At 32.2% G+C, this 144179-nt stretch overlaps 2 protein-coding genes and 1 long non-coding RNA gene across 3 annotated transcripts in view; 1 reads left to right on the forward strand and 2 right to left on the reverse strand.

Moving 5' to 3' along the window:
- The window catches only part of LOC125072806, a 16008-nt gene extending 7426 nt beyond the window's left edge, over positions 1–8582 (forward strand). The window contains exon 3 of the long non-coding RNA XR_007119973.1: positions 8572–8582. This is a non-coding gene — a long non-coding RNA (uncharacterized LOC125072806). The remainder of the gene's footprint in view (positions 1–8571) is intronic.
- A 12763-nt stretch (positions 8583–21345) lies between these two features.
- On the reverse strand, positions 21346–118597 carry LOC125072689 (Down syndrome cell adhesion molecule-like protein Dscam2). The gene is made up of 32 exons (XM_047683354.1): positions 118461–118597; positions 100713–100791; positions 87163–87230; positions 86139–86224; positions 81081–81172; positions 80040–80191; positions 79161–79251; positions 77757–78174; positions 76275–76410; positions 74750–74869; positions 73687–73863; positions 72887–73031; positions 72266–72414; positions 70852–71017; positions 69570–69706; positions 64330–64482; positions 62597–62687; positions 61965–62047; positions 60130–60264; positions 58020–58172; positions 57353–57482; positions 50937–51121; positions 49861–50040; positions 48550–48744; positions 46224–46424; positions 45158–45318; positions 44500–44659; positions 43018–43135; positions 41897–42048; positions 40935–41048; positions 29557–29634; positions 21346–21748 (listed from the first exon to the last, which is right to left on the reverse strand). The coding sequence occupies exons 1-32, from the start codon at positions 118510–118512 to the stop codon at positions 21720–21722; spliced, it is 4386 nt and encodes a 1461-aa protein (XP_047539310.1). The 5' UTR covers positions 118513–118597; the 3' UTR covers positions 21346–21719.
- Positions 118598–129271: 10674 nt separating this feature from the next.
- On the reverse strand, positions 129272–132728 carry LOC125072696 (attacin-B-like). Its single transcript, XM_047683366.1, has 3 exons — positions 132483–132728; positions 130930–131121; positions 129272–129571 (listed from the first exon to the last, which is right to left on the reverse strand). Exons 1-3 carry the CDS (start codon positions 132674–132676, stop codon positions 129370–129372), a joined length of 588 nt encoding a protein of 195 aa, XP_047539322.1. The 5' UTR covers positions 132677–132728; the 3' UTR covers positions 129272–129369.
- Positions 132729–144179: the final 11451 nt, after the last annotated feature.

The following is a 144179-nucleotide window of genomic DNA, read 5'->3' on the forward strand; positions in this document are numbered from 1 at the left end:
TATATATATATATATATAACACGTGTAGTTATTTTGAAGGTTATAAATAGCTGTCAATTATATTCCAATATTAAATAAATGGCAGAAATATTCAACAGTATCTATTTTAAAAGTAATCCGCTTTTTCGCCTAAGTTAAATAAGATATATTTTATAATTATTGATATAATAATATTAAATTGAATCACAAACATCTTTACTGTAGATACTATAGGATACACCTTTTCTTCAAAAATTTCGTCGGACTCCCGATATTTAAGAACAAATGAGAATATTAATAAGTTCTATTAAATGAGGTTAGTTTTTTTAATATTATATTCATAATCAACTCATATCATAAGCAACCGACTATTCTATTCTATCTCTTATGTCAACTCAATATGGCCGCCTCGCCGCCCGCGTGTCATATATTTTCTTATGCCACGTCGTCTGTCTGGTGACGTCACTTCCCAAGCCACGTCACTCAGTCTTCGTTCAACAATATTATATTTTTAAGATTTTTGTTTAATATTTATTAGGCATAGGTTAATTCAAATATTCATTCTTATTTTTTTCTTTCCATGTAAAAGGGTTTGACTCATTTATCCTTAACGCGACATATACTAAAGTGCTTAGCGACAGCTACGAACGAGCGCTGTAACATCTTTCCGCAAACTCTCCCTTAATTGCTGCCTCCAATACATTTTGTTTCATTTTTAACTCTTATAAAATATAAAACTCGTTATTTATATTATATTTTATTTAAATATAAAACATTTATGAACGGCTTTTAAAAAAAGAATCTAATAGCTTTTAGCAATATTCGCAGCAGTACGATTCTATGATTCACTTCGTTTCTCACTCCTTAAATGTTGACAACCGACTTACGTTGATACGCCATTTTGTTACGTGTACATATATTTTATAATGATTATAGTCAAAGTCACGTGTCCTACGGTGACTTTTGATTTTATTCGTACAGAATACATATACAGGATGTAAATTTTATTTTGTAATATGTAAGTAAAAATATGTATAATTATATCGAAAATTGATATCGAATTACCTCTAAATATAGATAGTTAGTCTCGAGTAGATAAATACTTTGATAATATATTTAATTGATATATTGCTATTTAGTTTTACGGATTTTAAAATCGGATTAATGTAATTAATGTTAAGAAAATAATGAAACCCAAGGCACGGAAGAACGCATCTGTGGCAAAAAACAATATAAAAAAACATACGATTCATCAACATTAGGTACAATCCTTTCGGAAAATGTGTTGGTACCCTCTGATGGACAACTCTAGTACCGTGCACGTAATTGGTCAAATCAAATAGCGCGCGCTTTCCCAACTTCCGTTACACACTTCCGTCCCTTTTCACAAAATCCTATAGTAGATGTCACTCACTGAACACACACATAAAAAGTTTATAAATGAGTTGATTCAATATTATGAATACAGAATATCGACTGTATATTTTATTAATTCGCTGTTTTCCGTTTCATTGTTAGCGCGTTCAAACAAAAACACAAAGAAACTTTTCAATTTTATTATATTAGAATAAATTTCTTGGTATCAGTGCATATTAAGCAAAAAGGATATTTCATGCACTTGTATTTAAATATATTTTATTATTATGAGTATGATATTTTATAAATAGTTAGATTTAGAAAATATTTTTATTGATGTGTAATATTCATTGGCGCGCCTTGGGGGTAAGATCGATTTGCATGCCGCCTTGCCCCCTGTTCCCTGCTAGTCATTTACCTGTTCGTTGCTATGTATTATTATTTGATTTGCTGTTATGACTAGCAGATATATTGTAATAGGATAGCATTTAATATATAAAAGAAACATCGTTATCAAGGAAAAGAAATAATAAGAAAGAAAACAGCCTGTGGTTTATTTACTTCATTTCTATATATTTTATTTTCGGAAAATATTTTAATAAAGGAAATATCGCGCGAAAACTCCGTGATTATCATTATTGAGTTATATGTTCTTAGTCTTGTTTAGTGTCTATTATCGAATCAAAAAGCACTGAAATTTAGACATAGACAATGTTACTAGTTTTTAATAATATGATATATTCCTCACAAAAACTAACCAGTCTCACGGGAAGTTCTGAAAAAAAGCATCTTCATAATTTAGTGACAGAAACATTATCAGTGGAAACTGTGGATTAACTGAACGTCTCGTTGCCGTCATTGGTGTCAGGGGACGTTAATTTTACGCCCAGAGAATCAGACGTACGATTCAGCTGGGGAGTGCTGCTAGCATTTTGTCATCGTTCCATGCGTTTAACATTTCTCCAGTTATTATTATGAAATCTTATAACATTCTTTAGGTTATGTATATACAGGTCCCTAAGGATATATAAATACAATTGGATTTATCGATTGAATTATAAATTCCTTCTACTCTCCAACAATAACAATACTCTCTCTGAAATAGTAAATTGGTTTAGTGTTAATAATTTAATGTTAAATAGTAAAAAGACTAAATGTATTAAATTCACTACTCCCAATGTAAGATGTGTCAAAACGAGTGTACGATTAAACGGGGAAGCATTAGATGTTTTAGAATCAACAGAGTTCCTTGGTATGACAATAGACTCTAAGCTCCAAAGGGGCCCCCATATAAATAAATTGGCGAATAGACTCAGCTCTGCAGCCTATGCGGTAAAAAAAATTAGACTTTTGACTGATGTGTGTCGCCTTGTGTACTTCAGTTATTTCCATAGTATAATGTCGTATGGCATCCTACTCTGGGGTAATGCAGCTGACATTAATACTATTTTTGTACTGCAGAGGAGGGCTATTCGTGCAATTTATAACCTGGGCCCAAAAGATTCGTTAAGAGGTAAATTTAAAGAAATTAAAATAATGACTGTCGCTTCTCAATTTGTTTTTGATAATGTTATGTATGTAGCAAAAACATAAATGATTTTCCCAGAAATTGTGACGTACATTCTGTTAACACTAGGAACAAGAATAAACTTGTTACTCCAAGTACCCGATTACACAGGGTTAGTAACTCTTTTTTGGGGCAATGTATACGTTTTTACAACAGGATCCCAGAAAACGTTCAAAATTATTCAATTATAAAATTCAAAAGAGTCGTTAAAGAGCGTTTGTGTGCTAAAGGATATTACAACACTAATGACTTTTTAGTTGACTGCACACCTTGGGAATGAAATGATCGCCTCCAGGTTGTTTCAAACAACTAAAATATACTTATCATTGTACCTACATGGAAAATGGTTAAAAAAAATAAAAAAAATATATCCCGCTGAGTTTCTTCCGCCGGTTCTTCTCAGGTCCGAGGTGCTAAATTCCGAACCGGTGGTAGATTTTTGACAATCAATAAGCAAGGGCAAACACTTCTATATTGAATAAAGATTTTTGACTTTGACTTTGACTTTGACTTTGACTATGTATGTATGTATGTATGTATGTATGTATGTATGATTGTATGTATGGATGGATGTATATATATATGTATGTATGTATGTATCCATGTGTGTATGTATTTGTATATAATGTGTACCTGTTTTGTTATTCTTATATTCTTCGTTGTCACAGAATAATTATACTACAGTATAATTATTCTGTGACAACTTACTTCGTATCACACTTGATGACACACGATGACATAAGGCCACAGATCCCGAGGTTCTGGGTTCAAGCTCCAAGTCGGGCCAGTCGGATTAAAGTTATTTGGTTTCTCTGCCGCAAAAAATCTCAGAACTAGCTCGCAGTCTGGAAGTGTTATGTAGGTACACTCCTATGTACCTACATAACACTTCCAGACTGCATCCAACGTAGGTTGGTCGCCCATGAACCTGGTCCCTGTAACCGAAATCGGCCGGACGACATCATCAAATGTTATAATTATTTCAAAAGGTAGAATCAACATTCCGAACCATCGGAAAACATTTATTATGATGTTGTGTACAATGACGATTCTAAAATGCCAGTAAATGTTGTATAAAACATATTTAGATTTTAAATATGACCCATATTGTTTATTCCAGTTTTTTTGTTAATTTTGACAATTTCATTATTATTCTGTCCGAGTATAATATCACGACGGCTTTATAAAATAAGGACCACTTTAAAATAAAATAAAACACTGAATGTACGAACATCCCGCTGAGTTTCTTTCGCCGGTTCTTCTCAGGTCTGAGGTACTAAATTCCGAACCGGTGGTAGATTTTTGACAATCAATAAGCAAGTGTATACACTTCTATATTGAATAAAGATTTTTGACTTTGACTTTGACTTTGACTCCGCACTTCTCGACCAAGACTTACCAACTGCGCCAAAGATATTACCCTCATCTGATATTCTACTGACAAATAGTAATATACTTAGTATTATTACCGTGTTCGGGTCTGAATGGTGGTAAAAAACAATGATTTGTTTATCCTTTTTATATTGTACGGGATAAATGGTAAGAATTTTATTAACGATATTGTAAAAATACCTCATAAATAGTACGTAGGATATTGTTTAAACTATTTAAAAATTAAATAAGAATTACACTTTTTAATTATGCAGAACACATCTACGATAACAGAATCATTGTTAATCGTTATCTGATTTTCCATAACACAAGTGTTTAAGCTACTTACATTGGGATCAGAGTAACGTATGTGATGTTGTCCAATATTTATATTTATTTATTTAATGTTTACACACATATATATATCTTCACGCGATGAGGATTCGCACGATGTTTTACTGGATATAAGAAAATTAGACGATCGATTTTAGTATTTAATAAACACTATTTGTAGTATAGACAAGACTAGACAACTCAAAATCTATGACGTACCATCCTTTAAGCCATCTCGGTTAATAATGATCATACACAATTTCCCATATAATAAAACTACTTCTCATTTACAACCAGTGTTATATTCCTATGGGATATATCAGGATGAAACCGCGCAAACTATCCTTAACTAAAATAGTTGTTATATTATATTAATCTCTTGGGGATATTTGAAATTACGTAACAGCCGTAGACTTATAATGTGAATTTCCTTTACAATATAAACATCTTTTATAGCATATTACCTGTTTATTATGAGTTATGACACGGAAATGTGTCAATTATTTTGGCCACGTTAAGAATATTCATTGAAATTATTCTTGTCTTCTATCTTTACATGTTTGTAAGTATTCATTTAATTGTTATGAAATATTGGTGAACCGAGATGGCCCAGTGATTAGAGTGCATCTTAACCGATGATTTCGGGTTTAAACCCAGGCAGGCACCACTGAATTTTCATGTGCTTAATTTGTGTTTATAATTCATCTCGTGCTCGGCGGTGAAGAAAAACATCATGAAGAAACCTGCATGTGTCGAATTTCAACGAAATTCTGCCACATGTGTAGCCACCAACCCGCATTGGAACAGCGTGGTGGAATATGTTCTTAACCTTCTCCTCAAAGGGAGAGAGGAGGCCTTAGCCCAGCAGTGGGAAATTTACAGGTTGTTAAATTAAAAAATAAATAAATTGGTGAGTTGCTCTTTTTACGCTTGTAGAGGTTTCTAGACAGAAAAATTGGTTTTATAAGACGTTTGTCGAATAGAAATAAACTATATAACATTTAGTCTATTGGCACTAAAGCCAGAACGGGTAGCTAGTACCTGTATATTTTTTATTCATTATTTTCATTGAATTTAGATGTTATAGTTGAACTAAGTAGATATTCCTTATAAAAATATCTGCAGCAATCGAGGCCCTAATATAAGATCTCGGTATTATTAAAAATATATTATTGTTACCTGACAATAAATATTCAGTAGCTGCCCGATCTTGCTGGGATAATCCGTGCCCCGCATAGCACATATGGCTTGATCCTTCTCTTAAACTTTTCGATCCGATCGCCTTCCTCTTATTGGTAGTACACTTAGTTATGTTATTATTTATGTTACTTCCATTTTACCAGTCTCCGTTGAAAATGGGCGCTGTGCAATTAAATTAATTATATCAATGCATGATTAGATTAAGATTTCTTTAAATAAAAAACTTTTTTTAAACTATTTGTCAAGTGAATAACAATTAGAGGTACATTCAGTCATCATTCTAGCACAAATATTTAACTACAATCGGTAATATAACGGCTCATTACATGAAAAAATATGTATAAAACTGCAATTTTCCTGAAGAAATTGCGATTGAGAGAAAAAAATGGCCTGGAAATTAGCTTGAACGTCAAAGCGACGTTACAGAGAGTTAATTGAAGATTTTATAAAAGGAGCAAAAGGCTTGACTATCCTACAGGGAGGGAGGCGCGGGATTTTAAATTACAGTTATATCCCAGACATTGTGGAGCGAGAAATGAGTGAAATTGATTGACAAGTCAAAAGCTATGCGTATATTCGTCTAAGCGTCGTCTTTTCATTTGTTCGTTGTAATTTTATTTGTTAATTTAAATATATCTCGAGACAAGTGAATGATAATATGTGTAATAAATATATTTAGGTACTTATTAACAACTGTCTTGGTAGTGTAGTAGAACCTATCTGACTTATAGAGAATATAGGCCGTCCCTATATTCTCCAATAAAAATGAATGCTCTGACCTGCTTCGTCTTCGAAGATCGGGGAGAAGGCGTGGAAGCTTTGCGAATTTTCTCTCCCATATAACCTCTTCGTCATGGTATTATGGGTAAGCGATCCCATGTGGCCTTCCTGGAGAGATGGAATGTGTACTGCTGGTATGTGTGTCTCACCGGCGCAAATTATTCCAGAATATGAATGCGCCGGTGAGAAACACATACCAACTTTATTTAAGGTAGATAATATAGCGTAAGTAGGTTTTATAAAGCTTAAGATCCAGTCATCCTGTTTAGAAACCTAATTGTTCATTGGGCTTTTCTGTCGAGAAATTCTAAGGAGCAACCCGCAGTCTGGAACTTGGCAGAATTAACACTTCCGTGTCTCGGACGGCATATTTTGTACTGTTTTATAAATGAATTCACTTGATCATTTAGATCTTCTTAGTATTTATATATGTATCATAATTAAAAACATGCAAGCTTGACTAAGGTATGTATATATGACTCAAAAAGGAAATGTCTTAAAGGGGCTTAGAAAGATAATCTTTACGATTAGAAGACATTTATTATGGGTCTGTGAATAATAACACACCTAAAAAAACCGATAATAAGAAATATAAAAATCATTTAAAGCTTACAAATTTCTATTTATTGTTCTATCGTAAAAGTCAAGCGTGGTAAATAAACGGGTCACTGTGTCATTGCATTTTGTTTTGGAACCTGCATTGCCTTTATCTGAACAAAAATACGTGTTTCGGATATTAAATTTTTTGTAGCCGCATACAGTTATAGCCAAGATCATTCAGTAGTTACTATGTTTGGACCATAACTGTTTATCGTGGTTTCAAACGGCAAGCGCAAGAGTTTTGATGTGCTCATTTGTGTTTGACGGTAAATGAAATGTAATCGATTTTTTTTAAATTTAATCGATGCAAAATAGTAACTACTGAGTTTCTTGCCAGTTCTTCTCGGTAGTATGTACATTCCGAATCGGTATTTTGTACAAATAATGCAATACTGTAAAATGATGACTCCGAGCTACTTTAGAGAGTACTTTGAAGTATATTTTGATTTTCCATTCTTTAAACTGTCAAGGCCAAGGTCAAAGCCCTCAAGTACTGGAACACAGTTATGCTAAGTATTATAGTTCAACAGTGGAAAATGTGGTAAGCGTTTAGTACCCGCTACGAAATAGGCTTAAAGAACTCTAGCAGGAAATGCAAATGATATTATGATGAATATTTAAAAAAGAAGAAAAGTATGAAGCACGTTGTTTCTCGATTTAGTAACATTATATTTAATATTAAACTAGCAAAACTAGACAGAGGTTGTATAGCAAAACTAGACTGTGTATACAGCAATTATTTCCATGATGATCGGTCGGACGGCATAGCAGTTTGGCGACCTCCGTGGTCGAGTAGTGTGTACACCGGTTTTCATGGGTACGCCACTCCGAGGTCCCGGGTTCGATTCCCGGCCGAGTCGATGTAGAAAAAGTTCATTAGTTTTCTATGTTGTCTTGGGTCTGGGTGTTTGTGGTACCGTCGTTACTTCTGATTTCCATAACACAAGTGCTTTAGCTACTTACATTGGGAACAGAGTAATGTATTGTTGTCCAATATTTATTAAAAATAGCAGTTGATGTGCTGCAGCGTCATTCACCAGCGAGTTACCATTGAAATGTACCCATTATATGAGTCAACTGTCATGGCAACTGAAAATATTTTAAGTATAATATTAAATTATAGGTTATCTTTCGTGTGTGTATATTATGATAAAACTTATAACTTATTTATAAGTCTAAGATGAAAACCTTCGTGCTACCGATAACTTTATCTCGAGAGTAAGTTATTCGCCTATCGCTCCTGGATAGCTCATCGAAATCAGCAAAGCTTCATGAAAATCTAATCGCTCTGTGATCGCCCGGCATCCTTCATGGTTAATAGGGTTGGTGGTGTTGCCTTGTGTAGAAAATTGAAACATGATAATATTTTGTGAAATAATAATAAGGATACGAATTGCGATCCAACGAGGAAATTCTGCTAGCAATCAAACCGAAGCTAATCTTGCTAACATTGGACGCGGACGCCATTTGTACCGGAGCTATTTTTAGTTTTTAATTTAACTTATTCGAGTTCGTAAAATAATTCTAATATTAAAGAAGAAATAAATTTGAAATATTTACGTATTTTTCTGAGAGAGTTTAGGAGCGAAACGATTGCGTTACAGATATATCAGTCACAGGCTAGTGAGCACTGTTGTTTGACGAACTCCAAGTTACTAGTGAGAATTTCTGGACATTATTTTTAATTTAAAATAGGTAGTACTCGCCAATGGGCCATGATGGTAAGCGGTTAATATCACATAGACATTGACAATTTAAGAGATGTTAATCATACCTTACATTGTCAGTCTATCACTAATCTTGGGTACTAAGGTGTTATGTCACTTTTGTCTGTATTTGGACTGATTCAGTCACCCTTCAAACCGGAATGCAACTATACTAAAGATTGCTGTTTGGAGGCTGAATACCAGAGAAGTTGATATCAGATTGATGGTAAATATATCATTCCTTCCATCCCCAATGAGCCGCTGACCTCGGGAACTAATGTGTTATGTCCTCTTTGTCTATACATCGGCTTAATAACCATTGAAACTGTAACAGAATAGTGTTAAGAATTAATAAATTGCTTAAACTTGCCACCATTCCACGCGGTCAAGATTTATACATTAACAACCTGTAAATTTCCCACTGCTGGGTTAAGACCTCTCCCTTTAGGGAGAAGGTTTGGAGCATATTCCACCACGATGCTCCAATGCCGGTTGGTGGAGTACACATATGGTAGAATTTCGTTGAAATTAGACACATTTAGGTTTCCTCACGATGTTTTCCTTTACCGCAGAGCACGAGATTAATTATAAACAAAAATTAAGCACATGGCAACCTCGGCTCTTATAACGACTTAATATTAATAATTCTTATGTAAGTAAATATATATATCTATACAGTATTGCTGATTATCGTTTAGTACTAAGTAAATGCTTATGAAGTGGCTTTATATTATTTTATAAGTGCATCGCCAGCCCTATTTCCACGGCAATATTCAGTGGTATGCATTATTCAGTTTCATTACTCCCGAGCCACTTGAGCTATAAATCGAACGGGGCCTTTATTCATTTCCGTTATTTTCCTCCTGTTTTCTTGTTTTATACGAATAGTGATAATATTTGATTGGATTGATATTTGATTTCGTTCGTTTCACAGACGAATTATTTGTAGACGTTTTTTTACGCGTTTCTGTTTTTATTGATTTTTATTTTTATGTTAATCCGATTTGATTTGAAACGAATTGTATATGTATCTATATACAATTCAGTACCTATATAATTTTTCTATCTTCAGTTATACTGATAGAGTTGTTCTACCCCACTAGCCGAATATTGGTTCCTAATTTAAATTCTTGGTATGATAATAATTAGCCAATTTTATACTGTTTCCTTACCAAATTAACAAAATAAAAATTGTATTGCTCTAAAGAAATTCTAAATAATGTATGATAAGTTATAAATAATTTGAGTCCGTGGTTCTTTTAAAACCTACTAAGAGAAGTTTACAGCAGTAAGAACCTCAACTACTCGTGTAGTGGTGACGAACCAACTAATCAAACGAATTCCAAGATAAGAAAGACGCCAGCGAACGGCAGATCGAACGGCAAAGTGTACTAATTTTATTTTCATATTTTTTACACTTGACGTAGATCTGGAAAATGGGAATAAAATAATTGTTCATGATAATATAAACGTAAACATATTTTAAGTCAATATGCTGACATAGATTGAAGGTAAATTGTCGGTTCAAGCGCTTTTGATGCCAAAACTGTAAAAAACACAAAAGAAGTAATACAGACTATTAAATTTGTAGTAAAATGAATTGTCACATGTATCCTAATAAATAGATATGTATTTATAATAAACATATATTATAAATATTTGATGTAGATAAATATTATATTGCCTTTAGACTTTTCAATACAAAGGAGTAATTTTAACAATATTGAGAGAAATAAATCAAAAAAGAGCCGTGATGACCCAGTGGTTGGAACGCGTGCATCTTAACCGATGATTGCGGGTTCAAACCCAGGCAAGCACCACTGAATTTTCTTAATTTGTGTTTATAATTAATCTCGTGCTCGGCGGTGAAGAAAAACATCGTGAGGAAACCTATATGTGTCTAATTTCAACGAAATTCTGCCAAATGTGTCCACAAACCCGTATTGGAGCAGCGTGGTGGAATATGCTCCAAACCTTCTCCTCAAGGGGAGAGGAGGCCCAGAAGTGGAAAATTTACAGGCTGTTATTTTGTAAGAAAAAATAAAAATAAAAAACAGGCAGACCCGTTGTACTATGTAACACACACATACACACAGTATGGGCGAAAATATGGTTTGGCGAAGGTTTAAAATATCTCATTGGTTAAAAAATCTACGAGATTAAATCCTTATTTATGCAGAAACATAGTTCTCATTTCTACTGTATTATACCTTAATAATTAATTGCAACAAACACCGATGTATTTACAATATATTTTCCGACGAAAACCTCAGTTAACTAACTCGTTCCATTTCCTAAAAAAACGGTCCTAATTGAAAATATCTTTATCTCTTAATGCAGAAAAAGAAAGATTTGTTTCAGCTCTCGATAGAAATAGCGTGTAAGAGCCATTAAGTTAATCGGCTTAGACTTTTACCAGGAATCAATATCCTTTCAAATATCGGCGACTCTATCAGATAAAAATAAATCCATGGCGTTTTTTGTTCGCTACTTAAAAAAATTGACGCAGTAAAATCTTCAATGGATAATGGAATTATAATTTCAGTGCACATTAATGTGACGTTGAATGACTTAAGTAATGGGAAAAAAGTAATCAATGCAAAGTCGTTCCCGTCCGATAAAGAGGCTACTTTGTAGGATAAATTAATATTATTTCAGACGAAAACGATTTATGTTAATCTTTCTCCTGAGTTTCGATATTCGTCATCGTCATTTGAATAAAATTTCATCGATTCTTGAAAATTTAAATAACCAATGATGTCGAGTCGGGATCCCGTTATTTGAAAAACGCGTTCGAATAATAATTTCGTTCGAATAGGAGTTTCATAAATTTTCCTTGTAGTTCCAGTAAGCGTTATTTATTAAAATGTGAACTTATTAATAATTATATTTATTAAAATTAATTTAAATATTATAAAGTATTTTTTATATTTATTCATTATTAAGTTATTATTAATCTTACGCCTATTTTTTTGCAAATTGGATATTAATCGAATGATATCAATAAATATTATATGCTCGCGTTAATCTTTAATATCTTTTTACAAAATATATTCGCGCTTCTTTAAATGAGAATCCAACTGAATTTATGGTTAGCGCTTTCCAAAGGCGCTGTAAGAAATATTAGCCAACTAAGATGTGATGTCTTTAATTCTTGTAGTTACACTAGTTCATTCATCTTTCAGACCGAAATACAACGATACTAAGTACAACTGTTTGGCGGTAAAACATCTGATATGTTGGTGGTAAAAGTCCAACCGTAGGTGACCATTTGAAAAAATCTCAATTTCATATGTTTTAACTATGTTGAAATAATATAACATAGTTAAATTACAAAGTATTTTAGTATTATATAAGTATCATAATTTTCCATGAACAATATTAAAATATTTTCTAACATCCTCCAAGCTGTAGAAAATATGTTAATTAAACAAGGAAATCTATAGGGAATAGCGCGTCTACAATGCAGCGGAGTGAAATTTTAATTTAATTAAAACAAACTCAGATATCTCACTGGGTTTTTTCTGACGCTACTGATGAAATAATCTATTTTATAAATTACAAATTGCGGGTTTGCTCTGCTCTGCTCAAGTCATCTCCAAGTATTATAATAAGATTAAGAAGAAGACGAAAACTGCCTTCGTACCTTTATTATATTCTCACGAAGATTAAGAGACGGAATTATTTTTAAGACATATTACGTGTATCTCTTAATCTATGTAATTATTTATATAATGTAATAAATTACAATATAAAAATCAACATTTCTGATGTCAGTTCATAAGCTTAATTTAAATTTTGGAGGTTCATCAGCGACTAAAAAATTAAGATTAAGATCGTGACATCGTGGAACTCCAAGATTGAAGTGACATGAGTGTGAGTATCAGAATTATTTGGGTTAGTAAGTAAAAGTACACCATCAGAAAACCACAATTTAATAAGCATTCCTAAAATTGGTTGGTAAAAAAAGTCTCTTTCTGAGATTAGTGTAGAAGTAAGTGATAAATATTCTACTGATTACTAGTTTGGATGTTACGATTCTTATTGATTTTTTCTTCAGTTTGTATTAGGGTAAATTGTACTTATATCCTACTATATAATGAAAATGTATCGCGAATCGCTCACATATTATATGTACACAATCCTTGTCAAGATATCCCTCTCATCCAGTGTGAAGCTACTACGGAGTAACAATGGCCGTAGAACAGTTTTGAGGCTAAGATGTGAGGCTTTCAGCCAGCTGTTCCATAGGCACTTGACAAAAGAGATCACCGTCTGCGATTTTTTTTAATAATAAAAAGTTGTATGTGTTAGATTTATTATAGAGACTTAATACATTATGTCAGAATATTTTAAGATAATATCTATTTTTTTATTACTTTATTAACCCTCCAAATGCACGCCACTGTGGTCTTTCTTCGGCAACTCGCATCCAGCTCCTGCCAGCCGTCTTGCGCAAATCGTCACTCCACCGTACCTCGGGACGTCCTACACTACGTTTGCCGAGACGCAGTCACCACTCTAGAACACGTTTTCCCCAACGGTTAACAAAAAAATACAAAGCATATATTCATCAATAATATAACAAGCTATAACAATTATACTATATCACAAAATGATACCGTACCTTAAATGTTAGCACCTTGCTGCTCCAGAAAGAGTAAAGTGTGAAGTAAAAAGTGTTCTGTACCGAGCTTCCATCACTTATATAAGCCTCACTTCAAATCACGTGACTCACAATAATGAGCTGAAAAGTCAAAGTACCCTCTTATTTAATATCAATGTTATCAACACAATTAAAAAATAACTTAAATTAAATTATTATTATTACAGAATTGATTAAAACATACAATTCATAGTGTAAGCCTTGTTTGTAATCGTCTAATTATTTATTTATTTCTTACTTAATCTATCACACGCAATGACCAAAGCTATATGTAAATAAAATTGAAAAAAAAAAAACATTTTTGATTATGTATTCTTTATTCAAATTAATTAATAAGTTACATTAATATAAATTTAAATACTTTGTTTTATTATGTGTATGTGTGCGTATTTATTTGCTTATATATATTTATGAAGTGTTAATTTTTTCGCAAGTCATAATTTTTCTTACTAACCTTTGAAACTGAAATTGCAGGACTTTCATGGTTTATTATGTGTAAGTGTGTGAGTTTATGTTTGGCTGTGTGTTTTGTGACGTCCTTATTTGCAAAATAATCTTAATTTTACTTACCCGAAAACTATGTTAATGCTCTGAGTAGAGTCACTTCCTAGTTGTTCAAATTAGATAAAAGAATAAAGAAAACAGTATGAAACTAATAAAAATAAGGAGCGTCTATTTAATATTGTTTATAAATTAACATAAAATTTGACATAAAACAATAGTCGTTTAAATAAAGATATGTTATCAACTTACCGCATTTTTACTCGAATTTATTATCTGTTATAGTTCTTGGGCGACCGAGATTGACTCGGTCTGTAAATTAGCTTACTAAGGCCTTCTTTCAGAAGAAAGTTAGGAGCTCATTCCACCACTCTGCTCCAATGCGCGTTGGTGGATACACATTTGTCAGAATTCCGTTGAAATTAGACACATGCAGGTTATGTCACGATGTTTTTCTACATCGCCGAGCACGAGATGAATTATAAACACAAATTAAGCACATGAAAATTCAGTGGTGCTTGCCTAGGTTTGAACCCGTAATCTCGGTTAAGATGCACGCGTTCTAACTACTGGGCCATCTCGGCTCATAATATAAATGTATTTAAAATAAACATAAGAATGACTCGTTCATATTATATAATATTATAAGGTCGATGATGATGTCGTACAATTGTCGTACACAATTTTTTACGCAAATACAGGTGCAATCTTTATTCGGTCACTCTCATTATCCGATGGGACAGAAAATACGACACATAACCAGAAGAATTTCAGGCGCTGGACCATCACTTGACATTTCCGAGACCCGATACAATTTTATAGAAAGGTATTTAATATATTGATATGCTTAAGATTAAGATTGTACTTAATAATTAAGAGAGAGGTTTTTTTTTGGAAAACTACAAGTTCTTACTACTACTTCTAAGACTCTGTATATTAGTGCGAAGTAAATAATCTTTTGTTTTTCAATTTAAGGCGGACGTTATTGCGAAGTTGCGCTAGTTTAATACAGTCAAAGCCAAAAATCTTTATTCAATATAGAATTATTACATTTACTTATTAGGGAAAATATTTTCTTACCATTGGTTCGAAAGAAACACCTCAGACCTGAACATTCATAAGAAACTCAGTTTTCCCTTTTTTTATAAAACTTTACCTTTTTTATGTATATTTTTCAATAGTTGAATTTACAAAGCAATTTTTCATTTCTATTTGAAATTTCTACCAAACTAGAGGAGTAGGTACTTATTTAACTACAATATATTAAAATTATAGTTAATCTGATTTGCTCCGAAAAGGTAAAAGTAGCGAATTAAGGGCTCGTCGTTAAATAATTTGGGCATAGAAGTTTGTTTACATGATTTAGTGCTTAGAGTTATTTATTTACGGTGAGCGGATTTAGGAGACCCAACGTCTGCATGAATTACGGCTTAGTTCAGACAAGTTTTATTTGTTTAAGGGGTTTCATACTGAACGTGTTTTTGATGTCACGTGATTTGATATACTCGTATTTAAATAAGTTTGTTTTTCTGTTGAATCATTTGACCCTCGGATTAGTAGTAGTGCAAAAAGCTTAATTAAATGTATAACAACTCGTCACATTGCCTCCACTGGTGACAGGAGGGCTGGTTCGTTTTTTGCCCAGAGGATCGGAATTGCGATTCAACGGTGAAATTCTTTTAGCATTCTTGCCACCATTCCACGTCAAGATTTATACAGTAACTATTTGTAATTCTTATTTGTATATATTTAAGGATTTAATGTAAATAGCTATTATATAAATAAAAAGAAAATAAGTTAAGCCTGTTATAGTGATACTATTTATATAAAATGACAAACTATATATTTTTTTAAACTGTTGGAATCACTATTTTGTCGAAAATGTAAAGACATGAAAGTTTGGTGTTGGGAATTAAGATGTTACGTCCCTTGTGCCTGTAGTTGCACTGGCTTACTCCCCTCTAAACCGAAACCCAATAATACTTTGAAATGTTGTTTGGCGGTAGGATATATGATAGGGTGGTCTCTACCCAGAGCGCCAGACGGGACGAAGCCCTACCACCCAGTTAACAAGTACACACTAGACTCACTAATAATGAAATTATTGAATTATACATAATGCGTAAACATGTTGATTACGAGTGTTGTACAATGGGCGGACTTATGGCTAATTAGCCCTCTCTTCCAGACAACCCAACACATGCCTACTTGTTAAAAACTAAATATATATTCTAATTCTAATTTGTATTAAAGTGATCGGCAACTGTTTGCTTTAGTTGAACAGCTTGTCTGTCGACAAAGGCCTCCTCTAAAGATTGCCATGTATTCCTGTCTCTTGCTAATCGGCTCCATATTGGGCCAGCTATTTTCCGCAAGTCATCTTCCCATCTTTTGTTTTGTCTGCCTCTACTTCTTTTTCCATCCCTTGGATACCATTCTGTTACTAAGCTGCTCCTACTATACCTCAATTAAACCTCAATTATTCATCAGCCAATCATCCACTGGACATAGGTTTTCCCCAAGGTAAGAAAAACTCCCATTTCTTCACTTTCAGCATCCATTCGCCACCTTCTTCAGTTCATCGGTCTACGTGGTTGGATGGTAACCTATGCTGCGTTTGTCTTCACTCTATTACGAGTCCTCGGTAATCCAACGGTCATTCGATAGACGTGACGAGCCTAATACTTCTTGTGTCTGCTGATTTTGAAAGATTTGCTATTTCGGCAATTCCAGTTCTTTTCTGATCACTAATTTTTTTCTTCAAAGTTACTCCGAACATTTCTAGCTCTATAGCACCTTGAATTTGTTAACCAGTTTGTAACCAGTTACACAGTTAGAGTAGTCACATTTTAATATCATACTTACTTATAACATAATGTATCTTCTAACATTCGTTATATCGATAACGTTCATTATCGAACATCATTGAAAATAAACTGAAATAAAAAAAAAATAGTTTATTAAAAAAAATGTAACAATTATACCTCCATTTACTTAAAACAATTAAACATTAAGAAACTTTATAGAATTACTTTTTAAGACTTTAAGGCTCTCCTACTATTTTGCTTTCTACGAAAGGATCCACAAAAAAAAATTATAAGCTGTAAACCTAAGTATACATTAAGTTCAATCACATCGAAAATAAAAATATATGTAATAATTACGTCCAACACGAGAAATGAGTGTTATATTGATGTTTTTGATATTTCTACACGCTCTTCAGATTTTTTTCTCTTTACTTGTGTGAGTCTAGATCAACGGGACTCACTAACCCTTTTGAATGGCCCTTGTAAGTATCAAAATGCTCGACATAAACGTAAGTTTGATACTTTCACTACTCTAAAGGATTGTGGACTTAAATATTTGATATTAATATCAACTTGGACGCATCCCTAAGAATAAAGGTCTTAACAGACAACGAAGTGATCCTATGAGGGTTCTATTTATACTTTTTAGATACGGAATCCTAAAAATGTCATATAACTGCATAAATCAAGAAGGTTAATTTTTAAATAATATTGTGTGGGTGATTATTAAAAAGTTGAACTATTATCTCCATGACTTTTTTCGTCATCCTTAAAAAAGGGTACTTGAATTTCTTTTTCTTTTTTCTACAAGTAGATTTTCGTCTACGATACAATAGTCGCAATAATTATATACTCATTGATTTATTTTATTTCTACATTTAGGTCATATTCATTTTTAAACTACTGCTGAATCGTTGTTGAGATATCAATCGAAAAAGTATAAAAAATTAAGAGATTAAAATTTACGTTTTGTGAAATAAAATAAATGGTTGAGTATTGAATTGGAGTCCACTGACCGTTAAATAATAAACCTTAGTTTTGCAAAATGCAGTTCGTGTGAACGAGTTGTTTTAAAAGAGAGTTTTATATTTGAAATATAATATATAAATTATTTTATGCGCTTACTCCAGAGTCCGACTTACTTTGTAGTTTACATCAAACAATTTCTACGTTTGGCATAAAATTATCGCTTAAGTTTCTACCAAGAGGGATTATAACATCGTAATAAATTCAAATTCAAATATATTTATTTAAAATAGAAGTTTATTACATTATTACACTTTCCTATTGATTGATTGATTTACCACCGGTTCGGAAATAAAATCTCATTTCTGAGAAGAACCGGTAAAAGAAATAACAATAATTAATAATTAAAAAGAGAAACAATTCTAGACGCGTTGAAAATCCAGTATATTCGAATGCGTTCTTATTTTAAAAGTTTGGGCAATAAAAACCGTATGAGTTACATTAATTCCCAGACCATGTTTCATATGATTTATGTTCGCCTGGTGAGCTTCTTGTCGAAATCCCGAGGACTCTACGAGGCTTTATTAAATTTGTTTGATAATAATTTTATTATATCTACTATGAAACAGACGATGTTAGTCTTTTTATTTCATTTCAAATACTTTTTTAGTTAAAATCATATTTTCTAGTATTTTTTTAATATTATATTATATTGACTTGATTAGTATAATCACCAGCCGATCGTTATCCACTGTTAAACAAAAACCTCTCCCTAGGTGAGAAATATTTACATATATACGCTACTGTATATAAATTACTCTTTGAGTACGTATATGTATTTTATTTTATATAAGTTTGGCTCTACTCAATCCAAAGGTTGATCGGAATAAATCCTTTATTTAGGTAAATCCGTTGTATTAACACTTTTCACTAAAATCAAATTCCATTAAATTTATTGAGTTTAAATAGAGAAAATTGAAGTTTATAATTACAAAAAAAAATAGTGATGTTATATAAAAATAACCATTGTTATTAATTTGTTTTGTATTTACATGTTTAACTTATTTTCTTTTACTTTGTACTTTATTGTACACCACAAAGAGAAAAAAAAAATAAAACATGGATATAGCCTAAGTAAAAGTGGCATATAAATTTGCCGACCTTATCACACAAGCGATCTCTTCCAGGCAACCAATTTATGACGTTACGAATATTAAAATAAAAATTACATTTGTTATTATTCGAATTCTTGAATTAGTTTGAAACTTTGTACACTTATTTGCACGTGCGTGAAGTTTTGGACTCAGTACCATCAAAGTGCACTAGGTAGCAACTAAGTCGTATTGTATAATTAAATTTTCGCGAGCAAACCGTGACTGGGTTTCATAGTTACTACGAATAACAATTAAAAAATGGCTTATAACGAGCGCCTCACTTTTTTATAGTAAATAATTTTGTGTTTTTTTTTTTTTTTAATAATAATGTGGTGATTTTTATTTGTGTTATTCTGATTTAGAGATGGTAACACTGTTACATCGTGGTTGGCTAGTTAAAAAGCGGCAAATCACGATCGAGCTCGGCTGACCTTATCTTAAAATTAAGGGTGATTGATTGTACAACTTGGATAATTGTACCGATTGAACCTATTGTGTTAAAAGTATTTACGTCTAATCGAACGGGTTTGGATTTACTAAAATAATAACACTTATGCTTAAGGTAAGTAATAAGAATTTTGTCTATATTATGTTCATTCTTGTAATATAGATAAGCTGGACTTCCTCTTGGTACATGTTCCCCACTGTCCTTAGACGTCGGCGCTGTAAGAAATATTAACCATTCTGCACATCGAATAAGTTAAGTTAAGTTTTGCTGTTCGACGGTAGAATATCTTATCAGTGTGCGATACATAACTTGCAGTAACCCTTAACACTAAGTGTATGTAAACATTAGGGTTTATTATTATTAAATTTCAAGTACCATTTGGGCCTGAGAGGTTGATTTCAACGTAATATCAGAATGTAGTCTAATTCAAATATAGAACTATTATTCCGATTCGAATATCGTTTTTCTAAGTTTCTACGTGATTTTATTTTTTAAATTAATGTTAAATTCAAGCAAAGAGCTTTTTTAAATATTTTAACATATTTTGTAGGATTGTAGGATTTGTATTCAAAACGAATATACAAATTTTTCAGGATAAACCAAGACTGATCATGGTAGTAAAATAAGGTTAACTATTCGTACAAAATAAACGTGTATGTTATAAAGATTTGGAACAATGTTATGAATAATGAAACTGCCTATTAAGGGACATTTGGTTTCAATATTTATATCTATTAATTTTGTCTGTTTGTGTATAACTTTATCACTATCCTTAAAATTCTAGAGACGTTTTTTTAATATTATCGTGACATAAAATATTGAATAATTATAATCCAATCAGCACATTTTTTTGCTAGAAAAACACACTTTTTTTCTCCCACGTTAGGTGGGGCTAGCCAGTCCTGAAGGCGCCAGAATATCCACAAAAATACCAGTGGTATTCCACTCCGTATATTAAAAACGCTTGAACCGTGACGATTCCAACCAGCACTAACTTAACTATTTTTTCCCAACGTGTTCGCTGTTTTTTTCTTTTATTTAATTCATATTATTAGTACTTTCAAATTTTTATCTGCATTTCGAAACGAACGAAATAAATTTTATTCCTCTTCGTTTATAATAAATACTATTGTATGTGATGACAATATTCGACGTTCGGTATAATTATAAAAAGGTTGTAAATTATAGGATGTGCAATAAAAAACGATATACTTCAAACATTTATTTTTATTTGACGTTTCATAAATAATTACGACAATATTAAGTTAGATTAACAACAAAGAACCTAGAGAGAAAACTAGTTGCAACTTTGTCAAAGGCAAAATTTTATCCGTTAAAAGAGATTGCTAGAGAAATTCTCCGTTAAATTTACTATGACAAAGTTCCAATTATAATACAACAGCTTTGGCAAAAAGACTTGGCGTTTAGTACAACTTACTTCTAGAAGAATCATCTCAGTCTTTCAATAAAGATATATTTGACAATAATGTTTTAAGACTAAAATGGGTTGTTTACCTTTCGTGTATTTTTAAATGTTCGAAAATCCATAAGTTATGACATGCCAATAAAAATGATTCACGAAAGGCTAAAGTCCCAAACTATACGGTACAAAGTTAAGACTCCATTTAAAACTATTCTATAGATCTAATGTAGTTTCCTTATTGATATGATTGGAAAGTTTAATTTTGGAAAGAAAATAAAATTTCCTAGAAACATATTATACTTTCTAAATCGTTTTGAACTCGTGGTAATTGATTTTGCTAACAGATTATTTTTTTACTATTTATGACTAGAATGTTGACTAGTTATAATTGTATGACTTCATTATATATTAAACAAAAATAGATTAAAAATACACAATCCTTTGACCAACAATTTTATACAGGTACTTTTTAAAAACAAAGTTCTTTGACTTCATAATAAAAAAAAATGTTTACAAATATTTGTCACAACAGAAAGGTTAAACATTTTAAGATTTCACAAAATTGGCAGTGTAGCGCTGGGATCACGAAATCGAATTTTTAACATAGATATATATTATATATATATTTATACACGGACTAAAGAAAATTAGCACGATTTTTCGAATATCGAAATGCTCGTTTTTAATATTGATGTACGAAAAATTTAACAAAACTTTTTTTCATTCGAATTACAAATGTTAATATTTCGATTTACATAGCCGTTAGCAGAAAATGTTCCCAGTTCTTTTTTTAAAAATGTTCAACAGATTAAAAATTTGCAGCAAATATTAGTCGATTGTATTGAAACAAAGGTCCAATTTTTTATCTGTTATGCGGAGTTCGGCAGTGGCCTGAAACAACATGTTGATTTATTAAAGCAAATCGTAAACAAGAAAACTTTAGTTTTATTTGTATTTGCTTTTAGAAGATGAAAAAAAATATCACTGGATTTGCTCTGCACGTGTGAAAATTGCTTAGGTTTTATTTTTGATAAATATTTTTCAAAAATAAATTTGATACAAAATAATATATATTTTTTCTTTTTTATCTATACTAATATTGTAAATGCGAAAGTCTTTCTGTCTGCGCTCTACAATTAAACAACTGAACACAATTCGATCAAATTTTGTATGAAGCCTAAACCCCAAGGTTATATATCATATGTGCTACCCTTTATGCCTGCCGACTAAGACATAAAACGCGAGCGAAACGAAACTTTACATGTATCTATGTCTTCGTTGATTTTCACGCAGCATAAATACTATAATATAATCTGTGACGAAGTAGCTTGTCTCAGCTTGTTTTAAAAATAACACGACGTCAGCATCGCTGACGCCACGAATGTCAGGGTTAGGAAATTAAACGCAGGAAATTTTCTTCTTTGATTTATTCCAATCTCAGGAGGTCCGATCGCTTCGACTGCTCGAACGAGCCTCTCCATAGAGGCGGACATTTTTTATAAAAAAATTAGGTGGGGGAACTATTCACTCGATATAAAACCTATTTATGGACGTTAAAATATTTCAGACTAATTTAACATCTCAGAATTCACTAAATATCATTAATTTAATAATAATCAAACAGTTTTCAATTATTAAAATAATTAAAATAATCATTTCCGGACACGTGTTTTTCTTAAATACGTAATTTCCGGTTGACGTGTAAATTGATGAAAAAGACTTACTACTAAGTTTCTTGTCGGTTACGGTACAATTTAATTTACTGTAACTTCGATTCAAAGGGGTTTTTAAGAGCTTGCTAGAACAAATAATATTTTGATTGTTAACTGAATAATTAAGTTTTAGTAGTACAGATTGTTTCCTTTACAATTAATAATTAAACGTAATCCACATCATACATTAACAGCCTGTAAGTTTCCTACTGCTGGGCTAAGGACACCTTAAAGAAATTTAAGGAAAAGTTTAAGAGCTTACTCCACCACACTGCTCCAATGCGGGTTGGTGGAATACACATGTGGCACAATTTCATTGAAATTAGACGCATGCAGGTTTCCTCACAGTGTTTTCCTTCACCACCGGCATCGAGATTCATTTAATTATTAAGTACATGGAAATTCAGTGGTGCTTGCCTTCAGCGCAAATCATCGCTTAAGATGAACTCGTTCTAACCACTGGGCCATCTCGGCTCAAGGGACAAACGTAGTAATAAATATATTTAAAAATAAACAAGCGCCACTACGAGCGCTTATTGGCGGTCGTAGTGGGTATTTAGATGCACATGTTCTAGCTGGGCCATCTCAGTTCAGTATTCAAATAATTATATTATTTATAGATATTTACTCAACAACAAAGATTCCAATAATAATATTAATACAAACAGCTTAAATAATATCAATAAAATTATATATCATGTAAAACTTTGTATTGAATAAAATTGTTATTAAGTTCCGGCTTAAAAGCTTCAATTTAATATAATTATTATTGACATCAATTAGTCTGTTTTGAATTAAATAAAATAAACATAAGTAATTTGTCATATTAATTTAAATGATTGTTTATTAAAGTTACATAATAAATAAACCTCGGCTGATATAAAATTGTTCTCTGGAAAAAAGTACGGTATAACAAACGCCGGATTTTTATTCAATTTATTCGCCGTATGAAGTGGTCTATACCATCCAAAGCTCTGTAAGCAACATTAGCCCTTATATCGCCAATGCATCACTTGGGAACTAAGATGAGTTCCTTGTGCCTGTTACACTGGTTCATTAACCCTTCCGACAAGAATAGAAGAACAACAAAATATTGCTGTTTTTCATTAGTGAAATCTACCCAGGCTGCACATAGCCTATCAACAGCTGGTTAGCTATCAAATTAATAAAAAAAAAAAAAAAAACTAAAAATATATAATTTAAAGTTTGTTTTTCATGCTATCTTAAAACAAAACTACCGCTCATTTATTTGAATAGAGACTATTTCAAAAGATTAAAATAATGTTTAATAATAGTATAAAGTAATGAGCATTTTGTTAAATTACTCCCTAACGTAAAATCTCCTTTCAAATTGCTGTTAAACATTAAACTAAGTAGGAGATCGTTGAAAAGTTTCTATAGAATTATTCGCATTGAATATGCAACGTGATAATGTAATATACATGCTGCAGTTTAGTGAAATATAAACTAAATATCGTTATTAAATACAATTTTTTTTCACATGTTGCCCATTGCGAGTTAAAGTCTGGGCAAGCACCACTGAATGTGCTTAATTTGTGTTTATTATTCGTGTTGTGCTCGGCTTTTGTTGGAACATAATTGGCTAAGAGTATCCAACCTGCATTGGAGTAGTGTGGTGGAGTAAGCTCTTAAACTTCTCTTCAATAAAGATAGTAGATCTTTAGAGACTATGGGTTATACTCAGGTATAATATTATCTGTAAACTATTTCTAAGTATAAATACTAAGTATACATTTATGCAGTTTTTACTTAAAAGTTACAGCCTTTAAATGTCTACTGGGCTAAGGCAACTACTAACATTGAGAAAGTTGGAGCTTTCACCATGAAGTTCCAATTAGCACTAGCAGCCTGTAAATTTTCCACTGCTGGGCTAAAGGCCTCCTCTCCCTTTGAGGAGAAGGTTTGGAGCATATTCCACAACGATGCATCAATGCGGGTTGGCGGAATACACATATGGCAGAAAATTAGACACATGCAGGTTTCTTGCACGATGTTGATCCTTCACCGCCGAGCACGAGATGAATTATAAACACAAATTAAGCACATGAAAATTCAGTGGTGCTTGCCTGGGTTTGAACCCGAAATCATCGGTTAAGATGCACGCGTTCTAACCACTGGGCCATCTTGGCTCAAAAGTTCCAATGCATAATAATAAACAATTTGCAATTTCACCGATTTCCAGCTTTCAAAAATGACGAAATTCCATAGGTATAAAGTTTCCTCTAAGTTTCACCCTCTGATTCCATCAGGTGATGAATTTAAAAAAAATCCTTAACATCCGTCATTAACTCATTTACATATATAAGTCTAATTACTTTTAAAATCAGAACTGACGAATCACATACAGTTTTTCTTCTCCCTTAGATGTATTTAAAAATAATCCTTTCTTATTGCTCACCTACGGTCTATAAGAAGTTCCTAAGTTAGACTGTGCATTGTATTTCAGTCAGTCATTTTTAAATTTTATTAATTAGATACTACTGAGCCTATGGATAGAATATAAACTTTAGCATCGGTCATAGTCTATAAACAAATCTACTGGGAAACACAATAACACCTCTATAAAAGACTTTCTCACACTTGTTCGTATTTACTTTGATATTTGAGATTCAAATAAAACACTAACATAAATTAAAATCAAAATCTACAAATAAATAAATTGTTTTATTCGAATATCAATAATCGCTCGCTTATTAGTTAAAAGCTCGGTTTTGAAAAGTTTCAATAAATTATTCCCTGACTAATTACTTCCCGAGTTAATTTGATTAAATAATGTTTATAAAATTTAAAATATTTTATTTAAATTATAATTGCTTTTCATAATAATATTAATAAAACAAATAGCATGTACCACTCGGTGGGAAGTGGCCAGCACCGTACATAGTCAGAAGTACTGTAAGAAATATTAAACAATCCTTACATCGCCAAGGCCCCACCGACCTTGGGGGCTAAGATGTTATGTCCCTTGTTCCTGTAGTTACACTGGCGTACTCCCCTCCAAGCCGAAACACAACAATACTATGTAATGCTGTTGGTGATAGGTGGGTAGTCCCTAAACAGACGGGCTTGGAAAAAGCCCTTAACTTAAAACTAAAATAAAAGCGAAGACCGACGAGATAAGTATATTATCATCGACAAGCTTTTATGATTAAGGAAATTGTGTATAATGAGGTTATAAATTGATACATAAAATTTTAAAGGAAAAAATTAAATAAAAGATTTTATTAAAAAAGTATTTTACTTTGAATTTATTATTTGTTAGTCACGTGAACATTTTAGAACGTATCGATGTAATATAACTTATCGACGCGGAATCATCCGTAGTTTGTCATAGGCTATTAATTTTTTTATATACTTTTTTATATATACGTATTTAATTTATGGATTAAACATTGAAGAAGTGGAATTCACGCTTGCTGAGTGATCTCTTAAAATGAAAATGTAATTCATCTCGGAACATTACGTGATGTAGCCGCATTTATTCAAGTTGAAACATTTATTTTTATAGTTACACCTTACTTAGCGGCTGTTTAGTTAAACACTGAATTATTTCTAACTGTTATCATTGATTTAACATTTGAAAGAACCGAACACAACATTGTTTAATTGATGACGTCATGCACCATTTGATGGTTCATGACGTCATAAATCACAGCGGCCATCTCAAGAGAGATCCTTATGCAGGATTATAGTGCACCAGTGTGTACGCAAATACGGGTGCGCTTTTTATTGTCTTACTGTTATAAGCCGAGAGGAGGGCAAATGACTCGACCAGAAAGAGTTCAGGCGCAGAACCAACAGATTAACTTCCTTCCAGACTCGCTGGACTGTTAAGGAGAATTTTCGACAGAAAACCTCATTATTTTTCCGTCCAAATTCGGTTTTAACTCAGAATCTCAGGATCTGCTCCCTAATGCACAAGACCAACGAGACAGTCAGTTATGTTAAGCTAATCACCCGATAAACAACATTTATCGGTAAAACCTGAGATTATACCACAAAAGTCAGATGAAACTGTTAGTTCACTACAATGTTCCGCGCGCTTCAACTGCCTTTTGTTTTAAAATCTGAGTATAGTTTCATTAACAGAATAATGGTACAACCGGGTATGGACTGTGAACATTATCGGGTAAAGCTTAGAATAAATGTTGAAAATGAAAATTCAATGGTGATTGCCTGGGTTTGAACCCGCAATCATCGGTTAAGATTTACGCGTTCTAATCACTATTTCCATTAATTAAATTATATAATTAATAAAAATACATAATATATAATATAGTAAACATACATGCTCACAAGAGAACATGATAAATAGGTATCTCTACATAGTATAAAACATAGTGGCTTCCAACCGTCTGTACGCTTAAATCTTTTAAAATTTTTCATCAATAAACACTGTGATTCAAGAGGAAGGTTTATATGTATAATACATGCTAAGAGAAAAGCCAAGAATTTTAGGAAAAAAAACAGGATTTCTTTTATTTTGTTTGTTCTTAAACCTAAAATTTGTATATAGTAATGTCAAATTAAACATCATAAACTATAATAAATAAATTCAATTTCGCTTTTAAGCGATGTCTTATAAAGGAAAAAAATAAAAAACGTTTACACATCCTTTAGTGAATTAAACATTTTAAGCAAAATGAAAGCGCTTTCGCCTTTCAATGTTAAATCGAGCGACGTTCGAGTAAATCAAGCTAAGGTTTCCACATCCGCTGCAATTTCGATTTGCGATACATTCGCTTTGAGAGCGCCGATAACATTACATGCGTGGCTCGGAACATTTGATTAATTCTAGTCGTATTATTTCGATTGGTAATTAGCAATGTATATTGTTACTATTGGCTGTGCCCCGAGGCTTTAAATACATGGCATTTATTATTATACGAGTAGACTAACAATTTTATTCGATTCGATTTTAGAAGTAGTTTGTTTTTTCAGTGTTGCAATTTGTGTTGTATTTTCAAAAAAGGAATCAAGTAATATTATTGTTCTGTGTTCCGTATTTACGAATACGTCATCGACTTCTGGCTACGTCATCGTCATCGGTTACAAAAGGAGGTTCGCAATTCTGCTAAATCCTCATATATTTTAGTCGTGTGGGATATTTAATATTTTTGTTTTCAATGTTTATTATTTTGATTTGAATTGAATTGTCCAAATCAAATGTGTCAAATTAATATTAAGGTTATACTTATTATGCAAACAAACTTCTTACATTTATTTAAGTTAAGAACTAGAAAAAAAAATAATTAAAATAAAATTAAGTAATCTTCAAATATTTTGCAGAATACTCAAATTGTGTATATTAAATTATTTCTATTGTTTGATTCACCTCGTGTAACTTTCTTTTAATCCAAATGTCAAATTCAGTTTTAAGTTTATTGACGACCACCGTGGTCGAGTTAGTGTGTACACCGGTTTTCATGGGTACGCAACTCCAAGATGCCGGGTTCGATTCTCGGTCGAGTCAATGTAGAAAAATTTCATTATTTTTCTATGTTGTCTTGGGTGTTTGTGGTACCATAATTACTTCTGATTTTCCATAACACAAGTATTTAAGCTACTTACATTGGGATCAGAGTAATGTGTGTGATGTTGTCCAATATTTATTTATTTATATTAAAAACAAAGTATTGCTTTATAATGAAATAAATAATATTTTTATATACCATATCAAAAAAAATGAAAATTTCGTAAGCGTATTTGACATGAATTTTAAGTGAAAATCGTCACATGTAGTCAATGAACATATTGCTTAGTTTGCGAATCGAATATACTGTTCGGATAAAATTTATATAATCGTTCCGACCTTATTCCGAGCATATTGTCATTGGCTCGTCGCCAGTGCGTTTGGTAGGTGGTAGGTAGGACACGTTTGGCCCGATGCCTTTAAATTAATTTTAATCCAGTCGTGTTTTTGGTGCTAAAATATTTTGTACTGTTATAGTTGCGGCTCGGCTCTCCGTGTTTGAATTGTTAAGTACAGTCAGTATCATATAAAGGAACAGTTAAGATTACCCAAAAATATAAAAAATATCCAATATCATACAATCAAAGTCGTCGTATGTAAAACGTCAAATTTTCAAAAGTACGAGTATATCGAAGTACGATCATCGTCAAATATACGAGACGATACATATCGTCATTAAAATTCTATCAAGCAAAGCGCTTGGAGTTTCTAAGTATTCGAAAAAATATGGAGCACGTATCGAAAACAAACCGTATCTCAATAAATTTTAAGTCCATTTTACATAAATATGTATATATTGATGACTTATTGTAATATTTCTGAAACGTTTTAGGGGTTGGCCTTAGGTGTAATGCTAAAAAAAGTCTGTGTACTTCCTTGGAATTCAAGCTTGTTTTAAACCAAATTTCATCAAATTCAGTTCAGTAATTTGGCCGTGAAGGAGCAACAAACAGAGACAGAGTTATTTTCGCATTTATAATTTTATATAATATTAGTATAGAAATAGGATTATAATAAAAGGAAAGTATTGAAATTATAGTTGGTTGGCGTGTTGGTTAGTTGGTCACAAGTGCTATTATGGAACTAACTAACTAACCACCAGAGAGACCACTTATATTGGACGCTGGTACTTATGATGAATGTTGGAACTTTGGTAGCATTTTTGAAAACAATTATATATTGATAAAAATAAAATATTTAATATAAATACCAACTGAGCCTTAGATTTCTCCCTGGTTTGATAATTGCTTGGTATCTTTTATTAGATATATGTAGACAGACTGACAAATGGGCCACTTGCATCGCCAATGCGCCAACAACCTTGGGAACTGAGATGTTAGTTATGTTTTTTGCCAAATATTATTGGTTCACGGAAGAATATCTGATAAGTGGGTAGTACCCACCCAGACGGGCTTGGACAAAGCTCTACGACGAAGTAAAAAGTGAACGTTGCAATGTGTGCAGAACAAACCAGGTTTATTAGGTATACTTACGTCTAGGCAATCCTGACACTGTAGCTTTTGATGTGCTATCGCTGTCATCAGATTCGGATCGAGTTTGGAAACTGGTTTCTGTAACAAATATAAAAAAAATGTAGATATTTTATTTATTATACTTTTTTTATTGCAAACATTTGGACCCTGGAATGCAGATTTTTTTTAAATATAGATTTTTTTTTAAATATATTAGTTAATTATGAATATATATTTTATGTGCAATGTTGTGGGAGAGATTATTTGAAAAAGAATTGGCGCTATTTGATTTGACTAATAAGCGCGCACCGTGCTATAGTTAGCCGTCAGATTTTTTTTTCGACCTGTTTATTGCTGTGGGCCCTAATGGCCTCTACAGCGTCACCGGGCGGGTTGGAGGTATGACGTGTGCAGTCATGGTTATAAGTCTAGGCGTCGACGAGTCTTTAAGTAGAACCCTCGACCCTGCCGGCGGGGTCGGTGTGTGTTATCTGTGTTGCCTATCGAAATACAGTTTTCGGCAGGGAGTCTGTCGACAGGGTCATGTAGGACGTGCTTAGGACGTCTATGGATCGGATAGGGAAGCCGTCAGTTGGTAACAACCTATTTTCCAACACTGTATAATGTTAATGTTGATAATCACTAGCTAGCTCGTTTTTTGTATATTTTTTTTATAATTAGTATTATTAATATACTAGATAACTTTAAAAAAATAAACTTAACAAATATAAATATACTAACTGCCGTGCTTCTGCACGAAATTATTACTTGGAACACACTTTCTGAACGCACCTGTAAACGTCCAACATGGCCGCCCATTGAACTGTCACGTCATTGAATTTCATTAATTTAGTATGGGAATATCTTGATTATAGGAATTTTGCAAATATATGTATGTTATCGACTAATAAAACATTATTTTTTAATGATCTATAATTATGGATAGGTTTCGATCGGATCTATCGTAGACCTGTACGAAATTATGAATGTAGATTTCATATATGTACCTAAGTAGGGATATTATGCCATTTGATTAGTGACTTGTGTGACATATATTTTGTAGAACTTAATAAGGTTACGTGGTCAATTGGCTTATGTCTTATAAATATTTTAATTTTTAGTTTTGTTTATAAAAGCTCAATTAAAAGAAGGAAGTATTTTGCTTTCAGAAAGCCTTATTATCCAGATTTAGGATAATATATCACGCTACGATTAGAGGGGCGGAGAAGTCACATTAAACGCAGATGAAATCGCGCGGAGCAGATAGTTAATTATAATAATAATAGATTAAATTGAACAAAGACGGAAACAACTCGAAAAATCGAAATAATCTTTGAAGCAATACGAAAAAAAAACCATAATTATTCCGATTTATTAAATTATGTAAGAAATGTAACGGAATAATTCCAATACTATAATAATAATAATATTTATATAAGAATAAATTTAAGAACATGCGTTTATGTACAAAAATCCTTGACTATACTGATTTTTAGTTGAGGAGTTTCTTCTCTGCAGCCAATCATGGCTGTAAAATAATGCTTCCTATAAAACGCACGTAAGACAAGATAAATTGTTTTCAACACATCTTGCAAGGTTTGACATAAACTAAAAAACATTGCAAGTTAAATAAACGCCTTTATAAATTTGTGATTTGATTAACAGTAAAAACGATACAGGCTTACATTACTTAAAAAGTTTCATAACATTTTGTTAATATCGAAAAGTTTAAAAGCACTTTATCGAAGTAACTTCTTTGAACGAAACAATTTATCGCACAGTGATCAATCAGTTCACTTGTGGAAAATACGGGAAATACGGAAAGGCGAACTAAATAGAACAACGGAGTCATTAATTTTATTAAATTAGATCAAGATTGATGGTTATACAGTATAGCGGTGAATTTTGGGGCCACGAAACGGGAGGATTTGTTTTGCCGTTTAATTACTATCTGAGTTTTTGCACCTTTATAATTTATCTTTGTAACTCACTCGCCGAATTATCATTAAACTATTAACAAATTATTTTTGAATATATTCACGTTTCTTTAAGGAGTTACATTTCACCTTATTGCCTTCACTGGTGACAGGATCGTTTTTTGCTCGGAAGATCGGAACTGCAAGTCAACAGGGAAATGCTGCTTCCACGCGAGCATGACTTATACAGTAACTATTTTTATTTAAAATGTGTATATATTTAAGGACTTGATGTTAATAATTCTGATATTTAAAGTATAACATGTTAATAAATTGCTTTCTGTATATTAAAAATAAAGTTAATTTGCGTATTTCTCTCTCTCTATGGATTTTATGACGTTTATCACGTAAAAAATGTATTTCCATCCGCCTTTTCTTAAATGTGTGTGTCTATGTATGTTTTGTTATCATTTATAAACATATATTTTATTTTATTCGAATTTAAATCCAGTGTAGTAATTACGTCATAGAAATATTTGAATACTGATTTGTATTATGAAGCGAAAATTTTCAATAAACAAAGCAATTATGTATAAAGTATATTATATTACTTTATAAAATTTTAAATGTATTTGTATTTTTACATTTGGTATCGTGTAAGTCTTACTAATTGATTTAATGGTAGTACTATTATAATGTTGCATTATATTTCACGACCAATCAGAGTAGAGGTTAGGTCTTGAATGAAATTGAGGCGCAATCTCAAGTGGACTTAGATCGATTATATTATGAAGTGAATAAGCATTAATTAAATTGTATGAAAAAAATATTATTTTTGTTTTATGCTCGAATTCAATTCTGAATACGTTCACTAGAATTGTAAAGACTTATGATGATGTCAAGAAAGATTATGACTATTTTCTTCGTGTCGTTTTATGCGATAAAACGAATATATAATTTACTAAAGAAAGTAGGTTCTAATATTTACAAATAAAATAATTTTATTGTTGCATAAGAAAAAATATAAATAATTTATAAGATACATTATATATTAAAAACATGCTTGCAGTATTATTTTTTTTAAATATAAATAAAAAATGAAATCGCTATTTGCGTTGCCATACAAAGTTACGATACGGTAAATAAAACTTTTGGAATTGCTTTCGTTGACAGCTTTATAAAGGCTGGAGATTTTATCGATACATGAAAATGGTTGTTATAATCGATAGATAATCCAAATTGACTCGTCGGTAGTCAGACATACTAAATCGAGGTCTGACAGAATACTCTGGCATTTTTTTTCGTTATGTTTACTCATTGAATTCAAAACTAAAATGGTTATAGCTGGGCTGGTTACTTTCGCCTAGAGAACCGACATTGTGATTAAAATTGGTTAAAAATTTACTTAGTGGTAGCGCTTTGTGCAAGCCCGTCTAGGTAGGGACCACCCACTCATCAGATATTCTAACGCCAATCAGCAGCACTCAGTAATGTTGTGTTACGCTTTAAAGGGTGAGTGAGCCAGTGTAACTACAGGCACAAGGGACGTAATATCTTAGTTCCCGGGGTTGTTGGCGCATTGGTGATGTAAGGAATGGTTAATATTTCTTACAACGCCATTGTCTATGGGCAGTGGTGACCACTTATGGCCATATAACCAAATTATGGTCATAATAAGTGGGTGTTTTGAATTCCAATTTCTATGTAGTATATGGTCCCTTAGGTATTTAATATTAATATAGAATAAACGTTATCGAAAAGATAAATTTGACAATGATTGCAGCATGGACCAGCGGTGAAGAGGTTTAGGGTTACTAAAAAGGGGAAAAAAATTGGATGACCTGTGTTTTAGTGGTAAAGAAGACTCCGAGATTGATACATATATAAAAGGTAGAGAAAGGACTATATTAGGATAATTATTTTGTCATGTCAATGTCCAAGGGCGATGGTAACCGCTTTACATCAGGTCACCCATTTGGCAGTCCATCTATTAAATGATAAAAAGTTTTCCGTCGTCAAATACTAACGTACAGCCAAAAAGCGGAAAAAGTGAAAGATTGTTAAAATATAAATATAATATATAGAGGACATATTTATCATAATATGTCAAATTGATGTACAATAGAAGTCAGGTTAACTAATTGATTAATGAAATCGGGTAAAGTCCCCCCTTTTGGTATACATGTGTACTAATTTATCGGCACTGCGGTGCAACGTTGGAATCCAATTATGAAATTGCGAATCAAAATCAAGATAATTATCGTTATATGTCGTAATACAAGATAGGAACATATATTGTTTTTCAATAACACAATATTAATTAAAACATTCCATTTCAATAGGTTTGTACAAGATTCCTTTGGAAGTTAATTTAACGTAAATTTGTCACCGGTTCGAATCGACATTTTTTCCAAGAACGACCGCCAATATGCGCTCGTAGTGGCGCTGTTTTATTTTTAAATATATTTACTACTACGTTTGTTCCGCGACTTTGTCCGCGTGAAAGTTTAATTGGATTTCGTTAACAATATAACTTGGTTTAATTTTTTTTTCGTCAACTACTATTTTATTTCATTACATCAGTTATTTGCAGTAAAAGTCTACAGAGTGACATTAAAAACATACATTTTAATTTTAGATTTGTATTTAATTAGAGAAAATATATATACAGATATTATTTATTTATTTATTTATTAGATAATCCAACAGTTTCAATACACAACTTTTTACTTAAAATATAATATATCAATTACTAAAAACCAAAATAGGATTACACCGTTTGTTCTATAATATATTCTTTTACAAACTAGAAGACAATCTTAAGAAAATTTACAAAAAATTAAGTTGAGAATCTAATTGAATGAGAATTGTTGTGTGTGTGTGCGTGTGTGTGTGTGTGTGTGCGCGTGTGTGTGTGTGTGCGTGTATGTGTGTGCGCGTGTGTGTTGGTGCGTGTGTTTTAACTAACTGCATCTTTACTTTTCAGTGTTTTTTTTAAAGTTGTTTTTGATATGTTGAACAAATCTATTTCTGAATATGACTCATTGTATGTGTTGACTATACGGCTAAGGATAGAATTACGTGCATAATTTGTATGTACTTTAGGTGTATAAAATAGTTCTGTGTGACGGGTACGACGATTGGGTACTCTGAAATATAAAGCACTGACCAAGTCGTTACAATCTATATGTCCAGCTAGTATATCGTATAACATATACATATCACATTGCCGACGTCTGATTTCTAAAGCTTCTATTTTATAATGTTTACAGGTTTCTGTATAATTTTTATATTCTCTAAAATCCACAAAGCACAGGAATCTTAAAAAATGTTTTTGTATCGCTTCTAGTTTATCCCTATACTTTGAAGAATTTGGTGACCATATGCTACAGCAGTACTCTAAAACACTTCGAACGTATGAAAAATATAACATTTTTATTGAATCAACATCAGTAAATGTTTTGCATACACGTTTAATATAGCCTAGTTGTTTATAGGCTTTGTCAGTTATAATTTCTATATGTTCTGTCATCAGTAATTTATGATCCAACTGAATTCCAAGATCTCTCACAGTGTTTACCTTTTGAATGGGGTCATTATCTATGTAATAGACAAATTCAATATTTTTTACTTTTCTTGAAAATGTTATATTTACTGTTTTTTTAATGTTGACGAGTATTTTATTTTCTTTGTAGAAATTGGAAAGACTATTTAAGTCATGCTGCAATTCCACACAATCCGAAATATTATTTATAGCCTTATAGATTTTCTTATCGTCTGCAAATAGTAAGAAACGAGAATATTTGAAACATCTATATATGTCGTATAAATAAGAGTTGTATAATAATGGGCCTAGAAGAGAACCCTGTGGGACACCTGAGGTTGCGTGTACAAAATCACTACGAGCACTGCCTATGACAACAGCTTGCTGTCTTTTTGATATATACGAGCAAAACCATCTATGTAAATCGCCCTTGATTCCGAGAGCTTGAAGCTTTTGTAGTAAAATCACATGATCTACCCGGTCAAACGCCTTCTGAAAATCCGTGTATATCACATCTACTTGTTGTTTTTTATCCATAGCCATATGAACAAAATTGGTAAAGACAGATAGATTTGTTTGTGTTGATCGCTTAAGCATGAAGCCGTGTTGCTCTAGTGGAATTGATTTATGGATAGTTGGTGCAATTGCATTGTAAATCACTCGTTCAAAAATCTTGCTTATAGTATTCAATATTGAAATAGGCCTATAATGTTCTATTTTGTGTCTTGCTCCTGTTTTATGGATTGGTATTATAAGTGCTTCTTTCCATTGGGTTGGAAAAGTTGTGCAGCATGTTATATGGCTAATGAATACGACTATAATACAATAAGAAAAGTATATTTAACAGCCATTAAATTAATGGTAATAATGGTGGAAGTTAATGTCCCATTACTGGGCTAAGGCCATCTCGGGAGACCTTTTCTAATTCTAGGAGACTGAGATTTTATGACTGTTGACAAAAAAATAATAAAAAAAAACCTTTTATTTTAGGTGTCATGTCCGGTTACTGTACGTTTACTTCATTTTTTATCATAATACATTAGCATCCTGAAAATTTCCTACTGCTGGGCTAAGGCCTCCTCTCCCTTTGAGGAGAAGGTTAGGAGCATATTTCACCACGCTGCTCCAATGCGGGTTGGTGGAATACACATGTGGCAAAATTTCATTGAAATTAGACACATGCAGGGTTCCTCACGATGTTTTCCTTCACCGCCGAGCACGAGATGATTTATAAACACAAATTAAGCACATGAAAATTCAGTGGTGCCTGCCTGGGTTTGAACCCGATATCATCGATAAGATTCACGCGTTCTAACCACTGGGCCATCTCGGATTTTATCATAATATTCTATCCCAATTCAAAATAGAACAGCAAAATCGTAATTCGATTAACACCAACAGTTTGTCTAATAAAATCAAACGAGAACGAATGAAGAAGGTCTTATTACACGTATTTCTATTGAATTTTGAAACTAAGTGTACTTTCTCTCCAATGATCAATGAAGGCATAATCGAGTTACAACAGAACAAAGTCCACGTATCGTGGGCACATAGATTTCTGAGCGAACTCATATTTCAAAGGAATATACCCTTTGTGAGGATGATTCAATTTTAACTGTACCTTGTACAGTATGGTGTTGTATCTCATAGTAATTGGAGCAACGGAAGACAATAATTGACACAGAGGATACGATTTATGGGACACTGGCCGAGAATTTGAATTTCGAATTTAGCGTGTATTACAAAGGATATCAAATTTTGAATGGTAAAAATATGAATATCTGGATGATACTCATCAGTTGGGAGAGAATTTGAATTTGGAATTTAGCGTGTACAATGATATATACAACAAAGGATAGCGACTTTCAAACGGTAAAAAATAATGTCTAAATTATTGTAGAAAAGATCGGCTATCATTTAATTTTGAAAATGAGAATATATGCCTATTTCAAAATGATATACACTATTAAAAGAAAAAAAAATAATGTCGATGTTTTGTTTTGTATGAATTTGAATTTAGAATTGTTGAAACTTTAAAAAAGGAAAGAAAAGAACAAAATTACCGGAGGACATTGTATATGGGCACACTAAGCATTTTATTTGTTTAAAATATACGACTTTTCCTTTTAGAAGTAATCAATCCATTGTAATGAACCGATTTTTATTTTTATTTTTTTACTTAACTTTATTGACCGCAAGGAATAATTGCTTGGTAAAAAAGTTTTTACCAAGTATACTCTGTCGGTCATCTATTATGAGCTAAGGAGATATTATCACGAGACTCTCTCTCGTGATAATATCTCCTCAATATGCTAAAAATGTATGAAGAAATATTACTTTAATTAATGAACACCACAAATATATTAATATAAAAAAAATGTAATGGATAATAAAGTTTAAATTAAATTAATGGGTTTTTTATTTAATTTCGAGAATATTTAGCAATATATGAACAAGTTCCTAATTCCTATAGCACCTATTTTGAATTGAAATATTTAGTACATAAGTATTTAAAAAAAAAGATTTTTTTTTTCAAATTGGATCTTAAATAACGTAGTTCTAAGGTACGAAAATAAAAATAAAGTACCAAATTGATTAATCTGAATCGGTTAAAAACATATAATAGATGAAAATGTGCGGTTGTGTTTGTTCATTCCACATACAAATGGCTTTAAATAAATTCATCCGTGTACCAAAATAACAATGTAACCGGAAATTGTTCCCTACGTTTGTAATGTGCGCTGAAAACGAAACATTAAATTGAAGATGGATTTAGAATTTATCTAGAAAATGGACTAATATAAGAGACTTGGAATAATGCTTTGTGTTTCATTTATACGGCAATTTATCTTCGTGTTTCAGACAGCGGTGGTAGAGCTTTGAACAGGCCCACCTGAGTGGGTTGAACCCTCTTAAACGATTCACAGTTAGCAGTTACAGTTAATATTTGTGTTATTAACAATCAAATAAGAATAATAATAAGAAAATGTTTATTCAGGACAAACATAAATTGCAAACATAAATGATAAAAAATAAATAGGAAATTAAACATTAATGGTTATAACTAATAAAACTGATGAAAAAAGAATAAAATAAAACGCAACAAATTTATATAAATAAACAAACAAAATCTTAATTTAATATGATGTCTGCAATCGTGATGTGTCATGAAAAGTTTAAGGAAGGAGTACGCTCATAACATAATTAAATTTATTAAAAAACCTCGAGAATAATTAAATGACAAGAAAATATATATATATATATAAATGAGTGGTTTCTTGAGACTCGCGGTCGAAACGAAATTCCTTTAATGAATTTTTTAAATTATCAAAGTTTGAATGATAAGAAATAAAATTGCTATAAACAAACTAAAAAAATATAAGCTTAAGCATTATAATATAAAACGGTATATGATAAACAGAGTTAGAGACAAAGAGAAAGAGTCGCCTGGATGATTGATTTTTCCTTACGTTACGTTTTCTGCCAGTTCCCTCTACCGTAAGCAGCGTAAAAGAACCGTTTATCAAAAATATGAAAATACAAATAATATTTTCATGTATATAATACCAATTTATTTATAAAATGTTAAATACTATGAACACATTTATGAATACACTTGAAATAGTAATAATTCAGGAGAACATAATCGTAGCAGTGATCTTAACTTCCGTTTAAAATATATATATATATATATATATATATTTATGAAATTGGAAGGCAATTGGCCCACCTGATGGTAAGTAGTTACAACTGCCCAAAGACATAAGACGACGTAATTTTAATCATTCCTTACATCTCCAATGCGCTTTGGAAACTAAGTTATTGTATCCCTTATGCCTGTAGTTACACTGGCTCACTCACCATCGGAACACAGCAATACAAAGTATTGCTGCTTAGCGCTAGAATAACTGCTGAGTGTGCTGTTCGCAGTTATTTGCCTGCGCCTTGGTGGTAGGGCTTTGTGCAAGTTCTGGATACGTACCACTCGCTCATAACACATTCAAAAATATTTAGTGTTGTTTAAACCGGTTGGAAGGGTAAATGAATGAGTCAGTCCAACTACAGTCACACGAAATATAACATTTTATCCCAATGTTGGTGTGGCATTGGTGATGTAAGGAATTGGCAATGTTTCTTACGGTACCAATGTATTTGGGCGATGGTGACCACATAGCTATCTTATGAAAATATAAAATATAAAAGTGGAAAACTGCTCTTTGCTATCTCATTAATAGCTATGACGTTAATACAAAAGTATATTATGTACAGAGACAATTAAAGTTTTATTATATTATACATAAAGTCTTTTAACGGTAACTCGAGATAAACACCGCATCAAGCGTCAACTTAAAAACTTAATTTAAGTTGTAAAATGATTTTCGCAAATATTTAAATGCATTTTAAGTTGAGAATTATGAAAATTATAAAATTTGTAATTTTTTAAAATTTTTTTATGTATATAGAAAATATTCTGATTACTAAAGGACAGTTAAACTGTACTAGCATTATTTCACAACTGACGTAAAATCTTAGTTCCGAAGGTTGGTGGAGATTTTTTGATGTAAGAGTTGATTGACATTTCTTAACGTGACAATGTATATGGGCGGTGGTGACGACTTACCGTCAGGTAGTCCATTTTACTGATTACATTTTACGATACATTTCAACTACCCGATTTAAATATAAAAGATAAATTTGATTTGTTTTGTGCAAGCTTGTATTGCCACCATTTAAATTAATAATTAAATTATAATAAAAATGTATTCGGTACGAAGTTGGCTAGCCTGTTTTGACAAGTGGCGACATCTGCACCGAGCTTACTTAGCGTGATCGACAGATGCCGAGGTCACTTTATTCGGCGCCCTAGCGAAGGAAACATTACAGGAGAGGCGTTTTGGATTTAAGTAAAACTGGTCCTTGGTATCATTTTTCTTTATATAAACATAGTTATTTTTAAGATTGTGATTGCGTGGATAATTTGTGAATTTGCGATTAAAGTATAAGAAATCCAAAGTATAATAAGTCAAACGTTTTGTATATTGATTTGGAGTTGTAATGTGTAATATGTTGAAAATAATATATGTCGTAATTTCAACTTATTAGTATTGGAGATTAAATAAATGAGTGTTTAACATTTTTGTTTTTACTTGTTAGATAGATACTGCCCACTCATCAGATATTCTATCGCCAAACATAGTTTCTATATTTGTGTGCCTTGTGTTACCAAATATCATTAAATTTACCATAAATCTTAAATTAATAGCTGACGTATTTATAAAGAAAACATTTAATTTTTGTGAAATCGGAATCTAGATTCCGACGAATCTTTCGAAGGGGCGTGGATAATCAGAAAACTGAAACCACAGGAGCTGCTCAAGGAAGTCTCGAAGCCGTTTTAATTAAAAATAAGAACTGCATGGTTAGTTTTCGTCGTTTAATTATTTTCTTAGTCGGAAATTGAATCCATTGATTTTAAAAGTATAAGTAGATCTTATATTAAATTTAAATTCTTAGGATACGGCGAGCTAATCATTGATTGGACAGCAGTTCATGAATTATGACGACCATTAATTCCTGTTTAACATCTTTAAATATAACTTATCATCGACCCTCATAATTCCTTGCGGTTGGTTGTCATAATTGATATTATAAATAAGCAATTAATTAATTATTTTATTATATTAATTTATATTATTACTAACTGAACCAATTAAGAAATTTATAAAACACAAACTTACAACCCCCGTTTTACCCATTTAATGTTCCACCCCTAAGTTTTGTAAAACCCGTTCTTAACGGATGTTATAAAAACCTACCTGCCAAATTTCAAGTTTGTTGGTGTTATAGTTTCTGAATTTATGTCAGACCCAACTTCGATGTCGATTATGTGTCAATGAACTCGTTTTTTATTGTTAACTGAATGTTAGGTAAATACTCACCAGTATCAAATCTAGGTCTGCTCGGGAGTCTGCTAGGCAGGTCTTGGTTTTCCACGTGGTCGAACGTTCTGAATCCAAGCGCGAATTCCGCGTATGGACTGATCTCGAACATTTCTGTGAAATAAATATAGTGATTAGATATTGATTAACAAAAGCCCATTTATGTAGGTACCACCCAGTCTTCAAACATGCTACCATTATCCACCTCAATTCTCATACTTAGAAATTACTATGTTTTGAATGTATTCTAGTACGCTCATAAAAGCACTTTTGAATCGTCATGTTACAGTGTTCAATTAAGTGCTACCACCGCTTCGAAAACTAGATTCTACCTAAAGAACCGGCAAGAAACTCAGTAGATACAATTTTCCACCATTTTAATTACAGAGTTTGTCAGCAAAGAACAGTAAATTTTTTATAAATCTTATCTAGAAATTAATAAATACTAAGGCCACGCTATTTTATCTTTAATATAATCTAGTATTGATATGCCTTATTTATCGATGTTTTTTTTGTCAAAAACTTTACATTTTTTAATATTTTTTGTAGAACCATATATAGAGATATATATAAGTAGTGATGACCACTTACCATTAGGTAATTGATTTGCCAGTCTGAATAATCTAATAGATTTAAAAAGTTATGGATTTGCAACATTAACCCTTATATAAGCTAACCACTAAACAAATGCATTCTATTTAATGACGATGTTGTTTTAAAAAGTGGTAAGCTTAATACTGAGCATTTTACAGCATTGAAGTATGACACGCTCTACCGTCCAACATTAATGTTTCCGAACGGAGATGACAGCATTTAAACTCTTAAATGGTATCCCGCTAGACTGCTTTCTTACATAACTATTACTCTTTCCATATTTCACATTGTATATAAGGCATTTGTAATAGAATTATTTACTTATTACATTAAATAATATTAAGTATATAACATAAAAAAGTACAAACCATTTTTACTTTTCCTGGGATGAACGGGTGACGTGTATATTCGCGGAGTGTGCGCGTAACGCTCCTTGTGCTCGGAATGCGAGGCGACGCTCTCGTTTCTGGATTTCACTTCATCGGCGATGGAATGACGATACTGTGATGCATAGTTTTGTCTGCCACGGAAACGACTCTTATTTAATAAGCAATATGTTTTTAATCACCGATATAACGGTTGCTCGGAAATGATGGTAAAGAAAAAGTAAAATAACAGCCTCTAAATGCTGTAATTGCTGCTGGGCTTAATTCTCCTCTCCCTCTTTAGCAGCGGTTTTGAAGCGCTCCGATGCGAGTGGGGGATACACATGTGGCAGAATTTCATTTAAATTAAACACATGCAGGTTTCATCGCAATTTTTTCCTTCAATCAAGCACATGTAAATTCCAACCACTAAACCACCTGGTCTCTCTCGAAATGACGATCTCGGAAATGACCCTAAAATATTTAGTATTTTTTTTTTAAATAATATCAATGAGAAATGGTGGTATTTAAAACTGGACGTGATTAATAAATAAATGATCTATATATTATTTAATTTATTTAAACTCTCCAATGATTGAGTCGAGATGGCCCAGTGGTTAGAACGCGTGCATCTTAACCGATGATTTCGGGTTCGAACCCAGGCAGGCACCACTGAAATTTCATGTGCTTAATTTGTGTTTATAATTCATCTCGTGCTCGGCGGTGAAGGAAAACATCGTGAGGAAACCTGCATGTGTCTAATTTCAACGAAATTCTGCCACATGTGTATTCCGCCAACCCGCATTGGAGCAGCGTGGTGGAATATGCTCCAAACCTTCTCCTCAAAGGAGAGGAGGCCTTTATCCCAGCAGTGGGACATTTACGGGCTGCTAATGCTAATGCTAATGCTTCAATGATTATAGAAACATTCTATGAACGAGTATTTTTTAAATTATTAATAATTAATTATACGAACACTATCGCTTCTATCGTAACAGCCGTTTACGCTGCGGTTTTCGCAAATGTGTTGGTTTTTTATATTAACTTCCATTAATATGTTTCCGAATAAATAAAATTATAATTATATCATTGCATATATTTTATAGAATCAAAGCGGTCCTTACCTCTGTCTCCTCAGAAGTATGCACGTGAAGGCCAGCAGACACAAAACGAGAAGTATGGAACTACACGTTATGACCAGCATGTTCAAGTCGAAGAACTCAGACGGAGGACCTATTTCCTCTACAAATGAAACACAAATATGGTTAAAATGTATGCTACAGTCAGATCTCTTATTCGGACAAAATTGTCTTTGTCTGACATAACTATAAATATTTAAGGCGGAACCTTTGACTAATGAAATGTGTCTGGTTAGGTTAGGTTATTTTTATTCGTGTAAACTGGAAAAGAATCTCGTGTAATGATCTCGATGAGATTTATCTATAGTCAGATTACGCTTACAGGAAAAAAATCAACGCAATTGCTTCGGACGTTCTTTAGTTAATAGTACTTTAAAATATTTTCTTTTTATTATTCCTCAACCTTACTCTCGTTTTGTCTGTCCGTGACTTTAATTTTTCTATTACTTTGGATCGATTATGGCAGTTTAAAATTGTTTTAATTACCCAGCAGCATCACAATTGAAATTTCAATTTGAAATTGTCAGGTATTTTAGTGTTGTAGATCCAGTTTTCTTTACAAGTCTCAACTAGCAATCTTGAGTTAAATCGCTAATTAAGCTTTCGAGCGCTCATTAACTTCCGAGTGCTCTTGAGTTCTTGTTTGATTCCGTAATTACTTCAAGAACTCTGTCGAATTACACGTATTTAAACTATTTCTTTATACGTTGGACGTTAATAATATAGCACGTAGATGTAATTCCTAAACGAAGACGTAGTGTATTTTTATTTAAGCAACAGTTGTATTTTGTGCTGTATAATTCATTTGAGTTACAATCGGTATAGTTTTTGACGTAAAGGTTTTTTAAAAGACGCTATGTAAATAAAGGGTTACGCGTCATATTGATTATATTTTACGAAAAAAATTAAAAAGCCGTAGCAATGTAACCGAGCATAAGAGCGCCTCAGCGCTTGGTGAGTTTGAAATTGTCAAAATATTAAAATATTTATTTGTAGAAGTGATTAGTTCTCAAGAGTTAAAGTTGATTTACAAGAGATACTGTTCGATAGATATCAAATTGACAATCTTTTGCTTTAAAGCCAATTGTGGTGAACTAGTGTTACTCGATTTAAAATTTAACTACTCACTTAAAATTGAAGTTCACATTATTATAATAATTGTTTTTCGGATATTACGGTGAAAATGGTATAAATTTCACATCGTCGACTTTGACGGGATCTCAAATCTTCTACGTAATGACAAAAGTTTTAATGAAAATTGATGCTACGATTTTATAGATTAGGTAACTGTTAGTTTTTCATTAAAATCGTGATTATATTTAGTAACTATTACTAAAACCAAATTAACTTGAGCTCTAATGATAGGGTAGACGGAAAGTGAAAATAAATCTGGTGTTTGATGATATCAATTCGTGTACGTGTTTGATAAAATGGTATCATATAAGGTCTCAAGACTATATAGCTCACCGCCCTCCGGCGTCTTGGTGGCGTACGTGTAGAGCGCGGCGGCGCGGCCGGCGTCGTTGGCGGCGGTCACCCGCAGCTGGTACCAGCGCGCCGCCTGCAGCGCGCCCACCGCGAACGAGCCGCCCAGCGAGTAGCCCCAGCCCGCGCCCACGTCGGCCGGCTGCACACACGGGCTACCGTTACACATGATCATGATGGTCACCGACTGCATCTCCGTGGTAGCGTCTAACCTTTTCATTATCAAAGATGTTACTCGTATATTTGCAAAACGATTTCAATATTTATTTTTTTATGGAAGACTGGACTTCTTTAATATTATAAGCTATGGTAATGTTGACCACACAAAAATGCTGATTTTATTTAGGTATATATGCAGCATTACATGTTGAGCGCTGTTTTGGATTTAGATTTAAAAATACTGATAGAGCAAGGACTAAAATGGAATTTTCTTAGGAGGAAAAACTTAACAAAGGTAGAAGTAATGTAATTCACTTTAAAAGATTCAAAATAGAATGCAAAAAATACATTATCAATTCCAATATAATTCTAAGAATAATTTGGAACTCAAATTTTATATCACACGACCAATAAACTCATAAATTATAAATCAGAAGATATAGCTTATCTCACCAATAAAATTGCTTATCAAGTCACTTACCGCCATATTCTCAGCGTGATGCCAGAAACTGCTGCCAAGTAAGCGATATTCCACGTCCCACTTGGTGACGTCACAGCCACCGTCGTCCCACCCGCTCAGTTGTATGTAAATGTGAGAGGCATTGCTCCACAGCCAGTCGGTTGTAGGAGGTGCTATTGGAGCTTTTAAAAAATACATAAAACCGTTTATTATGATCCAGGATCCATACAATGTGCTGTCTATACAAAAGTGTAAAGAATATTTAAGATGAAGAACAACTAGAACAGATTCTGATTCTAATATTTATGTTATGAAATATATAAATGTGAACGTGTCTTTTATTTTATTTGTCAATAATTGAGCAACAAAAGAAAAAAATCCAAAAAATACCACGAGTACCAAAATTCTGTATAATATCAAGATTAGATTTTTTTGTGACAATGACATTTCCTCTTAGTAATAAATAGCGCTGCATTGATTGTGTGAGGAATGACTTATATAATACGAAGGCAAACAAATGCCCCACCTTAGGAGGCCTCATATATTATTTATGTGGTAATTTAGCATTTGTCTGCCTACGTATTTTAAATAAAAAAGAAAGATGAATAAAGGTTTTTAGTAAAATACTTAATATATTAGCTATTTGATGACTCATGATTTATATGATATTTTCAGTATCGGTACTTTTGAAATCAAAACTGTGATCTCGGCTCATTTTGAGCAATCAGTTCTTGCGAAGCTTGCCTAGAACATTTTTTCAAGGTCATCCTTTGGTCGTAAGGCAAGTAGTGATTTTAGTATAGGTTTAATAATTTGGATCTAAAGTTTGCAACAAGAGATATTATTAATATTTTTATTCACTTATCTTTATCCAATTCGTTTCTGGCCAAAAGTAGTGAGTGATTGACTAGCTACATGATCAAATCAGGTCATATTGGCATATTTATCCTGCCTTACGCAAATCCTCAAAGGTTAAAGCACTCACGAGTACATACACGAAGGAATATTGATTTGTATCGTGTATTGACTTGCATATATTATGTATATGGTTGTTAATTTATAAGATGCTTAAGCTAACTCTCCTCACCTCCACCTAGAGTCATGACGTCGAGGTGTGCCGGTGCAGAGGTGCCGACGCTGTCAGTGGCCGTCACTCGTATTGAATATTTGGTGCCACACTTGAGCCCCGATATAGTGTGTTGCTGTACACCCGCTATCCTCGTCTCTCTGATCGCTGGCCAGGCTTCCTGCCAGAGACCATCTTCCTCACGCCATGTTAGATTATAACCTATTATCATATCACAAAATAAAGTCTTCTTTAATTAAATCGTACGTGATTGCTTATTTCTTTGCAACTAAGATATGGATTTAATGTAATTTTAATATTTAGGTAATTTTCTTCGAAAAGACTTGGTGTTAGTAGTTTCGATATTTATATTATTTAACAGTATAAATACGCTTTATAAGAATTAAGTCATTTGTTACTGTATATATAATATATATAAATATATCGGTCAGGAGAACATTATAAGATCATAATTCTAGACAGTAGAATTATTAAGAATTATTAAAGTTCGTCAGCTATTTATTGTAATTATAACTGATTAAAGTTTCATTCCTCACCCAATAGTCAGATTCCTAGAACAGCAAACGCCCTTTAATACAGGAAGTATTGACCCAAATTCCACAGAATATTCAATTACATTTACGATATATATTTATTTATGGCTAAAGTGGTAGCAACAGATACAATATTGGATGACCAATAAAACTTGACCTTAAGCTTACAAAATGAACCTAAAAATATAATACGTTTACGTATTAGTAAATGTTCAGAATATGTCATGTAAAATAGCAATTCTAAACATTATTTCATTTATTGTTAACGTGACGCTTAACGTGGGACTTGCGTTGTCATGTCCCTTGTTTTTTTTGTAATTAAAATGTCTCAGTTTTCCTTTATTCTGACAGCAATTCGAAGGATGCTTTTCGATAAAATATTGAGTGTAAATGCTAATCAAACATCTGATGAAACTTTATTTCATTATTTTTTTTCAATTCTTTCGCTTATAAAAATAAATGGCTTTGTCAACAAGTCTGTAATTTTGAGCAGGTATATTTCTTAAGCAAACTGGGATTTACGGTAGCAATTAGCATCTTTGCGCTTTGGATGTAAGTATTGCTGAGGACTAGAACATCTACCTGGATCTTATTTTAGGCAGTCATCGCATCGATTGTTTTTTGCAGCTGCAGCTGAATGTAGGTATCATTTTAGTTCAGGAATATAACCCAATATACTACTAGACGGCAATAATCCTTATGCGATTTTTCTATTACAAAAATATGATCCACGTTCTCTATCAGTACGGTTAAACTATGCTATCGACTTGCGCGCTCAAAAGGCAAGAAAACTATTGAGCCGTTCCATTGCGGTGCGTCTTTCTACACAGCAAGCGATACACACACATACGAATTCGAATCGTCCTGCTATCCTTCAAAGCATGAATGACCGATTACACAGAGAATCTCCGGTTAGGGTTTTCGCAAATATTTGAATAAGATGCTAAGCGACAACGACGTGCCAACACTGTGACACGTGATGCATACACTACACACACCAATCTATCTTGTCAGCCCATCTCAGGTATGGTAAACAAATATATTACATGATACTATCGGAAATTGTTTCTGATGTAACCTATATATTTACTTGTATGTTTTTTTTCATCGATATCTACATATACTAATATTATAAAGGCGAAAGTAACGCTTTTCTGTCATCTCTCCATATCCATATCTTGAGTCCCGACTTTTATTTCACCCCTCGAACGGGTAAAATGGGGGGTGATGTATGTAAATTTTTATAATATTCACCCGGGTACAGCAATTTGGTTGTCGTTCGTTTTTTATTTGTAGTATTTATGTATATTAATTTTAAAATTCTTTGAATTCTTCAGTTTGATATTCAACGGCTTCTATTCAATGGTTCTATAATAATAACAGCTGTGTTACTAAATACACCTAGTTTTGTAAAACAAATATTTACTCTATACTATAATTCGAGGACCTGTATTGTCGTACGTGTCACCTGATTATAAATGATCTTTAATTTTTTTATTTTTATTTTCATATAACATGTTTATATTTATAATAACTTGTCAAAAGAGGTAATTATTAATTTAAATAAATAATCTAACACCAAAAAAATACTTTATAACTTAATGGTTTTCGGTTACTTTTTTTTTTGTAAATGATGGCTATGATATATATTGTTACGCCCATTTCAATTGTTATAAATAAAAGAAAATATAAAATTAAAAAAAGTATTTACTTTGAATTAAATATAATTTAATATAAATAAAAATGTAAATGCTTATAACAAAGTTATGTCAGAATTTATAATGTGTACTCACTTATTCCGTAGCTCATTGAATCGTTCGCAGTCTTGATTTCATCCCATTTCACAACAATGGAGTCTTTGTAAGGCGTCGCTCTCAAGCTCGGTGGATCAGGCAGGGGCAAAACTTTCACGGAATAAACAACCGAGTCGGAACCGTACAAGTTCTTCGCTAAACAAGTGTAGTTGCCACTGAGGGATTGATCTATACCTGTTCACAGAGGTTTTTTGTTTTATTAAGGCTCGAACTGTATACAAAACACGAAAGAAAAAGATACTTCAACAAATATCAATAATGTTGCATGTTACAACTTTTGTAACGTTTATTTAAAGACAAGTTATAATTAGATAATTCGTTTCGTTTCAATTACAATCTAAAGCATTACTTTTCGGTAGATTATAATCTATCGAAGTAAATTTCGATATATATGTATTAGTATCGTTGTGTTATTCGTCAAATTAAGTTAATACAATGTTAATGTATGTATTCATAGATTTGATTTTACTTTACTTGATGTATCTGGGTAGGTAACTTATCATATCTACCGCCAAGCTGTAATAGTTAGTATCGTTTTGTTCCGGTTTGATCCAATTACATCCTAGCTCCTAAGATTGTTGCCACATTGACGGTGCAATTATAAGGAGTGGTGTTAATATTTCTTACAGCGTCAACGTCTATGGGCGGTGGTGACCACTTACCACCAGGTGGCTCATATAACATATGTTTTAATTTTCCACTATACAAAATATTTAGCCTTTTAATATGTATTTAATAGTTCATGTTTTGCCAATATAATGCCAATTAAAGGATCAAATCTTTTATGTTTCAATTACTTTAATCTTTCTCTTTATTAGAGCAGCCGAAGCCTAATCCACTACTTCGAGTCGATGAGTTTGTAATTAGCTATAATTAAAACTGGGATAAAGGCTTAAATGAAGTTTAGTTTTAAGTTGATTTGTTTGAACCAAAAACAAATATAATATGAAAATAAAATATATTCATAAATAGAATAGAAAAATATATTTTTTTATATTCGGTGAATATTAAATGACATACTTCTTGATTGATTTTATATATATTTTTAATATAGTATTAAATTAATTGAATATTTTTTACAGCGTTTAAGACATTATTAAAGCAAGCAAGAGATGTCAAATTGGTCTTATTGTTAGGAAAGCGATGTCTTCCAGACAACCTTTGGGCTTAGGACGCGACACATGTACACAATAATACAATATTAGTTATATACTAGAATTACATTACATTTACATTTAATAACGAATATATAATTCGTTGTTACATACTCTGTGATCAGTCAATACTCACTCTTGATGAGCAGACTGTCGTCCTTGTTCCTGGTGAAGCGCGGGTGGTGCGTGATGATGTTGTGGTTGTGGTACCACACGGTGCGCGGCGGCGGTGCGCCCACGCTGCGACACGACAGCGGCAGCGCGCGCCGCACCGACACGCGAACCTCGCCCCCCAGCGACCACACGCCCGCCACCACTGGGGGAGAAAGACTTTAACATTGTGGCCATTTCTTTTTGTCATTCATTCTATTCCCCACCATGATGATATATAATTGTTTTATTGAATATATTTGTAAATGTACTTCTAATATTTCTAATAAAAAACATCATTCGTCTATTTAGGTCAACAAGTGGGGGTTTCAGTGAATAGGCGTTTTAGTTACATATATTAACCTTAGACCTTATTTTGAAACACACGAAATTCCTTACCGTGTTTTCCTTCATCGCACAAAATTAACGACCTCCGTAATAAATGTTATCTTTCGGCCGTTTAGTTAAAACACATTTGTCGGTTTATTATACACCACAATACATAGTTTTGGGTTAGGACATTTAACTATTGTGATAAGAGTGGGCGGTGTATTTATTTATAACTACATAAATATACGTAAACATAACACATTATAACAGTATAGTCAGTTCTCTCATGAAGGCATGCTCTTCCACGTAAATTATCAGCGTGCATTAGTATGAGTAACGCTTGTACTTACAATATGTCTTAGTGTGCGTGAGATTACTAATGTAAGAGCAAAAAACTGAATTAGATTATTTAATGTTCCTTCGTGAGTGAATGGATTTATACACACAAATACACACATGGATGGATTGTGTGAAAAACGATATGGCTGGAAAGAATGTTATTTGTGAGATGACGTCTGACAGAGAAATATGGAAGAAGACATGCTGCGCTGACCCCAAATAAAATTGGGATAAGGGGAGGAGGATGATGATGATACATTAAATACAATAAATAAATAATCCCTTTTCCGTAATCGTTTTCACAATCGATTATAAATTCTTTCATTGAATAATCGAATGATCATTAAACGATACCGAGTAAAACAATTGATTCTCATGAAACCCAAGACATACCTCTTTGAGAAGGGGTATTGGTAACTCGTCGACTCTCCGGTCCTTCGCCCACAGCGGTGCTAGCGGTCACCCAGACATCATACTGACGCCCTTCGTAAAGACCTTTCAGTTCTAAGCTTTGCGTTTGCTCGTACGGTTCGGTATCAGCTTCGACGTCAACGCGGTGTATTTGGGGACCATCGTTGCTAAGGATAATAAGGAACAGAGAGAATAAATAATAGGCTATCTGACAATGCGATAAATAAAATGTAAATTATTGTAATCAGTATATATTATGAGTTTAAAAATGGTTATTTCCTAACGAAAATTGAAAATAGTAATTAATTTATTCAAAAATTCATAAGGGTTTGTCACGTGTGTCACGTGAAACGCTCCTGATTGGTCGGGTTTATGAAGACGTCACTTGCTCGTTAACATCGTTTGCCTACTGTATGTAGATTATTATGTGCCACAGATTACAATACAGGCAAGTGACTTCATCGACCCCATTGCAGCGCCATATTGTCAAAGTAGCGTTTTCGCTCGCTATTTAAATATTGAATTTTTAATTTGATATTTTTCAGCAAATATGTACTAATATTAAAAAAAAACACAACTTTTATATGGTATGTGTTACTCTACATGTTTTTTTTATACCTAGATCGTGTATACAATAATCCAGATTATCGGTTGTGTAGTTTAATAGCTAACACGTAACAAATATAGAAATAAACAAATTGATTTGCATTTACATTATAATATTAGTTTTGCTTTGGATGATTGGACAAATTTACAGGTTAACTTTGTGCAGTGTTGGCCTTTCTGGTACAAGATTATAGTCAATGAACTGCTAGTTTGAAGATTATATTAGCCAATGAATAGTCAGTTTTAATTTGTAATCGTAAAATATATTAGAAGAAATAATGTTATACAAATAAGTAGATTGTTGCTTGTTGTATAAAAATATTTGTCAATATATTTTCAATTTGATTTAGTAGTATAATACCACATGATCATCCGAATAAATATGCAAGAGCTACCTTTTATACTAAAATGTCGCCAACAAATCATGTTTACCACAAAATTATATTTGTAACGCGTATTATCAAATATTATTTGTAAGAATATTTTAGTCCTCCTATCACACCGTAAATCTTTACGATTTTCTAAACGAAAACCAAATTCTGAAATTTTGTATGTAATATATTTATTATGGAAATTTGTATTAACAGTATTCGTAGTTACCAATAGTACTAGTATCATGGATACAGGCTGTTGATACGTAACAAGAATAATTTGTAAACTTGAGACTTACAGATAATTAATTAACTTTATTTCCAACAATAAAACTAGTTTTTAACGGATTTAATCGCGTATATTAATTATTTTAACATCCCGACGTTTCGAGCACTTTGCAGTGTTCGTGGTCACGGGCAGACCACGAACACTGTTGAACTAGTTTTATTTCAATGTGTAATAATCGCGAAAATCTAAGACAACATTACAACAACAATAATTCAAATAAATACACATTAGCGTATAGTTACGCATGTGTGTGGTTTTATCTATGTGTGGGAAAATACGATTTTAAACGTTCACTTTCTTTGTAATCGTAGTTTTATGTATGTATTTGATAGCGCTTTGATTGACAATTAAATGTTTTTTTCATATATAACGAGTTCGATCAAAATATGACTTAAGTTACTCGACATCTGAAGAAGAACAAAAAAGTAATTATATAAAAAATATTTCATAGCATAAATAAAAGTTAAAAGAGATTCTTTCATTTTATTGAATTAAAAATCCAATGGCAGTACATTTTCTTGTCTTTATTTTATGTATTTTTAAGGAAGTACTTATACTCCTGTTTTCCTTTCAACGAAGCATTAAGGTTAGGAGGGAAAGCAAAATATCGCTTTAGTATTAAGACTTCAATAAAATTTATATATTTATATTCAAACATATTCATATGGCTTAAAAAAAAAACAACAAAATATATTTTATCCAAACAATTGCTATCGACCCATCTTACAAATTTAAAGTAAATCTACCAACATTTTTTTTTTTATGGCATTGTTTGGTGGACGAGCATATGGGCCACCTGATGGTAAGTGGTCACCACCGCCCATAGACAAAGGCGCTGTAAGAAATATTAACCATTCCTTATATCACCTATGCGCCACCAACCTTGGGAACTAAGAAGTTATGTCCCTTGTGCCTGTGATTACACTGGCTCACTCACCCTTCTAACCGGAACACGACAATACAGTGTACTGTTATTTGGCGGTAGAATATCTGATGAGTGGGTACCTACCCAGACGGGCTTGCACAAAGCCCTACCACCAAGTAAACATTTCGGAATGCAGATGCTACTGAAAATAAGCATATAGTAACTCAGTACTACCGCCTACTTAATCAATTTATGAATCAAACAATAGACTTGTAATGATCGTAAAGTCTATTCCAATGGAAGTAGGAAAAAAAACACAAACCTTAGATTTACGTATTTCATGCGATTTGCCAATAACTCAGCGATATTGTTCACCACTAAGAGTTTATGATAAATATATCTTACCACTTATTTCCATTTTTAATTTTACTTCCAAAATTCCGATAATAGTTTCGTCGACGTTCAAAACGCCATTTTTACGCAAATCCATAGTGAATATCATAGATTAATCTAGCTCTAGACCAATTACATCGCGTCAATTTGCGTTCAAATGTTGTTTATTTGGCTTTTTTCGAGTTACGGTTGGAATAGACTATATATTAATTGTTGTTACTAATTATATTGACGTATCTAATACGACAAGCAATAAACGTCTATATAATCTTGTACAGTATATTCTACTTTATTAGGATTTGTTTGAGTTTTAAATCAATTTATTTGTATATGTAAAATTATTTGTGAAATTTTATTAAAGATAATATAATTGGTTATTAAAGTTTTAAAAATAATTATACAATATAATACAAATTGATTTCGCAGAATTTTGTTAAAGAATAGAATACCAAGCCCTGATTATAAGAGGTACATGTATGTTATTTAAGCAATTTATTTAAAAGGCATTTATAGAAAATGAATAAATTAAATTAAAACAAGAATTTTCGAAATTATATCATTTTAGCGTTAGGGCTTGAAAATAAAATTAGACCAAAGTTCACACGTGTGGAATAAATGTGATTCAATAACAACAAATTCTGAAGCGTAATTTTTACCTTTTACTGATATAAGTTTAAGAAATGTTCTGAATATGTCGAACTAATTATCGTGTTTTCATATAATTTTATTCATATTATTATATTTGAATCATTTATTGACCTTGGAGGTCAGATCGACTTGTACGCCGTGACGGAAAACGGCATAACTCTGTCAGTTCTCCACTCTGCTATGAAATCGTTCGTGAGAGGATAAAGATCGTACAATACACTTCGTTTTTACATTATAATATTAAAAAAATATGTTTGACGCTGATATAGAGTTATTGTACCGTGTTCAAGTTAGCTTGATCTTTTTGACTTTTTTGATGAGAAACAGAAAAAATAACACATATAACAGTCGATGGAACGATGAAATGCGTAATTCAAATTAGAATTCAATGCAATTTTGTAATAGATATTTGTAGCAGTTACTGCCTGTTATTCGCGTCCCTACCTTCCGAACGATGTTACATTGTACAAGCGTCTATTATTTTCAGTGTTTCTATTTAAATTTTACTTTGAAGCCATAATATATAATAGAAAAAGTCTTAAAATTTTCGGATGTCGCTTGAATTTGTAGGAACTTTTGTATTATATGTATTTGTAAAAAAAATTACAATTTTTAAAATCATTAAATTAAGTCAATATGTTCGTAATTGCAAAGCTATATCGATCGGAAAAAATTATATCTGTCAAAAAGATCAAGCTATCTTGTACAGGATATATAATAATTAGTATTTAAATCGAATTGTAAATTCTTTCAATAAGTTTTATTTCCGTTCCGTTTTACATCAGCTGCACAACCTGTTTTTTCTGGTTAATTAATATAATAATAATAATAACTTTCTTAGTCGAAAGCGACCACAGACTCCTTGGCTTTCATTTATATCTTATTTTATTTTTAGTTACTATCAATAACAAGTTATAACTAAAAAGTTGCGTGCAATTATTTATAGCGTAGCAACGTATATGCGCGTTCTTCGGCGTAATTAAAAATACTCTTTACTTGCATACAACTAATTTATTACATACAATAAAATAATAATGATAAATATTTTGATAAATGTCATTTTTCTTACTCCATTTCTGCTATAACTCATACTAACAAATTAAAACATTTTAAAATAAGATAAGGTATGATGTTTTCTATTTCGAGTGACTTGAAACTTAATTGACGGTTTAGCGAGCAATGGTAAAAAAAAATCCCGCTGAGTTTCTTTCGCCGGTTCTTCTCAGGTCCGAGGTGCTAAATTCCGAAGATTTTTGACTATCAATAAGCAAGTGTAAACACTTCTATATTGAATAAAGATTTTTGACTTGGACTTTGACTTCATCATAGAGTTTTTCTTATGTTTCGTGCGCTACATAAAAATTCGGTCTCTACATATTTCCATAATGCGACAAAAGAAAAATAACTTTAAAAAAATATGTATTCAATACATAAATATTCTATATAGTTCATTAATATCTAGCTGTCATCATAAAGTTAAAGGTTTTTTTTTAGTATAGGTAGGTTCAATGACCTCTGATTATAAGTTGTCACCGCCCATATTCGTTAACACTGTAAGGAATATTAACCACTACATACATCGCCAACACGCCAAGAGCCTTGGCAGCTAACATGTTATGTCCCCTGTACGTGTACTAACACGACAATACTAAACATTGCTGTTTGACTGTATCTGATGAGCGTATGGTACCTACCCAGATGGGCTTGCACAAAGTAATAGTTCTAAACTTTGAAGTAAATTAAAAAATAACCTTTTTATAATACGAGTAGAATTATAATAACAGTTGATATTCTAAAAATTTGATAAAAATGAAAAACATTTTTGATGGGAAAATTAAATGAAAAAAAATTTAATATTCTAGGAATAATCTTCTCTAGAATGTACAAAGTATTTAAAATAAAACGTTACATAATGATGAAACTTGCCGGCTTAATTGAACGCGCTTAACTTGAATTTACATAAATGAAGGGTCCCTAAATTTTCTCGCCTTAATTATTGTGTACTTACGCACTTGAATAGACTTCACTTTCATTATTACTATTCAAGTACGAATTAAGCGCAGTCTTTATCTATCCGAACAAAGCAATGAAGATTAAAAATAAGAAGTCAAAGAATTCTCAAGAATTATTAATCTGTCGCAAATAGTTTTGGTACATTTTTTTCGGATTTTTTTTTATATAAGAGTATGTAGACACTGATATAAAATTTTACATTATAGGCCTGTAAATTTCCCACTGCTGGGTTGGTTAAACATACGTGGATACACATGTGGCAGAATTTCGTTGAAATTAGACACATGCAGGTTACTCACGATGTTTTCATTCACCGCCGACTACATAAATTAAGCACATGAAAATTCAGTGGTGCTTGCGTGGGTTTGAACCCTCAATCAATTAAATAAAATGCACGCGTTCTAACCACCAAGATCAAGACACTGATATATATATATATATATATATATATATTTTATATCTGATTGCTTAAATAATGTTGGCGTGGGGCGAGTACTACCCCGCCTTGTAATTTGAGCCCTCTCGGGTGTCGTGTGACGAGCAACACGAGTGTGTCTTCTATGAGATCGCACCGCGGCTCAGGACGTAGTCGGTAGGGGGTGGGAGCGCTTTTGCTCGTAGCTCCACGATTTACCGTCACGACCGTATGCTTGAGGTCACTATACAAAATAAAATTTCTTGTATACGTTGAGTGTTAATAAGTTTATAAAATACATTGACAGAAACTGAACAAATATGTAAAATTTAAACTCCGTTAAATATGAGAAAATGGTTCAAATTCGGCTTGTAAATACGGTCTAAACAAAAAAATATTGCAATTTAAAAAAGATAAATGCTTTTAAAAATAAATTTTGTACTATGTTTTTTATGACATAGCTTGAGCGAAACAGGAGGCTCACATTATGGAAAGTGACTACGACTGCCGATGGACATATCCAATACCGGAAGGCTTGAAGGCTACTGGTCTTTAAGGAATGAGTTGGTTCTTTCTAGTTTACCAGGACGTATTGATTTGGATAAATGGGTATAAGTTCAGAGTGGTTGTTCAAACATTTCTGTTTTAAAAATCTCGCTATTGCGGATTTCCGAAAATCGAGGTCAGCACTTAAAGTGTTAGTAAATTATCAGCTCGATTTGATAATAGTTGGTTTATATACAAGCTTACCCACACACATGTACCTTCTATCAAATGTACTAGGTAATTACTACTTACCTAGCTGTTGGCTTGCAGTATACCGTATAGTGGAGTAACCGCCCATTAGGTTGCTTTGGCTTCTTCCAGCTCACGAGGAGCGCTGTAGATGACTGCGTCAATAGTTTTATTTCCGCTGGTGCGTCTGGTACTGTTAAATTACAACAACATTAATGTATGTTATATTCCGCTTGAAAATCAGCCAATCTCCACGCTTTTATATCATCTGTACTATAGTCTTGTTTTGACAAATATCCCATTTGTTAAGGAAATTGGTTTCATTTGTTAAAAAAAAAGTAACAGTCTGTTATTTGCCAAAGATGGGCTAGTTGTGCAACCAATTCCACCACGTCGCTCCAATGCAGGTTGGTAGTGACACATGTGGCCAAATTGTATACAACGTATAGAAATTCATTCACGATGTTTCCTTCACTGCTCAGCACGTGATAAATTATAAGCCCTTCACACAAATAATGCTCGAGTTTGAACCCGCAATTTTCGATTAAGCTGCATGTATTCTAGCAACTGGGCCAACTCGGCTGTTTATTAACATAATTAAAACCTACAATTAAACAGTAAAACCACAATTATTTAAGAATAAAAACAAATTCACAGACAATAAAATCAACTGAGCTCCATAGAACAATACGACCAGCTCAATAACGGAACAATGGAAGTCGCGACTTACCGTCTTGGAGCGTCGAGCAAACAATGGGGTAGGAATACGGTCCCGTGCCGTAGTTTGAGAAACCTGCCACTTTGACCGTATAGTTAGTGTATTTAGTGAGCCCTTGCAAACGTAGTTCCGTCACCAAGGACGTGGCGTTTTGCGAATGACGACCTGTAATTATTAATAGCATTTAACAACGAATGGAAAATAATAAAAACGAAATCCACAAAATCTACAAATTCGTTATTAGATCTGCCGTGAAGAAGAAGGATGAAAAGAAATTTTATATAGCAGAGATGAGGATGTTGAAATGGATGTAAGGAGTAATGAGAATGGATAGAGTTAGAAACGAGCGTATAAGAGGAAACCTTGAGGTAACACCAGCGCCAAAAAATAAAAGGAAACCATTTGAGTTGCTGACATGAGAGGCGCAGAGATTTCCTAAATGAGTGCTGAGATTGAGCGTAGAGGGAGGCATGGGAAGATGACCTATGAAAATAATGATTACTAGTATTTTATTGTTTGTATACTTTAGTGTGGATTTAGGAAAAGAAATACTGTTATGTAATGGAAGTATACTTAAATTTTTTGGTATTTTATACTTTTTTATCTTTATTTATTGGTTATTATATTATTAATTAATTTAAGTAATAAAATAAAATGTTTATGTTTTATTTTCAGGGATGGTGTATATATTATCTGTAATGTCTGTTTCTCTATGTAAATTTATTTTTTCTCTAATAAATAATGCTTTATACTTGTCAGGATCACTAATGTCAAACTGTTTTTTCTTAAATGCGTTTCCTATGAAAAAGCGATTAAAACTTTGTTAAATAGAAAAGGAAATAAATCAATTTAAAGCTAAATAGTAGTAGACTTTTTTTGTCACAGCACGCGTCGCCTAGGTACCGTTAGATCTAGATGCCTTTTTGGGTACTCCGGACGCATAAAGTAATACCGGTTCTAGGCCAATCGCTATTAAGCGAACTTACAGCGATTTGTCAACTTTCAGCATACAAATAGTGTTCGGCGGCTAAAAGATAGTTTTAGTTTTAAAAAAGAAGTAACAAGCTGTATATGTCCCACTACGAGGCCTGGCCTCCCCACCATTCCAGGAGAAAGGTTAGGACTAATTTTACTAAGCACTTGAAAATTTAGTGGTCCTTTTTGGGTTTGAACCCGCAGTCATCAACCCGATGCAAGAGTTCTAGCCACTCGGCCATCACATCTCCCAAAGTAGTAACTAAACCTAATTAAAACAAAAATTGCTTAAGAAGAAATTAAGCGCCTTTCTTACAATACTAATTGAAAAATAATTGAAGAGTGAAGTTAATATTTTCATTTCAATTATTTATTACTTTTTAATTAAACATAAAAAAAAAATAAATTAAATCGTGTCTTATAATTGCAATAAGCACATAAAATAAATTTATCAAACGTGTAGTATTCGAAATTTAAAATAATATTTGCAATTTATTCAGTACGATTCTGCAAGAAATCACTTCGTATCTCATGTCGTTCGTCAAATATTGACAATTATACGCCATAATGATACGTGTATCCAATAATTTTATAATTTTATGGTCAATGTATGTGAGATTCTGACATTTCAGGATCGTGTTCTGCGGTGAGATTCGAATTTCTTGTTACAGAACAGCCTAACTGTTAGGTAACAGAAAACAACATAATTAATAACTCTAAGTTTTTACCGTTGTATTTTATTGTACTTTAATTCCTCTTTGTCGCTTTATGACTGTTATTATATTCAAGAAACGATTTATTTCATTTACGAATAATATAATTTTCTACGACGCGTAACTCAAAAGCGTCCTAATGAAAAAGGTTTCGTAAGTTTTGACGTTTCATATTGTAAAGACATAAAAACATATAATAAGCGCGAGTAAGTCTCGCGCATAAAGGGTTCCGTGCCATTATCTATAATATGCAAAAAAATCATGTCTGTTGTATGGGATCCCACTTAAATTTTTATTTTATTCTATTTTTTATTTATTGTTGATAACGTTTTGCTAAATATGGAATGGAACCGGGAATTGTTTATCTAATAATAATAATATTAAACTTATTTAATAAGTATTTAAATGTAGTATTAATTACACAAACAAGTGACCTTGAGCAGCGTATAGCACGGAGTATCCAATCAGCGCTCCGGCCTGTTTGTACGGGGGTATCGGCTGCCAACTAATACGAAGGGCGGTGGACGTCACTCCTCCACATTCCACTGACGTCGGACCTTCTTCTGGAGCTGGAAACGAGACTATATTTGTAACAATTGGAAAAATGTGCAAATAAAAGTCTCATATACCAAAAATATCTTTGTAATTGGGAAAAAAGTAAATGTTTGGGAAATATCCTTTTATAGTAAAATAAACAACTTTGTTATTTGGAAAAGTGTACATAAACAGAAACACTATTGAATCCTTATTATACAGAATTGAATTAAGCTACCGCTTCGAAATGTAGATTCTACCGAGTAGAACCGGCAAGAGACTTTGTAGTTTTAGTCTTTTCCAACATTTGAAATACTAAAGTTTTGTCAATGAGTATTAGCTCCACGCTTTGTTATCATCTATATAATTTTGTATGAAATAATTTTATGCTTTATTTATTAAAGTCTTTTAATAAACGACTTGAATTATAACTGATGAATCGAGTTGAATATCAATCTCAAATCTTAACATACGTAATAATTTTTAAAAAGGGGAACTTTAATTGAATTTCGTCTTTCTATTTAGGAAAATGTAACTAATATTTGTCCCAGTATCTAAATAATGTTTTTGTATTAACAAGAATAGTAAATTTTGAATCTTATGTTTACAACAAATCTGAGTGCATGACTAGTAAATAGTATACTATGGTACAATGTAGTACCTACATATTTTTATGTGGAATTCAATAAGCTTAAACTGCCACAAAGAAATATTTATTTTTGAATAAAATCTAGTGCATTCATATTAAATAAAACAACGAACACCTCTATAAAACGTTTTAAATATTATAACTTTGTTTTATATTGACCATAACCATAGTTATTAATATTAAACACCCTTATTCACTAAGATTACAAGTTTCCCAAACTTCCTATTCAACAAAACAGGTTATTTTAAAAAAATCTAATAAACTTAGCAAATTTCTTTAAAGTTTAACTGCTTTTAGACATTAATTGCACCCGCGGGGTGAAGTGCTGAAAGGGAAAATGTAAATTAAAAAGGCGAAAAAGCAATTTAAAGAACAATAACGAAGCAAGCGGTGATTATATGAAATAACGTGACGTCATAGCTAATTTAAATTTAAAAAAGTTTTTAAAGATTAAAAAAAATGTTTCATAAAATTATCGAGCGTTCTTATAATAGCCACACAATTAACAGAAATTTAGTATTCCATAGAGATTTTTATTTTAATTTAAACTTTTTAGTATCGAAATGAGTTATGAAAGTTGATTAAGCTATTACATTTTAAAGCGAAAATATCTTTATCAAATATCCAATATCAAGTCTGTACGTAAATTTTAAGTACAACTGATATTCAATTCAGAGTTGTACTAAAACATAATCCTAAATAAAAAAATATTGAACAACATCACATACATTACTCTGATCCCAATGTAAGTAGCTAAAGCACTTGTGTTATGGAAATCAGAAGTAACGACGGTACCACAAACACCAAGACCCAAGACAACATAGAAAAGTAATGAACTTTTTCTACATCGACTCGGCCGGGAATTGAACCGGGGACCTCGGAGTGGCGTACCCATGAAAACCGGTGTACACACTACTCGACCACGGAGGTCGTCAAATATTAAAGACATAAATATAAAAACTAAAAATATAAAAACTAAAAATAAAATAACGTTATTTTCAAATAACGAAATAGGAAGATAAAGTTATTTTCTATTCAAATGCAGGAATGAAATATAATTTTAAATAGATAGAAGTTTTAAACAACCTCCTTCCCTGGTGTCTTGGAAGAGTGGAATCGAGAAGGGCCCGTTTCCAGCGCCGTTGAAAGCTGCTATTGAAACTGAATACCTGTTTGAGATATTCAATTAAAACTTACAATATTGATTTCTCAAATAAGGTATATAATACATATTTTCTGTATTTTGTTTGAAGTCAGTCTTGATCTTTACTTACATTAACAATTAATTTTAATGTTGAGTTATACGATAAACTACTTTTTTCTCTCCCATCGGATTATGAAAATAAATGAAAAGAGTAAGCACTTGTGTTTGTGCATGTACATATGTGAACTATATGTGCTGTGCATTTGGCTAGGTTTGATTGAGAATAGCCATCGTGGTCGAAATTGGTCATGATGACGTCATCATCTTCATACAATTAATCATCTTTATACAGAGTGAGTTCGCTTACTTATTATATTACTCAAACTTTCTTTTTATTTTTCAGAATGAAAAAAAATGCAGGGATACGTTAAAATATAAGCTGTCATCATGGTAAATTTTTGTAAAATTCAATCAGTAGTTTTCACATGTACAAACATACGGTTTATTCTTGTTCAAACTCTTCGGAGAAATACTATTACTTAATAATATTTACATTAATATTATAGTAACTCACCTGACGCCTTTTAATAAACCGGTGATGATCGATTCTTGTTTGGAATAAAGTGATAATGTTTTGATTATTTTATCATTATTTTCTTGATTTTCTGCGAACAAAAACATCTTGTGAGTAATATATATAGACAAAATAATAAAGACCTCGTGCAGTTGACTAAACTAGACGTCGAGTAGGTACCTAGTTATTTCGGCTAGTCAACCTCTTTACGTCGCGAGCGCGCGCGCTCATGTATATGTGTGTGGGTGTGTGTATTCTTTATGTTTGCTTATGTGTGTAAATAAACCAGTGGCTTATGGAATTATACATATATAAGTACTGAAATTGTATAAGCATAATTTTAATATCAGAGTCGTTAAGTTATAAAAGCAAAACTTAATGGTCGTATGTTAAACTCTTATTGGACTATTTTGAACACTGAATAAGCTGTGGTTTAAAAGTATGGTCTATAGCACGCGCAGACACAATTAAGACACCACGGATGTAAATTCTGTGCGTGTTATTTATCGTTGCCTAAAAGTAACGATTGTGTTCCACTAAATTTTAGAATGCAGAATATTTTGCAGAATGCTTCGTCTGAAGTGACATTATTATATAAAACAATATGTTATAAGTACTTGTATTCTTAAATATCATACCGCTAACAATGGCGGGATGTCATAGAACTAAAACCAACCCTACATTCCACTTGTCTTTGAAAAGCTCTTAAGCCGTGAACAAGTATATTCTTATAACCCTTTGTAACTGAACTTGAATTAGCTAAATATAATATGAACTGAGTTAGTATAAAGGAAAGAAGTAAAATCTCATAAAACTAATACCGAATACGAAAACAGGACAGTTCTAAAATGGTTATATAAAGATTAGCGATATTAATTAAGGAAAACTGTATTTAAAACAGACTCTGTCTACGAATAAAATAATTGGGCTGAAATTAGTTATAGATTTAAAACGTTATCAGTAGAATTGAGTTTTGAATATTGTGTTGTATTTGCGTAAATTATATTTTACTTCTTGACATGCGTAAGTGTTTTAATGAGTCTAACTTCACGACGGCAAATTTAGATTGCACGTGTTATAATCGTATTTAAAGTAAAAGTAACAGCTTTTAAATGTTGCAATGGTAGGCGAAAATTTCCTTCCTATTTGAAGAGAAGATTTGGACATTTCATCACGCTGCTCTAATACGGTTAGTAGATACATATTTGACATATTAACACATTCATAACTTTCCTCACGACGCGGTTGAATTATAAGACAAATTAAGCATAAGAAAATTCTGTTACGTTTTCTGCCTTCAACCCATAACCATTGGTCAAGATTCACAGCTTCTGTTTTCTTTCTTAGATTAAGAGTGCCAGTCCAGTTACATTTCATTATTTTACGAAATAACTTACAATATGAACCAAGCATGTGTTGATTACTTGCATCGGTGGACGTAATAAGCACCTACTGTTTTTCAAACTACCGACCGGTTTCAATTTCGTACAGCTGTGAACTACAAAGATTGCATTGTTCCTTTGTTCGAAATTTAAAGTACGATGCTGTTATGTAAAATTCCATTGGTTAAATCTATATTCGGAAACGAACGAATGAGCTGATTGAACAGCATTATACGGTAGAAAATTGAGTATTGAACAGCATTAGACGGTAGATTCGGTCCAATGAGTAATGGGTTATTAATTGAAGAACTAGTGCCATAATCAAAGAAATAATTATTAAAATAAGCTTACCAGTAATTCCGCTTATTTGTGGCACAGCCCTCAGTCGGTATCCTAGTATGAGGCCGTTGTGTGCGTCTGCGGGCGGCGGCAGCCATCTTGCTCTCAACTCTCCAGGGGTGTCGGTTTGCTCCAGTTGAACTCCGAGAGGCGGTGAGGATGGAGCTATAGGAACAATTTGCAAACATTATATGCTTATCAAATAATTGAAAAGATTATTTAAGTTTCTTGCTGGTATTGCTTTGTGTATGCCAATTTCGATAGGTACCAACTATTCATCGAATATTCTACCGCCAAACACCAGTACTTAGTATTGTTGTGATTTGGTTGAAAGGTGAGAGCATTTGTGTAACTACAGGCATAAGGGACATAACATCTTAGTTCCCATGGTTGGTTGCGTATTGTTGTGGTGACCACGGATGGTGACCGTAACTATTATATGAAAATAAACAATAAGAAAGAAAGACATTTATATATAAAAGTATTTATAGTTACATTCTTTGTTAACTTATATATAAATTGAAGGCGAAGTGTACCAGTACAGTTGCTGTTTAAGTTGAGAAAGTCTTGCTTAAAGTATTTACTGTATATTTTCAAATATAAAATACCAATCAGTAGGCTTCCTGCGGAAGTTATGGAAGTTGATGGAAACGGTGACGTTTCGTTGATTCCATTCCACACATGTTGTATTTCAAAACGATCCAATACAGGGTATATAGAAAATTAACTAGAGAACTTTGTTTTATTTATATTTTTATTCATTTTTAAATATTCACATTTATTATTATTTAGTGCGTAAATTGGAACGGCTTTGTTTAAAACAATTGACTGTTTTTTTATTATAATACCTTCCAGTAAGGTTTTAAATTAATTGTCATGTTGTTAATTATTTTTTAATTGTTTAAAATATTTAATAATTGTATGTAAATACACGGCTGCATTACTATTTAATTATAATTCATTATCTTATTAACTGCGTCTTTGTAATACGGTCTCGAATTCCACTAACGATGCTTACGCTAAGAGGTTAGTTTAAATAAGTGCATATATGCTGTTGAAAATACACTATAATGATATAATTCTCCTTTGACCGATTAAATTAATTTTAAATCTACTTGGTGGTAGGGCTTTGGGGAAGATATTCTACCGTCAAACAGCTTTACTCAGTATTATTGTGTTCCGGTTTGAAAGGTGAGTGAGCCAGTATACCTACAAGCACAAGGGACATAACACCTTATTTCCCAAGGTTGGTGGCGCATTGGTGTGTGTTGGTTAATATTTCTTATAGCGCCGTTGTCTTTAGGTGGTGGTGACCACTTATCATCAGGTGGCCCATGTGCTCGTCGGCCTACCTATATCATAAAAAATGAATTATGCGATGAATCAGAATATTTATGATATTTAATTGAAGGTAATTAATGTTTTATATTTTTCCTCTAAAAGATTTTCGATAGTCGATTGTTTATTAATTATAAATTATTAAAAAAAAATAATTCGATTATATCAACAATGAATGTTAACAAACTTCAAAATTCCAAAGAATATTATCTGTGTTTATTTAAAGGCTATTATTTTATTTGTTTATAAAATTAATATATTTAGAGGTAGAGGCTTTGTGCAAGTCATACCTTTGGTTAAATAGTATTCACTTCATATATTCTACCGCTAAACAACGATACTTAGTAGGTATTGTTGTGTTCCGGTTTGAAGGGTGAGTGAGCCAGTGTAACTACAGGTACAAGGGACATTAAATCTTAGTTTACAAGGTTGGTGGCGCATTGGAATGGAATAGTGAATATTTCTGACAGCGCCAATGTCTACGGGCGGACAAATGTACCTGATGTTAATAGTCACCCCATTTACCATCAGGTGGCAACTATCTCATAAAAAAAATCAACCGAAAGCGTCACTCTGATTCGGGGATTCTCCAACCTATTGAACATTTGCAAAATAAACTCTGACCTGGTACAGATGGCATTAAAAATGCCTCATGCACGCTCTTGTTCTATAAATTATAGCTCACACGAGAGCAATGAGTCGATAATTGCAGAGCAATTACATATAAATGAGAAGGTTTTGTAATGTTTAAAAGCTTAATTACTGTTGTTTTTCTTTAATTTATTTTGAAACTCGTAAGTAAATGACCAAAATAATAGTATGTCACTTTTGAAGATAAACACATAGGCACTGTAGAAGTAGAAGACAGAGTTGTACATACTGTACGGATGACACCGCTCTGTATCAAAATGGAGTCAGCCAAACCTGGTGCGCCAATAAACTGCAAGTGCACCATCTAAATGGCAATACACGGAATATACTCAGGAGCATGGAGATGAAGCACTGGAGCGAGGATTGAATTTGATAAGTGAAGTTCTCCAAGAAACGTTTGGTCTCTTGCGTCCATGGAGGCATTTGCCGATAATGCTTTTAATGTAAGTTTCGACTGAGAGTGTCAATTTCAATCATAAGGCAGAAAAGATATTGGGTCATCTGGTAAGAATACCATATAGTGGGTAGAATATAGAAGAAAAACACGTATTGATTGACAAATGAAAACCAACACCGGCTTAGAAAAAAAAAATAGCCTGACCTAAGAAGTAATGGCGAAAAAAAATCAGCGGGTTCGTTTTTTTGTCAATTCGTAATTGTTTACATTTATTCAATATGACAAAGTCAAGAGGTGAACATTTAAATCCCAAGGTATGCTTTCATTAGTCAACAACCATCTCATATATTAAGAGCGATTTTTGTCCCAGTGATTTTGGGACGATAGTTGCACTTAAAAAATGGTTATGGTCTCATTTTGAAGAACTCCAGCGGTAGATGTGCAGAAAAATAAAGACAGAGATTCTTGATTGCAATTCAATAAATTGTTACGATTTAAAAAAAAATGTAGAGAGAAGAAGTTATAATGGCCGGTTTTAGAGAACTAATGTATTCGACATTCAAATTTTCATTTAAAAAAGATTTCATCAGTTTACAATGAAATGAAATAAAAAAAGCTGTCATAGGTTTTGAAATACTTAAAAAATCTTTTGAACAAACGCGAAGTATCGCGGGCGACCCACTAGTCATTTTTTATGCTTTAAGCCCTAGTTTAGTAGCGTAACAAGCAACCCCTGTTAGTATTAATAATATTGAAATGTTTGACATCCGGATCATGATAATTAATTGAACCTATAAAAAAATATGTCAAAATATCAAAATTGATTGTTATTGAAAATAAATAGAAACACACAGTTTCGCGAATGGAGTAAACATATTGTTGACGTGTATGTAGTACACACACACAAAGAAGCAACACTGTATTTATAGTATACGCGTCATAGTCATTATTATATCAGGGAGTAGGGAGTGGTCTTGCCCCCCCAGTACGCACCAATAGATGTTGCATATGAAAATTTAGGACCTTAGATAAGTATTGATAAATTATGTTACAACATTGAAATGTAGAAAAAATCTTATGCACCTTAGTTTGTAGAGTCTGGATTATTTAATATCCGAGATTAGAAACATGGACAACCACGTCTATTTGTAAATTTCAAATCGTAGTAAACAAATTTTAAATCCAACGTCGTTAGTGTTTAATCTCTTCGCTTGTGGCAGTTAAGATAAATTACTTGTTTTAATGACACCTAGTTTGTCAGTTACGTCGCACCAACACACAGAGAACTGTGGGGAATCGTTTTCATTCTGTAGCAAGTTTCGAGTTTGTAAAGTCCAGACATGTTAGCTTTGTTCTTTTCTGGACTCCCTGATGACGAAATTTCATGATGATTGGTCGAGAAGTTAAGACGTAAAAACGTAACAAATAAACTCACATACTCATTACTAATATCAGTTAGATATGTACGTAGTATATAAAATACGGCGATGGCACGTTTTTGTGGCGAGCGACGTGCCATGAGAAACACTAGACAAGAACGTAAAGCTATCGTAGGATAGTTGTACCATCTAACTAAACTTATAGTCGTACTTATAATCGTATATACGACGTCAGACAGAAAGCAAGTGTGTGGCGTGATTTGAGAGCGAAGCGTGCCGATTATCGTTTATAAGTGCTTTGACAACACGAGAACAAGGCAGACATATTAAATTAATTTTACGTATTCACTACAAAAAATACCACGAGCATTAGCAAAATCGACCACAAATATTCATCTTTATGTTCAAGGGCGTCTGAGTTACAATTTTTAAACGAATACAAGACGCTTAACAAAAATATGGTGTCTTATAAAATTTTAATACATCTGTATTTTCCTTTATTTAATTTACTACAGTAACAAAAACTCAATTACGAATGTTATTCGAAATTCCTCGTAAAACAATATCCAAGTTATTATAGAGCAAATTGATCAGAGCATTTTAATAAAACGTTTTGAATGATATTCAATTAACAGAAAAAACTTCATCACTTTTTAATTAAATTTCATGAATCTTCAAGATAATGAAATTTAGTTAAGTAAAATTGTCTAGCGCGTTATAGACATACTCTTTACACGAGTATACTTCAAGATCTCGTACAGGGAATTTACTTAAGGAAAAGTTTTAAGGCCGGCAACGCATCTGCAAGCCCCCTGGTGTTGCAGATGTCCAACGGCAGTGGTAGTCACTTTCCATCAGGTGAGCCTCCTGTTCGTTTGCCACCTAACTCATAAAAAAAACCTGGTCTGTCGACTGAAATTCTGCCAAAAGCAGTGGAACAGCTTTGTCAAAAAATCTGGAAATCATACATTTCACAAGTGAGGAATCCTATCGGGACATTTATTATAGTATACATATTTTAAGTTCCAACGATATTCCTTCAAGGACACTGAGGTTTAATTTGAAACAGGACGAGCTCGTGAGCATTGAACTTCACAAAGTTGTTCTGTTGCCTAACAAATACCACAGTCTACGCAATTATATTTGATTTTTGTCAGTATGTCTATCCAAAGGTACAGTGTTAGACCTTCTAAGTTTCGTACATTGATTGTACAAAAAAAGCTGTTGACGAAGTCACTGTGACATATTTGCAGAGGAAAGGAACAAAAAAACGCGAGAGCTTATACTTTTGTGAATAATTATCTAAAGCTCTATGTGTTTATTAAATATATGTTAACCGAAAGTCAGGCATCAACTGTGTCGGTTTTTTTTTTTGTTAAAACGTTTGTTTATCTTTTGAGAAAAGCTGTTGTGGCGAAATCACTCGGGAGTACATAATCCTATTTTTTTAATTAACTCATATTATTATATATATTCGCATATCTTACCTTCTTCGGTGGTAGTAAATCTAACGGGTGTTGAGTATGAACTGAGGTCGGCTTGGTTCCCGCCCGCGACTTTTGCTATGTAACCCGTAGCTGGTTGTAGATCTTCAATGTCGATGGAGTGACGTATTTCGTCCAACCTTTTGTACAATATTGTAAAAAAATACAGTCGATAGTTTAAAATTTCCAAAGATAAATTATAATCTAATTATATTTAAAATATCAAGTATACTTTAAGTAAACATATTTTAATAAATAGTCAATTTAATTTTCGTTTTGTAGAATGTTGCCAGTTAGCTAGATGCATGTTATTAACAATAAATACTTTAATACTTATGAGATTCAGTCGATACTTTGTACAACACGTTATTGAACGAAAAAACACGAAAGCATTAAATCTCAAGTCGAATATTAAAACTAGATTTAAATCAATACTAAATATATATTTAACACCGCTATCCAAATCTAAATTGTTTACATATACCAAACATAGACAAGAACATAATGTAGATTTTACCTCTAACTGAAGGGAAGGGCAATGATTACTTTATTAAATATTATATTCTGAATAGCTAGGATATATTATATTATGTTTATAATAGTGTGTGTGTGTGGGTGTCCCGATATATCAGTCGCGTTTACAGTTCGACAAAAATGTACCCAACATTTTTAGGGTCGTTTGACGTTAATAATTTGTTTAGTCTACTCTTTAACAGGCGGACTACTTAGTACAAAATCTGTTGATTAAAACTGGTAGCTCCTGATATAGTCGCGTTTAGACACATAAAATCTACGAAATCGATACACTTTAATGATACTATGCATGTTTTATGTACAATAAAAATAAGTTCTACATGAACATCAATAACATTGCCGTTTCATAAAAAAAAATTATTTGTAAAAAATACATTGGTCAAGAAGGCATATTATTCGATACAAGATTATATAGATGATAAAAAATCGTCGAGTTAATGCTTGTTGACTTCCAGGCAGGAGACATAACATACATTTATAATTATTTAACTAACATGACTGTATTTTTAAATGTTGAAAATAAGTAACTGAGTTTCTTGCCGGTTTTTCTCGGTAGAATCTACATTCCGAAACGGTGGTAGCTTTACTTAAAATAGTATTTTAAATGACGAATCAAAAGTGCTTGTAAAAGCCTACTTGAATAAAGTATATTTTGATTTAGATTTTTTGATTGATTAAATACACTTAGTTTTATTAAATTTGCAATTGTATGGTATATATGGGATATAATGAGAGTAATTGTAATACCAACCTTGTAACATTAATAGTCCTCGCGGTCGTCCATGACACTCTGAGAGAGTTGGCGACCTGAACGCTGTAGAACTGCGCGAGCGACCGGGACGAGTCGCGCCACGAGAGCTTCACCGAACGACTGCGGATCGAGTCCACCGACAGATCTGACGGCGGGACTGGAGGCTCTATCGTAAAAACATATTAGTCGGTAAGACTAACAAAAAGATTTCAAAGAAAACAGTCATTGCAGGCACACAGTAATCCTACTAATTTGGATGGATCGATGTTTGATACACAGCCACGCCAGAATGACTGAACGGATCTAAACGAAATTCACAACGACAGAAATAATTTGTGCATATATTGAAAGCTTTTAAATTGTCATGAATTATGAAACTGTGATAAAGCTTAGTACATACATACTCATTATATATTTTTATTGTTTTGTGTAAACGCAATATTTTATTAAATTAAGATATGTTAAGAGAGAATAACTTTGATAAGGGTTGTACCAATAATAATAATTTTGCTGTATTATATTTGCGAGTACGATGTTAATGATTATGTCAAACATAAAAAATAAAAACTAAATAAAATTAAACTAAAAATTATTTACTTCAACTATGAAAAGAGTTTGCGTTATGTTTTTGGATTTTTTCATTTAAGTAAATAAAAATATATTTTACAAAAAGTACAGCAAGTTTTTTTTAAATAGTACTAACTTTTTATACATTTTATTGTTCAAGCACTAAACTTTTAAAAGAATGATTAAATGGTACTTAAAAATGCTATAAATTAAAAAACATTTTTCTTTTCGCTCGAAAAACGCATGTGGGTACTGACCCGTTGACTGACAACGGAATAACCACTAAAAACCAGCATTTTCACCTGCGACTTCGCTCGCTTTTTAGGGATTGGTTGTCACATATTAAAATTGTAATTATGTGTCTCTCTAATGTATAAACTGTATTATTGTAAAGTTTCATTAAAATCCCTTCAGTAGTTTTTGCTGGAAAGAGTAACAAACATCCATACATACAAACTTTCGCCTTTATAATACTATTGAATTTGAAAATAAAATAAAATATTGTGTCATGTTAAATTTTATCATGAAATTAGACAATAAAACGGTATTTAATTACAAAATAATTTAAAATATAAAACATGGATTAATTTTACAACAAATTAAATAACGTTCAATTATATACATATAAACTTTTAAGTACTGTATTTATTGTGGAACTTCAAGCATCAATCTGATCGCTGTTGATAATGCGAATTTGGCTACAAATTATATTTATCATTTATAATAATTATATTTAATATTATTTCAACATCAAACGGGATCAAATATTGACTACGATGATTTTTATTTATTTCTATTTCTGATATTTTAAGTTCAATACAAAATAAATAAATATGGCGTAACTTACGTAATATAGTTAAATGTACGCTGAAAACATCAGCTCCAAAGGGATTGCCAGCCTTGCATTGGTATAACGCTCCATCACTCGTTTCTGTTTGAAGCAGTTCTAATATACTAGCCATTCCGTCGTCTGTTTTAGCTTCAGATATTTTAACTCTAAAAAAAAATTTAAAATTTCATTTTTTTGAAAATATCGTATGTTCGATACTTTTCCGAATTATTATTAATGTAAATGTACTTCATGATAACGTCTAGACTCTTGTTTGTATTTATATGGATTACGGTTCCAAATGTGTTATCCTCAGAGCTAAGATGTCTCAGTGATTTGACCACGAGATGCTAACTTAGGATTTCTCGCGATGTCACCCAAACTTGTGTAACACAATTACTTTTGAATTAAAATTTGCTCATATCGTTAAGTCGCATTGGAGCGCTATCTTGGATCGCCTGTGTCAGTAGTGGGATATTGTATTATAATATAGCTTTAATACTCAAAATGCTTCATTAAAAAAGTCCATATGACGCTGATCGTCATATGGACTTTATTTGTAAGTACTAAGACGAAATAGTCCTCGAATAAATTTATAAAAAAAATCAAGGAGGACAAATCGACGTGATAATACCTTACCTTTGCGTCAAAGGATTAATCGGTTTCCCGTTTCTCGTCCACATGATCCTTATAGGGTCATCTCCCTTGGCTTGGCATTCTATTGTTACATGCTGACCCAATTTCGCTGTTAAATTCCTTGATACTATGTCAAATGTTACCGGTTCTGAAAAAAAACTTTTTTTTAATCGAAGTTATTTTTCGATTAAAATAAAAAAAAAAAAAGATAGAAATGTTACATTTTTTTTGCAAACACCATTTAAGTGCTGCATTAAAATTAAATTCAATAGAAAAGTCTGTACTATATGTTGATGTATTGAATGATGAATGAATTTAAATGAACTCATTTTAAATTCGTATTGACATTAAACATGTATATAATTTTAACAACTGAGAAACAAACAATATTTTCTCTGACATCAGACCTGTCGCCATTATTTAAGATTAAAGAAAGCATGATTTTCAAAAGTTTCAGCAAACAATCGATAACTTCTACAGAATATAAATATTTTAATTTTAAAGTAATCAAAAATTTTGACATACCAGGTTATTAACCGATTTGAAAACAGAACAAATTCAATTAATTTGTTTTTGATTTTGGTCTATGAACCGATTCTGATATTTGCGTTTGTTTCACTATACCTCAAAGGTAATCCCATCACAATTCCATAGTAATAACTGAGTGATTTCATAATGATAAGACATTGTTAAGTCTGTATATATTTTTTAAGAAAAAACTAATTGATAGCTGATCGACGAAAACTAAAGCAAAAATTGCCACTTACTAACAAAATTGACACTCTGTTTAAAATTGTACTTACTGTTGACAGATATCCAAATAGTTTTGCTAAGTGCTTCCCCGACACCGTTTTCAACATGACAAGTGTAAAGACCGGCGTCTGATAGGGCGACGGAATCGAATATTAGAGATCCATTAGATAGACTCAATACTCCACCACCAGCTACTTCTAGAACCGGCCGCCATGTTTCCGATATCACTAAAATTTTAAGAATCCTCAACAATTTTATGAACGATCGAAGTCAGTGATGTGTTTTCGTCTCGTCCGTATGAGGTGCGATTCCTAGTTTATAAGGCAATAGATGGATTGCTTTGATTATGGAATTGAGCACAAAGATGATTCATGAGAGGCCGTCTGGATTGGTACCATTAACACATCACATATTTTGACGATACATAACAATACTTTGTATTATTTTGTTTCGGTTTAAAAGGTGAGTGAGCCAGTGTAACCAGTGGAACATTGTACATAACATCTTTTCTGAGAACATAACAGTTCTTAAGATTGATGGCGCATTGGCAATGTAATGGACGGTTTATTAACCAGTGTGCCTTTGTCTACGTGCGATAGTGACCACTTACCATCAGGTGGCCCATTTGCCAGGATGCTACCTATTTAACGTTATAAATTATAATATTCGAATATTGGTCAAAATAAAATCTGCGACCTAGTAGTGTAGATATAATTGGGTGTGATTATTTATACAAAACCAATATGTTAATTTGAATTAAACTTTTATAAAACTGTAAATTAAGTCGCTCATTTGGAAGTCATTTTAATTGATTATTATAATAATGATTATTAACTTTAATTGCGTTGAATTAATTAGGACAAATATTTTATACCGACAATTTTGGCTAAAATTTTATAGTATTATTGTTTCCGGAAACTTCAATTTCGGGAAAAATAAGACCAATATAAATTGAAAATCCAAATCGAAGTATAATTTATTGAAATATTCTTTATCGACCTTTTTTGAATTGGTAATTTTACAGGATTCAATGAAATGTAAAGTTACCATTGGTATCTGTATGTATTATTCTAGCTTAATTAGCTAAATGTAAATTTTTATATAATATCTTACCGTCTTTCTTTAACCAATGTGTTTGTGGCTGTGGGTATCCATTAGCACTGCAGGATACGTGACCGTTCCTTCCCAGAAGTAGAGACGAATTCTGAGGTTCTTCGTTCCACTTCGGCGCAACTTTCGAACAAATAATTGATTTAATATTCGTATCATGGGAATCTTAACTGTTGTTGGACATTGAGTTTCTCGGTCCAGATATTATCTGTTGTATTTGTCTTGTATACTATATATAATATTATTTCGCTAAGTTTAGTCTTCCTTGAAGATGACCTTCAGATAACATAATCATGAGTATGGACGTTTATAACTTATTATATGTTTATAACGTTATATAACTCTTGTATTGATAATGTTGTAATTGCAAGCATAAGGGATATAACATCTGTTTGGTCGCAATTTTATACTGTTAGAAGTATTTATACTTCTTAGTACAATGACCGACGGTGATCACTTACTATTCCTGGATATAGTGTAGGACAATTGAGTGGAATACTGGTATGTTTCATCCACTCGTCTATCATACTAAGAAAATATGACTACATCCAAAATATTGAACAATTTGTTATAAGAGATATTACGAACTTAAACGTAACAATAAATATATTTTATTGGATACCAAACAATGTGTAAACGTATTATTGTTATGAAAGCCATCGCATTCATAGAAATGTTGGATAATGGATATAAGATCGAAAAAGTAAAAAGGAGTACCGTCAATAATAAACATATAAGTATTGATAAAATTTAATGAATATGTGGTAAACAATAATATCTACAAGAAGACAGGATACGACAGTCTCTAATAACTTGTGAAAATTCTTTGTTTGTTAGTTTGTCTGTCTTTCATCTTAAATAGTGGAATCGAGGCGATTTTTCTCGCAAGGACACTCGTAGTGATGAGGATGTCGCCCTGACCGATTTTGGTCACGACGGAAATCAAGGAAGATCAGCCAACTACGCAGGACATAATAATACACAAGTGTGTTCACAAACACAGCTGCGCTCTTTATTGCCTCACTCTTTTAATCCGATGCAATGGAATATCCGATACGACGGAAAGAGTTAGGGCGCAGGACCAACGGTGCACTCCTGTGCTTTCCTAGGCCCGTGCCTAGGAGTGTACACAGTTCCAACCAGACTACGAGTTGTTACTGAGAATTATTCGATAGAAAAATTCTCGGTCTATTTTGGGGTATGAAACCAGAAACTCGGGATATCCAGCCATAAAACCAACGAAGCAGTCAGATTAACAAGGCAGTCGGAACAACGAGTCAGTTAATTACACTCGTATATGAGCCGTGATTTAGGCAACTAGCCCGGAAAAACTACCCAAACTTTCATCTAAAAAAAAGACATTTCAAAAGTTTCCAGAAGTTTCAGATAAAAACTACTAATTAATAATTTATTTAATAAATATCATGAATATACTCGACATTATCACGTCAGTAGGTATATTTGTTAATAATATAATAATTAATTTAAAACAAAGCATATCTGGTGTCGTCTAGGAATAAAAAAATACCTTTGATATACAAGTTGACGGTTCTGTTGACTTTAGCGACGTGGTTTGCCGCAACACATGTGTAAGTACCGCAGTGTTCCAAAGAGACATTCTTGATGATGAGTACACTGAATACTTCCAGGCTCCTCTCGACGATCTGTAACATACCCCACAAAGACATTCCGTGCTTTAATAACTAAATAGTTACCATACGTTACGGAATATGCGCTTAAACGCTTTGCGAGGAGTTTGTTTGAAACTTTTGTTACCTTACAGTTTTAGTAAAATGTGACTTTTAAATTAAAAATTCTATTCAGCTTTTTCTTTTTATTTTCTGTTCCATGTTATTTGGCTATTATTATTATTGCTGCTATTGAAATAGAATTAAAAGTTCTTCGAAACAGATTTATTCAAAAATTAATTTTGCTATGTTGGATTTTTATAAGTTCATTTGTAAAATTTACTTTCCAACTTAGGTTGGGAGAAAAAGTTGGATTCCAACATTGGGAGGATAGGAAATTAGTTCAGTATCGAAACTGCGAAGTTGTTTCCGATTTTTATTTTGACAAAAACTCATGCATTTATGCTCTTTTTTTATATGTAATCGTAATATACATCAGTATCTGGTCGTTTTTAAGTTAGAAATTTTACTTTATTTTGCCTTTGAATCTAACTATATACTAAAGCAAAACTAATCGTTTCTTGAATATGGTACAAAAATTGTTGTTGTTATAAGTCTCTACATTAATGAACGCGAACTTATAGGCGATTAGTTCTAGAATAAAACAATTACAAACAAAAGATAACCGTTTTGCAAATAAACACAACAGAATAAGAAATCACTTATAAAATACAAACCATTACATAATTTATGAACAGTATTTTGTTATCCACTTGTTTCGGGTTCAGTCTTATATAGAAAATTACTATTATAATACTGTAATAATCATTTTTTGGGGCTGAGCCATAAAAAAAGTTATCAAAGAAAATAAAGATATTTTATTCAAAATAAGTGGATTAGTTATAATACGACCTAATTCAAAAATCGAAGGTTTCTGAATCCGAGCAAGCACCAATGAGATTCATTTTACATTTGTGTTGATGTTTTTGAAGGAAATTTTTCATGCAAAATTTGTGGCAAAAATAGTGGCATTTTATTTCCACTGAGTCGCACTGGACTAGGGTGATGAATACGATTCAAGTTTTATATAATCAATACTTAAGAAGAGATGATGCGTTTATTCAGAAGTCAAACATTTCGGAACTGGCACTTTAGTTTTTAAAGCATAATGGTATTACTGTTAGAATTCTTTATTAGTAGGATACGGAGCAGATCCAACGAAACTCAAAAGTAAACTTTCGGCTAAAGCAGTATCCTGTAGTATTTAATCAAATTCTTATCATGTTTAGTTTTTTTTTATATTACTAAGTCAGTTTTATTAGTGTTATGTCGTAATGGAGGCTCATGAGTTGAGTAAATAAATAATCATTATTATTACTTACCTTTAGATGAGTAGATATTTTCTTTCCATCTTTCAACCAAGAATAATAGACAGGTGAATCTCCACTCTTTAAATTACAATGTATTTGCACTATCTGTCCCTCTTGAAGATCTGATGCTAAGAGTATCTCTTCCAACTGAGGTGCCTCCACGACTTGTAATTCAAAAGATCTCTTCGCCATTTCACCCGATGGACTCTTTACTATGCAAGCGAATAATCCGCCATTTTCACTTTTACTAACTTTATTTACATTTAGTACACCATCATTGGTCACAGTCGCTAGATCTCTTTTGCTTCTTAATTTTGGTTTACGACCGAATATTTCTATGCTAAGAGCTGTGTTGTTAATGAATCTTTTGTAACGTGATTGAGTTACTTCTGATATTATTTCTTTTCCTTTGTACTCCCATGTTATCTCACTAAAAACATTTTAAGTGTTTTAAAATGTAATAAATCTTATACATATAAGATTACTACTTCCTAGATAATATTGTTACTTTTGGAATTCATTCCATAATATTCATTTATACATTTATTTACCAAAAAAGTAATTGTAATTTTTTTTGTATTACATTTTAACAAACAAGATATAAAAATACAATTGCATTTATTAAATCTGATAATAGTGACAGAGAGAGAATGTTAGTCTAAATCTAATTGACAAATGTTATATAATATTCGTTCATAATAATACCAAGTTTGATATACCAAAATATAAATATAATACCAGTAATGCTGTAAGTAATTCTTTAATAGCAAACACGAAACTCATTGAAGACCACGATCGTGAAAAATCAGGGTGATACGATACATCGATTAATCGACGTCGCATTATCGATTACATGAATTATAACCTTTAAAATATATAATGAACAGAATAGCGTGTCATCATAAGTAGGTTTTCAATTACGAGTTAGAGACGAAGTGAGTTCGTACCGAATAGCTTTTACAGCTTCATAAACAATAATTCGCCCAATTGATAATTTATCTTCCAGATTTTACAGGTTTCTGAACAAATAATAAGGGTTTACGATTTAATTACTCTATTAATAAGTTTATCTGTTCTTGAATGTCATTTTATCTGATTTTCATATGAGTAAAACGATTCGTGTCGTCTGAGATTTTCCCATATTTAATCCAAAATGGCGGATATAACCAGTTCAATAAAAACAAACAAAAATTTAAAAGTGCACCATGTTTGATTCGAATGAATATTTCTTAATAATAATAATATTTAGTGCATTTCGTAATTGCGTTTTAGTTATTGAATTTATGAACCATTACTACTAATTTGAAAGCTGACGTCACGATGGTGTATTAAATTTTCTTAATATTAACGAATCATAATTAGTCCACTACATTAGTAGTTAATTAATTTTATAAGATATTAAAGATATTTCTTTACCGTATCGGGTATCCATAGTACGGGCATCTGAGTGTGACACTTTGACCGCTTTGAACTTTGAAGGGTGGCAAAGTGCGAATATAGGGTGGACCTGTTTTCAATCAAAAAGTTTGTTTGTAATGAAATTTATAACTTTACTCAACTTGACTAACAGGTTTGTAATTACAAAAAATATATACATTTTATGCCAAACTTTATATAACAATAGTACGCTTTAGTTTTTACGGCTCATTTTCACTGATTTTATTGGCGATTTGTTTGTTTGAAATACTTCGAAATGTCAACAACAATTATGAAATTACTTATCGAAAGCAATTTGTACAATAGCTTTTGTAGCCAGCGAATAGAAAAAAGTTACCGATTTTAATTTGTCGTTTCGTAAAGGCGCAGAATGACAATTTTACTCTCGTAAATTGTAATCGTAATGTCCTCAAGCTCATAATAAATTAACAATTTTACTAACTTGACTTGTAGCACTTATTCAAAAGTCGGCTCAATTGTAATTAAACACAGAATTGTATCAAATTTAAGTGTACTACACGAAATACAATCAAACAAATTACCGGTTAATATGCCGTTCATTTATTTGGTACAGGTAATTTTATATTACTTTAATTTAAAAAAAAAACGTTGAAAATGTAAGCCGAGATGTTCCAGTAGCTTGTACACGATCTTAAGACAAAGAGTGGGTTCATATCCGGGCAATTACTTTATATTCATCTCGTGCTTGGAAATGTCAAAGAACTTCTGTCACATATCCAAGAAGTCGTATTGAAAGAACGTCTAAGGAAAACCTTCTCTTCAAGAAAAGAGGTTTTACTGGATGTTTTTACTTAGCTTTACTTTACAGTATAAATTATTGTGTCCGAGATACATTACCATAAACATTAATTCTATCTTCATGTGATATAACAGCGTCTCCAAGCTGAGCAACACAAGCGAGCCGACCACCATCGTCTACTCTAACATGTGAGATGTTTAGTTGAGTTGTGACACCTCCGTCTGTGGTCATGGTTTGACCAATTGAATACCTACAATGTAAATTCAAACTCTAAATCATTCGACATAAAGTTTAATTTTGAATGAGTAGGATATAGCTTGAAATACATCGTCCAATTTAATATACCGCATACTAGTAAATCTCGACTGAGCAGCATATACATGGTATTCCAGCGTTCGTGTATTCTTCGTTGTTATCGTGACCGGGACTCGAACGCATTACTCTTAGTGGATACGTCAGTAGTAACCATTGAACTATATAATCATTTAGGTATCTGTTATTCTAACATAAATACTAGTAGTAAATTAATTAATTTATACATAATACAATGTTGTTATATAAAGTGTTAAAAGTAATGTGGTTCCTATTTTAAATATACAAGGTTACTGATAATTTGACGTATTCCTGTGAGGAGGTGATAGGGGTAACTACTTTCAGTAATTTCAACCCCCATGTTCATGATGCAAAAGTGAACCATTTTTGAGCTACATTTAAGTTACATTTTTGACTTATTTTGAAAAAGTCTAAAAAAACGTAATAACTCAAAAATGGTTCACTTTTGCATTATGCATATGGGGCTTAAATTTATCACAAATAATCACCCCTATTACCTCCTAACGGGAATACGTCGAATTACCAATAACCCTGTATATTAATATAAATAAACACTTTAGCTAATTTGATATGAAAATCATTTATTGTGCTTTAAAATGAAACCACTTAACTTTGTATGTGTGTGTGTTTTAAGTATACCGAAAATGATTCAGTATTTTTATTGTTATATTAACGATATTAATAATAATTTGCAATTAATAAATTAAATGGAATTCAATATGAGGATTTTATGTATTCTATTTTCAAATTTTCAATTAAATATATAGATTCCGATCCTATATCGGTTTTTATTGTAATGAACATACCTTGAATCAGTATTGGCAGAGATGACAACGCCGTCCCTTTCCCAAACAAATCTTGCTGGATGAGGACCATTGACGACGCACTGGAGACTTATCTAACAAAGTAATATATACCTTAATACAGATGAATAAAGTTCAATTTCATCAATCACACACGGAAATTTCTCATGGGAATAATTACATTTGAAATTCATGAAAGTACGTCATATTACACACGCAATAAAACACAATATTGCGTGAATTTAATAAGTCAAAATTAAGTCAAGCTATTACGTTTTGAATTCCATATATTTTACTACATTATAAATCAATTCAAGATTATATATACATAACAGTAAAATTGTAAGAATCGTTAGCTTATAATAATTTATGTACAGATTGTGAACGTCGCAAAATGTTGAGCGGATCATTGTGTATAATAAAAATTCTTAAATATACCAAATGGTTGCACCATCATTATTTCTTTTTTCTTTGCTTGAACTTGGCTTGATATACTACCGCGCGTTTGGTAATAATGGTGTGTTTATAGTTTAACTCAACTCTGACAAATTATATACATTATAAATATATACGTCGTTCATAATTTTTGTATAAAGAGTGTTCGGTAACTAAAATTTATTACGTAACACGTATGATAAAAAAAAGTAACTTAATTATTTAATATATCATTTTAATGAAGTAAATACTTAATACGTATTGAAAGCTGCTAAGGTTGTTAAGACGTTTTTTCATTGTCCATGCTATACTTTACTTAGATTATAATCGACGACACTAATCGATTAACTGAGATACATATAATATTCGAATCTAAGATCTTTTTTAGGATTCCGTAGCCAAATGGCAAAAAACGGAACCCCTATAGATTCATCATGGATATCTGTCTGTCTGTCCGTCCGTATGTCACAGTCACTTTTTTCCGAAACTATAAGAACTATACTGATGAAACTTGGTAAGTAGATGTATTATGTGAACCGTAAATATTATCTTGTAAAAATATTTTCACACAAAAATAGAAAAAAAACAATAAATTTTGGGGGTTCCAAAAGCTTAAAGAAAACTCTTGGTAAAAGTCTTGTTGTTTAAATGATGGAATTATATTTTTAGAATAGACCGAAGAATTTTTTTGTTCGAAAAGATTACAAATACCCCTCCAGCTTCAGCTATAATCGTACAGCCAGACATTTTCATTTTACTTGGAATATTCGAAGATGTTCCACGTGTAGTCTTAACAAAGGACCAAAACTTACGCGGATTACTGCCAACAACCTATTCCGTTTGTATAGTTGGTATAACGAATTTTCATCACTCTGTATATGCGAGACTTTAATATTTTAAGCTCAAGAAGGTTTCGGTACCTATCTGCATTGTTAAAAATATTATCGCGTCCTACTGAGATACTATTTCTCTTGTGAGTATGACACTGGTTCGCCTTTCAAACACATTCTTATGATTACGACCACTATTGTGGAGCGGTAGTAAAATAACATCACGAGGACGAGGAGTCGAGGAATACGTCTAGTTACTTACAGTTAATTATACAGATAATAAGTCACACTATCGTACACTATTAAAAGAATGGGAATATTTTGAACTTTGTAATCTCTACTAAGCAAGAAAGAGTTAAGATTTGTTTGTATGAGGGATTGAACTCAGGAAGAAACGACACGATGCTAAAAAAAAAACACCAGTAGAAAGCTAAATTATTCCTGAGTGCTATTGACTATATTATAAATTATATTTAAATTATATAATTTTCTTTATTAATAAATTTCTCGTGTGCACGAGAGAAATCATGTGATTCGATAGTTTTTTTATGTAAATAGAGAACTATAAAGACACAAAATCTTTTATTCATAATTCCTAAGATATGGATATAATAACTAAGGTAGGCTTATTTGAGTTAAATTAAAAACTATTTTCTCAGTAATCGTGAACGATAAACTTAATATGTGTGTAATAATATATGTGTGTCAATGGCTTACGGGCCGCTTGACGACGTAAAAAGTCGCAGGATCGATCCTCAGCTCTTGGACTATTGTCGTTGGTATAAATAGGAATACTATTAATCGTTCATTGATTTGGGGCATTGCTACTATTATTAAATAAACACAAATTACATCAAATAAAAAATGCTTTCTTCACTTAAAAAAGAGTTAAATAAGAATTTAGAAGTTATATTTTTTCCTAGTTATTATACTTTGCTCGTGTCTCTATTTTTTTATGTAAATGTTTCAATCTATCCCTGTCTCGCCTAAAAACTCAGTACAGGACAAGATTGTGTTGAACAGACCAAATGTGAGATTCACGTGGGTTTTCATCGGCAACACCTTGTCGAGTAACGACCTCTAAAGAAGCAGAAAATAATAAGATTTACGTGGGTGTGTTACCACCGTTCAATTTTTTTTTTGCGTTTCATTTCTTTTTGTGAGTAACATCACAATTTTTAAAAAAAATAGCCAATGAGAGAGTTCGACGTTGCTAATAACAGATAAAAATAAATCACTAAACTGAATATATCTTGGGTTTTTAGATTTCTTTGAACAATTCTCTCATATAATTCATTCTTCAGTCCTAGTTTGATAAGTGATTAAGCTAGTAACGATAGGCATAACCATTTAAACGTCACGGTTGGTAGCACGTTACGGCAGAGTTAACCTCTTCTCATTGGCCGGTTAATTTTCAAATGGGCTATACCCTGTACAAGTTAGCTTGATATTTTTGACAGACAGGCTAGTTATGGGAAACAGAGAATATCTAGTAGTCCAAAAAATTTATATTTAAAATACTTGTAACTGTGACGAGATGGAGTAAGTGTATTATATGTGAAATTCTTTATTGCATTATTGCGTAATTCAAATTGGAATTCAATTTCTTTTTACCTTATTTTTCTAAAGAGAGTTATACTAACTAAAGAGAGCCCAACCACTAGCCAAAGAGACCCCAACCAAAAGGACTCCCGTCCTTAACAATAACTTCACGATGATCTTTAATAATTATTTATTTTTTGTAATTGATATTTGTATCAGTTAATGCCTGTCATTCGTGTCCCTACCGTCCGACCGATGTAACATTGTACAAGCGTCTATTATTTTCAGTGTTTTATATTAAAGCAATAAAAAGTCTTAAAATTTTCTGATAACGCTTGAATCTTTAGGGACATTTTTGTTATATGTATTTTTTTTAATATTTTTACAATTTTTAAAATCATTAAATTAAGTAAATAATATGTTCGTCATTGCAAAGTTATGTCGATCAGAAAAAATTACATCTGTCGAAAAGATCAACCTAACTTGTACAGAGTATATATAATATGCTTTTCAAGTGTCATGGGTAATAAGTTTTGATAAAAAAAATCCTTTGAACATCCTCCTGATATTATTGTATTTTTTTACAATGTTATTATTATTGTAAATGTTTATTTACAAATATATAAATATCCATAGAGCTTAACAACTATGTTAGTAGATATTCTAATTTTATTATTCAGCATTCAAAAGAGTTCTAAAACAACGAGTTAGTAGGTTTATAGGTGTAGGTTTATATGTAAAGTTTGTAACCCGAACCGAGTCGTACATACTAATTTTATGAATAAAGATTTGTTTGTTTGTAATTTATAAAATCGGAATCTGTTGAACTGATTATCCAGTAATAACATTTTTTTTTTTATTTCAGTTACAATAAGATTCTAACAGTTACAAATTAAAATAACTGCGGATAAAACCGCGGGCACAGCTAGTATGAATATATATATGCATATAATAAAATTGGAGTATCTGTTTGTAATATTAAAATAAGCGCGTTTTACTAAATGCATATGTACATATACACGGCACATTTTTGTCTGTCTGTCTGTCTGTTTGTTCCGGCTAATCTCTGGAACGGCTGGACCGATTATGACGGGACTCTCACTGACAGATGGCTGATGTAATTAAATAAGGAGTAACTTAGGCTACTTTTATTTTAGAATTATATGTAAAATAATAATAAAGTCACGCTTTTTTAATATTCAAACGCGCACGAAGTCGCAGGCAGAGCTAGTATGTATATATAATATCACATACAGCGATGTCGTTATGGGTGCTGTCAATATATATATGTATATATATAATAGACAAAATTTAACATATTATGTAATTAAAAAATGTTAATCATTTGTGGTTTTTATTTTTATAGCCTTACTTAAATTTATACGAAGATTTTAGGAATTTTTAATATGGTAGCAAAAAAAGGAACCCGCCTGTACTATGTATGTTCGATACGCATTTTTTCTTTTTGACAGCATCCATAACGACATCGCTGATCATACATTTTCATTAAGTCGAATTTTCCGGATTAAAAATGAGCGACTTTATTCTAGTAATTGTATTTTTGGGTACATTTTTAAAATACGATAAGTCATAAATATAAATAATAATGAAAAATATGATAAGTCATAACATATTTTTCATTATTTCGTGGTGACAATGAAAATTATATGAAAATCAGGAGCATTTTTTTTTTTAATTCAACATCACATACTTTACTTTGATCCCAATGTAAGTAGCTAAAGCACTTGTGTTATGGAAAATCAGAAGTAACGACGGTACCACAAACGTCCAGACCCAAGACAACATAGAAAACTAATGAACTTTTTCTACATCAACTCGGCCGGGAATCGAACCCGGGACCTCGGAGGGGCGTACCCAAGAAAGCCGGTGTACACACTACTCGACCACGGAGGTCGTCAAATTTTGTTTTGAGATATAATTTTGTCTACGAATGCGTTTGTGTAATTAACGCCTTCTAACCTTAACCCAAACAGATTAGAGTATGCAAAGCATTTTTTTTTTAAATTTTAGATATGATGTGAAATAAATAGATAAAGGCACAAAGCCATACATCCAACATGACGTAATATAAATTGACAATAACAAATCCGCAAATATCGTGAATAAACAAAAGCGTGTTGCATTAATCGGATATCAAATAATAAGCAGCCTTTGAAAAAAAAATAGACTGTTAATAAGTGCTTTATTTTACAGTTTATTTCTATTAATAAGATTTAGTGAATATTATACTTACATCAACACCCGGTGTCACTGTTGTTTCGCTGAAATGTTGTGACAGTAACATCGTTGCCCTCTTGTAACGTTTTATCTCTTTAAAATCTGAAAACATTGTTTGATTAATACTATTTGCTAATACTATGTTCATTTGAAATTAAATTAATGCTAAATCTCCAATAATGATTTAATAAATGTCGTTGTGTTCTGGTTTGAAGGGTCTGTGAACCAGTGTGACTACGCAAAATACATTACATAATTATTAACAAGATTGATGTTGTTTGGACTTAGTATTTATTAATTTCTACGACATCTAATTAATTAATTTAAATTTGTGTATTAAATTTTAATGTAGTAACTTAAAGAGTTTTTTGTCGCTTCTTCTCAATTGCTAGTCTACCTATCTGTTTTATAGAAAATTATAAATAAAAGAAATTAAATTACATTTGTTTGAGTGATTCATATTTTATTATGTAATGTCACTCTCAGTATTAATTACAATTAGAATCGACAATTACATTACATTACACTGAGCTAGCTATATAGCATAGGAGCTGCACGCGTTCTGGCCCAGTGGCTAGAACGCGTGCATCTTAACCGATGATTTCGGGTTCAAACCCAGGCAGGCACCACTGAAATTTTATGTGCTTAATTTGTGTTTATAATTCATCTCGTGCTCAGCGGTGAAGGAAAACATCGTGAGGAAACCTGCAAATGTCTAATTTCAACGAAATTCTGCCACATGTGTATTCCGCCAACCCGCATTGGAGCAGCGTGGTGGAATATGCTCCAAACCTTCTCCTCAAAGGGAGAGGAGGCCTTTATCCCAGCTGTGGGACATTTACGGGCTGCTAATACACTGAGCTAAACTAAATAATATTAAACTATTTTAGCTCAGTGTAGCCAGAAAAGAAAGTTGAACAAAAATTAAAAACCAACTTAATATTTTCATATAATTGCAAAAATCTCAATGTTGTTGACAACAATCTATCGTTGAACTTTATTCATATTTAAAATACGTAAAATCACAAAAAATAACTTACCTTTAAATGGATTCTTCCAATTCGTGATTTTATCGATACTGTCATTTTGCACTTGACTAGATATTGATCTGTAACAATATAATAATTAAATCAGTAAATGTATTTTTACTAAGGAAATAGAAGGGATGGAACGCGTAAGATATAAACAATAAAACACAGACTAGTTAAGGAAGAATCGTACCTAAGTGTCTTTCAACGATACATCAATTTCATATCTATCAAAGCAATGCATTACATTTATATTTTCTTAGTGAAGGAATGACCCGAGATGGGTCAGTGGATAGAACGCGTGAAACTTAACCGATGATTGCGGGTTCAAACTCAAGTACCGTTGAATTTTCATTTGCTAAATTTGTGTTTATAATTCATCTGTTCTCAATCAATCAATCTCGGCGGTGAAGAAAAATATCTTGAGGATACCTGCATGTGGCTTATGACAACCAGTGGCGTAGCTAGGTGGGTAAGGGCCCTTTGCATAGAAAAAGAATCGGGCCCTCACCCCCTCTTTAACGTATATTGGCATTCAAAATTATAGATAGTAATAAGAATGGGATACAGGATACAGTGAGTTGAACATATCATTATTAAGTTAAATCCATACTTCATCTCTATTCAAAGCTCTTTTCATAGCTTAGGTTAGAGGGCTCCCAGACCTCAGCGGCCCTGGTGCACTGCACCACCTGGCCCTACGATAGCTACGCCACTGATGACAACATATCACATGTGTCAGCTTATAAGTTTCAGATCTTCGTCACAAAAGGTTCAGGGCCCAGCATCGGCACATTTACTATATTGTATAATATGTTTTCATTTCATTTTAATTCAAGGTGAAGTCGATATAACATATAATACATTGATAATTTTAAATTTAAATACCACGTCCAAATTTACCGTAAAAAGTTTTTTTTTTTTTCATTAACCTATAACAAAAATAGCTCCGAAGAGTTCATACAATTTATGTATTATAAATAATGTAAGCTCTTAATTAGCCGAAGGTTCGAAGACTTCCAGGAAATGAATTTGCTGTCAAAGAGTACGCGGTGAATGATGAAATTGAATATCGCTTTGAAATGGAAACATAGTCCAATTTCCATTGAATCAAATATAAAATCGATATCATTTAATTTTACTAGAATTCGAAATGTCATATTTAATTCCATAAATATAAAATCAGTTGAAATCGTCATAGAAATAGTTGAGAAAACTGGAGTATTAAATCAACGCTTAAATTTGTTTTTTTTTTTTGTAACTGTCAGTTTTTTTGTAAATGTCATCTGCCATTGTTCCTGGAATTAATCTGTTCCTGTGATATACAAGTGATGAAATTGAATGTCTAGTCTATTTAAACCAAACGGATAAACTTGATACTCGTAATAAACCTATATGACGTATTGGGAACACCGGTGAAGAGAGCACAAATGGCGACTACTAAGGAGATCCTGGATTAACACCGAAAAATGGCGACCCATAGTACAGTTCATACGATAGTAAAAATACTCGCCTAATGACATTTTGACCGGCCTAGGAATCCAGAATCCCAAGACAATTAACACCCCTCAAAGAAGATTTTCTAAAAATTCGTTTGGAATCTACGACTTCCTTGCAGACAAAAATTTATATGAATGCCATATAGCGATATAAATAATAATAATTTTATATAATAAATACTCAAACTTAATTGTGATGCCGGTAATAATAATATGCAGGCACAAAAATAAAAATGAAATGAGATTCAGATTTAGATGTAATTAATTTATGAGGAGATGAAAATTAAGCAAAAAGAATGACTCCGCAACAAATACTAGTACTATTGCTCTTGTCAAATCGAAGTTACATATTTCGATATCCAACGTGTGTTTAGTGAAGCAGCCTTGCTGTCCGGTCAAAATCAAGAGCTCTCGCTGACTACTGTCAGTTTTGAAGGTGGACGTACGGTACGAAGTGCACGGGCAAGCTTAAAACCGTACCCATTTCAAATATTGACATTATCATCGTGGCTGGCGGAAATTTGCGAGATTTTCGAACGTTTTTGATGATATATTTATTTACTAGATGTGCCTGCAACTCCGTGCGTGTTTAAATGTAGCAAAAAAGTTAATTTTCAGTTCGAAGATTTTATTATAACTTATTAATTACGTATTAGGCAGCTTTTGTGAAATTAAGTCGTTGGTGGGACGGCGGCGCGACGATTGCGGCGCGGTACAGTGTTTGTGCATTGCAGCGTGACTTTATTATCATTTTATACATAATTCTAAAATAAAAGTAGCCGTAGTTACTCCTTATTACATCAGCTATATAACAGTGAAAGTCCCGTCAAAGTCGGTCCAGCCGTTCCAGAGATTAGCCGGAAGAAAGAGACAGTCAAACAGACAATAAAAATGTTATTTTGGTTTACGTATCGTGCGTACATATGTATTTAGTAAAAAGCGGTTACTTTAATATTACAAAAAGACACTCTAATTTTAATATATATCAAATTTCTGTGTGTGTTCATGTAACTCAACTCCTAAACGTTTGGATATTCATGATTTTATTTTGTGTGTATATTGAGCACCTGGAATGGTTTAAACTGGACCTTTAAGTGACATTGCGATCAGCTGTTGACATTATTTTATGTATATGTTATTGTAAAAGCTCGAACTACGGTAAATCTTAAAATTTTTCAGTAAATCTAAGATTTACCGATTATGAATGGTAAATGTTCATAAAACTTTTCGATTCGAACTTTTACCACCATTCCCTTGGTAAATCTTAGGATTTACATCTTAGGTTAGGTTAGGTTGGAATGGTAAAGGTCCGAAAAAGTCGTCCCTTTATAATAAATACTTACATTTACCAACTCATGTCGGTAAATCTTTGGTTTTACTGGAAAATCTTAAGATTAAACTTATTTCGAGCTTTTACAGTAACATATATATTACTTTTAAAAAAAATCAATTGACAATATTAAATTGTTTCTATGAACGATGATTAGCGTACTGAGACTCCTCTAATTAATTACCATAGGTTATAAAAATCACTCGTGTTCCACCCAACATTCTATAATACATAATAAATTACATATTATATTATGTATCTATTTTGTATATAATCCCACTTTCAATACAAGAACCCTTACAAAAATCACTGATTCGAACAAGGTTATTTCTTGTGATTTAACATTAAGGGCCTTTAGAGGATGAACGAAGTCCCTTGAGCAATCAGATGCTCTTTCAAATATAGAATTTCATGGAAAAAGAATAAATAAAATTTAGTCGAAATAATCTTTAACAACAACATTTAATTTAAAAAACCTAAATTATAATTTAAATTAAATAATCCTAATCAAATATAGTTTTATGACATCTGTGTACGGACGGTCATGAACCACTTTATGGTAACTGGACACCACTGCCCATAGAAATTGGCGTCGTATAAAATTTTACATATTTCTTACGTAACCATCAACAGTGGGAACTAAGATAGCATGTCCCTTGTGCCTGTAGTTACACTGACTCACTCATCTTTCAAAATGGCACACAACAATACTAATCAAATCAAAATACTCATTATTGTACACCAGTAAACACATCATTTAGTCATGTTTAAGAAAGATGCACAAGAGGCGGCCTTATCGCTAAAACAGCGATCTCTTCCAGGCAACCTTAAGGTAGAGGAAAGACACAGATATAGAAAGAGGTACTAAGTACTGCTTGGCAGTAGAATATACAATTAGTCGGACGTACCTTACCAGAGGTACTTATATACAAAACTCTAGTGATTTTATGAAGTGAAATGTAAAAAAAATATAAAAACTAGTTCTAAGCAAATGTCGTTTATAAGGATAACAAAGATATTTGTTAAAGCCATGAATATAAAAGGGTTGCAAGCTCCAATCAGGGACAGTATCACACGACGTTAGCGGGGAGGTAGAGCGCATTTATCTCTCGTAAACTCAAGCGCTTCCGTTTTATTGGTGCAATAGACTGCCTGTTATCCTAACTATATACTATTATAGGGATCGCGTGCATCTTAACCGATGATTTCGGGTTCAAACCCACGCAGGCACCACTGAATTTTCATGTGCTTAATTTGTGTTTATAATTCATTTCGTGCTCGGCGGTGAAGGAAAATGCTTTCCTTGAACCTGCATGTGTCTAATTTCAACGCAAATTCTGCCACATGTGTATTCTATCAACCCGCATTGGAGCAGCTTGGTGGAATATGCTCCAAACCTTCTCCTCAAAGGGAGAGGAGGAATTAGCCCAGCAGTGGGAAATATACAGGCTGCTAAGGTAAAATAATATGTAATTTCTAGATCTAATGATCATTTTTTTTGTACTTGTAGGAAGATACATTATTCCTGAGTACTATAAACTATATTTAAATGTCATATAATTTTGTTACTAAGTTATACGGGGCAGGTCCCTAGAAATATTATAAATACGGAAGTTTGTTTGTTTATTACGTTCTCGCGTCTTCATTGCACATACGACCATCACGGAATTTTGGGTACAGGTTCACATGGTTACGGAAAATGTTGTAGAGTGACTAACGCTTGCGCGTTAAATCTCATATATAAGGATAACAAAGATATAACAAACATATATGCATATGTTTATCATACGTAGGTAAAGCTGTCCGTTAGTATTTAAGTGTCATACATGAATGTGATGCATAAAATTGATGTATAAATTTTATTCATAAATGTGAAATCTTTTGTTAAGAATTTGGAAGAAAACAATTTCGTGTTGTGCCGTTGGTCTTACATTTCATCATTTTTAAGTTGAAGAAAATCTAACAACTATTTAATTCGTTATAGCTAAACCAATTTTGTATCATCGAAAGCGAGTTACGCGCGGGAAATTCTATCACAGAATTGTGATTCCCGAAGGAACTATTAATATTTCCTTATCTAAATAGTGGTAAAACGTTCAAATATACATGTTGTCGTCCAGCCGATTTCGGTCACGGCGGCTGATCTCACGGGAGACCGACCAACTACGCACGACATATCATTGTATACATGTGTGTGCGCAAACACGGCAACTCCGACTCAACCGAAAAGAGTTCAGGTGCAGGATCAACTCATTATGGCTATTCCGAGGAACGGATGTGTACACACTTCTAACTACCAGATTTCTGGCTTTTACTGAGAATTTTTTAACCAAAATAGTGACCGAGTTACCTTATTCGTTTGGATTGACAGAACTTCTTACAACCATCATTTTTTCATTATTAATAATTGTTTTTTTTGTTTTGTAAAAGTACCAAATTTCTAACCGAGTATTTCTTGTCAGCAGAAATCAATAACTTTACTAGTGCTATTTAGATTTGAACCAAAAATGAATTATGGAAAGAAAATATATAAATAAATGAAAAATATAAGATTTATCACAACGATAAAAAATCATTCAATCTCATTTTATGAGGAAAGCATTTAGAAAATATATAAATTTCAAGGTCATTATTATTGACCTTGATTTTGAGGAGGCTTAAAATTATTTCGCTTCAATGTCACCCGACTGTCATGCTAACAATGTACTCCAATTGCGAACGTCATCCTTGACCATTCACTGCAAGCAGTAAGAGCACTCATCGCAACTCTGAGGGTTATTCATTTAAACTTTTTAAAATGTATAAAAGTAAGTATGGAAATATTATAACATTTTTTTGAAAAACGGCCAGGAGTCTCATCTGGTCGCAGGTCGAAATATAATTTTAATGGCACTTTTTCTTTCTAAAAGTCCTACGTCAGATAAACTTTTGTGTCAAAATTACAATCGTATTTGTCGAAGGGGTCAATATCGAAGGGGCCAGTAACCCAGCGAAGATGAGATGAACTGAACATCTTCCAGAAGGATTAGTTTTGTTTTACAGTTATAGAATGGACTGAAGTCTTTGTCTGCTGTTCCGTCTCACAAGACTTTCGACACCTATTTTCTTATTATCTACGTTTTACGTTTTCCTGGCACAGAAAGTATAGCATTGAGCCTACAGTTTCATGCATAATATTTTTAAATAAACATAAATTACAACTGCACATACAGAAATTATAATATTTCCGTGTCTGTGCATTAATTGTAGATGATATTGTTGCCATAGCAGGCAAACTACGAGTTTTAAATATTCATTTCAAATATTGTCTCTCTTGTAAAGTTTTACGTGGAAATAGCAGTAACCCAGTTATTTTACTGAAATTATAGTACGCAGTTACGACTATACAGGTATCTGAAAATAAATAAGTCTGAAAATATTTTCTTTACTCACAATGTTTACGAGACTGCGATGTCGTTTTTAATTCATTTAAATGTTTTACAGCACAATTATGTGCAAATGTTTCATTAAAATATATATAGATACATTATCGTGAATTTGCTTAAGATAAAATGACAGTCCAAGCGAAGAATGATGCAGTTGCTTGTGTTCAATTAAGTTTAAATAAATTGCATATAAAACGTAGTTGGATTTGATACCTTGGCTTCCCTAGGCAAATGGAAGGTTAGCTGTTGCTTAAAACTTTTTATAATTGAGATCTCAATACGAATTTTTACGTAGTGTGCTATGTGTTCGGACAAATATTTGAGTTCATAAATATTGATCACGTCACATGAGACACGATTATTAAAAAACAAAAAATCTCTCAAAAAACTTGCTTTCGACCTAATCAGTTTATCGGTATTTCAGCCATTATAGAGGAATAAAGTCCTCTTGACCGTAGTTCAACGGAAACTAGTCAATTTCCAAAAAATATTTTTGTCCATAAGTGTACTGTGCAAGAAGAAGTGCGGTCTCTATTTTACATGGAACGGCAATCCAATACCATCAGAGGGAATTCAGGCATAGGATACGTTCTTGTGGAATGGGATTGTGAACATTACTAAGTTCCAAGCTCAAAACCGTTACTGTTGTATTTCGCGGATTATTCTCTATAAATTATTAATACTTGGGAATTATAGATTATGAGGTCAAAAGTCTTATGACATTATTTTTTTACACAAGAAATTATTTAGTTTTAACGTATACAAATTGTTAGAATAAAAATCTTATTACTCAAAATAAGATCAGAATTAATTATGATATATCTTATTATATTATATGTGATATAATATTATGCACCTGTAATTGCACTGGATCATTCACCCTTCAAACCTGAACACAACAGGTAGTGCTGTTTGACGGTAAAATAAATATTAATGCCCAGAAGTGTACCACCAGTTTTATTTTTATTAATCGTGTATTTTTCAAACTCAAAATGAACGTTAACAGTTTCCCGAATGATTGATGTTCATTGTTAATATATTACTTCTGTTAATAGAGTCATAGTATAATGTTACGTTGTACATATTATCTCTAAATTATGGCGTCCAAATAAATAACAATACTGATCTATTACCATACATCCAATACTTTAAATACTTTGCGTTATACAGAAACATTGTAATTGTGTGTATGTCTAATGGTATATACCTATCGTTTTATCTCTTTCTGTCTTCAGTTAATTGACATTTGAAAGAAGACGAAGGATTGTGTAGCTAGGAGAGAAGGAGGTAGTATATAATGAAACACAATATCATACACGTCTTGGTAGGAACAAAAAAATAATATAAGTAAGTAAGATCCATTATCCTGTATAAGAGACAGCATAATGGATTATTCCTTAATAAAGAGGCTCCCAGATTTAGACGCACATATAAAATGAATGAGTTAGGTACCAGGGACTCATGACTTATGATGTTTTAATTTTAAATAATTATTATAATTCGCTTGGAATTCAATTATTTTGTGGTTAGGGCAGTATGTATGCTATATAAAAATAATTTGGCAGATCTTATGGCTGGTACTAGGCTGTTAGTTATACAAAATTATAGGAGTTATAGAGTGTACAACCAGGTGAACCGATAACCAGAAGAAGGCGACTCCAATGTATGCGGATGGTAAAAAACCAGGAGCTTTAATGCAGCCACGAAATCGTCCATGTTGAATAGTGGAGTACGATTGGATAAATTATCACGATATGAATAAGTTAAAGTCGCTCAGCGTGCTATGGAAAGGGTTATGCTCGGAGTCTCTCTGAGAGATCGCGTCAGAAATGAGGTGATCCGTCAGAGAACCAAAGTCATCGACATAGCCCACCGGATTAGTAAGCTAAAGTGGCAGTGGGCCGGTCATATTTGTCGTAGAACCGATAACCGTTGGGAAAAACGTGTTCCAGAGTGGAGACCGCCTCTCGGCAAACGTAGTGTAGGACGTCCTCAGGCACGGTGGAATGACGATTTGCGCAAGACGGCTAGCAGGAGCTGGATGCGAGTTGCCGAAGAACGACCACAGTGGCGTGCATTTGGAGAGGCCTATGTCCAGCAGTGGACGAATGTGGACTGATAATGATGATGATGAATAAGATTGGATCTGAGAACTAAAAAAAAAATCCCTCAATTGGCTCTTACGATAGACAGCTTAAGGGTTAGGACGATATTTTCCACCAGATAAAACAAAAATATGTTCTCGACTAAATCTCGAAAAACTTACACAAGCACTATAAATATTAATACAGTAATAGTATTTTTCAATTATTGAATCATAAAACAAAATTTTCCGAGCATAATATCTACCAGCACGTTAATTTAACAGAATGGATTTTATTCAATTTCCTACTATGAAGTAATTTCCTTATATGTTTTATTTTACGAGAATAAAAGCAGTGTATAACAGTTATATTTTTGACATTTTGTTGCAGCTAACAATATATCTATGAAAGACATTTAATTTAAATTTTATTTTTCTTCTATCATCAGTCGTCAATAAATTCTAGTACACATACAATTATTAAAGTTGCATGGTAATATAGAAATAAATGCTAATAAAAGTTCTAGGAGCATGAGTTTGTCTAAACTTTACCGTTTTTCGCAAAAAAGAAATAAATGTCTCAATATTAATTTATAAAAAAAAAAACTCGAATGAACTTCTAAACTTTATGATTCCCTTCCTTAAGTCTCAAACAAATACACAGACACGGCTTGGAACAATATGCAAAGCGAAAGGTGGTATTTAGAAAGCAAAATGCTAATGATAAGGTACTAGGAACACATGAAATTGAAGAAACTTTAAAGTATTTTACTCCGAGACGTGAGAACAAAAGCCCTATGATCAAATCTATGGGCTCTTATGTAAACCAAACAACTCGAACGAACTCCGAAACTTTGTGATTCCTTTGTTTAAGGCCTCAATAAACCGAAATTCTGTTCGTGGCACAATTTCAAACGGAAAACTAGGTCATGTGGAAACATTTATTCTAATACTAGGAATTGGGTGTATGCTGCCACTGAAAGTGTAATTCTTTTAATGGAAGTCATATATTTCAATTGCGTATGTTTTTTTTTTTAGTCCAGTTAAAATTTGTGAGGTGGTTTCATTTGTTTTATTTAACATGTAGTTTCATGATTTATGTACATACTTTCCTCAAGAATTTAACTTTATTAAGTATTTCATTACCCCTGAGTGGATTTGTTATTTTCTAATTTTATACGCAAAATACATACTAATTTCTTGAAAATATTTGAATTAACTTATTTCACATGCACGATTTAAATTTGATTTATCTGGAAGACATTGCTAATAAGATATAACACCGCCCATTGTACAACACATCAAATATTTGTTTATATTTTCGTTTTTATTTTGATTATTATTTCTATTTGTGTTTAGTCCTAAGATTTCTGTATCTTATGTTTGTGGTGTACAATAAAGTATATTAACATTAACCTTAAATAAGGAACTTGAGACAGAACTGCTATAATCCAATAGAACGGCAATGTGAAATGAATTTAGAGAGTTCAGGCAGAGATCAACTTACTTTATTAACTTTAGACAGATACTATAAATTTAAGTAGCAATTTAATACCTCAATTCGGTTGAACCCAGCACCTAGTAATCTGCAACCTTTTCATCTACCACTATACCAATGAGTAAAGAGAATAAACCAAACTTTAACAAATTTAATAAAGATAAAGCAAAGAGCAAGGATAGGGCAATGCATAATTTACTCAATTGGAGATAAAAATTCTGTTATTCCTACAACTTTGAATGAACGTTTCAAAGCATACCGAGATAGCTCTAATGTTGTTTCACGAAACAGACTCGCTAACTAGTTGAACTACGATCCAGGAATGAAACCAATTGTTCGTTTGTTTTTCTTTTTCATTCAATAGAATATTTATTGACTATTAAGTAAATTTAAACTCTAAAACATTTTAATAAAGTTGATTATTCAATTTCCTCGATACAGTAATATACGTTAGAAATTCAATGGATCCTCTAACTTGGTCGGTATTCCCTTAAGTTTGAACTAACTTACCAGCGAAGGGATTTGTAGTAGTAATTCAGTTAAATTGTACGAAAATCCCGAGCGATACAGTATTTAGGTTAATGGTACTTACAATTAGACGTTTCACATCGTACCGGCGATCGCTGCGTTTGATGTGGTAATTTGGAAACGCATTTGTGTGATGTCATCAATTTGGAAGGGGATTGGAGATATCATAGAATTATCGAGAGAAATATTAATGGTTATAAAGAATAATTTAATTTGGTCAATCAAAATATCAATGATCTTTAGAGTGATTTAATTTAATTTTAATTTTCTTATTTCGATCAGTTAAAATTTACACGTGATGATTATTATCTGTGATGCTGTTTTAAAAGAACTACTGTTTTTATTAAAAACAATATCTATTACGATATACCTTTATCGCACTTCGAACTTATACCCAAAGTGTACATCATTGTTTTTGTTTATATACTTAACTGGATAGCCAACTATGCCAACTTTGGTGATAGTAGGCATTGCAGCCATTGGCGCTGTAAGAATCAATTATGAACCATTCCTTACAAAGCCAATGCACCACCAACCTTGCGAACTAATGTGTTATTTCCCTTGTGCCTTTAGTTACACTAACTCACTCACCCTTAGAACCAGAACACGATGATACTAAGGTTTTTTTTTGGTGGCAGAATATCTGACAGGTAGGGTGGTACCTACCCAGATGGGCCTGCACAAAGCCTGAGTAGTAAATTTAATTTAGGGCAATTAAAATAAAATGATCTTTTGGAACCGATTTTGAAGATTAATATTGCCTGTCTTTAGCTCTAAGTTCAAATAGCTAAGTATAAATAGCTAAGTTTTTCTTTGAAGCATGTACAAGCAAGTACCTCAAAATAACACTCAGAGTTGCCTTTTGAAACAAATATTTCAAAACAATTTTACTACTTTATTGTAACGTTTATTTATAAAATATGAAATATCTCTACGCCTACGTCCCTAATTTTTTATTAATTAAATCTTAATTGAAAGACGAAATCCCTCGCCCGACCATTATCATGATAATTTCATTACACTGATAAAATACGACGCATTTTGTAATTAACTTAATTAGGTCTGAGATTTATAATTGACCTATATTTTATATCTTTTTTTGATTTAAATACAAAGGACTTTTTTTCAAATCTTAAAAATAAAATGTTAGTCATTAGTTTCTCTTCACTACAAGGCTTCTTAAAAATATTTATTACAAATATTGATGTACAAAGTTAAATTTAAGTTATATGTTAGATGTTTATAACACTAAAATTTTAAATGTTATCTTAACACTGTAAATATTACAACATACATTATGGATAGTATATCGCATCCACTAGGCAAATGCTTTCTAAGCCTGTTAAAGAGAAGCTTTCGAATTTATCGATTCACCTCCACTGTCTGGATTTGAGGATATACGTGTAACCGAATTTTATATGACGCTTCCATGTATCTGCAATGTTTTCCTAATTCAAACCAAAGATAAATATTATAAAACAAGATTAGACTCGGAAAGATCTGCTCGGATCTGATCGGATATTTGAACTCGTTGATCATCAGAAGTGGCATTTGGTTTTTGCAATACTGCGAATCGAACGCGCAAATAACTGAAATATGTCAAAATATAAGCCAAAAATAAAGCGAACCTAGTGTAGGACGGTCAAGGTAAATATTTTTCTTATTTAACTCCTTCAATGTGTTATAACAACTGACAAGTGTAACTATATAAGTCCAGTATGTATCTTGGCTTATTCATACAAAAATCAAGTGAATCATCCACTGGGCGTAGCGATAACTTATAATTATTTTTATTTTATTTACTATCGATCATATAAATTGTCAGTTAAATTCTCCTTTACGCCAATTAAGGAGAATTTTATAATTTTACCCATTTCACTTTTGGAATTGGTAAACTAAAGGTAGATTTTTAGTTTACGTTTACGAAAGTCTCCGATATATATTTGATTAAAAAAGTGGTATTTGATGTCAGCATAGCCTGTTATTAGCAGACTTCAGATTCCATTACTCCGTAAAAGAAACACGCCAAGTACTCATGTGACTATGAATACTTCATTGAAAATAATCAATTGATTTCAATAATCATTAATCAGACTCAAATCACGCAAGTTTATTCATTTTCAAATAACCCTACAGAATATAAATGTCAGCTCCTTCTTTGATAAATTGACAACGAAAAGAAGTTTTCAAATTTATTACTTCACACAACGTATGTACCAAGTTTTGCGAGTACATTTTGGAGTGACCTATTTCCAGTGATTTTCAAAGTATGAAAGTGAAATAGTTTCGGAAGTTGTGCAATAGTATTTTCTCAGAATTTTGAACCGTATGCATCGACAGTTTTATATTGAATCATGGTTTTAATTACCAGAAATTTCGAACGTAATTTAACATTTTTACATGTTTTACTTGGTGCTAGGGATTTGTTGTTGCTTTTACCACCCACTCATCAGATATTCTACCGCCAAATAACAGTACACTGTATTGTTGTGTTCCGGTTAGAACGGTGAGTGAGCCAGTGTAATCACAGGCACAAGGGACATAACAACTTAGTTCCCAAGGTTGGTGGCGCATAGGTGATGTAAGGAATGGTTAATATTTCTTACAGCGCCTTTGTCTATGGGCGGTGGTGACCATTTACCATCAGGTGCCCCATATGCTCGTCCGCCAACCAATGCCATAAAAAAGCACGTTTTGGAAACATCTCAAATTATTGACAAATTTTGTTCGAATAAAATAAGAACAAAAATGAATTCGTTTGCGTGTACTCCGAGATGGTCCAGTGGAAAGGACTTGAATCTTAAGCGGAAATATCTGGTTCAAATTCTGGAATACAACTGAGTTATCACAGGCTTATTTTTGGTTAATATTACTTGTGTCCAACGTCGTACATGTGTATTTTGTCCACAGTGGTGACCATCTTGAGGAAACCCTCATATTTTGGATAAAATTCTGATTTATATTCCTCTAAGTTTGCTGACTCTGGAGCATCTTAGTGGTATTGTCTTAATATAACATACTAGTTTCCGCCAGCGGCTTCTTCCGCGTAAGTGATGAAGCAAGTTTTAGATACCCTATTTTATTTCCTCTACTTTTGAAAATATGCAAAAAAATCTTAATGTATGTAAGAGAATTGAAATTCATTTATATGGAACAGTTTTAGAAAAAGTTGTTAGGTTTGAAATAAATTAAAACTTACCTTGTATCGAACTTCCGGTTCGAAGTCTTTTGTTTTGATGATAAAAAATTGTCTATAGTACTAATGTCTGATGCAGAACCTGTAACAAAGAAGAAAATATAAGAAAAGTTACATACAAATCATCATCGCAAGCGTTTGCCCATTGAAATTTAGGTTGGCATAAAGTGTAAACTAAATAAAAAAGGCAGAACTGTCTCACTTTAAGATTTCTTAGCAAATATTTTGGTCGTTTGTTAGCTCTCGATTACCCTACAGGTGTTTATGAATGTGTGTGTTTAATACTGAAAGCTTATGTGTATCAATAATTATTCTAACGGATTGTACAACTATTTTTTTTAACAATTTATAATTATAATCTAAATTTAATTAACAATTGATGATAATAGATTTGGGTATATGTAGTATTTAAGTTATTTAGTATTTGGACCAGCAACAACAATTTTAAACGTCTTATTTTCACCATTGGTTAAATCGGCTGATTAATGTTTGACTAAATTCTTGTCACCTTACCACGTAATCATAATTAGTTTTATACTATCTTATATTATGAACTGAAATGTAATGTTTGGTGTATATTTATTTATTTATGACATATATTACCTTAGCAGCCTGTAAATTTCCCGCTCAGGGCTAAGGCCTCCTCTCCCTTGAGGAGAAGGTTTGGAGCATATTACACGCTGCTCCAATGCGGATTGGTGGAATACACATAAAATTTCGTTGAAATTAGACACATGCAGGTTTCCTCACGATGTTTTCCTTCACCTCCGAGCACGAGATGAATTATAAACACAAATTAAGCACATGAAAATTCAGTGGTGCCTGCCTAGGTTTGAACCCGTAATCATCGGTTAAGATGCACTCGTTCTAACCACTGGACCATCTCGGCTCTTATGACATCACCAATAAAATAATACCTGATGCGATGTAATACAGACACACATCTTGTTAAGAACTAAGTGGTATTTTAATAATTTTAATTATCGATATTCAAATGAGACAGGTAACAATCAAATCAAAACAAAACCTTGAGTTCCATTATAGTGTTCTAAGTACAAATAAAGAAAAAAAAAATAATTAAATTAGATTACAGAATTATTAACCTAGTTGAAACCGTCGATAGATGCTTCATTTCAATTTTAATAACCTATTACTGAAAATGTCCAAACCTTTAAGTTTATAAATTGCATTGAGGAGTTATTCTCATGATCTTGTTTAATAGATTATTGTCAATTTATTTACTGTTAAACTTCTTAGAATCAGTCTTTATAAGTTTTACTTAAGGTTATATTTAGATTTATCTTCGTTAGTTAAATTATTCACCTTGTTCGTGTAATATTGTCGGGCAAGTTTAAAGACGCTGTTTCTCAAGATTAATAAATGATAAAAAAATATATATCGTGCTGTTTTTAGTTTTCGAACGTGTTGTTTTTAATAAATTTAAACTTCTCAAATCTATTGCAAGCCACGTGAATATGCTACTTACATTCTTGCCAACATTCGAGACCATTGTGCTGTTGTGCTTTGCTCATTTACCAACTATTTACACCGTACAAATAGCATTATATAATTATTTTAGGTATTGTCATTTTATATTCTTCTTATTATGTAACTATTATTACATGCCAGTAAAATCTAATATGCCAATGGGTTATTTAGAAGGTGAAAATGTCTCAAAACTCATTAAAACTGTTGTCATAGCCTTCCGTTTACATTAAAACGCTATGACAGGTTCATTAAAATAGTGTCCTTATGACACTAATGAAAATAGACATTTAAATTCGATTCAATTTAACGATTTATTAAATATAGGTATTATACTTAAAATAAGAATCCCTAGGAAAGCGAGGATAAGTCTAGCTTGATCATTAATTTATTTATTGAATCATGTCTTTCTAAAATTAATTCTTTTAATTTACTTAGAACATGTATAAACCATTTATTTTTGCTACACATACACATACATTACAACGATTGTAAACCAGAAAATAATTAAATTCAAGAAATACAGTGTAGGTAGCAAGGGTTTCATCTCAGTATATGCTGTGCTAATGCACAACACTAACAATAACTAACCTAACAATCTACTTGGTGGTAGAGCTTTGTGCAAGCCCATATGGGAAGGTACTACACTCTCATCAGATATTCTACCGGCAAACAGCAGTACTCCATATTGTTGTGTTCCGGTTTGAAGGGTGAGTGAGCCAGTGTAACTTCAAGCACAAGGGACATCACATCATAGTTCCCAAAGTTGGTGGCACACTGGCGATGTAAGGAATGCCAGCCAGCAGGGGCCCATTTGCTTATTTGCCAATCTATATCATAAAAAAACTACCTGAAAGTGTTATTTTACTGTTTTGTATAAATTTGTACACATTTATATAAATAAAAATGACTCCCAAACGATAAAAAAATTGCTTTGTGTTATATATAAAGATACTAGCACCGACTGAGAACGGAAATATTTTATGAAACGTGGATACAAGTAGAAGGTAATACATTATGTACTTATTTAGTACATACAGATAGAAATACAAATCCTACTGTAGGGAAAACTAACATTGTAATTTTTTTTTTGAAAATTGTTTTTTTTTAATCTAAAGATTTTTTTTTCAAATAACAGAACAGTAAGATAAGATTTCAGAGAACAGACCTTAGTCCCAGCAGTAGGATATTTTTATGCTGTTACATACATTTATTTTAAAGTAATGGCAACAAAATAAACATTGACATATATATAACATATCAGACATGGCCACGTGGTTATAAAACGTGAAACTTGACCGAAGATTTATGAGGAAGAGGTTCTAATCCAGATAATCGCTACTGAATTTTCATGCGCCTGATTTGTGTTTATGATTTATCTAGGAAAACATCGTGAGGAGGAGGAGTACTAACCCGTATTGGAGCAGAGCTGTGGAATATGTTCCAAGACATCGCATTAAAAAGGAAGATCAAAGACGGGAAGAGATCTAAGCCTTAACAGTCAGTCATTTACAAGCTTATAATTTAAATTCAAATTATTTATTTGTAAAGTTGTAGCTACATTTTTGATGTTATATAATGGCTTAAATCCTGCCACAAAAACCATATATTTATGAATACAAGAAAATTACGCACAATATCAGACCCTATTTTAATATATGAAAATGTTATATATATTTTTTTTATTTATAGCAATGACTGTATTTAATTTTGTTATTGACTTCAGCTAAAGTTCCTTAATGACATATTTCATTTGTACTTTAAAGTAAATTTAAAGGAAAGTCAATATTTGTGTTTTGTATAAGGTTTTAAGTCAATATTTTGACAAATTCAATCATACCATCCCATAGAGATTTATAACTAAATATGCTTTATGCACGCTCGGTTGTTTGCTTATACAATGAATGTTATCCGGTATCAAGATCTAATATCTATAGTATTAAATGTAGGTCTAATTTGACAGTTAATAGAGTAGCCAATGATTTTTATTTAAGAAAATTACACAAATTGCAATATTTATATGTGAGCGACGTGCGTGTGGACTAGTCTGGATACGAGCACCGAGTATTTTCTCCTTGTAAATAATTATCAATTGTATTCTCCTTGTATGTAATAAATATAATATTATTTTCTTTATTCGCCGAGATGGCCCAGTGGTTAGAACGCGTGCATCTTAACCGATGATTTCGGGTTCAAACCCAGGCAGGCACCACTAAATTTGCTTAATTTGTGTTTATCATTATTATTATTAAATAATTCATCTCGTGCTCAGCGGTGAAGGAAAACATCGTGAGGAAACCTGCATGTGTCTAATTTCAACTAAATTCTACCACATGTGTATTTCGCCAACCCGCATTGGAGCAGCGTGGTGGAATATGCTCCAAACCTTCTGCTTAAAGGGAGAGGAGGCCTTTAGCCCAGCAGTAGGAGAATTTACAGGCTGCTAAAAAAAAAATATTTATTACTCAATATGGTTTATTAAAAGACATGTTTGGTTTTATAAGTAATACGCATGAAACAACTATCCTATTTCAATCGGATGTCTTTACCGACGATTTAGGAAAAACTTGCTAATCACATGCATCGTTTGAGGATATAAGCGCCTTAGCCAATCGGATGATGGCGAGGACGAGCACGCTAGCAAAAAAATGTACATGTAGCGTCAGCACCATATAGACGGCTGGTGAAATAACAATAAGGCTAGTAAAATGCAATTTGAGTAAACGAATTGTAATGGTGCTGAATTAATATTATTAATAATGTAAATTTGATGGGAATGTATTACGTTATACAAATTTTATCCAAAATATACAACGAAATAAAAAATATATATGAGCTTAGACATGGTAAGAGCCTTAATTTCGCACTGCTGAGTAAAGGGCGTTGGCTTCAACGAATTGACGCATAACGAGGCAGTGATGCATCTAACTCTTACAGGTTTTACGATGTGTAGAAAACTTGATGTTAGGACATTGTGCAAGCCCGTCTGGCTAGCTACCCACACATCATATATTCTACCGCTAAACTTTGTGTTATTATGTTGAGGATTGAAAGGTGAGTAAGCCAGTGTACAATAGCATTAGCAATGTAATGAGAGGTCAATATTTCCCAAAGCACCAGTGTCTATGGGCGCGGTGGGACTACCATCAGGTGGCCCTTTTTTCCGTCCGCCTACATAAGCCATAAAAAAATATTTTTACATTAACCACCAGGAGCGAGATGGAAGTTCTATACCTTTTTAAATAGATTGGAGACTTTAGATTTTAGCAGTGTGACATTAAAAATTTTTTACTACTAATTACTTAAATTCCAAAACATTTTAATAATAAAAAAGAAGTTTCACATTGAAATATTATTATAGAATACAATACGTCTTTATTTGGACGTATAATGAAGTTCCTTCAAAGAAAGAATACTCGTCAAATATAAGACCGGCGTCAATGGTACATCATTAAAACTTCGACGATTACAGACAGACGGAACGGCTTCATACGAGTATATATATCTGTATAATATGAGGTATCACTTAATGTCTGCATTATTCGATAGAAAAGTTTAAACTTAGCGGATTTAAAGTATAATAGCTGTACCCGCGGCGTTGACCAAGTGAAATTCAGTTTATAAGGAAAATCATTTAAGGCCTTACAAACAACTCGCCAACTACAACTATACCCAAATCTAAGGTCTAATCTTGATTCGTACTAAATTTCGTAAATAGTTAACAGACAGGTAGACAGACTTTCCTTTGATTTTACAAAAAGTAACTCAAAAGATATTTATCTTTTAGGCTATTTGGGAATGAACTGTTTTTTGTAATATTATCAAATAATCTTTTTGTATCTATAAGTTTGTCGCTAACTACTTCGGCTATAAAGAAAAACATTGCGAAGAAATCTCCATGTATCGGATATACACATTATTATATTATATTACGACCTCCTTGGTCGATTAGTGTGTACACCGGTTTTCATGGGCACGCCACTCCGAGGTCCCGGGTTCGATTTCCGGCCGAGTCGATGTAGAAAAAGTTCATTAGTTTTCTATATTTTTTTGGGTCTGGATGTTAGTGGTACCATCGTTACGTCTGATTTTCCATAACACAAGTGCTTTAGCTACTTACATTGGGATCAGAGTAATAATATATGTGATGTTGTCCAATATTTATTTATTTATTTATTATTATCACAGATTATATTTCAATCTTTCATTCGATTTCGATGATTTTTATTTATTATTAGTAAACAAAGTTGCTTCACGCCTTCTATAAGTTTAGATCTTTTAAACGTAACAGATTTTAACAGTTTTCATATATTTTTTTTAGTTTAGTTTACATTTATCAGAGTTATTCAAGAGATAGGTTTATATGTATATGTATAGTATATGCATTTTTTTTATGTATGTACTTTAATTTAAAAGTTGTATACAGAACCTTAAATTGTAGCAGAGTGAATTTGGTAGCTAGTTAAGAAATATACTCCAAACCGTCAAATAATGAGGAGAGAACTCATTACTTTATTCACCCAGATTTAAGATATTAACTGGCCATTACTTTGATTCTTTACTTATGTTAATTGAATTTTCCTGTTTAGAATTTGATCTGGATTTGAATTCGCCTGGCTAGTTTTTCTTAGAAGTCTCTATATTTGTAGTATGAGATGATTTATTTTCAAATACCTCAAATGCAAAGATTAATTTATTTAATCAAATCAGAACAACTCGAGATTCCAATATCTTTATAATTTAATTATAATTATTCCTTACGTGTCAATGACCTCCTAAGTGATTGGATCGATTTTGAGGTTTTTTTCTGTTTTTGGTATAGTTGGCAAACGTGAAAGTGTTCACCTGATGAAAAGTGACCATCACCCATGGACATCTGTAACAACTGGGGCTTGCACCTGCGTTACCGGCCTTTAAGAAATGGGTAGACTCTTTTCTTAAAGGAAAGTCGTATCGGTTCGGGAAAACCCACACAGTTTTCCACAGAGTGGTTATGCGAGGCAGAAAATCGCGCTGTTTTGGATTTTCAGACATCTGGTGGTGATGTCATTTTTTATCCGTGTAATATGATAGGTGACGCTGCGCTGGTGTTTTTTTAAAAAATAATGTTTTTTACGGGAATATTACTAATATATTCTAGAATTATTTTTAACTTGGCCTATTACAAAATTTAAAGCTCACGTCAAAAAAATCATTTATAAATGAGGCATATAAATATAAACAAGCGTGAACTTAATATTTATTGATTTTTAAGCAGGGTATATAATTTTTTTATTATTCTTTACTAATATACTCTGTACGTAAAAAAGTGGAAAAGAGTAACTACTTTGTTACTTGCCGGTTCTTCTCGGTAGAATCTACTTTCCGGATCGATGGTAGTTTGGACATTTAAACATTAAGATTAACAGTGTAACAGTGTATGATATATTTTGGTAAATATCAGATCGAAATTTATTCCATACTAAAGGGAAACTTGCTACTTATGAAGTAGTTCAGTAGGCAATAATGACGTAAGCCGTTTAACAATAGATATACGTATAGACGGCTTTTTACAGTATAAGCGGCATCATTTTATAAAGATGTAAGTTTTTTGCTCGTTATCTTCCGAACTAAAGTTGTTTAGTTGATCGTTCTTGTATGTAGTTGTTAAAACTTTGTCTACTACTTTAAGTATAAGTATATCGAACGCTGAAATCTGCTTCATTTTCTAGTGCATCCTGAGGACCTGGGTTCAAATTAAGGATAGTAAAATTGAGTTTTTCTATCAAGAAAATCTCAGTAGGCTTAAGAATTAGGAAATCACTACTGAGATCGATGTCTCACCGATCGTTCATTTTGCATTAAAAAAGTACGTCAAAAATGGAATCAATTTTGTACTACCCTACCCACCTGTGGTAATGCACACACTGTGCCCTATAAACGGCCAGATAAATACTCCATGAGTTTTTTTATTTTATTTTGATGGTCTGACCAATGGGTCAACTGACGATAAGTGTTCACCAATGCCTACAGAAATTGGTAATTAAGAAATATTATAATTTCTGATATTTTGAAAACTACACCTTCCTTTGGAACGTAGAGGTTATAAACCTTGTGCCTGTACACTGGTATAACTTTAAACTGGAACTCAACAAAACCAACCGAGTAAAATTTTGTATCAAGGAAAAAAATTGGTTAGGAAATTAATGAAGTTAAATTTGTCAAATTCTGTATCTAATATTAAGTATAATATTTCACTCCCATATACTATGAATACGATACGTGATACGCAATTTTGAAGCATGTGTCCTCAAAATGCTATGATTATTTTGACCGCTCGTCTGTCTGTTGCTCTCCAAACCACTGAAGCGAATGTGATGAAATTAGATTTAAAGCAAGCTTGAGCTCCAAGGGAGGACATTGTTGTTCAATGCGAGCGAAGTCACGGGCGACAGCTAGTATATATATTTATGTTTATCTATGTTACGTGAACCCCTCTCTTCTCTACCTTTTGCTTAGACGAAAACGTTGTTTGGATCGCCAAAGCCGCCTCTAAATCTTTCAAAATAATTTATGTCTATGTTTATTGGTGTACAATAAATAGTTTTGATTTGATATCGAGTTTTACTTGCTTACCAAATTATTGTTATAATATGATAGAAATTATATCGCATTGATTAAAAAAATATCAGGTATTTTATGAACAAAACTTCATAATACTTCAACGAAATATTTTTCACCGCTGGTTTCTCTCAGAGTGCTTACAGCTTACTAAAGCGCAATATAGCGTTTTTGTATTGTTCCCCGAAGCTGGTCGAAAATGGATTGCATACGAAATTTTTCATTTGACAAGTTGATGACACGTCATTCTGATATATCTTGTGTACATATCTGTCGCCAGGAAGACAGTATCATTAAACATATTTAACAGTGAATTGTCAATATGGAATACCGAAAGTCAATAGGCTGTATGAAACTTAAATAAATAGAAATAATTTAAAAGAAATGTCCAAGAAATTGCTTAGTCGAACTGGAGGAACGACAAAAAGAGGTTTTTACGTTCTACTTACCTGCGAACATACCCTCATTTACAACTGTTATGTTCGGTGTCACGTATATTACTTACCTTTCTAATAATAATCGTCGCTGTTTGATTTTATTTATACTGTATAATTTAATAGTGTGTTAACTTATTACAAGTATTGCTTCAATCGTTTTTTTTTTGTTATGTATCTTTAGAAATTGTTGACAGCAAAAGGCTTACGGTAAAACTGATGAGAACATGTTTACATTTTATTATTTTAATAAAATTTCGGCGAGTAATAATAATAATTTGTTTTTTCAACGAATAGAAAATTAAAGAGATAACAAGAGCTATGAATAGGAACTTGTTTTTATGTCATGTAATTAGGTTGTCTGGCGAATGGGATACATGATACCACTGCCCATAGACTTTGATACTGTAAGAATGTTTTAAAAAATATTCTCATCGAATATTCTACCGCCAAATGACAGTACTTTATATTGTTGTGTTCCAGTTAGAAGGGTGAGTGAGCCAGTGTAATCACAGGTACAAGGGACATAACATCTTAGTTCCCAAGGTTGGTGGCGCATAGGTGATGTAAGGAATGGTTAATATTTTTTTCAGCGCCTTTGTCTATGGGCGGTGGTGACCACTTACCATCAAGTGTCCGCCAACCAATGCCATAAAAAAATATATATATTCCTTACGTTGCAAATGTACCATTAACCATAAGAAGTAAGATGTTGTGTTCTTTTGGCCTTATGGAACACTGGCTTGGTTTCAAATTGAAACAAATCAATACTACGTATTACTGCTTGGCGGTTGAATATATAAAATTATTAATAACAAGGAACTACAAGAAGAAATTGTACGTATTTGGTACTTGCAATTACAATAGTCCTATATAGTCCTATATAAAAAAGAGCTAGTTTGAAATCAAAATTAAAATAGTGTTTATCCATGTAGGCTTTTATATACTTTTAAATAGTCATTTTACAAAACTATATCAAGTGAAGCTACCATTGGTTAGGTATGTAGATTCTATCGAGAAGAACTCAGTAGTAACTCTTTTCTGATCTTCCAAATTTTCTTTCTGTAAATATCCTGAACGCCGTGGTGTGGTCGTGCGTTCAGTGCACAGTTCACATGTCAAATTGTGCGCCAAAATCAGAAGAGGAATGGGAATTTTTTAAAGCTTTGAGGTTTCAGTAAGTGTCTACTCGCTTGGCTTCGGCCCATTACGACTAAAATCCCGGCTCTAAGCCGAACTGTAGAATAACTGAAAAATAATAATAGTTTATTTTCCATGTTTTTTCTTGCTTTTTGTGTGTGAATGACGATTTCGTTAGAAATAATGTTACTTGTGAGATGACGTCCGATAGAGAAGTCTGGAAGAAGACATACTGCGCCGACCCCAAGTAAAATTGGGATAAAGGCAGGAGGATGATGATGGTTTTCTTATTAAAGGGATCAATGAACTTCCTAACTAAATAACTGTTGAGAATGCTAAAGTGCATAGATAATAACGGTGCAAACTTTGATTAATTAAACATATTTAACAAAAAAAAAATTGACTTTATATTCCTCCCGGACAAAACGCCAATTTCATATGTAAGGACCTAATATTTAGATTATGTCAATGTTGCAGGTACTAAATGAAATTTTGTTGTAAGTTAATTAATTGAAGTTATACTTCTTTAGGCGAGTTAGGAGAAAAATATGAAGATGATTTTTTGAAGCGCGCACAGAACATGCAAGCTCCATGTTGCAGTTGTTCACTAAGCCGCCAATTAAATGTCAAGTCCCTCGAAATAGACAACATCACACCTAATGTAATTTTATTACAAACTTTCATTGTGTTTAAGTTAATGTGTATGAGTGAGTGTGTGTTTGTGCTATAGTAGTGGTAGTTCGCGTACTTAACGTACACAAATATTTTATGTCCTAATTTATTCTCATATGATACTGTTATACATTATTTTTTGTTTTCGGAATTTGATTTATTTCTAGTATTTTATTCTCATCGTTTACGTTTAATTTTTTATTTTATTTTATGTGTTCTTAATCATATAAAATTTTCTTTCCTTTGAAATAAATATTTTAATGTGACTTTAATAAAATTGATAACGATATAACATTTTACTCTTATTATTTATACACAAACAATTTAAATATTGTTAATTTATTTGAGTTTGTGATAAAATTTAATATTTATACTTAAAAACTTTATCAATTACGTCTTTATAAAGACCGTACTCGTCAATTTCAGTCGTATTTTAACAAAGACAAATATTAAACAACGAATAAGCGCTAATGTAACCATGCATTAGTGTCTAAAAGCAGGAATCAGAGCGGCACTTCAAAGCAATTATATAACGATGAGGAAAGAAATGTGAGTTCCATTTACAAAATCGTTTTGTGATGTTGTTCTAAGTATTGTGCATACTTGTATACCCGTGATTATTTTAAAATTTTTTTACGGGACACATTCGGCCACCTGTACGTATGTGTGAATAAACATTTCATAATAATTTATTGTATTATATATTCAATGAGGGGCAAGTAAATTGATATACTGTGATAGTATAAATGTATAAACTAAAAAAAATATGTATGTAAATATTATATTGTAACCTTTCCGAGCACTATAAGGAAAATCATAGTAACGAAATAATCTTATACATTTCTAAGATAATGTAATATTTTCGTGAAATATAAATATCTGTAAGCCGAATTTCTTTACACCATTACCGTTTTTTTTTTGTATTTTATATTATCTTTTTTAATTTATTTTTTGTTATATTTTTACTTTCATAAGTTTATTAAAAAATCTTTTTAATCTATAATTATAAAATAATATTATCTTATATGTTTATCTAAATCTATTACTAATTTCAATGTATAGATAACATTCCTTATACATTAATATGTTCATTATCTAATAATAAGCTGTTGCGGACTTTTTTTATAGAATTTTAAATACATATGCAAATTTTAGTGTATCTGTTATAGTTTTGACAGATTTGGATCTGGATTTCTCAATGCCGAAGGCATTTTAGGGGATATTCCGGCACTTGGTTGTTGGTGAGTCGCACATATCCTCCTTCCCCCACTACATGCTGGTGAAACAACTGAATGCGTTTTTCCAGCAAAAAACTGCTTTGACTTTAAATGTGATCGAAACAACAGTTATCTCTGCAACTAAGTTAACATAGTATCTTAAACAAAATTTAATATAAATGATTTTATCACCTGTATCTGTTCTTAAACTAATAATAAAAATTTAAGGATCCGTATTATTAAAATTAGGATTTGTGATGATGTATTTAGAGAGTAGTTTTGCTTGCGCTAAGATCAATGATCGGCTGCCCAAATACGTTATAGTACCTAATTATTTAAATAGATAGAGGAAATATTATACATAATTATAAACACGCCTTATAAAATAACTTCGAACTTCAATTTCAGATAGAAAATGTCATCACAATCATTTAGGTAGTTTAACATGAATTAAAAATAAATTATAGAAGTTTTTTTCATATAACAAAGCAAATAACTCCATTTTTTCAATACAATGGTCACCCTACAAAAAGCCGAATGTTCCCAAAAATGATATGAAATAAAACTCATTTGAATTATTTATTCGCCTCGCTGACTTCACAGGATAATAGCGTGAAAAGCAATAATTAAATATTTTGTATTTACAACCATTTTCTTCAAAGTTTAATTAATATTATTTCGAAAACTGAAACTACGAAATAAATTGAATATTTCTTTTGTGCGAAATTTTTAAATTTTATCAGCATTGTCGAAAATTTCACGCGTAAAATCACATTTTCGCACGCCTTTATTATTTTTTAAGAGATAAAATCTTACGTGTCTCGAAAGCGTGTTTCCTATCCCTTTGAGCACAACACTTGGTGACGTTTCAAGATGCTTCAATGGGATCCCGAGATGTAACCTAGATAAGGCTTGAAATCTTTTAAGGTAAGCCGTCGGTCTAAAATGCTCTTAAGTCTTGGGTTTTTTTTTTTGTAAGCGAGCCTTATAAATGGTTTTTTTTGCGTTGAAACTTGTTTTAATGTTTTACTTCGTGTGATGTAATACTATTTCTAAGGACTTAGTAGGGTAGGATTTCAAACGCGTTTACGTATTCCAACACTTTTCTCTAATAGATGTTGATGAGTACAAATGTGGCAGATTTTTATCCAATAAAAGCACAGTTCTTTATTGTGTTTGTTACGACCGAGCATGGGATAAATTATAAGCAAAAATAAGTTCAACGGTGCATTCCTGGGTTTAAACCCACAAACGTAAGTATGTTCTAACCCCAATAACTCGATTTCAATAAATGGCGTTAATTATATAGTTAACCATATAAAATTAACGCCATTTCTGTCAATTTATTATGTCGATTATTCATCAATTATCAATTTAATAGGTACAAAGGTCCTCACACCTGACCCGATCATCTCTCACCTGGCCACGGCTTCATCTGTGTGAGGGGAGTGATTAGCTACGTTATATCATTTTCTGTAGGTACTCCTCAAAACTTCTGTGCAAAAGTTTATGATGATTGGTTCAGTAGTTTAGACGTGAAAGTGTAACAAATAAACAAACTGACTTTCGCATTTATAATACTAGTTACGATTGATAGGAGTAGTTAGAAAACTGTATCAAATTTCGTTGTGAATGGAATCTTTTCGCGGAATACGGACAGTGCGGTAGCAAATATTTTCATAAACTTATCTGACTTAACCAAGTGTCCGACTACGCAATCAATAAATACTTTCCAGAGATCGTTTTTATAATAAAATTACGGAGATTATTTTATAAATTTAAAATTATAATTTTTTATAGTACATGTAGCCAGATGAGCAAACGACCCACCTGGTGGTAATTTCACCACCGCCTAGAGACGTTAGCACTGTAATATACACATTGAATATTCTTACATTGCCCATCAGAGCTAAGGTGTTTTGTTCCTTGTGCCTGTAGCTTTTTTTTTAAATTTCACTTTATCAACGGGCGCACAGTTGCCCGTGCCTTTTTTACTTTTTAGTTTTAGTTTAGTTCACTTAACATCAGCAGATCTTCGCTGGAGTTACAGCTCGGCGTTCTTCTTGAAAGACGTAACTCACACTGACTGAGTCTTTTTTTTAAATGTTATTATCATCTATATACATATATTATATAGATTATATTTAATTTAATTACTATTATTAATTTATTTATTTTTAATATAATTATAATGCACACAACATTACTAAGTATTGCTGTTTGGTGGTGAAATGTCTTATGAGTGGTTGGTACCCAGACTTACACAAAGCCCTACGACCAAGTTATACATATACAAAATGGACACTAATTAAATGAAAAAAAAATATGTATGGAGTAGTATTTGTTGATTTTGAGTTAATTAATAATAAAACTTATCTCACTTTGTATCGAAAAAGAAAATTGTACAAAGTGATATATTATATGTCCTTACATTATATATTAAGTAACATCTTAGTAAGAAAGATTATTCCATATAAACTTATTCTCATTTATTACTTTAAGGGCTACTCAGTTCAGTAATATATCACGACCTAGCCCTCCTCGCATCGGACGTGTATAAATACGAGCGCCATCTTTGGACATTTATTTCGAAGAGTTATAGCTACAGAGCTGGCATTTACAAAAAAATATATATTCGTTGAACGATATCAGAGTAATTAATGCTACCTATGTGATACTAACATCATTAATTACTACCCTTAGGAGCCTCGCTAAATATATAGTTCTGTAAGTATTTTATTTGAGATATATAAGACTTAGAATTATAATTATAATATATAGTTAAGTTATTTTATATGTTATTAATAAATAAGAGATAAGAAGTCTAATACTTCCAATTAACTACTTCTGGGCTTGCACCCACAATCGTGACTATGTTCTAACCCCAATATCTCGATATCAATAAATGGCGTTTATTATATAGTTATATGTAATTAACTATATAAAATTAACGCCATTTCTGTCGATTTATTATGTCAATTATTCATTAATTATCAATTTAATAGGTACGCCAAAGGTCCTCACACCTGACTCGATTAGAGGCGAACAATGTTGTAGCCACGGCTTCGTCCGTGTGTAAGGGGAGTGTTTAGCTATTAATTACTCCTCAAAACTTCTGTGCAAAGTTTTATGATGATTGATCCAGTACTTTAGTACTTTACTTTTTTTTATTTAAAATTATTTAAACAATATTATAAGAGATTGATCTTCTTAAAATAATGTATCATGCTTTGTAAGTTTAATTTATATTAAATATATACAATAAACATTTTTAATATAAATATTAATTACAATATTCCTGTGTGGTAATCACGATGGAAGGTTATTTTTATTAGGATTCGATTCGCTTTTAATTTATATCTTGGTGTTGTACAGGAGCCCATTCATTATATATTCTATCGCCGAAAACAAAATATTGTTGTGTTCCAGTCTGAAGGATTAGTGAGCCAGCCATAGTGGAATATAATTTAATTATTATAATAAACTAATACAGAAAATAATTGTACTCTCTTATAACACACTCACACACTTATAAAATACTCTTATTCTGGTTTCAAATTACAGTACCGGACAAAAAAGTACGCATCGTTCAAATTTTCATTGATGCACTATTCTCGTTTTAAATATCATAAATAAACCGGACTATGCGTAGTCCCAACGAAAGCTTATTATTTTGGCTTTACATTTATGTCGAAAAAAATAATTTAATTATTCGAATGGAGAAAGAGGTCTATGTCAGCGCGTAGTGACTCGTTGAATTTCTTTCGCCGGTTCTTCTCAGGTCGGAGTGTTTAATTTGACTATCAATAAGTAAGTGTAATGCTTCTATATTGAATAAAGGAATTTGAGTTTGAGTTTGAGTGTGTCTATTATAGGCTGGACAAAAAAATAAAAAAAATAAAAGAGTTTGTCTCGGCCTAGTTTAAGTACTAGTGCAGATTTTGCAACTAAAATATAAAATAAATTATAGTTCAGTAATAAAAATGAAAATTCTTACATAGTTTTAGTTCATAGTTCGAATGGTTAATGTACCTATCGCTTACTACCCGCACTAATACGTACGCTATAATGACCCGTATGACTCACGATATAACACTTCTATTCCTACGACGCGCTGGCAGTCGTAGTATCTGGTCGACGCCGGCGGTAATATGCGAAAACTTTGTCGTATAATTATATTGTCAAAGATTGTATTAACCGCACTGTTTAATATCTAAAATGTTTGGTACACAGTTTGCAGTTCATATTACAATTATAGATAAATTATTTGTGTTTAAATATTGGAATATTTCTTCGCACGCAATCAATCTAGTAAAATACGCATGACAGTAATTGGAACGATTGTGTACATCCAATATATTAGGTCCTTACATATGAAATTAGCGTTTTGTACGGGAGGAATAAAGTTTTTTTTTAAATAAAATTAATTATAAATTAATCAAAGTATGCACCGTTGTTATCCTTGTGCTAAGGATATATCGATGGTTAATAAAGCATACTGTACTAATGATAATAAAAATTACTTATAGTATCTTACTAACTACGACTGACATGCTTTAAAAAGTATGCTTTCAGCATTTCATCGTAATTCCAATCCTCTGGAAAACTTGGTGGTATGGATTTTGTGCATGTCTGCATAAGTAGCATTCATCATATACTCTATCGCTAAAATACGAAGTATTGTTTTGTTCCAGTTTGAAGGGTTCACAAATTTGAATTTGGAACACAAATTTGACAATAATAAGTTGAGTCAGTGCAACTAGTTGGTGACCAAGGTTGGTGACGCGTTTGTAATATGAGGAATAATTAATATTTCTTACAGTACCAACATCTGGTGGCAATTGTGACCATTTACTTCTGTGGCTCTTCAATACTTTCTTCGTCAAATCATATAGGAATGCATATTTTTAATAGCTTCTAACTGTAACTGAGTTAACATTTCGTATATTGTCAATGTATATGGGTGGTGTTGTACTTATAATCAGATGGATTATTATTTAATAAGCCGCCTACTATATTCAACAAAAAAAAAACACCTTATCTAGTAATTAGCCAAAACTATTAACATTGGAATCTATCAATTAGCGGACCATTTAACGATTTACCTCCAAAGTTTAAATCATTCAAATCGGTTTAGCAGTTTCCTAGTAATCGGTATACCTACACACATAAGTAAAAAAAAAATCAAAATATACTTTATTCAAGTAGGCTTTCACGAGCACTTTTGAATTGTCATTTTACAAACTATATTAAGTGAAGCTGACACCGGTTCGCAATGTACTAGTATTAGCTCCACGCTTTTTTATCATTTATATAATCTTGTACATACATATGTACATACAAAAGTAAAAACATCTGATAAACCCTCTTTTTTGGTTTAACGTTAAATAGGTGTGTTTGTACGCTTGATTGTTCTTGCTGACGTAAAGGAAAATACGAATTTAACAATATTGGCTCTTAAATTGAGCGAGTTCCCATCCAACGACAATAGGGTTACAAAAAATTCATGACAGTTTTAAAAAATAATAATAATAAAGGTAAGTTAAAAAAAACATTATTGTATATCATAACACATGTATAGATCGTTCACTTACGAAGGCGCGCCCCTCCATGTTCAAATTTTCGGCGTAAATTATCAAACATATTAAAATTAGTATTTTTTTGGCTGTATGTATTCATTTCAGTGGCACGTGGCTTCTATAAAAAAAAAAAAACTAAAATCGGATGACTTTTCGGATATTACATCCGAACTTGTAATCTTTGATTCTTTTATAAATAAATTTACCAATCAATATATCTAAATTAAAAAGTACGTATTTACATACGTTTAGAACTATTAATTAAAAAAGAACATCATTATTAGTTAATTCAATTACATATTATTTGTTAAGAATCATTATCGATGTTTTATAAATGGTAATATTTTATATTTTCTTAATTTACTTTAGCTGTATTATTATATACTAAGAGCAACTAACTATTTCTGATATAGAATCAAGACAATCAATTCGAAAATATGCGAATAAATTCTAAAGAAGACGCAATTAATATTCAATAAAACCTTAAATATTGAAATATGTTATTTTCAATGTAAATTTAATAAAAACTGGAGGACACCGAGGCGAAATGTAAATATTTAAACTTCGTTAAAAGAATTCAACTTTTGTTCAATCAAATATTGGAATTGCAAATAATTCACTCACCAGACAGATATGGCGCGAAAAACAGCAAAAACATCCAAAAACTTGTTTCCATTTTTAAATATTATACACATTTAGTTCTAAAATACACAATTATGTTATGTTCCTATTTTAAAAAATAATTCTAACGTCACAAAACGTTCCATTTTTAAAAGTCATATTTTCATTTTTTACGTTTTTAAAACGCTCCATACTACGATATTTTTATGAAATTAGTTCTTTGTTACGAAAAAAATTTCGCGATTTCCCGCTCTTTTATTCTGGAGTAGCGTGCGCCTCTCGACGCGTCTCAAATGAAACTGAGGACTGGCAGAGTTTCCTACTAGTTGTTTCCGAACGTTGGAAAATCATGAAGTTAAATATGAAGTAACTTCTTTGGGTGGAATGAGAGTGAAATTTCAAGGTTAAATTTAAATACAACATTTTAAAATGTAACGTTTGCGTAAAACTAATCTGAATTAATATGATTTCTTTTTTTAACTGTATTTTATGGGTTGAAATTATTAATTATTTTTTTATCGTAGTCAATCAATTTATAAATTATTATTTAATCTATACAGAATATTTAAATTTAGAATCTAATATCCATTGTGAATTAGAAATTACATAGGTAAATACTTGCCAAATATACAATTTTTACTAAAAACACAGATCGTTCCAGACTCTTTAAATGTTTTCAATTAATTAATCTCGTAAGTTTCTTATATACCAGTGGTAGGGGCAAAACAGATTCTTACTGGTGCTACATAATGCCACTCTTGGGCTCTGACGTTTGAAGAGATGATCTTCATAGCGGGAGATATTTCGTATATCCCCGTTTAACTCTTGAATGTAAGTAAATATTTTCGTCATTTCTTTTGCATAATTTTTGCGTATTTGATGTCTTTATATTGCGAGATTTATTTTGAAAGAATAAAGAGAGTAGAAATGTCTTTAAGTATTTAGTATGTTGGTTGGTTTAGGTCGATCCCTCACTGGCAGTACTCGCCTGTGACAAAAAATCTAAGATTCGATCATGAGAATTACGTTACAGTACTGACTGACGACGATTCGCCTGTAATTTAATCGTTATATTACAGACGGGCACTTATCTGTATTGGAATCTAAGATTCGATTTTGAGCATTCACCTGCGTTCTTTATATTTTACATTGTAATGCTTGATTATTGTCTTTTCTTTATGGCATTGGTTGGCGGACGAGCGTATGGGCCACCTGATGGTAAGTGGTCACCACGACCAATAGACAAAGGCGCTGTTAGAAATATTAACCATTACTTACATCACCTATGCGCCACCAACCTTGGGAACTAAGATTTTATGTCCATTGTGCCTGTGATTACACTGGCTCACTCACCATTCTAACCGGAACACAACAATACAGAGTACTGTTATTTTGCGGTAGAATATCTCTCACTGATGTAATGTTAGATATTGTATCATTACAAGCTACGCACTGTAAAGTTCTTATATTATGAATAATGTTACAATACAGGCGAATAATTCCAGCAAGATTCTAACTATACTAAAGTTGTTATATTTATTAGCGCTAAAAGTCGAACTCTAGTTGAGCCAAAATGGCAAACAAGGTTGAAACCCGAGCATGCACTATTGAACTTTCAAGTCCTTATTTGTATTTATAATTCATCCAGCTGGGCCATGAAGGAAACCGTGATATAATTTCACACACAAATAATTCAAATGTCAAGGGAATGATCATATAAAATATTATACCGTCGTGCAAGTGTCAGGTGAAACTCTGATACATGAACCCCCAAAACCGTATTGAAGTAGAATTATTCCACATAAGCTTTCTCCTCTAAAACAGAGAGTTTTCTTAGCCTAACATTGAGAAATTTACAGGCTGATATAACAGAAGTATTGTTTTCCCTAAGGTGTATTTGTCTATTGTAAAAAACGTATTTGACATTAGACAAATGTGTTGTACTGTTCTTTCTGAGCGTGCGTCTCCGCTGACACGTTGCGCCGAAAAAGACTGAAGAAAAGTTGTCAGCACTATGCGCACCTTCTTCTTTCGCCGTTAGCTTCGCCGACAGTAGGATTCCTCGTACTACGAGAACCCCCTTAGCTTGCAGACCTGTAAAGATGAGATGGGCTAACCGTCGGATTGTCATGAACAAGCGATCCTGTGATACTCCCCAAAGAGAACGAGTGGGTATCACTGGCTTTTAAGTGAATTTTCTGGTGCAGTTCGCCAGTGCCTGAAACGCCTGGTCAATCCGGGCGCATGCTTAATTTGTCTATAATTTCTGTTGCTTAAAGCAATACATTGTGAGAAATGAACTTAGTTTTTCGTATAATTTTTAAAAAATTATTATTAAATGTCTTTTCCGTGAAATTCTATCCTACTTAGCCTATAAATTTATTTTCTTACCGTATTTTATAGTAGGACAGACTTCGAAACCCGTATTAGTCCTATAATTAGCAGAATTTGTAAATGCTTATTCAAAGACTTATTGCAATATTTTGATTATATTTATAAATAAAATTACATCGTTCAATACAACTAGCGTTCGCTCAGAACATGAAATTCGAAATTTGACCATTACCATTATAGAAAATTTGAGAAAAACTTGATCTGAATTAAAATGTTTGAGCATTATTTTAATGATATCACTAAAGTTCCTCTATTGCTATCAACTTAAATTAGTGTGCGCACTGCACACAACAAAATTATATTTATTTTACTTACGATTTTTTGTATATATTTACTCCATATTAATTATTATTGGTTTTCTTTAATATCTATAACCAACGATTTCATTTATGTTTCACATAATATGTCAAGTATCTCATGATTGGCAAAAACGTCTTGAACGATTTGCAGTATTATTAAGGAAACATTATCATTATAATGAACATTATTCTATTGGGGATTGTCCTTAGATTGCACAAAACTGTAGTTGGTTAAAGTGGCAAATGACGTAGGTACATTTGTACCCAGTTACTAGAATTCAGTAAACGATTTGATTCGACTTTCGATTCGTTTCGCATACGGGGTTATTCAGAGGATCTAAAAGTTCCGTATAATAGACAGTAGAGTCAATGTGCGAAGATAACAGATACTAGTGATATAATTATTATAAAATTACGGCTAAAAATTTTAGAACATGGTTGTTCTTTTTTCATTAGATAACATTACTAGAATACGATCACATCTATAAAGTGTCAACAGATTTCAATGAACGTTTGAAATTGCTCTATACTTATAGAGATTTGAAAATATATAATTAATTTTAATATAAAAATCGTTTTTAAATAAATCGTCAATTTTATTCAATTAACGCTCCACTATATAGTATACGTTCCACGAATTCCTCGATAAATTAAGGACAAACAATCTGTATCGAAATTAATTATATATTCATTATAAACCGTTTTTACAAATAAAAGTACAAAAGACATACAATTTTGACAAGTATTTCCGGATAAACATTACCCGACGTTTCCAAAAAACGTTTAACAAAAAGTACGTGACGAGTACGGTATGTTTGGATCGCTTGGTTGGCCGACGTCGATTGTTTTAGTACATTTGCACTGTTAACAAGTTTATTTCAATAACAACGTATTCTACGGATACTTCATAAAAATATTCATGTATTATAAGATATTTTAATAAAAGTAATTTAATAAAGTGCTTTAAATAATTTTTCGATTCATTTTAATGGAGACGCTAAACATTATTTATAAGATTTAAGCCGAGATGGCTCAGTGGTTTAACAGGCATACGTAACGCGTGCATCTTAACCGATGATTTCGGGTTCAAACCCAGGCAAGCACCACTGAATTTCATGTGCTTAATTTGTTTTTATAATTCATCTCGTGTTCGGCAGTAAAGGAAAACATCGTGAGGATGTTCAACAAACCTGCATGTGTTGGACGAAGATAAATCACGTATATACGTGCTACGTTGGTTATATAACCAACACGCATAATAACAGCAAGATGGAGCTCTAAATCTTCTCTTCTATAAGGAGAGGCCTTAGAATATCAGCAGTATATAAACAGGATATTACTTTTTTATATTTGCCTTAAATTTTCTTTTTAAAGTCAATCATTAAATTACTCTTCATACAATTGGAATTGAGAGGCATGTCAGTTCAGTTTTAAATATATTTAGAATATGGTTCATTTTTGCTTGGTTTAAAAAAAGATTCAATTTAAAATTATCAACTTATTTATTTTTTGCTGTTTATATGTCCCTTATGCTGTATTACATAAAGTTCATTATTGGTTGAACAAATTTGAGGCCCTTTTGCAGGATCATATGTAGCGACTTCAAGAACACATGGTTGCTAATTCCACTGGCACCAGATGGCAGTGCAAGTCGGCCATTACTGTATGTCATCTTTGTTGGTTAGGGTTGTAATTCTATCGACAACAGCAACATACAAACTTAACGAAAAGCTTGAAAATTTTCATTTGAATTCGAATCGTTTGTAATAATAATATTTTAAGATATATTTTTTTTTTATATTTTTATTTAAACAGAAATCTATTTCAATAAGAACAAAGTTAAATTAAAAAAAACAATGCACGTAATCATTATCACTCCATTTTTTTTGTTATTTTCATGACTTCATTGGTCTACGTGTTACGTTGTTCGGTTAAAGCTGATGAGGCTCCAAGTTCGAAACCCAAGTAGGCTGGAAGTTATCTGTTATACTTCCGTGCCATATATATTACGTAAAGCTGACATTGTATCTGGTCTCTTCGTGTTGGATTGCCAATCAGACTTTGATATTATACATAGAGAATAGAAAGTGAATCTATGGTTCGGCATGACATTGCTCTGGGTTGGTGTGGTTCGCTCGCTCTGATTAATCCCGTACCTTGGCTTATCTCCATTGAGAAAATCCGCCATTGCTATAATCGATAAAAAACTAATTATTAATTTACAAGTCATGTTTACTACAGTACCAAATATTTATGATTGGTATATCAATGAAACGCTGTTTAGTATTCTTTTTACTTGGTGGTAGGGCTTTGTGCAAGCCCGTCTGGGTAGGTACCACCCACTCATCAGATATTCTACCGCCAAATAACAGTGCACTGTATTGTTGTGTTCCGGTTAGAAGGGTGAGTGAGCCAGTGTAATCACAGGCACAAGGGACATAACATCTTAGTTTCCAAGGTTGGTGGCGCATAGGTGATGTAAGGAATGGTTATTATTTCTGACAGCGCCTTTGTCTATGGGCGATGGTGACCACTTACCATCAGGTGGCCCATATGCTCGTCCGCCAACCAATGCCATAAAAAACAAAAAAATTCTCTTCGCTATGATACGTATGATACGTACTTTTAGTTGGTAAGTTATTCTTTATATTGACAGTATACCATTTTTGAAAGTGTTATTTTGACGTTATACGGATTTTACAAGATAGAACCAGTTACAAATATTCAAATATTACACACCGAACAGGTACAAAATTTCGTATAATTTATTTACATTAATTCAATATAACAAATTTTTGAAAATAAAAAAAAAGAAACCGCTGTGTAAACGGTCGTTGAAAACAATTAACAATACAGTATTCTAAAACGTATTGAAATAAATTATGACTTTATTAATTGAAAGCTACAATAAGCAAAGTTGTGTCGGCTTTGGTGAATTATTAATAATTTTGTTCATAATTAATACGTTTCTGTTTGAATAAATATGAGCTAAATTAGTTATAATTAAACGATTCGACTTAACCAACGCCGAATGTATACATAAAATATTAACGAGACCACGTGCGCTGGAATATGTTTAAAAATGTTATTATTGTTAACATATTAGTATGGAAATGGAAATCGTAGTGGGTAGATCAAATATCATTTGAATTTCATACCATTCCAGCTTTTAATTTATCGAGTTAAGGTTCATTGTTGCTTGATTGAGTTTAATGATTTGATCTTAAATTATCAATTAATTTCGTAGAAAATATTCGTCTACAATTTTACGTCTAATATTTACTTTGTAATTTAAATTTGCAGTTTACACTTAGACCTTGGAATCTACTATAAGTAGGAAACTTTTATGAAACAGATGTGTATAGCACCTCGTCTCACTATCGTCACTGGTGACAGGACTGGTCCATGGTTTTATGAAATGTGGTCACCACTGCCAAAAGACATTGGTGCTGTAAGAAACATTAATCATTCCTCATATCACCAATGCATCACCAACATTGGGAATTAAGATATTAGGTCCCTTGTGCCTTTAGTAAGAATGGCTTACCCATGCTTTAAACTGGAGCACAATAATACCTATTGCAAAAGTTTGACCCAAACATATTAATACATTAAAATTGTTCATAAATAAACATACATATAAACTAATTAACTGTGAACCGTCCCGTAGTATAAATTTTAATTCATTCATTAAACGATTTGAGTAATTGAAAATTGTAACTTTTCGAACTCAAGTATATAAAGACATATTTGATAAACTGTTTAATATGAAAGTCGAACCGTAATTGAATTAATTGTTTTATTATCGATATCACCGTAGTCCGTCACTAGTCTTTGCTGTCTAAAAGCTATTAGCAGTTGCCGTCGGAGGCGCACCTGCGACTGTCATTTCCTACGGAGAGATTACTTACCTTTAACGTTACTCGTATGTATATCTGTCACGGTATAGTGCTTTTGGAAAAATAAGTAGACGCACATATGACTCCGTTCGTGTCTATATTGGATTAAAAATTAGAAAAAAAATATAACCATAGAGAAAAATATCACTATCATAAAAAAAGTAGCAGCCGGTTCATATAGCCTTCTCTCCTGTCCATAAGGTTAAGAGTTTATTCCACAGTCTCAATGCGGGTTGGTGATATAAACGTTTGAAACATTTCCATTTAACTTGTCATAGAGTTTCCATGTTTGGTTTGAACCTGCTTACTTAAGTTAAAATTCACCTGACCACTGATCAAATGGGTTATTTTAGCTCTTATGACGTCATTTTTTTATTTATTTTTTTAAATAATTTATATTCGTTATTTACCCAAAATAAGGTATTTTACAATTCAACACGTATGCCTGTTAAAACATTATTTAAACAGACCCTGTTTCAGTTTTACAGATAGATAAGACTATAAGGCTTCAGGCGGTACGTTCATAAACTATTGTAATAATCTTGCACCTGATGTTCCCAAGGCGTTTAGATCGGCGATAAGGCGAGATCTTGTCTGTGTAAACAAATTCAAACATAAGTAGGTAAATTACGATCTTATACAGCATGTTAATGAATAAACAAAGTTACCTGACTTTGGACTTTGTGAATTGCCAGCTGTGTAGTCACTTATTACGTATTTAACAGCTAAACATTAACTTTAATAGGCAACAAACAGTCTGTTCATATCCCACTGTTGGGCAAAAGCCTCCTCTCCCTTTTGAACAGAATGTTACGATAACGCTACTCCGATGCGGAAGCGGGAGGGAGAAACGTACTAGATTCGCCCTGTGCAGTTTACCTCATGATGTTTTTCTTCACCGCCGAGTACGAGATGAATTATAAATAAAAATCAAGGATTTAAATTCAGAATTCAAGGTTCAAATTCACGTCTTGATACCACTGGGCCATCACGGTATGTAGATGTCAGATAGTAATGTGTGTGATGTTTAAAACAATATATTAAAACGTCAGTAAATAATAATTAAAGTTATAGCACTTATTACGTATTAAAAAAAAGGACGCGTCGTTACGCACTACCTGGAATTTATATTCGCTTTTGATTTTGTACTTGCTTTTGTCCCGAGAACAACTTGCGAGAAATTTCTTTCAATTATCTATGGATCGTAATAGCGTCGTGAAAGATCAATAAATTTGTCGGATTTATTTTATGATTATGTCGGAGCAGTTAAAATAGCATCCAGCCGAGAGATTCATCTCATGCTCGTCGCCTAATGGTGACAAACACCTAATGGTGACGAAACACCTAGGAATTGGATGTGAATTCTTCACGATTAATTGCGTAAACATCTAACGATATTTTATTATTTAAAAAACGTAGTAAGTTTTTTGAATCAATCCCCTTTTTATACAGCGGCTACCATAGTTATTTTCATGGCAACCGCGAATATCTCTTTCCAATTCTTATTTCCTTACTAACATAGATACCGTCACCTACTTTGAGCAAACTACTAGTAACAATCAAATCAAGAACAGACCACAAACAAGCGCTATTTCAAGACGAAATATAGCTTGACTCTTCTCTAACCAGTGCCATCTATTAAGTACCAGTCGATTTAAAGCTGCCTCGATGGTATGTAATAAAATCACAAACAATAGTAAAAAGGAAAGACGTAGTCTATGAAAAACGACGACAATCTTTATATATATTATGTATATCGGTAAGTTCTTTTATTAACTTGGTAGTACTTTGTGCAAGCCCGTCTGGGTAGGTACAACCTACTTATCAGATATTATAACGGCGATAGCAATTGTTAGCATTGTTATTTTCCGGTTTGAAGTGTGAGTGAGTCAGTGTAACTATACGGGACATAACATCTTAATTCATTGGCGACGTGAGGAATGATTAATATTTCTGACAGCGCCAATATTTGAGGGCGATGATGAACACTTACCATCAGTTGGCCCCGTTGCCCATCCGTCTACATAGTATATATCATAAAAAAAAGGAAAAAAAAGAAGAATTTATTGAAGAGTATTTAATATAAACTATACTTGTGGCATCGCCCGCTCGTAATTCAGTTTATGACTGAACGAAGGGATATAATATATTACATTCGCGCACGCGGATGAAGAATCTCGATAGCGACATGCCGACAAATATCATTATTTTAAGCTGAAATCTTATTTTTAATAAATGATGCTACTTCCTGATAAAATCTCTTTCAAATTTCTGATTACGTAGTTTCAGAGATTATTGATTAAAACGAAACAAATATTTCCTCTGTATAATATCTATGATAATTTAGAAAAATACGAACGTATCATACTAATAACGTTGTCATTAAGTTCCTCTTTTTCTAAAATATCTGTTGTGACAATAAACTTATTACTGACTACTAAAAATCCACCAGCAGACAAACTTCGATGAGTTTCTTTCACCTTATTTAACAGAGAACAAAAAAAAAATATCAAGTAACAGAAGGAGTTGGAACGAAAGTCGACTAATTTGTTGAGCAAAAAATGGAAGTTTGATTCCAACTGGCATTTGGTTCAAGTTTTAGACCTCGCTGAAAACAGACTTGCATAAATCTAACTCACGGTAGCGAATTGTTTTTAACAGGACGTCGAGTGGTGTGAGTGAACGCGTATTTGATTAAATATTAATAATTCCACGATCGAATTCCGAAGTTGCTATGCAGTGCAGTCGATAATATCTTCGAATCAATTTTGAAAATTTCTAAGAGATTAATAACATAAAAGTTATTTAAACCAACAGAAACGTGGGCCATTCTGGATAGAATTAAGCAAGTTATAATTTAAAAACGGATCAATATCACGCCTTCACTTTGTATTGTAAATATAGATTCAAAAATAAAATTTAACGCGTAGATTTTATTAGTATTCCTTCCATCGATCCACGTGATCATAATTGATACTAAATAACATACACTAAATATTACACATTTCTTCAAGCTTTTTTTAATCATCCTTTTATAAGACATATTAAGTATAATGCTATGAAATAATAATGACAAAAAGCTAGGTAGAGGTTGGCAGAAGGGTGGCAGATATTCTGCCGTCTAATATAAATACTTAGTGTTTTGGCTAGTTTGAACGATGAGTTACTAAAAGGGCGATGAGCATGAGTGTAGAGGGAGGGAGCGGAAGAGGATGACCTAAGGAGACCTATGGATATGAACGGTCAGATGACGAATAATAGAAGAGAATGTAAAGAAAAGACATGCTGTGCTGACCCCAAAGGTTGGGACACGGGCAGGGAAAAAAAGATTTGAGCGGTGAGCTAGCCAGTGAAACTACAGGCACCACTGACATAAGATCCTAGCACTCAAAGTTGGTGGCACATTGGCGATGTAAGGAATGCTTAATATTTCTTACAGCGCCACTATCTATGAGGTTTGGTATCCGCTTACGATAAAGGGGCATAATACACAATATAATCAGCACAAAAGACAAATATTAAATATATATTTATTTAATCGCTCAAAGCGTATAACTTGATCAGATCGCAAGAAATTGCGGTTGTAGACGAAGTTACTCTCGTGATTATTCAATTATTGCCACAGTTAGGAGTTTTGCGCTGAGCTTTAAAATATCCACGAAATCTTGGAATTACCTTCGCATTTTTAAAGATAGAAATTACATTTTGTTTTATTACGAAAATACTTTATCTGAAGTCGGTTTATTATGAAATTGAATTTCATTAAATTTTATTTTTCGTTCTCTCATTTCTCATTTTGTTCTTTATTACATTTTAATTTAATAAAATTGTATTGAGTTTAAGTTTGTAAATATTATTATAGCGTTTTTATCAATTTGTGTCTACGTAATGTAGATATTAGTAATATGACTTCGTCTTTATGAGAGACAACGTGCTTTAACCCTTTCGACTTTTTCGCATTTAGCGCACTGCAGGATGGAGTATGCCCGAAATTAATAAACGGGATTTCGTGATCTGCAGCAAAACGAGCTAATCCAGATTGAACCGGATCGACGAATCAGATGAGCGAAATTCGTTTCACAAGAAAGTTATACATTACCGTATGGTATATATAATATAATTATTTAAATATAAAACTTATATTAAAATACGCGAAAAAATACATTTATATTATTTTAAAAACTAAAAGATAATTTAGGTAATTAGTTAATAAAAAAATATATCATAAAATACTTTTAATATATTCATTTATAAGCAAAGATACATCATGTTATGATGACAATATAAAAAAATACTGCAAAAAGTTTGTATATATAATATTTAAAACTGTTTGTTAAATTTCAACATGCCTTGTTTCTCCCAATTGCCTCTGCCAAAAGGGGTGTCCATTCTATGAGCGCCCGCGCTGAAGTCGACAGATGTGGTCGGGTTCTTATATAAGTTAACATTACCGCCAAGAGAGTAATCAGTTTGTTTGAACATGGGCGTGTGGGTTACACTCGCGTTGGCGCCAAGTTTGTCTCTGAAAGAACAAAATTGACAAAAAAATGTTTTACATTTTTTAAAAATATACGTATTTAAAACATATGTACAATTTATAATAAATTCTTTATATAAAAAATATAATATTTACTTAATTAATTAACGTAAGTATTATATTATCTAATAAATATATTAAGACCTTTAGCTTTCATTTATATTTAGTAATATATATTTGTATCAAAAAATTTCGAATAGCCTCAAACAATCAGACGTTGAGTTTATAAAGGCATATCTGTATAAATTCTGTACAACTTAGTCTTCGAATATACAATATAAAAACTAAAGCATTTTAGACTTTAACGCCCGCACATAAGGCCGTTATCTGTTTTAAACATATTATACCCGTATCTGAAGTTTAACATTCAATTAAAGACTCTAAAGTGTTGTGATATAGTACGTTATAGCATACAAACAATCTTGATAAGATTAGTTCCTAATCCGTTTACCCATATGCATACGTATCTTGGATACGCAGATTCCTTTTATGACGGTCTTCAAACGTGACTTCGTGTATTTCAAAATATTTAGTTTACTAGTGGCAATGTATCATTAAATTATTACATATATAATAATATATGTAATAATTTAACATTAGGTGTCTATTTTGTATTTAATTCGTTTTTGTTGTGTAAAGGACTTTAAATATATATGAATGATCTGTGTGTGAATAGACCCTTATAAACAATTTAAAATTAATAAATAAAATGTATTCCGTCACCGCCTAGCATGAACACAAGTGAAACATGAATGAAGATTTAGTAGGGCTAGATCGAAGCTGATACCTAAAACCTCAGTTAAGACTGATGTATTGTTAAATGGGCCAACTCGGCTCTTTGATATGTTTGAAGTTGTACTTCTTTTAGCGTGAGGAAAAGTGATAATAGTGAATTATTAAACTAGGTGATTTAAAAGCTATGTCGCTCGGAATGAACAAATTCACACCTTATCATTTACAATGTTTATTTTATTACAATTTTAAATTTCGAATTCGTTTATTTGCGAGTGTGTTTTATTAGTGATGAAAGAAGAAGAATTGAAAATCGTAATAATATTTATTTTTTTGTTATTGATTATTTTCGATTAGAAACTCTTTTTAATTACGCCGAAATATTAGAACTTCTCATGCGCTTAGATCAAGTACAAGTACTTTTGTTTTAGTCTTTTTACATTTCTTGTTTATATAAATATTTTTAATTCCTGTCCAAATAAAGATGATTTCAACTGACGGGCTAGAATTATCGTAAAATTCGGTATCGCAAACAATGATTGGCCGAAAAATATGTTAAATTATTTTTTACCAATCGAATTCACTAAGATAAAAAAAAATTATAAACTTACTTGAAGTTGTAATCTACACCAGCGCCATGTGTAGCAAAGTTGGGTCCAGCCTTTGGCATAGAGTTGGTTGTGAATGCGTTGACGTCGACTCTGTGATTCTCTGTCCTCATAACGTTAAGATTACTGGACGCGGTCACTTGGTTGCCGAAAGTTGGTATGTGTTGGGCTGATACACCTATTGAGTGGCCAGCCCTGGAAACATAAATTATAAAAGGTTAGTTTTTGGTGCAATTGACACAACATTTTCTTTGTTGCTGATAGCTTGTATCGAAAAGCAGAGAACTTAAAAGAACAATTTAAATATTATTCGGACCTGTTGGTGTTGGCAACATCGCCAATGCACTGCCAACTTTGGGAGTTAATTATGTCCCTTGTGCCTGTAGTTGTATACTGACTCACCTTTCAAACGGAAACATAACATAATTAATTTACTAATTATATTGCTATTTGACGGTAGAATATCTGATATGAGTGGTACTCACTTAGACGGGAATACATCACAAACCTGCGCGATAGACGTATGCATATGTAATTATAGTGGTATTTTGATGTTGTTTTTAGAATTATTTCTAATTGTTTACCCTTACACTACGACTTATGAGAACAGAGCAGTTACGTTTAACGAGGACAAAACCACGCTTCTAGATGTTATTGTATGTTGTCCTTCAAGATGAAAACGATCCAATCATAGACTAGTAAATTAAAAACGTTAAGCACTGTGGTGAATTGACCGAATGTGGTGACCTCGATGATTTTTTCACATAATATTTTATTTGTAACTGTGCTCCGGCGTGAAAAATGAGTCAGTCAGTCTAAATACAGAAACAAGGAACACAAGGTTACATTCAGCTTGTTAATTTCGTATTGCTGCATTAACTATACTTGACGGTTAAAAATTTATCTACATGTTATGGCTTACGAAAAAAAAATCTTCTTGTCCTAATGTTAGGCTAAGACCTTCTCTCTGTTTTTGGAGAAAGTTGGAAGCTTATACCACAACACTTGCTTCCATATGCTGTTTTCCTTCACAACCAAGAAGGAGATGAATTATAAACACAAATAAATCTTATTTGGTAGGGCTCTCTGCAAGATCATCTGGTTAGATACCACCCGCACATCATATATTCTACCACTAGTAATACCATGATTTCGGTTTGAGGGATAAGCCAGTGTAACTACAGGCACAAAGGACGTAGCATCTCAGTTCCCAAGTTTGGTGGAGCATTGGCTATGTAATAAATGATTAAAATTTCATGCAACGGCAGTGGTGACCAATTATAATCAGATGGTCTATCTATCGAATACACTGATGCGTTTAAAAAAGCATTTATATTCAAATTTATTTAGTGCATGCTTTCAGGGTTTGAACTTCATCTCATCTCATCTCTCAGCCGAAGGACGTCCACTACTGGACATAGGCCTCCCCAAAAGATCGCCACAACGACCGGTCTTATGCAGCTCTCAACCAGCGGCTTCCCGCAACCTTTCACAAGTCGTCGGACCACCTTGATGGGGGCCTAACTGGGCTCATAATTGTAATGGAAAATACTTACGCATGTTCTACACTCAGGCCACCACCAGCCGCTTTATAAGACGGTGCGTTTAAATTTCTCGGGTCGGGAACATCCCTCTGTCCCGCAACGAAGACATTTGCATTCACCGTATGATTATCAAACTCTTTAGTTCCGTTTATATGAAAATTCCTTGTTTTGTCCGCGTTTTCCGATATATTACCAGTGAGCGGCATTATTGCAAAATTTCTGTGACGTCACTTATATCAATAAGGAATGAGAATTGAAAAGTAAATGCACCGTGCTGTGCGCTTGATAGGCTATATATAGTTTGCAATGTGATAGTGATGCGCTTAGGCAGTCGATAGTATATTTTTATATATTAAATATTTATTAAAATAAATTTGTCAATTTTTATCGAAAGTCTTGAGCAATTTCCACGCATAGTTATTATTGAAGTATAAGTTTGGACAAAAAGTCTAATATCTATATCTATGTTTGCTTTAGAATATATACGTGATTTTAAAATCTATTCAGTTCGTTCTTAGTACAGCGACCGAACATAAATACAATTTTAAATAAGGTTTGATTAAGTGGATTTAAAAAAAAAGGGGAAATAAAAGTGCTAAGTATTTTTATAGCACTGCACTTTCTCCTACACGATATAAATATAGTAAAGAAAATATTATAGAAATATCAATCAGACGATACAATTATATTTAATATGTAATATAATCTTTAAATCCTAATAAGTAGTGTGGTTAATAATTTAAATACAAATCTAGAAACTAAATTTAAAAAAAATGTCCCACGTGGACAGGGAGTTGTAACAAAGTTCTTTATATATTATGTATTAAATAACAGAAACAACTATGTATATAAATTAACAACGCTTGAGAAGAATTAAATCACAAAACCTTTTTTTTTTTTAATTAAAAAACCTATGAAAATAAAACAATAACAAATAAATGTATGCAATAGAAAGAGACAGAGTGATAGTTCTATTCTCTCTCACACGCGTAAGAGATCTTTTAATGAGGTAAAATAACAGCTTGAAGTAAAGAAATAGCTCAAAGCTGGCGTAAGATCTCCTGTCCTTTTCAGAAGTCATTGGTTCTTATTACACCAGACTACTCCAATACGGGATACGCATATTGCAGGTTATTTTCACAGCACCGAAGTCGATACAATTTCTCAATAAAATAATTCTAAGAATTTTCATTATTAACATTCAAAAAAATATTATTTAGAGCACATCACTTCGTTTTATTCACCGCTAGTTTAGCGGGGAATTCCCAGGACTCCCACTCATTGTTAAACTTATCTTGTGTAAGTTATACTCAGTTTCACTTGCGTTTTTTATTATGTCTAACCAATAATATAGTATAACGCATAGGATAACATTTAAACAGATTTCTGTCTGCATTATTAAATAAATTCACCGCAGATTAGATGATTCTCTTATCATAATTTTACTATTAAATTTAAAAACTGTACAAACAGAAAACAGACAACTTGTATTTAAAGTATTGTAATTGTCTTATGTTGTCAACAATAGTTATAGGCAAACATCAAAAGTCGTTTATCGGTTACAGACAGTTGATATCAAAGGGATTCGAAGAAATACGAATTCTTATATAAAGCGTGCACAAAATGGAATTAAATATTTGTGACATTGAAATTGCAGCAGAAACAAACATTAAATTATTCAATATGGAATTTCATCAATAACGTCACAGACAGACATACTTACTTCCCTTTTTTAAACTTAGACATAAATATCAATCATTTAATATATAAGATTTTAAATGAACATGGTTATTTTTATTACTAACAGTATTTAAAACGGGATATTTACCATGTTTTTTATTTTTATTTGGTGGAGCTCGATATTTCGACATTATATACGAATGTCTTGTTCACGAGTCTAGTCAATCATTTAAATTTATCACATAATTTTTTATTCAAACAGATATAGTTACACTCTCATCATACATCTATTTGTATCGTGAAATCATGGGAAGGCGCTATCGCATCCAAAATACATTTAACCGAATCTTCTATAATGACAATTCAAAAAACATATAAGAGGGAAAATGAGAAAGAGAGTATATCTGTATTTAGTTTATAATAAAATGTTAAATCATTTCTTAAATCTACCTGACACATCCTGAGATAAGTGCGTAACATACAAACGAACTGAGCTTTATATATATTAGTATCGAATTCATATTAAACAAGAGCCGAGATGGCCCAGTGGTTAGAGCACGTGCATCTTAACCGATGATTTCTTAACTGATGATAATATTATAAAATATATTTATTTAGAATTTAGAATAATCTATGGTTTATATTACTTAAAGAGCCCGAATGGCTCTATAAATGGCTGAGTATTTGGGTCGAGTTCGATTTTTTTTAATAATTTTGCTTAACGAGGCGAAAGAATAAAATAATAAATAAAAATATATGTGTAGGAAGAATTGAAAATAAATTGTTGCACGTCCAGTAAATTTTATAATGTAACATAGGTTACACCTTTGTAAGATAAGTATTTTGACAAGAGCAGTTTAGGCTTAGACGACCTAGCCGAATTATTAAAGAGACCAATCATATCCAAGCACTGCACGGGACAAACGTAATCGTTGCCTGAACCTTTATAAATTAGTAGAACTGGCCCCAGAGGCAACGGTTTTACATGCTTTTCAAGGAATACTTTGAATTCTTGAGCTTGTATTGAGTATTTATTGACAGAAAATTCCGGTTTTTCACGAACATTTCCATTCCATTTGGTACGTTTGTATACTAAAAAACAAACATAATCTCTTATATTATTATGAAATGAATAAATTTTTCATCACATTTTTTATTATATGTCCGTTATAATTTCTTTTGAAAGACAGACCACGAGTCTCAGATGATCATGGAAAAAAGTCTTTATAAATAAACTTAAGGATACAAAATATATTATTTATGAATGTTAATTGAGACGGCACACTAGGTGGAATTCGAGGAACTTATTCGACGATCGTGACTTAAAACTGGGCAGCATCATTAAGGGCCATCACACATAACGTCACGTGTCGCAAAAATCAACGTTACATAATATAAAAAAATCCACGTCTCGACGTTTGATTTCTTTTGATTTTATACTGATTTAATCAAGTATCGATGCCCGAATTCAAACCCTGTTGGTGGTGGTTGTCTTCGGATAGGTTCTACGGGCTCATTACGTCACGTCCATTTATATATTTTTCACTAGAAGTACTCACAAGTTATTTGTTACAAGTGCTATTAGATCTTATCAATATGAGTTATTGATAAAATTAATAATTTAATATGAATCATTGAGATTCATATTGCATTAGCAAAATCCGACAGACTCTCTAGTGCCATGGCAATGGTTGGTATACATTTATAGAGATATTATAATTGCGAAAGTTACTCTGTCTGTCTGGTTATTAGTCTGTGTGTCTGTTGCTTTTTAATGGTCAGACTAATGAACTGAATTTGATGAAATTTGATATGAAGCAACCAAGGAAGGAAATAGGCTTTTATTTGTATGCAACAGCTACTATTCTATAAATAATTGTCATGGCGATCTGTGTAAGAGTATTTTTTTTATGAAATATGAATATAATTAGTAGTCGCCGTTCGATTTGACTTGAGTATCAAAAGTCAAATTCAAAATACACTAATCTACATAGTTTACTGTTCAAAATAAGGGCTGGGTTTTGTTACATCTAGACACAGTAGGCACGATCGCTGTCATTGTTTTTAAAATAAATTTTCCTTTCAATTGTTATTTATCATTTAGATTAAGTATTGGTATTTTTGTTGTCAAATATTTTTTGTCTCAAAAAACAATTCCTCTTTATATTTTCTTAGGATGGTCGCAAGTTTAAACAACGATATTCTTCCAGATTCATTTATTAACACTATTTTCTCATTCATTTTACCCACTAGTCCGTGTTTCACAATACATCCCGTATTGTCCAAATCTTCCTATAATTCTAATTATTTAAAAATAATTAGCATTATAACAAAACACTGTCGCCGCGTTCGATTTCTTGACAATCTTTTTCTTACCGGCCAGTATTAGACATTCAACAATATCGACAATTCTTTATTCAAGTACGTTCTTACTTAGTCGTCATGTTACGAGATTAAATTAAATATTTATAATTATTAAGCTACCGGTACGAAAGCCATTAGGACTGCGTCTGAATTCTCTCGTATCAATGATATACGAAATACGGAGAATAACGATACAAAACAATTCGAACGATTCGAATAAAAATAAAATACTTTGTAATTATTATACTTGTAAAAACTCTCAGGGTGTTTTTAACATTTAAATATAGTTTCGAAACTTGAGAAAACAACTAGGGTGGATAGATCGAGATACGATTTGAAGGGAGGATGCTGTGGTTTTTATATTTTCTGTAAGATGAGATTTGATTTGGATGTTATCCTACAAATGTATGTAGGTATATGACAATTATAAAAAAGGTTGGTCATTGTTTTTAATTAAAAAAGAGGTTCTATGTCCGACTAATTGTTTGGTTTTCTAATAATATTTAATAGGAACATCCACACATAATAGGTAACATCTAAATAAATTTTAAAACTAAAGTTGGAGTAGTGGGAAAAAAGCGACTCAGCTTTACCTGCTACGGGAGATGAAAGGCGGAAAAGACAGCAGAAGCTACGGCTACCGGTAATTCAGTTTCTTTTGCAAGTGTATGTAATTTTTTGTGTATATTTCTAAAAAAAAGTCCTGAGGATTATGATACCATGTGCCATCAACATTGAGAACTGTTGATGTTGTTGTTACGAGTATGTCCCTTGTGCTTGTAATTGTACCTACTCACTGACCTTTCAAATCACACCATACACCACCACACCATGGACCATGGACCACAGCCATACTAAGTACGTACCATAGTAAGTACCAATTGCTGTTTGGTGACATTTTAGCTTCTTTATTATTTTTGAAGTCTCGTTTTTAACAAGATCAAGAAATTCTTATCACGTCAATAGTCCAAAATTAAAGAGGGTTAAACTTCAAAGAGTAGTTGTTTATATAACCTTCGCTGAAATTAGCTGCATCTTCTGATATATTGGTAGTTTTATGTTTATTGATTTAGTAATCTGTCTCCGTTAGATATAACATGAAAAATGAGTCCTCATTTGTTAGTATATTACTGATTAATCACTGTATTAATATAGAGTAATTGATTTTCAAGTATTTCTTATAAAGAAACAATTAGATTCTACAATGGATCATGTCATATATTACAAATATATATTATTAATAATTAATTAACAAAAAACAGTTTCCCGTATAAAATTATTCATATGTTTTATTGTTTATATATACAAAGAGTCAATTACCTCGAGTATTTCAACGTCTAAATGCATATTTAAAAATGTCCGAAATAATACGAAATTCGTTATTTTACTGTTGGGTATTTTATTTCGCCATATAAACTTTACTGACCATAAACAAAATATAATATATTGTACAAATAAAGCGAAAACGTCGAATAGGAATTTTTTGCCATTAAACTTTTAACGTAGTAGAATTTTACGATACCGTTATTAAAAATAACTTTTTTTTATATATTGTTTTTTGGTGGTAGGGCTTTGAGCAAGTCCGTCTGGGTAGGTACCACTTATCATATATTCTATCGCCAAACAGTTCCGGTTTGAAGATTGAGTGAGTCAGTGTAACTACAGGCACATGGGACATAAAATCTTAGTTCCCAAGACTGGTGGTAAATTGGCAATGTATGGTTTTTGATGTTCCACAGATCTGTGCTATGTCTTGTGTTAAAGATATTTTCAACGCATCGTCTCGTTTGGAACTAATTCGCTATGCGACAGAGGGAGATTTGCGCGTATCGATTACGTAAAAATATCGTTAAAGAATATGATTAAACATATTTTGCAGAATAAGTATATTAAGGTGCTTGGTGTTATACCATATAATATAATGTTATTACATTTGTCGAAGATGTCAACGATACGAGATTTCACGAGCCGCAAGCGTTGTCAGTATTACATAACGCTTCGACGGAGTCTAGATGGGTCGGTGCGAGTCGGCGACACGACACTCCAGTGCTAGCCGCCGTACCGTTAACACGTCTAGCTGCTGTCTTATGTCTCGTCGTTATTATTGTGTTCCAAAGTGAATAATTACTCGTTAGTGTAATTACGTACAATTTTCTATTTACCATTACCGACATTTCATACATTACATTAGCAGCTTGTAAATTTCCCACTGCTGGGCTAAGGCCTCCTCTCCCTTTGAGGAGAAGGTTTGGAGCTTATTCCACCACGCTGCTCCAATGCGAGTTGGTGGAATACACATGTGGCAGAATTTCGTTGAAATTAGACAAATGCAGGTTTCCTCACGATGTTTTCCTTCACAGCCGAGCACGAGATGAATTATAAACACAAATTAAGCACATGAAAATTCAGTGGTGCCTGCCTGGGTTTGAACCCGAAATCATCGGTTAAGATTCACGCGTTCTAAACACTAGGCCATCACGGCTCTCATTTCGACACCGACATTTCGCTCACACATAATGTCTGATAGTGGGGACACCCACTCAGATCAACCACCCCTTCTGTCATAGTGATATCAATAAAAAATGATAAATAGTTGATTAGCAAAAATCTATTAATATAATAAAATTGGAGTGTCTGTTTCTAATATTAAAATAACCGCTTTTTATTAAATGGATATGTATGTATTCCAAAATAATATTTTTTATAATTTTTGTCTGTCATTCTGTCTAACTGTTTGTTCCGGCTAATCTCTGGAATGTTTGAACTGATTTTGACGTGACTTTCACTGACGGATAGCTGATGTAATAAGTAGAAACTTAGGCTACTTCTGTTTTAGAGTTATATAAAAAAATCACGCTGTAACGTCCAAATAACTAAAATTCAAACGCGCACGAAGTCACGTGCACAGTTGGTCTATAGTTGGCAGGTTGGTAGTTGGTATATAATCTTGTGTTGAATAATACGCTGTATTTATAAATGATTAATTTGAATTTACTAATTGGCAAAGCTAAAAATATCTGTGTAATTCGATTACAGAAACGATTGCCTTGCCCCAAGAAGGACTTATTGTATTTGCGTTGACGGAAACTTGGCGTTATAAGCTTATCCTTACATCTCGCATAGAAACAATAATTATCTCTGATTCCATCAAAGTGATCAATGTTATTATGAATATATATAACATTGCTGTAAATATATTGTGACGCAACTGGGAGTATTAAGCTAGACTGCTTCCAGTACTTCTTATTATTTTAAATTAAAAAATAAATGAAGATATAATGCTTTACATGATGCAGTATAAAATATAAATATTTTTAAGTATTTTCGATAACGTTTACCGAGAAAAAAGGTTTTATTGTAATTCAAATAAGACCTTACATATATGCACGCCTTAATTGTAAAATAACTAATCTCAACTCCGCATAGTCATAAAACTTTATTTTCATTCACGAGAACAAAGACACGTGCTTCAAGTCGTATGAAATACAAACCTTAATGAGTTACAAGCCCAAGCGAGAGTTCACTAACTAGGTTTATTGGTACAAGTACTCAAGATTGCAAAATAGTAGTTGCAGTTACAAACTACATTTCAGTGATTCGCTTTGAGTTTCAAACTTTAAAATTGTTATCGTTTAATTACTCTCTCTTGAATTGTTCCGATTTACATTCATTAACATTTGTATTGAGATCCTTTTATGTGTTTCTGTGAAAATTTCTCATTTCAAAAACACTAAAAGTCAAAGTCCTTCAAAAATCTTCAATATAAAAGCATTATGCTTGCTCATTGATTGTCAAATTCGGATTCAGAAAAATTCGGAAAATCTATACCCTGAACCGAGAGGGATTGGCCCAAAAAAACTCAGCGTATTTTTTTTTGTCAATTTATGATTACATGCTTTCTTTGTGATAATCAATTATTTACATAAGAAATATTAACGTAAGATCCTTAAGTATATACAATTATGAATTAAAAATAGTTACTGTACAAATCTTGACGTGGAATGGTGGCAAGAATGCTAGCAGCATTTTCCCCTTGAATCGCAATTCCGATCCTCTGGGCAAAAACCGGACCTGCCCTTCTGTCACCAGTGGAGGCAATACGGCGAGGTGTTACAGAGATGCCTCAATGTATTGATGAAAGAACTGCTGAAAGGAAATGTGCTGGTACATTCATCATCACATTATAATAACCGGTCGATATATGAGGAGATATTTCAAAAGAAGCCTATTGTGTTTGTAATGAACATATACATGCAACATGGTATTTGATTAATAAAATTATACTTCAAAATAATTTATTAACAACCAATCAGTTTCCATTGAACATTTTAGGATAACGACTAGCTAGCAACATCGACGTCTATCAAAACACAAATTGAACCCAATTACCATGGGCTGAGTAATTTTTCAAATCACATTATTAGTGAATCAGCTGAACAAGTTATACTTATTCAGGTAGAAAACTAACAAAAGAACTAAGTACAAAGCTATACTTTGTTCGTTCTGGTCGTAACAATGAAACAAAGGCAATACGTTTTCCATGGTATTCCTATCGGGATATAACCTCTTTTTGCCCTCTCGCAGGATATTAAAAACATATCAGTTAATTAAAAGACGATCAATTGATTACGTCTATTTTATTATTTGGATTAAGTCCAAATACAACGAATTGTAATAGGAGACGTAACTATACTTATAGTTCAAATTTTATTATATGGGATCTGTATTAAATTATAAATCCGTTGAGACTATATTTTTAAATATTTACCAAAGATTTTATTAGTAGATGAAATTTGGTAAAAGTTTTTCGTTATTTAGGAATATTATAGTCAATAGACTATTGATTTCTCATTCTTACCCTCTAATGGATTGCGATGCGTATGCCTCAAAAACCCAATTGTTCACCAATTGCTATGAAAGTGTTCATTGTTCCGTCCCTCGGTGAATAAACTCCACTCCAAGTGTTTTCAACACCTGTCCCAACCCTACTATGAAGTAGAAACCCCCTTTTTTAATCTAAGATAAAGAGTGCATTGAGCGCTTAACCGTCGTATCTGATACGTACCAATTTATATTTGCCTCAACGTTGAACTCTATTGTAAAGTCATAAAGGCTATTATTGTAGTTTAAAGCTCTATATTTATATATTGTTTGCGCTATCAACAACAATCTTTTCGATTGCAATTTATTTCGACCATATGCCCTTATGATAAGGATCATATTCGAACAAAAATAGTTTCGTTTTAAATGGTGGAATACAGCCTCTAGATTCAGGACTTGACAATGGAGGCTCTTGTTTTCCTGCGGAACGTGGCTGAGATTATGTACCGATATTATTCTGATGGCGGAATCGATATTCTCATTTCATTATGTTGAGTGACCACTTCATTTTTTAATCTACTTTAGATATTGGTCTTGAGAATACGCTTTTGATTATAATATCAATCGTTACATATAGGTTTTAGAAATATATTTGAATGTAATAAGTACAATTAAAAAGAACTTAAACATACATTTATGAATTCAAATAATTTAAAAAAAATACATTAATACAAAATCATATTATTCAACACAAGATAATATAGATGATAAAAAAGCGTGTCGCAAATACATGCATACATACACTTACAGACAGGATACATTTGATAGATATGTTATATATTTAACTAACACACGTATATTAAATGTTGGAAAAGAGTAGCTACTGAATTTCTCGCCGGTTCTTCTTGATAGAATCTACATTCTGAACCAGTAGTAGCTTCATTTAATATAGTTTGTATAATAGCGATTCAAAAGTGCTTGTAAAAGCCTATTTTTTTATTTTGATATTTAAATTGACTTCCAAAAGATAACCTAAAATGAACTTAAGATTTTGAAATTGTAAACAGTTGGGTTTAATATAAGAATATGTTATATTTGAACTAATACTGTTTGTAGACTTTGCCATATTTATGTGTGGTGTTAGTTGTACGTATCGAGGTCATGGTTCGTATACTATCAAGTTCAAATTCGACTTGAAATACATGAAACTGCAGTTTTCGTCTAGTTTGGATCTTAATGGTTTCCTAGTATTTGTTTTCTAATTTTTGGCTAAATTGCTCTTGAAAAAACCATAGCAATGTATTATTGTTTGGAGATATATTAACTGAGCTTAACTGAATTACAGCTGTCGTTTTTACCATTTTTTTTTTTAAATATAAAAATAGATATCGTTTGTTATTTATTTAAGACAGATTAAGACTTGAAGATTTTTTTGGTATATATTTTAGAAACATATGGACCTCTCATAATATTCTTTTACAGACTGTCATCGTTTTAAAGACGTGTTCAAGTGTCTGGTTGATTTTCTCTCCGACTACGTTTGCATTGGATATCCAAGAGAACCAACACGCATTGGAGTGGCATGATAAGCTCCAAACCTTCTCAAAGGGGAGAAGATTTTTTTGCCCAGTAGTGGGACGTTAACAGGCTATTACTTTACTTTTGTTACGTTCGTACATTCACGAACTATACAGTCCATGTTCATTCTGAAACTATGTGAAAGTTTCATATTAATCAGATCAGTAGTTTTTGCGTTATAGTAGCAAACAAGCCAATCTCGGAGTAAGTTTCGCTTCATATATTAGTATATCTCACGTTACAATAAATAAAAGAGTATTTTTCTATTTAAAAGTATTCCCAACATAGATACTTTCATGAGGCAACACAAAATAAAAAAAAAATCTATCAAACCGGCGAAGTTAAGCGAGCTCATCTTTCCACCCGAGGGAGTCACCCCCACTCCATTGACAACAGATTATCTCAAAACCACTTCATTACGTCCCCATAAAATGTACCTGGATTTTTAGTAAAACGTTAAAGAGTCCTTGATAATATCATTTTGAATTTTAAATTAGTAGATTGAGATTTTTTAATTTTTAAAGAGGATAAAATATTTAAATTCTTAATAATGGTTCGATCTGTGTATGTTTTTTATTAATCTCATGACCTTATACTTAGGTGTCGAGTCGAAGGGTTTTTAAAATAATACCAGTTTCCAGCCAGAGCTTCAACCGCGTTTGAGGGGGGCGGGGAAGGGTGTTGCTAGTGCTGGAAATATTTGTTCCGAATAAAAGTATCTACCTACTTGCAAATTTTCTTCCATATCCGTTCAGACAGTTTGGCGCGATTGAGTTACAAGCATCCAGTCATCATGTAATATAAGTGAGTTCACCTGTTTCGTCACTTCCAAACTGGAGCACAACGATACGAATAATCTCTCCCTAGTAAAGAGTAACATGGTAAACTATGTGTTGGAATCATTTTCAAAACATCTATAGCGTTATGAAATGGATTCCAAAGAGACCAAATATTTTTATCTTACTTTATTTACTTCTACGTTATCCGTTCATTGCTAAAATAATCCAAATATTCAGCTCGTATTGATGTCATTTCAGATTTATACCATTCAGTAGAAATGTTATTGATAGAATAAAAAAATCTACACGTCTAATAAATGCTTTTTTTTTGCTGTCGTCTGCCAGGAAGCGTACACTACGGGCCAATTAAATTGAAATAACATTGAATGTTTTCATTTAATTAAAAGAAGCTTCTGGAAATATAAATGATAGTAAATTTGAATTTCGAATCAGTGTTCTGTTATTATTCACTGGCTTCTGCATTCGA

Source organism: Vanessa atalanta, chromosome 22 (assembly GCF_905147765.1).
Source record: "Vanessa atalanta chromosome 22, ilVanAtal1.2, whole genome shotgun sequence".
Taxonomy (NCBI): domain Eukaryota; kingdom Metazoa; phylum Arthropoda; class Insecta; order Lepidoptera; family Nymphalidae; genus Vanessa; species Vanessa atalanta.

Bases quoted from the DNA above. Each gene is read 5' to 3' on its own strand.
- LOC125072689 (XM_047683354.1), bottom strand. From the start codon at position 118,512: ATGGAAACAAGTTTTTGGATGTTTTTGCTGTTTTTCGCGCCATATCTG. The intron at 74,870-76,274 runs GTATTTTTTTAT...TTTGTTCGAAAG, and splicing joins CGTCAACTTGTATATCAAAG to TTGCGCCGAAGTGGAACGAA. The intron at 46,425-48,549 runs GTGAGTACACAT...ATATGATAATAG, and splicing joins TTCAATGAGCTACGGAATAA to GTTATAATCTAACATGGCGT.
- LOC125072696 (XM_047683366.1), bottom strand. From the start codon at position 132,676: ATGCCGCTCACTGGTAATATATCGGAAAACGCGGACAAAACAAGGAAT. The intron at 131,122-132,482 runs GTAAGTATTTTC...TTATGTTTCCAG, and splicing joins GGCCTGAGTGTAGAACATGC to GGCTGGCCACTCAATAGGTG. The intron at 129,572-130,929 runs GTAAGTTTATAA...TTGTTCTTTCAG, and splicing joins GGTGTAGATTACAACTTCAA to AGACAAACTTGGCGCCAACG.